General features: G+C 43.8%; 11 protein-coding genes across 14 annotated transcripts; 7 read left to right on the top strand and 4 right to left on the bottom strand.

Moving 5' to 3' along the window:
- Positions 1-15869: 15869 nt before the first annotated feature.
- Positions 15870-30559, bottom strand: LOC108717376 (transmembrane protein 151B). Its single transcript, XM_018264634.2, has 2 exons — positions 29497-30559; positions 15870-18718 (listed from the first exon to the last, which is right to left on the bottom strand). Exons 1-2 carry the CDS (start codon positions 29575-29577, stop codon positions 17285-17287), a joined length of 1515 nt encoding a protein of 504 aa, XP_018120123.1. The 5' UTR covers positions 29578-30559; the 3' UTR covers positions 15870-17284.
- A 23094-nt stretch (positions 30560-53653) lies between these two features.
- Positions 53654-83009, top strand: slc29a1.S (solute carrier family 29 member 1 (Augustine blood group) S homeolog). Of its 3 annotated transcripts, XM_018264283.2 has the most exons (14): positions 53654-53703; positions 57971-58067; positions 70005-70068; positions 74729-74810; positions 75455-75681; positions 76264-76403; positions 76571-76705; positions 77276-77373; positions 78245-78329; positions 78546-78604; positions 79414-79522; positions 79665-79750; positions 81367-81566; positions 82239-83009. In XM_018264283.2, exons 3-14 carry the CDS (start codon positions 70046-70048, stop codon positions 82348-82350), a joined length of 1356 nt encoding a protein of 451 aa, XP_018119772.1. In that variant the 5' UTR covers positions 53654-53703; positions 57971-58067; positions 70005-70045; the 3' UTR covers positions 82351-83009.
- Positions 83010-91428: 8419 nt separating this feature from the next.
- Positions 91429-92068, top strand: LOC121394151 (histone H3). Its single transcript, XM_041564193.1, has one exon. It carries the CDS (start codon positions 91603-91605, stop codon positions 92011-92013), a length of 411 nt encoding a protein of 136 aa, XP_041420127.1. The 5' UTR covers positions 91429-91602; the 3' UTR covers positions 92014-92068.
- A 148-nt stretch (positions 92069-92216) lies between these two features.
- Positions 92217-93702, top strand: LOC108717647 (histone H4). Its single transcript, XM_018264870.2, has one exon. The coding sequence runs from the start codon at positions 93339-93341 to the stop codon at positions 93648-93650; it is 312 nt and encodes a 103-aa protein (XP_018120359.1). The 5' UTR covers positions 92217-93338; the 3' UTR covers positions 93651-93702.
- A 732-nt stretch (positions 93703-94434) lies between these two features.
- LOC108717644 (histone H2A type 1-like) lies at positions 94435-94926 on the bottom strand. The gene has a single exon (XM_018264866.2). The coding sequence runs from the start codon at positions 94872-94874 to the stop codon at positions 94482-94484; it is 393 nt and encodes a 130-aa protein (XP_018120355.1). The 5' UTR covers positions 94875-94926; the 3' UTR covers positions 94435-94481.
- Positions 94927-95213: 287 nt separating this feature from the next.
- On the top strand, positions 95214-95697 carry LOC108717646 (histone H2B 1.1-like). The gene has a single exon (XM_018264869.2). It carries the CDS (start codon positions 95263-95265, stop codon positions 95641-95643), a length of 381 nt encoding a protein of 126 aa, XP_018120358.1. The 5' UTR covers positions 95214-95262; the 3' UTR covers positions 95644-95697.
- Positions 95245-108729, top strand: LOC121394152 (histone H2B 1.1-like). The gene is made up of 2 exons (XM_041564194.1): positions 95245-95262; positions 108295-108729. The coding sequence occupies exon 2, from the start codon at positions 108295-108297 to the stop codon at positions 108673-108675; it is 381 nt and encodes a 126-aa protein (XP_041420128.1). The 5' UTR covers positions 95245-95262; the 3' UTR covers positions 108676-108729.
- On the top strand, positions 103049-104108 carry LOC108717642 (histone H1C). The gene has a single exon (XM_018264864.2). The coding sequence runs from the start codon at positions 103098-103100 to the stop codon at positions 103758-103760; it is 663 nt and encodes a 220-aa protein (XP_018120353.2). The 5' UTR covers positions 103049-103097; the 3' UTR covers positions 103761-104108.
- Positions 104497-106746, top strand: LOC108717648 (histone H3). Its single transcript, XM_018264871.2, has 2 exons — positions 104497-105028; positions 106370-106746. Exons 1-2 carry the CDS (start codon positions 104700-104702, stop codon positions 106692-106694), a joined length of 654 nt encoding a protein of 217 aa, XP_018120360.2. The 5' UTR covers positions 104497-104699; the 3' UTR covers positions 106695-106746.
- LOC108717643 (histone H2A type 1-like) lies at positions 107497-107985 on the bottom strand. The gene has a single exon (XM_018264865.2). The coding sequence runs from the start codon at positions 107933-107935 to the stop codon at positions 107543-107545; it is 393 nt and encodes a 130-aa protein (XP_018120354.1). The 5' UTR covers positions 107936-107985; the 3' UTR covers positions 107497-107542.
- A 4306-nt stretch (positions 108730-113035) lies between the features above and the next one.
- srf.S (serum response factor S homeolog) lies at positions 113036-128262 on the bottom strand. Of its 2 annotated transcripts, none has more exons than XM_018264862.2 (7): positions 126956-128262; positions 123807-124073; positions 119790-120018; positions 119475-119594; positions 117828-118010; positions 117667-117743; positions 113036-117421 (listed from the first exon to the last, which is right to left on the bottom strand). In XM_018264862.2, exons 1-7 carry the CDS (start codon positions 127334-127336, stop codon positions 117329-117331), a joined length of 1350 nt encoding a protein of 449 aa, XP_018120351.1. In that variant the 5' UTR covers positions 127337-128262; the 3' UTR covers positions 113036-117328. The 2 variants fall into 2 exon arrangements, with proteins under 2 accessions (XP_018120351.1, XP_041420126.1); XM_041564192.1 differs by having other exon boundaries at positions 127697-128260.
- Between the last annotated feature and the right edge of the window lie 6442 nt (positions 128263-134704).

The following is a 134704-nucleotide window of genomic DNA, read 5'->3' as shown; positions in this document are numbered from 1 at the left end:
CCCCTTTCTGTGGCCACACCCCCTAATTACCATGTTTGTTTTACAAAATTTGGCAGGTTATGAAAGTTTGAAAATATTTCTCCTTATCTAAACTGTGTTTTTGTGTCTCAAAATTGTTACAAAGTATCTTATTTGCACCTGTTAGCTGTTCTGGGCTCTCTGCTAAAAGCCAATTAAGTGAGAAACTTTGTTTCTTTTTCTGGCTGTTCAGTGCAGAGAAAAGAGGGACTTTCCAGTACAAATGAGGGACTGCGGGTTGAGCTGTCAAAAGAGGGACTGTCCCTCCGAAAAAGGGACAGTTGGGAGGTATGAATCTTGAATTTACAATTCCTGAATATTACACTGGCCTCTATTCCTTTACTAAGGTTTCCCGCCTTTTATGGAAAAATATACCGACCTTCCTATATATCCTTTCCCTATAACATTGGGATCAACCATCATTTTTACAGGCCAGGTGGCAATTATAACTGTAAAATATTGGCGCCTGTGCTTCGAATTCAGTGGCGTAACTACCGGACGAGCAGGGGGTGCGATTGGGCCAGGGCCCTGAGGGAGTACAGCTCGGGCGCCACTGGATTCAGAGCAGAAAATATCGTACGGAGGGGGGTGGGTGGTCCGGCTGCACGTCCCACGCCAGGGCCCGCCCCCCTCTAGTTACGTTACTGCTCGAATTGCAAAATCTGTCTGCGGATGCCAGATGCTTTAGGGTTGCGAGGAATTAGGGACAACGTTCCATACTTGGTGGTCATGCACTAGAGTTGCCACCCGGCCGGTTTTTTACCGGCCTAGCCGGTAAAACACCTGCCAAGGCCGGGGCCGGTATTACAAATTTACCGGCAATGCAATTGCCGGTAATTTGTAATACCCTTTAAAAAAAAGCCCCTGGCCTGCCCCCAATACGCAAAGATCGCAAAGAACGTACCTTTTTTCCAGCGCTGTGCGATGTTGCTCTGCCCCTTTTGCGGCACGTCGTGTAGCCCCGCCCCCTTTTGGTACCCGCCCCCCACTGGCCGGTAAATTTTTTTAATAAAGGTGGCAACCCTATCATGCACTAATGCCCGGAGGTTTTAGATAAGGATCCTTAATAAGATACATTCAGTTTTGGAAATCTTTATTCCTAGCGACCCGGGAATAGTTTTGTTGGGTATAAAACCTAAAGAATTAAACAACACTCAGTTTTCGTTTATTCACCACTATTAAGAGGACCTTGGCTGGTGCCTGGAAACAAAAACAAATTCCAATAGACCCAGTTAAATCCAGAGTAGATTGGATTATGATTCAGGATAAAATGACAAGCATCTTATTGGACTCTCACAATAAATTCCTGTTGACCTGGGGCCCCTGGATTGAATATCGATATGGACCTAATGTACCCACTCCCCCTTTCTCTCTACAAATAACCCCCTAGTGTTGAATGATTGAACAGTGTAGAAGTAATACTTTTATTGTTTCTTTTTTGTTTCCCAATTAAAGAAGCACTTGGAAGTAGTCATAGTAGTTTAAATGTTGACACATATTTGTAGACAACTGTACTACGGATTGTTAATAATGTTTAGACACTATATGTTACAGATTGTGTCCCTTGTTTTCATTATTACTGCTGTAAAAGTCACATTGATACTGGAATCACTTGCAATTTTATGGAAATAATGTTCTGTACACAGATGTTGATAAAAACAATAAAAATGTATGAAGTTAAAATATTGGCATCTGACACTAGATATAAGATATACTAGAACAATAGTTGCAGAGCTGCAGGTTCCATATTTAAGTATAATGTAGGGTTGTCACCTATTCGGTTTTGACCCGAACAGTTTGGTTTTTGTAAAGCCTGTTCGGGTCTCAACTTTCTGTTCGGTTATCAGCCTTATGAAACCAGAATAACCTCTGGCCAATACAAGAAACACATTTAAATACTAAGATACTCACCTCAACATGGCTTAGTTACTGTCCAGTGCAGTTTCTTATTATTCCAGATAGCAAATCAATCAAAAATAAGATTAGCATTGCTGTATTTCAGAGCTTTCTGGATAACTGATTTCTGTATAATAGATCTCATACCTGTAATTAAAGGACTGGGCTTACTCATCAAGCAGAATATGTTACCGATAGGGTTGCCGCCTGTGTGGTTTTGAACTGGGCATCAACACTTTAAAACATTGTGAAAACGGGATAGAAATCCAGCCAGTTGCATCTAAGTGATGCAATAGCCTCACCCTGGTGTCATAACTCCACCAACATCATTGTGCCCAACTCTGATGGGGTCATGCCTGTTCCTACATCACTGCCCCCAAAGCTATCTGCCCTGCCCCCCCCTGTGTTTGGGTTTAGCCATCAGCAAAGGTGCCAACCCTAGTATAATGACAAGCAAACAAGATATTTTACCATGCCCTGAGGTGGTACTGTTTCTGAGTTACAGATGATCAGTACACAGAAGAACCTTTACAGGTGATCAGTACACAAAAGAACCTTTAGGTTAGAACTCCACAAGTATTTTTCGTTGGTTTGACGCCCGGCGACAAAACACACAGGACAAGTCGGATGGAGTTTCACGTGTCAAGATATAATTGGACTGAATGAGAAGTCGGAGGTGACAACTACACGGTCCCATTGTCAGATGAAGATGTTGCTTTCTGCGTCCACATCTGCTGACAGTCATGTCGCCTCAGACGACCTGTGTCTTTTCATTCAGTCCAATTAGAATCTTGATGCCTGCGTCTCCATCCGACTTGTCCAAGCCTTTGTCGCCAGGCGTCGACCCGACGAAAAACACTTGTGGAGGTCTTCCCTTACTGTTTCTGAGCCAGAGGCGATCAGTTCACAGAAGAACCTTTAGTGTAGAACTACACGGGCGATTTTCGGTGTGCGTCCATCCTTTCCGACGCGAGGAAGCGCAGGCGTCATGTCGGATGCGCCGAACCTGAAGTAAGTAATAGGAATGTTGCACGTAGAAGCTGATTTCATCTGACACAACTGTCGGATGAAGACGCAACATGCAGCTTTTGCTTCCGTCAGTCGGGTCGTATGAAATCAGCTTCTAAGTGCAAGGGTTTCTCGACCTCCAAGCACCTCAACAGTGCATATCAAGGCCTCCTCACCCAGTCAAAAAGAACAGCAATAACGTCCATGTTTGCATTGTGTAGTTCTACCCTTAATGGAATAAAACACAGTTCGGAGTACAACAAGGCAGAATTTATTATCGAATCAATTAGCTGATGCATTTGGGTGTGCTCAAACCTGCATCTAAATTATGGTCAAATGCACAAAAGAAAGATGCACAGACAGGAATCAAATAAAGGGGTCTGACAGCTATACCCACCCTTCCTACAATACCAAACTGCCGCATTGTTGCTAGGTCAAACAGGATATAACATATGAAACAGCAATAACATAGGCCCGGAAATTCAAAGCTGGAGAGCTGCACATCAAAACCTAAACAGAAACAAAAAAAAAAGAACAAGGGACACTTACGGGGCCGATTCACTAAGGGTCGAATATCGAGGGTTAATTAACCCTCGATATTCGACTAGGAATTAAAATCCTTCAACTTCGAATATCGAAGTCGAAGGATTTAGCGCAGATAGTTCGATCGAACGATTGAAGGATAATTCCTTCGATCGAACGATTAAATCCTTCGAATCGAACGATTCGAAAGATTTAAATCCAACGATCGAAGGAATATCCTTTGATCAAAAAAAGTTAGCCAAGCCTATGTGGACCTTCCCCATAGGCTAACATTGACTTTCGGTAGCTTTTAGATGGCGAACTAGGGGGCTGAAGTTTTTTTTAAAGAGACATTTCTTCGACTATCGAATGGTCGAATAGTCGATCGATTTTTAGTTTGAATCCTTCGATTCGTAGTCGTAGTCGAAGTAGCCCGTTCGATGGTCGAAGTAGCCCAAAAAAAACATCAAAATTCGAAGTTTTTTAACTTCGAATCCTTCACTCGAAGTTAGTGAATCGGCCCCTTACATGTTACAGTCTGATAAATATTCCCCTAAACAAAGAGAATAGTGGATAGAAATGGGAAGTGAATTCTTAATAAATTTCCTCCCTATTTACAGGCAGGTTGTTTGGCAAAAGCATAAACAGAGGAGAGTGCAGGTGACACTGCCATATGTGCAGGATGAGTGCTATATATAGAGGTGCAAACACAGGCTCATATGTCAGTGTGTCAAGGCTGCTGGTGTCAGGGAAACATCACAACAGAAGCAGCACAGCCACGTACACAACATACAGTAGCCCCAGGCAGACATGCAGGCATGTGCTGATAAACACAGTGTCACGGAAGGACACATTCATGCTATGTATAAGCACACACTCTTCATTTAGCTGTCTGGTTCACAGCAATACTGACATCTGCACAGTCTGCAGCAGGGACCTAACTGAATTGCTAAACAGCCATGGAAGATATAAAGGTAATACGTGTCCTGATTTAAAGGGGCAGTTCCCTCTAAAAAACAAATGTATTAACTAATGCTTTCCCTTATGGTGAAATGCGTGATAGGTAAATAGAATTAATCCAGCACACGTAATCTGCTCAAGGGTTATTACCCGTGTTTAATGTAAAGCCAAACAGGTTACAACGTTTCGGGGGCGTACCCCTTCGTCAGGTGACAAAGGGGTACGCCCCTGAAACGTTGTAACCTGTTTATCTTGACATTAAACACGGGTAATTACCCTTGAGGAGATTACGTGGGCTGGATTAATTCTATTTTGTTGGAGGTGCCGTCCTCCTATGTTCCATGCACCGTGAACATTTAAAGAGGGACCAGGTGTGCATCTGCACTTCGTTGGCTGAAATGCGTGATAGATCAAGTGCAGAGGAACGCATGGCCAAATACCCATGTCTTAGAGCTCTTAGTCTAGTACAGGCAGAAGAGGAGGGTCCTCACTACAGTGAGGAGCTGTGTGGCCCTATGAAATAATAGTGGTCCTTAACTCTTCTCTGTTATTAATAACAGAGAAGAGTTAAGGACCACTATTGGCTTTAGAGGGCAGTGTCAGACTGAGATGCCAGGGGCCCACCAGAAAACCTTTGGCTGAGTGCCCACTTTCCAGACTATTATACCTTTACTCATTCAACCTCTTTATTCCCCTAGTCTATTTTCTATACATACTATACTCTATTCCTCCATTATTAAACCTCTTTCTTCCCATAAACAGATAGGTAATAACCGTGAAATAGGCCAAATGGTTAGAAGCAAAAGGCCCACTGACAACCGGGCCCACCGGGACTTTTCCTGGTATCCCTGTGGGCCAGTCCGACACTCTGGGGAGCTACATGTTAGCCATTAAATAGATTATAGTCCCTACCAAGAATAAGAGAGAAGTGCCAGAAACCTGAATAGGCAATGCTTGACTGGACCAGTACTCAAGAATTTCAGCCCAAAGCTGCAAACACATTTCCCATTTAAAGGAACAGTAACACCAAAAAAATGAAAATGTTTTAAAGTAATGAAAATATCATTTACTGTTGCCCTGCACTGGTAAAACTGTTGTGTTTGCTTCTGAAACACTACTATAGTTGAATATATAATTGAAAAAAGACTATATGGCACAGGTTAAATAGTGGATAACAGATAACACTATTATGTTCTACAGAGCTTATCTGCTATCTGTTGTGTAACCTGGGCCTTTTCTCCTTTGAATGGCTGCCCCCATTGCTACACAGCAACTTATTTATATAAACTATAGTAGAGTTTCTGAAGCAGACACACCAGTTTTACCAGTGCAGGTCAACACTACATTATATTTTTATTACTTTAAACACTTGAATTTTTTTATGTTACTGTTCCTTTTAGTAACTTTTCAAATGCCTAAGTGTAGTGATATATATATAAATATATAAAGTGACATAGTACCACACTCCCCGGGAATACTTAATCTAAATTTATTGATAAAAACTGTGATCAACTGTTCTCTTTCTCAAGGATAACAATATATATATATATGTGTGTGTGTGTGTATCAAAGTGTAAATGTAACAGGAAGCAGCCGTGATACCTGAACTTTCTGGGATGAATCTCAGCTACTTTGTTCTGGTGTCGGAAATGTCCCGCTGATCATGTTCTGCTGTCTGGGCCAATGTGCAATGTATGTCTGGCATGTCCTGGCTGGAGAATATCCTGCTCAGGTTCCTAGTCAGACCTTGACTGGGATTCAAAATAGACCCTGGCATTTTAAGTACACACAGACCCAAACAGCCCCAATAAATAGTTACTATCTATGGCATCTTACACTAGTGCCTCTTCTGCCTACCCCTAATAGAGTCCTGCAGCGCGTCGGGTATCCGAGGGTTACCTGCAAAAACCTGTGGTACCCTGAGGGTTGCAGGTAGAAGTTTCGGGAGCGGGTATAGACGTAGGTCGGCGGTTCTCAGGGTTTGCGGGTCGGATCACGGGTCTTCTCAATAGCGAGTTTTACTCCTTTTTTTCTGATCACGCCTACTTCTAATGATGTCACTTCCAGTTTGCAATGACAGCACTTCCTGTTTTACTCCTTTTTTTCTGATCACGCCTGTTTCTTTTCCGGCACTTCCTGTTTCTTGTAGGTCAGCGGGTCGCGGATCGGATTGTGTATAAGGTAATTGCGAGTCGTATTGCAGGTCCCAGCGGGTAAGTATGCGGGTTGCGGGTCCAGGTTGGGGGTCGGGTTCGGATTTAACAAATTGGTTCCACGCAGGACTCTAACCCCTAGTTCCCGCCCTGACTACTGTGACTATTTAATAGACCCATGTGCACTAAAGGTCAGGATACATCAGTCTTTAGTCTGTATGCTCTGCCTCCGTGATCATAGTAGTGGAAGCTCTGAGTGGATGCGAATTAGCCAGACTTGGTGCCTATCCACCATTGTTGCTACCTTTTGGCCAAAATCTACCAGCATTCGGGGAGGTAGGGCAATGATATCAGGTAAATTTGTAATAATGGCCCTGGCCCAAGCTGGTGAATTACTGGCTAGATGGCAATCCTACCTCCACACCAGGCCACACTACATTTCAGTACACGGTAAAGGGAAGATATTTGGTAATTGTTCTTATTCACTGGGTACATTGGAGAGCAATAAGGCAAGTATATACCGTACATACCTCCCAAATGTCCCGTTTTCAGCGGGACAGTCCCACTTTTGACAGCTCAACCCTCAGTCCCACACAGTAACGTAACTAGAGGGGGGCGAGCCCTGGTGTGAGACGCGCAGCCAGGCCCCCGCCCCCCTCTGTACGTAATTTTTCAACTCGCATTTTAGTGGAGCGCGGGCTGCCAGAGGGCCCTGAGGGGGTGCGGGCCCTGGCCCGCTCGCACCCCCTGCTCCCCCGGTAGTTCCGCCACTGGTCCCGCATTTGTACTGAAATGTCCCGACATTCTTTGCACTGAACATCCAGAAAAAGATACAAAGTTTCTAACTCAATTGGCTTTTGGCAGAGAGCCCAGAACAGCCACCAGGCGCAACTAAGATACTTTTGTAACAATTTTGAGATAAGAAAATAAGTAATTGTAACAATTTAGATAAACAGGTCTCTTGAGAGAACTTATAGGGAGGTAATACTCAGAAACTTTTATTGTAGCTGCTTTTCTTTTATTGCAGCTGTAAGGACACTGTGCCCAAATCCAGCTAGGTTTTTACGGTAAACATCAAAGCAATAGTGTTTAGGAAACGTGTCTACGTTTTTCCACGTAGCTGCTTTGCAGATGTCGTCAGCTGGTACTTGGGCATCGAGGGCCCAAGATGCCGCTATCCCTCTAGTGGAATGTGCTTTGACTAAAGACGGCCCAGGTACTGTCTGAGAGGAGTAGACCATTTGGATGCCTTCTCTGATCCAAGAAGAGATCACTTTTTTGGAGGCCCCCCATACCTCTTCTATGACCTCCAAAAAGGAGGAGAAGATGATTTTCAGATTTTCAGAAACTTAATTCCTTTGGGTGATAAAGCTTTAAGCAGGGTTGGACTTGGGACCCCAGTGCCCATCGAGACTGCCGTCCAGGCCCCCTCCCCCTGACTGCCATCCAGGGCCCCCTCCGCCACCTCCCCTCCAGCCCCCCTGCCTCCCCTCCTCACCACCTCCTATTGCAGTGCAACCGGGCGCACACGTGCTGACATCGCTACCCGTCGTGCCGAGCACCACTGCGCTTGCACGCCCGGTGCCATGCGTCAGAAACTTTTAATTTTAAAATTGATTGGTATTGGGAGAGGGAGGTCGGCCCGTTGGGGGCCCATGAGGGTCGGGCCCACCGAGTTTTTTCCCGGTGTCCCGCCAGGCCAGCCCAACTCTGGCTTTAAGCATCACACCACATCTAGGTTATGGAGTCTTTTCTCTTCTTTGTTCTTTGGATCATCAAAGAAAGACGCTAGCACTATGTCTTGAGACATGTTAAATTTAGTGGCCACTAGGGATAACTAGGTAACTTTATCATGGAGGAATTGGACTTTGTTTTCTCTGGATGAGAGAGCATGTAGTCGTGAGAGGGATGTCCTCTAAAGGTTCAAAGGGAGCTTTTGTTTATGCGTCCAATACTAGGGAGAAGTCCCAAGGAGGGACTGTGTACTTTACCTGTTCAGGGCCTTTCTTAATCAGGGGAGAAGATGACCACTGTTTGTCAGTGTATGCGGAAATGGCAGATATCTGATCTTTCAGAGTGGAGGTACTGAGACTTTCCTCCAGTCCCAAATGAAGGAATTATATGTTAGCTACCTCTGATATAGAAAAAGAGGATCCGAACTTCTCAGACCCCCAGTTGGAAAACTTTTTCCAGATTTTGCTGTGTTTGGAAGAGGTAGACATCTTTCTGGATGCTATCAGCGTGTTGATCACCCCGTCGGATAGTCCTTCTTTCCTGAGTCTTATCCTTTGTATTTCCATGCAGTCAGGGCCCAGTATCCTGGGTCTGGGTGCAGGAGTGATCCTTGGTGTAACAGGTTCGGAGTTACTGGGAGTCTGTAGGGCTCCTCTTGGGACAAGAGGGAACCAAGGTCTCCTCAGCCACCAGTATTTTATGAAGATAGCCTGGGCTTTGTCCTCTTGGATTTTCTTGATGGTTTTTGCTATCATGGAAATTGGAATGAAAATGTATGCCTGTTGATCCCTATGTCTAAGAGGTCCAAAAGGATCCTCCTTAAGGTTAAGGCAGCCTCTGGTGATCTTGGTTTTTCTGATGATATGAACTGGTAAGTCGGATATTTGTGCAGGTCCAAAGCATAACCCTCGCTTAGGATTTTCAGAACCCACACATCTGTTATGTTTTGAGCCCACACTGTCTTGAAGTCCTTTAGTCTTTCTCCAAGGCAAGACAGAGGGGCTCGCGCACTCTCATGCCGATTTCTTATCTTGTTTGAAATCCCTTTTTCCTTGTCCCCAGCCTTCCAGGGCTGTCTGGCAAATGGCTTAACTGGCCTATACTGTTTGGCCTCCTGCAGAGGATTTTTTCTAAAGGGCCTCTTCTCCCTTTTGTTTTGTGGGAGAAAATCTGACTTACCTGCAGAGGCTTTAGACATGATTTTATCAAGTCGCTCGCCGAACAGTAGTGACCCTTTAAAGGGGAGAGAGCAGAGGTTATGTTTGCTTTGGGGTTCAGCATGCCAATGGCGCAGCCATAGGACTCTACATGCTGCTACACTGAGACCCATGGCTTTTGCGGAGAATCTAACCAAATCCATGGATGCCTCCATGGTGAATTCATTGGCTGTTTTAACATCTTGAACCATTTAGACAAGTTTCTTTCTGTCTGTTTCGGATTTGATAGCATATTCTAATTCTTCTATCCATATGTGATTGGCTTTTGCTAAAATGTTAATAGCTATTGAGGCTTGGTTAGCTATACCGCACACTAAGGGGTATATTTATCAAAGAGTGAAGTTAATAGTGAAGTTCCACCACTAGAGTGAAATTCCGCCACTCTCCATTTATTTCGATGGGATTTTTATAGGCGTATTTATCAAAGGGTGAACTTTCACTTTCACCCATTGATAAATACGCCTTTCAAAATCCCATAGAAATGAATTGAGAGCTGCAGAATTTCACTCTAGTGGCGGAACTTCACTCTTTGATAAATTTACCCCTATGTGACAAATGACTCCTAGAAGCGGCACACCACACCATACAGCAATCCATGAGTGATATGGTTAATCAAGTCACTGAGAGAGTTTTACTCAACATTGATGATAAATACAAGTCTCCTTCCTCTTTGGCAGATACTAGCATCAGACCACACAGAAACCCTTACTACTCAAGTGTTTCCAAAGGGGAATTGTCTCTATCAGAAGAAGAAGAACAGATAGAAAACAACTGTTTGTTTAATCTAGATTACCTAGAACCTCTCATTAAAGCTATGAGATCTTCCCTGGAACTTGACAAAACGGAAGACACACCCAAACATGATAGGATGTTTAAATCAGCGGTCAAGAAAGGCGAAAAAATTCACAGTCCATAGGGTAATTAAAGATGCCATCATGGAAGAATGGAAGATGCCTGACAAAAAAGGGAATTTTTCTAGAATAATCAAAAAAATGTCTCCTTTCAAGGAATAGGACTTCAATAGCTTCCCCAAAGGTTGATGCAGCCATAACCAGTGTGGCCCGACGTACCACCCTACCAGTGGATGAAGTGGTCTCACTAAAAGACGCCATGGAGAGAAGACAAGACATGACTCTTAAAAAATCTCATTTAGGGGGAAATTTATCAAAGAGTGAAGTTCCGCCACTAGAGTGAAATTCCGCAGCTCTCAATTTATTTCTATGGGATTTTGAATGGCGTATTTATCAATGGGTGAAGTGAAAGTTCACCCTTTGATAAATACGGCTATAAAAATCCCATAGAAATTAATGGAGAGTGGCGGAACTTCACTATTAACTTCACTCTTTGATAAATATACCCCTCTAAGAACTGACTGAATTGAGCTGTAGCAAGAGGGGCAGTAGCTGTAGGCAGGTCTGGACTGGGAGTCAAATTAGGCCCTGCCATTCCAAGTACACAGAGGCCCAATTAGTCCTCCACCAGCCCACTAAATAGTAGTGAATGTCTATTGGACCTTACAGCAGCCCCTCTGGCATTTGCCAGAACCCACAGATTGTCAGTCCGGGCCTGGCTGTAGGGTCTGAGAACTTAGGGCAGAGTAGAGAGTTTCTAACCCTTGGGGCTTTTAGACACAGAAATTACTGACAAGTTAAGAATTCATGTCATTTTGTAAAGTTTGTGGTCATATTAAGAGAGACGAGAGTCCAAATCTAGTGTGACATTTTCTGCGAGTTTATTACACAGAATTATCTTACAATCGTCAACATTGCAACAAAAAGGCAACATTGTGATAGAAGCTATATACACGTATATATATATAATTATATATATATCTCTGTATTACAGATTCCAGTAAAGAAAAATCAATAAAAAAAATCTCTGTAAAATTTACTGGGATTTATTTATTTATGCAAGTTTATTTACCCTTGCGGGTCTTGAGCAGCAATGTAACTGGGAAGATGCAGGCGCATGTATGAGAGCGACGGGTTGGGACTCTGGATTGAAGGAACTCACTAATGCTCACTATTTTAGTCTGGGGTCGGCGCCACAGCGAATTACACCAATGGGCAAAATATTCACTTCCTTCAGGTGTTTATTTATATGTATCTATAGGACAGTTCTGTATGGTCCATGCCTGCACACTGTATATACTCACACATGTACCATGCCTGTACACTGTAGATACTCACACCTTTACCTTGCCTACACACTATATATACTCACACCTCTACTATGCCTACACACTGTACGCACCTATTCCATGCCTGCACACTGTAGATACTCACACCTGTACCATGTCTACACAAGGTATATACTCACATCTGTACCATGCCTGCACACTGTAGATACTCACATCTATACCATGCCTGCACACTGTATATACTCATACCTGTGCCATGCCTGTACACTGTATATACTCACACCTGTACCATACTCACACCTGTACCATGTCTACACAAGGTATATACTCACATCTGTACCATGCCTACACACTGTACACACCTATTCCATGCCTGCACACTGTAGATGCTCACATCTATACCATGCCTGCACACTGTATATACTCATACCTGTGCCATGCCTGTACACTGTATATACTCACACCTGTACCATGCCTACACACAGTATATACTCACACTTGTACCATGCCTGCACGTTGTACACAACTATTCCATGCCTGCACACTGTAGATACTCACACCTGTACCATGCCTGTACACTATGGGGCCGATTCATCAAGGGTCGAATATCGAGGGTTAATTAACCCTCGATATTCGACTAGGAATTGAAATCCTTCGACTTCGAATATCGGAATATCCTTCGATCAAAAAAACTTAGGCAAGCCTATGGGGACCTTCCCCATAGGCTAACATTGACTTCGGTAGCTTTTATCTGCCGAACTAGGGGGTCGAAGTTTTTTTTAAAGAGACAGTACTTTGACTATCGAATGGTCGAATAGTCGAACGATTTTTAGTTCGAATCCTTCGATTCGAAGTCGTAGTCGTAGTCGAAGGTCGAAGTAGCCCATTCGATGGTCGAAGTAGCCCAAAAAACACTTCGAAATTCGAAGTTTTTTTACTTCGAATCCTTCACTCGAGCTTGATGAATCGGCCCCTATATATACTCACACCTGTACCATGCCTACATATGGTATATACTCACACCTGTACCATGCCTGAACACTGTATATACTCACAGTCATGTCTTCTCACCCCCTCCCCAAAAGACAGCTCTAGTTTCAGCAACAGCCACTGGCAATTACCAAAAATCCCATCCAATTATGTATATTCTTATGGTCTTCTGCCACCTACTGGCAGTAATATGCACCCACATCACTTAGGGTTTCTACTGGGCATACTCTAGTAACTCAGGATGTTAAACCTTTAACTTCTATGTCACATATTAGCATCAGTGCAAGGACATAATTATACACTGTGACTGACATACAGAAGGGATGCATTATACCTGCTGTTCATTTACATCTGTTAATAGTTTTCTATTCTGAGATATTTCACAATATCTGATTTCCCAGAACCCCTAGATGCATCTGAAACACTTGCAACTACCAGGGCAGGTTAGGTTCCTTCTTCGGAACTCGCTGTGGAGCACTGATCAGAACAATCCAGGAGACAGACTAATGTAATATCAATCCGGCTTTATTACAACGCTTAAAATTACATGGAACGGAGGGGTATGCGAGTCTCACATACCCCTCCGTTCCATGTAATTTTAAGCCTGTCTCCTGGATTGTTCCGATCAGCGCTCCGCAGCGAGTTCCTGTGTGTATGTTGGAGCCGGTTGGAAGTGACTGGCGTATCGCAAGAGCAGCGGTCGGCTGAAAGACGGGACACACGGGGTGAGCTCCGCCATTACCACTAATACTAATTAGGTTCCTTCTTCCCTCAATCATGAAAATACCGAAATGAACCTTAGTGTGTGACTGTGTGTGAATGTGATAGAGACTGTAGACTGTAAATTCACTGGGGCAGGGACTGGGAATGTGATAGGGATCTTAGATTGTAAACTCACTGGGACAGGGACTGATGGTAGTGTGATAGGGACATCAGATTGTAGGTTTCACTGGGGGAGGGACTGATCATTTTTGTACAGCGCTGGGGAATATGTCAGCACTACATGAATGAAGCATAAATAAATAATTAAATAAATAATCACTTTGCACCAAATTCCCTATTCTAGCCCACAAGAGGGCACCAAACAGTAATGGAATAACACTTTTGGGAGGATGAAGAAGTCCTCCTGATTTCTTATGTTGTCTCAGTAGAAACATTGATAAATTCACACAATTTGTATATATATATATATATATATATATATATATATATATATATATATATATATATAGAGCTAACATTTTCTCAGTAGTTACAGGGAGAAAACTCTTTCAGAATTACCCACAACTGCATGAGATAAGTGTTTGATTTGCTTGTGTGAGTCCAGGGCTGGAACTAGGCAGAGTAGGCATGTTCCTAGGACACAAAGCTGGGGGGGGGGGTGCCAGGCACGTACCTCTCTGTTGCCTACCCCATGTCCGGTCCCTGACTCTGTTCTTTCTGACCAGTGTATTCACGCTGCTGCGCATGTTGATTCGTGCAGCCGCACGTGCAGCAAATTGCCCTGCGTAATTGAGCGGTAATTTGCACATGTGCACATCCAGACCGCGCCGGGACCGGCCAGGTTGCCTAGGGTGCCTGGCCCAGCTTTGTGTGAGTCTATCAATTGCACAACTGCCAGCTACTGGTTTTAAACGAACAGTAACACCAAAGTTTACTTTGTTTTTAATTAATGAAATAAAATGTACTGGTGCTCTGCATTGGTAAAACTATTGTGTGTTTGCTGTAGAAACTCTACTATAGTTTACAAAACAAGCTGTAGTGTAGGCACCTTTCAAAGCGGAAAAAGTAGAAAAGGCACAGGATATAAAGCAGATAACAGATAAACTTTGTAGTGTGCAACATGATTCTATTGAGCTTATCTGTTATCTACTGTGTATCCTGTGCTTCAATAACTGTCCCCATGGCTACAAAGCAGCTTGTTTATATAAACTAAAGTAATACTTATACGTTATCTACTGTCTATCTTGTTGTTGTATAAATATAAATTATAGTTGTGTTTCTGAAGCAAATACACCAGTTTTACCAGTGTATTGGCATAGTATATTAATGTCATTCTTTTAAAACAAACACATAATATATATATATATATATATATATATATATATATATATATATATATATATATATATATATATATATTGTGTAACAGTCACCCTGCTATAGTTCCAGGGGTACCCATGGCACAAATAAACACTCACCCCAAATCTCCCCCTAACTGGCCTTGAGGCTGGGCCCCTTAGCTCATAACAAGGTTACAGATATATAGAAACATTGGGGTAACAGTCACCCTGCTATAGTTCCAGGGGTACCCAGGGTACAAATAAGCACTCACCCCAAATCTCCCCCTAACTGACCTTCAGACTGGGCCCCCTTAACTCATAACAAGGTTACAGATATATAGAAACATTGGGGTAACAGTCACCCTGCTATAGTTCCAGGGGTACCCAGGGCACAAATAAGCATTAACTCCAAATCTCCCCCTAACTGACCTTCAGACTGGGCCCCATTAGCTCATAACAAGGTTACAGATATATAGAAACATTGGGGTAACAGTCACCCTGCTATAGTTCCAGGGGTACCCATGGCACAAATAAACACTCACCCCAAATCTCCCACTAACTGGCCTTCAGGCTGGGCCCCCTTAGCTCATAACAAGGTTACAGATATAAAGAAACATTAAACCATTAAAAAAAGGACTCAGTGCAAAGTCATGTCTAAATGGAAGTGGCGTGCAGCATTTGGAGTGCAGTTATCTGCCAGTCTGAATGGCACCACTGATAATGTTCTTGTGTATTACTACTAAGTACTTCTCCTTGGACAGAGATGTAATGCACCCTGCCCCCAGATGTTGTAATGTCACTCCCCCAGTGTTAGAATGCCTCTACTCCCCCCCAATAGTGTAATGCCTTCTTCCCCCCTAGTGGTGTAATGCCCCCTGCCCCTACAGCAAAATCATTTTGGTGTCCTCCCATCCCCAAAACCTTTGCTAAAAAGTAGGGATTGCACCGAATCCACTATTTGGGATTCGACCGAATAACCCGAATTTTTGGTGAAAGATTCGGCCGAATACCGAACCGAATCCTAATTTGCATATGCAAATTAGAGGCAGGAAAGGTAAAAGTGGGAAAAATTCTTCTTTTGTGATTATCTTATTCACCCCTAATTTACATATGCAAATTAGGATTCGGGTTGGCCAGGCACAAGGATTCGGCCGAATCCGAATCTTGCTCAAAAAGGCAGAATCCTGGCCGAATCCCGAACTGAATCCTGGATTCTGTGCATCCCTACTAAAATGGTCTCTTTTGTACACAATTACGACCCCACCAGGCCCGCTATTACTCTCCCCCCTACCCCCAGGCTGGCTGAGACATATTAACTGGGGACATGGCGGCATGTAGTAGTGAATAAGTACCCAAAGGAAAAACATGCATTCAGCTGATGAGCAAAGGAGTGTAACATTTGACAAGATTAAAAGTGTGAACATGAACATGCGTGTATCTCCTATGTGACCCCTCGACTTACTGACCCTGATGGTCCACTGGCTGCTACTCACAAACTACAGCACAGAGGGGTGCGTGAAACACTAATTCAGAGGATACTATAAGGCGACACTCATGTGTAACACTTTCTTCTCATGTGTAAATCTGTGTATATACAATCTCTTAACATTCTGCACAGAATGACCAAAAAGGCTCATTCATACTCTGAGAACAATCAAGCGATCCGATTGGCCCTTCTCTTTTCCCAAACGTTCCATATAAAAAGGCCTCCCATGAAGCTGATTGACTTGTGCATGTTCCGTGGCTCATGTCACATGAAGGTAAGTATATGGTTCTGATATCACACAAGGAGTCGAGGGGGTTAAGAGTTCTCCCTGTCACCCCCCTCTCGTTCATGTTTTATCATTATCAGCTCTTCTCCATCTCTAATGGATTGCTATTAGCAAATGTCAGCGGTCATTGGCACATCCATTATTAATGGCTGCTGCACACACACTGCTGTGTAAGTATGAAACAGAGGAGATACGTTGCTCCTTCATAAAGCAATCCTTCCCCTATTTAATCCAGAAACACAGCATGAGGAAATGATATGTGAATGGCGGCGAATTCTACTGCTGCCATAGCCATTTGCATCAACTATTGTCATATTATTTGATAGTGAATATCCTTAGCAGATCAGCCTGTTTGTACTGATCATCCCTGATCAAAGTGTAGAGTCCACATTGGATTAAAGATGTTCAGGGTGTGACAAAAACTGGACACCTCCTTTAATTGAGAATATGTATCAGGCACATCCTATAGTCATGCTGATTTTTGCTTTATTCCCAAATAGTGTAACTGCCCCCTCATACTGACTACCATTGATTGTACCAGCTGGAGGTGCCGTATTCTACAACTCTTTACAAGTTCTGCAGATCACTTGTTTTTTAGTGAATAAGCAATGCACATTCAGAAGCTCTTTGGACAACTTGTCTGTTAAAGGGCCATGGCCAAACAATCCACCTCTTCCAAAACACAAGGATCTGAGGTTCTGCTGCTCCCTCTGCTCTGGGATTAGCAAAGACTTGAGTCTTAGGATAGGCCATGCTTTCTTGTTTCTTGATGTGAAAATCCCCAGTAAAAACCATTACTCTCCCAATGGGTTTCACAGTGATGTCTCCACACAGGACCCATTGCGATGGAGACGCCGATGATCATGGTTTCGGCAGCCCTCGTTACGATGGACAATAAGGATAGGGAAGTAGAGGGCATCCTGGTAGGGTGGGGGTTCTTCTTCTTCTACTGTAACCTGACTGGAGAGCCGTGTCTGCTCTGTGGCGCCACCTTGCTCATTTAAGCTCTCACTATGACTTTGCCACAGGCAACTACGGCGTGACCCATACAGCCGCCCAAGGGAGAATCGACTACTGCTGAAGGGGATTCTAGGAGTGGCATTACAGATGCTCAAAGCACTGCGAGAGAAGATGGAAGAACTACTGATGGTTCGGTGGCACCTATCACAGTTCTGACGGTAGCCCCGTGTGTACTGGCAAGCAGTGTAGCTTGTTGAGATGCCTACTAGATCCATCAAAACAGCTTCAGAATAGCTGGGCACCAACTGTTGGTTGGACCGAATATGCCACTCTAACTCAGTGCTATCAATGGTGTTCACTCGTGGCATCCTCTGGCATAGCGTCCTCTCCTCAGAGGATGTTACTGGTGTGTAGTCAAAGCCAAAGAGTTTTTCTACATGGTAGTGTACGTGTGAAGTGCGGTATTCATTCAGTACTCTCAAGGGCCAAGAAAAAGTGAGGAGGGCCGCTGCCCAGAAAACATAGTGCGACACATACCATGGAAGATTATCTGGGTCAGAAAATGCAACCATGTATTCCTTAAAATCCAAATTTTTTAGATGCATGCCCTCTCGAGCCTCCATGTAGTCATCCAGCCCCTCGTTCTCAGTGAAGAATCGAGCTCGTTGGGTCAAGTATGTGTTCTCTGATTCAACATTGGCGAAGCTAAAGCACTTGGTAAACCTCAGCCGGGTGACAGGGTAACTGTCCAGGTCAGTGAGATCCTTGGAGGCGTCCTTGACCCCACAGTTGGAATAATCAAACTCAGACTCTGCCACGTGGGTATTGACCCGCTCATGGTACACTTGGGTGGTGGTGTAAGCATCTCCATTACGATACCTCGTCACTTGGCGTGTCCTGCGCACGTAATGATAACTGATGGCCTTCCACCAGATGCATGGAGTGGCCTGTTGCATTCTCTGCACACGTTCCTGCACACTTTCCAGGTCCACCTTATACTGCATCTCATTCCCTGTGTAGCAGTGCCAACATTCCACCAGGTACACCACGTACAGCATCATAAGGAACGCCAGTGGGATGTAGACATATCCGTTGGAGCAAGGGCTATCATGGTACATCATAGAGTTGCCCTTGTATGCGCTGTCAAAGGTCAGACGAGTGACCTTGGTAACGTGGCACCAGATCATCGCTCCCATGCAGCCATAGATGAGCAAGGAGAGCAGGAAACATTTCCAGTGGGACTCCCGGCACAGAGACTTTCTGAGTGACTGCTTGACTGGCCTTTGCTGTAAAGAGAAACAAAACAGAGATAAGTTCATTCATACACATAAACCCAGGAGACAACACCAAGGCCTTAACCTGCTAACATAGGTTATTGCAAACTCTTGCTTCAGTCTCTTCAGACCAAGATGGCAGCTTACTTATACGTTTATGGGGCCCTCCTAACAAACTGCTTGGGTGAAAATCAACCACATATCTATGGAGTAGGTTAGTGAGGGACAGACATGCCATCTGATCCATTCCTCTCCTGATCGGCAGAAGTCTGCAGAGGCTTCCGTTATAATCTTATTATTTAATTTCAAACAAAATTTAAGGATTATCCATTCAATTCATTGGAAGACATTAAGGACAAGGGCGCATGCTGCTATTTCAGAAGATTAGTTGCCCAGCGACAAATTGCTTCTTCTTCGGCAACTAATCTCCTCAAACTGCCTTCCCACCCTCTAGAATCTAAATCACTGGCGGGATGGCACTTGGAGAGCTTCGTTTTCCAAAGTCGCCCGAAGTTGACTCACGAGGAAACATCTCGCCGGCAATTTCGATTCTAGCCAGAGATTAGTTGCCCGAAGAAGAAGCGATTTGTGTTTGTGTCCCTTCCCCCGTGGCCCCGGTGTAGTTTTGAAGGCAGCATGCAAAGTACTTCCCTGCCCCACAATTTAGTCTCAGCCAATACAATACTGCACTGTAGTGTGTAAATTGGCATGTTTTTATACAAAATGCACCAGCCATATTGAATGTAAATGAACTCCCATCTGTTGCCATGTTATGGACTGAGTGTATATAGCCCTGCTAATTCTCCTGTACAATATCCGGCAGATTTCCTAGGGACATATCAGAACTGAGATTAAAAGCTTTTCTCAAATTTCCTTAAAAAAAGCCACTAACTGAGTTTCCGCGTGATTTATATGAATCATAATCAGATTTCTGCTCTAAATCGGGCCCGGATTGGATTCTGCAAATCTGCAAATTAAATTACTTCAAGTATAAAGATTTTTTTTTACCATATCTTTTAAAACCATCCAGTAAATATTCCATTTATAATCTTCTACTGCAGAATTCCATCTATAAGTTCCACATATTTAACTGAACAATGCTTAGCAGCAACCAAGGATAAAAATGCCATGAAATAGCCAGGTCTGCAAGTTCCATAGATTTCATCCCCAAATGATCAATGAAAGATCTCACCTGGCCTTGACATCACTACTTAATAACCCCTAAGAGCCCATAGCAACAGAGATTTATGGCAACCTTTGGCCTGATGGATATTTACGGGCACCAGGTTTCATATTTCTACACAACATAAATCTGGGTTTTATGTCACTTCATCCCCCATAGACCCATAAAACTCATTTGCTTCTTAATTTCTACACTACAATGTTATTATACCTACAAATCACAAGATTTTCTTCACAGCTGCACCAAATCAACAATGAGAAGAATAGGGTATTGGTCAACAGACAAACCCTTGAATCACTAACCATCTTTTATAAAGAAGTTCTTATATCCAGCCCAGGCTCAGCAATACTGAGATGGATAGCTCTGCCTCAGAGATTCCAACCTACTTTGTCTCATGACAAAACCTTATAGTCATTTGGGTCAGTGATTCCTCACTGACCGGTAACAAGGTTATAGATACATGGAAACATTACAGTCACCCTGCTATAGTTCCAGGAGTACCCAAATCTCCCCCTAACTGGCCTTCAGGCTGGGTCCCCTAAGCTCAAGGTTACAGAAATATAGAAACATTGGGGTAACAGTCACCCTGCTATAGTTCCAGGGGTACCCAGGGCACAAATAAGCACTCACCCCAAATCTCCCCCTAACTGGCTTTCAGGTTTGGCCCCCTTAGCTCATAACAAGGTTACAGATATATAGAAACATTGGGGTAACAGTCACCCTGCTATAGTTCCAGGGGTACCCAGGGTACAAATAAACATTCATAAAAAGGCTATATGCTGTAAAAACATTGGGGTAACAGTGACCCTGGTATTATACAGGGTTACCCAGGACACAAATAATCACTCACCCTAAATCTAAGTGGCCTTCCAGCTGGGCCCCCTAGGGGTTTCCCTATAATAAGGTTTTAGATACATTAAAAACATTGGGCTAACACTCACCTCAACAATAAGCAAGCACTAAGCATAATGGGAGGAAAAGGCTTAAAGAAAATATTTTAAAAAGTGGTTTTCAGGTTACTTTATTGAAATTTCTGCAAAATCAGCATCTCGGCTGTCCTGATAGGGAACTGAAGCCTGTCCTTGCTTGTGTGACTGCAGGGCTGTGATTGGCTGTTGCCTCCTAATATGTTTCTGTTGTGAACACTCCCATCCTTTATATGAAACACAGACAAGAACCATAACAGATGAATAGGGAACTCCAATAATGGGGCCTTTTTCAAGATAAGGAAAAAATCAAACCATATATTAATCAATATTGTCTACAATATTGAGATGGGTTTTTAGCTTTGCTATATGTCTCCTTTAATCAAGGCTGCTACTGGGGGAAGAATGGTAGGGGGTGTGGGCTTTTATTTATGACTGAATATCTGGTCTGCACCGTGTGGTTCTGGCCCAGGACATGTGCAACTGGTGTCCCTCTGGCCCTCACATTCCTGGAAAGCCAAAACAGTATCTGAACCCACTAGTATGCTGGTCTATTCTAATATGCTGGTCTGGAGCCAGGCATTAATAGCAATTTTCTTCCCCGTTATTAAATTAAGGATCTACAAGCAGAATGGAATATTCAGGGCAAGTGTCCCATTGCCCCTATATCTGCTCTAAAGAGACCTTGGGAATGGCACTGGGCACTGGGGTAACTGGCAGATGGCAGGAGCTCTGCTTTATTTCTTATTGGGGCTGAGTAGAACCCTTTGTAGCTCCTGTATTGTTTTTAGATAAAGGGTCTCTGGGTACCTGTTGTGACACATTCACAGGGTGATCCTGCAAGTAATGGGGCCCCAAGGATTATCAGTTATAGTCTGAAGAAAACTGATAATAGAACTGTAGCAAGCAAAATATGTTGTATCTCTGGGGTATGATATGTAATGTAAATATAATTTGGGCAAAGGCAAACTCTGCTCTGGCAGAAGTGTAAATGTACTGGATTAAAACAATGAACTACTGGGCCCAAAGGTGGGATCCACTAATTAAAACACCATAAAAGCTAAAATCCTAAAACAGCTGTTTGGCTTTTAATTACGCTTGTCTAACAGGGTTTGCCCATAATCCCTGGGACAGCTGGGATTATTCAATTACCAGGGATGATACAGTAATACCCAGCAGTGTTGGACTGGCCCACCGGGATACCAGGAAAACTCCCGGTGGGCCCAGGTGTCAGTGGGTCCTCATACTGCTAAACTTTTGGTGTATTTCATGCCCATTCCCTATTTCTATGAGAACAAAGAGGCTAAATAGATGGAATAATTGATTATAGTATAAAGAAAACAGACTAGGAGAATAGAGGTTGATTGAGGAGATGAAGAATATTAGTACTGAGAGTGGGCCCCTGGTCTAAGGTTTTTGGGTGGGCCCCTGGTGTCCCAGTCCGACACTGATGCCCAGGATTGTAGATCATCATATTCAGAGAGCCTGTTTCATGAGTGAGACATGGTGCTCTGTATCTGACAAACTGGGTTATACTGGGCATGCCAACTGATTTATAGTGGACATCCCTCTTGGTTATACTGTGCACCCCAACTAGGTCATACTGGGTTAGGTGCCTAGGTGTTATTAACAAGGAGAACAGGAAGGGAATGGTACTGTTGAGTCTCAGAGCCCCCCGATGTGACTGTGTATTTTAGTCTAAAGTTCTCCCCGTATATTATTGACAGGAGTCACAGGACTGATATTTACCAGGTCAATGGGGATGGGGGAAAAGGTTGAAGGGGGCACTTAATCTCTGTCAAATCAAGAACAGGAAGGTGGTATGTCTGGGTGCAGGTAACGTCCCATAGGGTATTGATTTGAGGATCCTACATGCATATTAAACATCCACAGCATGCAGCCATATAGTAGAAGTGCAGACAGATCTCACTCTGCAAATCAGACATTGCATGGCATTGCATCTCACAAGATAAAGTCCAAAATAATGCATTGATTGACACACGTGACTGTGTGAAACCAAGGAACCACACATCTGAGCAGGTGTTAAGGTGCCCATACACTGAGAGATCCGCTCGTTTGGCAATGTCGCCAAACGAGCGGATCTCCCTCCGATATGCCCACCTTCAGGTGGGCAATATCGGGCTGATCCGATCGTGGGCCCAACGATCGAATCCTAACGGTGCCTTAATGGGCGGTCGGATCGCGGGACCGCATCAACGAATAGATGCGGCCGCGATCCGACGGGATTTTCTGTCCCATCCGATCGAGATCTGGCTGACTTTCGGCCAGATCTCGGTCGGTGAAGCCCGTCAGGGGGCCCCATACACGGTCTGTCAGCAGCTTTTATCGGCCCATGTATGGCCACCTTTACAGCACCCCAACAAAATTCTGTTCACCTCAGATAAAGTTTAAGCCACAAAGTCTGACATGAATCTCCTGTGTGCTTCTGCCCAATATAAATGTTTGTGAGTAAATAACAAGCGCCAGTGGATATGCTTATGTCTTAGCCCTATACATGTGCAGATGTGCCCAGATGATGGAAAACGGTTCTGGTGCAACCGGATTAGATTCACCATCTGTCAGTGTTTCACTTGAGCCGTCCTTTGTCCCGTGTTCTATAGAACAATAAGATTAATGGAGAATAGGAAAAATAAACAATCATTCAATAGCACCGAGGAGGTTTTCATGTTTCTTGATTTGGTTGATACATGGGAAAATAAGTTGATACACAAATAATTAAAGTTATCTGAGGGAAAGGTACCCACCTTCTCGGATACCGGTTTTCTAGGTTTTTCAAATCTCACATCTGTTCTAGTAAACTGATCACCTATACTTTTACCTCTTCTGTATGGAAAGAGTGGGGTTTTCAATGAACAGTTTTCCATACACCTTGTCATGCGTTCTGGATGTGGAAACTGGAAACGGTACAATCCAAGGGTCTAACTGAAAATTTTAGCTTGACTTGTTTTTTGTAAATAGATATTTTATGTTGTCACTGACACTTTGTTTCCTTTTCACAGATAATCTTTGCCAGTGGGAATAATGAAAAGATAGAGGTAATGGTTAACATCTCGCTGGTTGTAAGTAGTGCAATTGATTTATTTTTTACAATAATTATCAACCAAGTTTGCTTGAAATATGAATTAACCAAGTTGGCTTAAAAGGGACATTATGTAACTGTGGTTATTTTGGATGTGAAATTGGACTCTGGACTTTATACTAATATGTGGACTATGCGTGTCAAGCCTCACTTTGGGAATGCACTGAACTTCTGTGGATTGTGGGAAATTGGGTGGGACACTATGGGGCAAATTCACTAAGCGCCGAAGCGCCTAACGCTAGCGTGAATTCGCTAGCGTTGGGCATTTTCGTTACTTCGCAAATTTACTAACGGACGCTGGCGTAACTTCGCTAGTGTTACTTCGCACCCTTACGCCTGGCGAATTTTCGCAACGGACGTAACTACGCAAATTCACTAACGCGCACATTGTACTGAACGCTACCTTTTACGCTAGACTTCCTTCGCCACCTCAGACCAGGCGAAGCGCAATAGAGTAGATAGGGATTTCTTCAAAAAAAGTTAAAATTTTTTCTAAGTCCCAAAAAACGCTGGCATTTTTTCTATATTATGGGTGATAGGCTGAAAAAGATCGAAATTTTTTTTGGGGCTCCCCTCCTTCCCCCCTACATTTCCTAACTCATGGCACCTTAACTACACAGTGGGCATATGTGTAGGGCAAAATAAAAATTTTATTTGCTGTTTTGAAGGTTTCCCAGGCTTGTGTAGTGATGCTACATATACCTCCATTGTAACTTTGCAACCTTACGCTACCCCTGTACGCAACTTCGGATTTTAGTGAATTTGCGGAGCGCTGGCGAAACTACGCCTGGCGAAGTGCGGCGAAGTGCGGCGAAGTTACGCCTGGCGCAACTACGAATCTTACTGAATGTCCCATCATGTATCCCATATGCTTTAAAGATGTTGGTAGCACAAGTGTTTGTATCCTGACAAAGGCAGGGTTAATCCCCCCGAAATGTTGACGCACAGGTGGTCACAATAAAAGGGGCAAGCTCCCCACCTGCAACAAAGATGGTGTATATGTGATTCTCTTAAAACATTATTTACAGGTCATTATCATGCCATCAGGCTTGATTTGTGTGCAGTCATTCACCTAACTATTGGGTTTAAGTACTAATTATATGTGAGAAGAAAATCCATGATATTTGTATGCACTGCTGTCACAGACCATAGGGGTGCAAACTGAACTGATTTATGTGCATGCATCTAAATTAATTGCTTATTAGCATTGCAGGATGTGGATTCAATATGTAGCTGGTATTAAAGAGGTGAGGTGGTAACCCTACCCCTGTACTAAGCATTATTCAGCAGGAATAGACCACTGGTACTCACATGAAAAGTGTAGTGCTGCTGGGTGGTACAAGCAGTTTATGAGTACTTGTTAAGCTCAGTCAAGACCAATTGCAGCACTGGCAGGAGTGGTGCATCTAAGGATGCTAATTCAGGAAAGTCCCAGACCTCAGCAATGTTATCTTGGCCTTTGGGTGCTTCTACAAAAAAAAAGTGTTTCTGAGGGGCCCCAAGTGAAGTGTTCAGAGCATAATTCCTTGATATACAGTGAGTGACCCAGGATTTCAGTAAAACCAAAGAGAAAGGTGGAAATTGGTTCCCTATATGACAAGCTGCATACACTGGAGCTGGGACTGGAGTTTTTATGTAGAGGAATTATGACAGTTTGATTATGCAGAGAAATTCCAGAATATGGAGCCAGGAGTAGTATTACAGGGCATCACTCAAAAAACAAAGTGGTCACTGAGTTGTCCTGTTATGAGGAGGCTGATAACTCTGGGAACCTCTATGTGAATCCCAATATCAGCCTGCATCATCTCTGGGAGCAGTGGATGAGAACATGTAATACAGTCAGCACCTGCTACATTGGCTGAATAAGCACAAAAAGTCAATACAAATGTGGATGCAGTAAATCTACCTGCTGTAAGAAATGCAGAGCAGTTGATAGATGGAAAGGAAAGCTGTCCTCCATATTGCTGCAATAACAGTGCAGAGCAGCAAGCAACCCCTGATGGTGTTGGGGAAGTCTCATAGCAACTCCCAATCCCCACAGTAGAGCAAGACAAAACTGGCAGTGATGGTGGAACAACATGGAATTAAATTGTCACGGTAAAGGTGCAATCATTGGGCAACAGGAGATGCAGATGGATATGCCCAAAAGTCTACTAAGAAAGAAGGAGGCCAAGCAGCTACTACAGCTGCTAGTCAGCAGAAAACAAAAGACTCTAAAGTGGGTTTTTGTAGTTTAGCAATTCCAAATGGCGATGTTTCCTGTGGTGTTAGTGTGCATGACTGTAGTGTGAAGGATATTAGTGGGTGCCTGAGGTTCCGTCTGGTTAAAATGGGGAGAAGACAAAATCTGTTGGTGCATCTGTAAATGTGTGTGGGGGCAGTGGTGTAACTATAGAGGAAGCAGACCCCAAATGCACAAGGATGGGTTGGCGTGATGTGTTCCTTGCAGTATGCCAGGCCCATCCAAAGATTTTTTTGCAGGATGGGGGTGCATCAATTCGTTATGCCACTGTGTGGGGGGGATCTACCCCCCAATGGGAGGCATAGGAGTGTGGTGAGATTGCAGTAGGACAGATAGTTGCCTGAAAGGAACATGATGATTGAGAAGATCTTGGATACTTGGATCTTGGATACTTCTCACTCAATGAAATCTACTGCCAATGGTGCTGCTTCCATAAGGCAAAGTAAGAATCTTGCCTTAGGTGGTTGCACCCCACAAGTTACCAGGGGAGACAATTAAAGATTTCACCATCAGCTTCATGAGATACCAGGAGTTGGATGAGTTTTGGGCCAAGTTTAGGGATGTGGAAGGGATTTAGAGTAGTTCTGGCATCTAGAACAACAGTAAGGTCAATCTATCCAGAGAGAATCATAGAATCCAACCCACCCACAGTCCTTTTTTGGTTCAATGCTGGAGAGGGATTTCGGATGCAGGGCATATGGATTGGAGGCTGGCAAGCACATCCCCAGCTCCACATACATTGGCTTGTATTAGTATGCTGCTATTATCCCGGCCAGCCCAGGAAATGTTGGAAGTGAGGTCCAAATTAGGAAAACCTGGCAGGATTCCCTGAGAATTGTTCAATTGCCATGTCATAGCCCTGCCCTTGATTTCATTAACCTGCCCCGCCACATCATCAGTCTCCCAGAAGAGAGATTTCTGGGAAATAGCTACTTTCATGCGTCTCTGTCCTTAAAGGACTGTCCAGAAAATGCTCAAGGACCTCTTTAGACAATTCCCCAAGACCCCCCCCCCCAAAGTGTATAAAGCATAAATATTGGGATTACCTTGTTTTAAGGATTTGAATATGAAAGTGTATGTAAATTGATGGCTCCACTGGCAAGGGTTAATGTCTTGTTTTGTTGTTTTTTTCTGTATGTATGGTTTCTTTTGTTGGGTTATAAAAACTGCAAAATAAAAACTTTAAAAAAAAGGATTTGCATATGATATGATTATGTTTTATGCTGTGTGTATGTTTTTTTGTTATCAGGATACAAGTACAAAGAAATATTATAATTCAGCAGGAACAGTCCATTCTCCTAAGGAGCAGATATATTCTAGATTCGTCATGTAAGGTATCTATCACACATATCAAAGGGATACAACCACAAAGCAAGCTATTTTAGGTTTAGTATTGGCAAATGGGTTCTTAAGTATCAGATGTAGCTTCAGGGCACAATATGGGAGCAAGTGACCTCCACAGGGTATCCTATTAAATACTTTTAGTATTATGCAGTTGTAGAAGCTTTGTGAGATGTAGCAATCTTCTGATAATGCGCTAGATTTATAAATATACACCCCAAAAGCATAAGGCAAAAAAATAAGTGATGACCTTAAGGGCTGACAATACCTCTCCATTATAGTTGGCACCTGTCCAGTTTTGACCCGGACATCCCATTTTTTTAAAGGGCTGCCTGGGGAAAAACTGCCTGCCCATTATTCTAAATTAGGATTCCCTATGATTAATGTGGTGATCAGCCAATCCCCATAGTCCCGTCTCCTCCTGCAGCATCACAGTCCCGCCCCCTGCCCGGATTCAACTGAGCCAAAAGGTGGCAACCCTACTCTCCATTGGAAATAAATGAAGTCAACTTTGTGATATGTAGGTGTTACCGCTGTCAATTTCAGTTATTTCCAATGGACAGGAATTTTTGGGAGATTTGTCACCACAGTCATGCATAAATAATTGTGGGCAACAAATCTTCCTGTCGGCTACTGCCCTTAAGCCTGAGTAGGTTTCAAAATGCAAAAGCCTACATGACATCAACACATATGTACAAACACACAGTGACACTGATGGATACTGGACTAGTAGCCCATTGACAGTGACCAATAGTCTAGTCCAATTTCAATGTCCAGTAGGCTTGTTAGACCGGTGTGTGTGTGTAGGTCATCGAGACAGGTGTTTATTTGAGTGTGGGTCATAGTGATGTGAGTGTAGGTCATAGAGATAGATAGGTGTATGTGTATGTTATAGAGACAGGTGTGTTTGTGTGGGGTATAGAGACAGATAGGTGTGTGGCAGAGTTACAGAGACAGGTGTGTGTAGGTCATAAAGGCAGATATAGTAGGTGTGTGTATGTTATAGAGACGTGTGTTTGTGTAGGGTATAGAGACGGATAGGTGTGTGTGTATGTTATAGAGACAGGTGTATTTTTGTAGGATATAGAGACAGACAGGTGTGTTTGTGTAGGATATAAAGACAGATAGGGGGTTATAGAGACATATGTGTTTGTGTGGGTTATAGAGACAGGTGTGTGTGTGTAGGTCATAGAGCAAATAGCTGTGTTTGTGTAGGTTATAGAGATAGATAGTTGTGTTTGTGAAGGTTATAGAGACATATAGCTGTGTTTGTGTAGGTTATAGAGACAGATACCTGTGTTTGTGTAGATTATAGAGACAGATAGCTGTGCTTGTGTAGGTTATAGAGATAGATAGTTGTGTTTGTGTAGGTTATAGAGACAGATAGCTGTGTTTGTGTAGGTTATAGAGACAGATAGCAGTGTTTGTGTGTGTAGATTATAGAGACAGATACCTGTGTTCGTATAGATTATAGAGATAGATAGCTGTGTTTGTGTAGATTATAGAGATAGATAGCTGTATTTGTGTAGGTTATAGAGACAGATAGCTGTGTTTGTGTAGATTATAGAGACAGATAGCTGTGTTTGTGTAGGTTATAGAGATAGATAGTTGTGTTTGTGAAGGTTATAGAGACATATAGCTGTGTTTGTGTAGGTTATAGAGACAGATACCTGTGTTTGTGTAAATTATAGAGACAGATAGCTGTGTTTGTGTAGGTTATAGAGACAGATAGCTGTGTTTGTGTAGGTTATAGAGACAGATAGCAGTGTTTGTGTGTGTAGATTATAGAGACAGATACCTGTGTTTGTGTAGATTATAGAGATAGATAGCTGTGTTTGTGTAGATTATAGAGATAGATAGCTGTATTTGTGTAGGTTATAGAGACAGATAGCTGTGTTTGTGTGTGTAGGTTATAGAGAAACTATATAAAACAGGGGATAAATAACCCTCCATTACAGAGAAGAGATGCAGATATTGTCCCGATGCCCAGTCACTCACCAGTTCTCGCAGAGCATCGGGTTCCTCCTGCGGTACTGATCCTGTGCTGCTTTCACTTGCCGCTGATGCAGGGGGGGACATGGCCAAGCGATGAGCCACAAACAGGGAAGTGGAATCTCTCAACAATCCAGTACAACAGGGGATTAATTGGGGGAGTCATTCCCCAGTCTGTAGCAACGTGCCACCCCAAATCCAAGGCCTGCTCTGTCAGTCATTGCACTCCAATCCAACATGAAGTCTGGGAGAGGAGTAATGGGAGGAATAGCCCCAGAGTGGAACAGAGGCAGTGCAATTGTGTGTATGTGTATATGGGAAGGTGTGGGAATGCTGATATGCCAGTGTGATGTTGCAGAATGGGTCACTCACATTCACAGGCAGAGACAAAACAAACACAACCGCCCTTGCACTGGGTAGCTCCACATAAACAAAGGCAAACACACAGTAATAGTGTAGATACACTGAGGCCTAGCCGCACAACTTACACACTCTGACACACATTGTCACAAGCATTGTTATCAAGTGCACTGGGGCACAATCCCACCAGCTGCTTTTCCTTGTATCAAATTGTGATGTTGCATACAAAGTTCACTAAGGCTGCAAATACACAGCCACTGACACACGGTATCACTAACACAATCCACACAGTGGAATGTAACAGTCACACATAAACACACATAATGTTTGGGTTCTTTATACAGGTCATACACACACACTGTTGTTAGATGCAGGCTGCACACACTCTCTCACACATACAGTGTACACTACTACACTGCTGTCTCTCACACATTATTGATACACACACATACACACACAGGAGCACCCACAGACACACAATGCTGTGACACACAGACACACAAGGCTATGATACACAGTGAACATACACAATGGAAGGCCAAGCACACACACACACACACAGCACAGATGGAGCGGTGGAACAGGGCAGGAGAGGAAGGGAAGAGGGAGCAGGGAAAATAGGGAGAAGAGGGAAGGATGTTCTGCAGGAGACGGAGGAAGGAGCAGATTCCCAGGGAAGATGGGGAAGATGGGAGAGAGGAGGGGGAGGGAGGAAGAGGAGGAGAAAGAGAAGGAGGAGGTAAGATGTTCGCTCTGCTTCTATTACTGCCCCAGCATCCAGCTTGACCTTGAAAGATGCACAGGAGCGCAGCATCCCTGATGTCTCACTGCATCCCTGGCTGTCTCACTGTATCTTTGGGTGTCTCATTGTATCCCTGGCCATCTCATGGCATCCCTGGATGTCTCACTGTATCTTTTGTTGTCTCATTGTATCCCTGGCTCTCTTGCTGTATCTTTGGCGTTCTCACTGTATCTCTAATGTCTCACTGTATCCCTGACTGTCTTCCTGTATCCTTTGGTGTCTTCCTGTTTCCCTGGTGTCTCACTGCATCCCTGGCTGTCTCACTGTATCCTTTGGTGTCTCACTGTATCGCTGGCTGTGCCACTGTATCCTTTGGTGTCTTACTGCATCCCTGGCTGTCTCGCTGTTTCCCTGGAGTCTCACTGCATCCCTGGCTGTCTCACTGTATCTTTTGGTGTCTCACTGTATCTCTGGCTATCTTGCTGTATTCCTGGGAGTCTCTCAGGGACATGGTTGTGCAAGGAGACCCAAGTTCATCACTTTATTTGTATAGAGTTTATATATCACTGGGTTCTGACTCACAAATACACGTTTTTAAAATGGATTTTATCCCTTAGCACACTTATGGGATAGTGACCCAGGCTAGAATCCTTCGTCGGGCACCCATGGGTTACCCCCAAAAAAGCAGGCACCCTGTGGAATGAGGGGAGGATTTTCAGGTGCGGTTATAGATGCGGGTCTGCGGGTCACGGGTTGGGTTGTGGGTCTCATCTAAATTTCTTATTTTATGTAATATTTTCTATATTTTACTCCTTTTAAAGTTTTACAAAACTTGTTTCTGTCCCTGCCTACTTTTGATGATGTCACTTCCGGTTTGCAGCAACATCACTTCCTGTTCTATGGCGGTCGGCGGGTTGGGGGTCGGGTTGCGAATAAGGCACTTGTGGATCCTGGTCGGGTAGCAGATCAAAGTGGGTAAATATGCGGGTTGCGGTTCGGGTCGCGGCCTGCGGGTTCGGGTCTTAGGAATTGGTTCCGCACAGGACTCTTACCCAGGCACCTTTCTATGTTGAGGCTCCTGGAACAGCAAGATGTACCCAGATGTAGTGTTTTGTTTCTCTGTATTTGTGCTGCTCTCTTTCCTATGGTCAAGAAGGGGAAGTGAATCCAGTTCCCCCCCCAGCACTTACCAAGGTACAGAACTGATTCTCTGTTCTTCCTTATCCTCGGATGCTCATTAAATAAGTGAATGCAATTACCCTCCAATACCCCTAGGTAGTCCCTGCTTTAAATGATGTTCTATCAAAGAATGTTCCCACCACCCCACCCTCCTTTATACAGTGCTGCAAAAAACTGGTACAGTTGCATAGAGAGGGTACAATTCTTTGTAGAACGAAGAAGCCCTTGTGGGAAACGAATGAAGAAGCCGTTGCCGGAAAAGAAGGAAGAAGACCGCTCGCTGAGGAATGGAACACAGGTGTTCTTTTTTAACCTCCTGGTCACCAATTAACCCAGTAGATATCCCCTGGCCCTGGACCACCAATGCTTGCAGGGGGCACTGGCACCAATTGTATTTTTAAACTTGCAGGGGTCCTGGCACCAAAGTTTTTTTTTAACTTCTAGGACGCTGGCACCTGTTTTTTTAACTTGCAGGGGGCTTGGCCACCAATGTTTTCTTTAAATTGTATGGGGGGCCATAGCCACCAGTGTGGTGGCAGGGTCTGATGATATTGAATCATCCTTCCGAGTCCTACCCGAAGGCATGGGCTCCATTGCCCAAGCTGTTCCCAGCTACCGCCAGCGAACAGCTCGAACGGGTGGGTCCCCCTTCGCCGAAGCTAGGGAGGGCCCACCACCCCGCCCCCTGAAGGGGTTTGGGGACGTTTGGACTCCCCTTCGCCAAAGCTAGGGGGAGTCCCGTCTACCCTGGGTTCTGCCGAAGCTTCCCCCAGGGCGTGTCATGGCCTGCGAGTCCAGCCAAAAGACCGTGACCCCATCCAGGGTGCTCAAACCAGACACAAAAAAGGTGCTGGAGTAGGCGATGCAAGGCCATTGGTTGCTTTTTGCAAGGCTCTGGTTGGCAGCCAGAAAAAGAAAAGACTTCCCGCCCACCTAATGGTAAGAGCAAAGGAAGTGAAGCTTGATTACGAATGGGTGCATGTGCATCTCCCCTGACTCAAAACGCAAGTCAGGGGCCACCCTCATGGGAGCACAGAGACCCAGCTTTCATCAAGCTTCTGCTTGTCAGCCTAGTCCAGAGGACCAATGGTTGCTCTGTTCTTCAGATAGGATCATTAGAACAGATACTCCTCTTTGGTCTTGCCAGCCAGAGGACCAAGTGGTTCCAAAGGTACTACACTTGATCTTAGCCAAAAGGCCAAGTCTGATGGTGGCCCTGAGTGCAGGGATCAGATACCTAGGCTTGCTTCTACCATTTAGATTCTGTAGGTGCCATTGTTCAACACAAGGAGAAAAGCTGTGCCAACAAAAGTTAAAGAAGCTAAGCTATGAGGCTGAAAATCTAACAAGAAAAACAATTAGAGACATTGGTCAAACTTTAGGATTACCAAAGTCAACTGGAATATCATTAATCATCAGTCTGGAATATCATTAAGAATAAATAAATCCCTGCTAAGGCAACATGGGAGTTTTTCAAAGTTAAAAAAATGGAAAATTTTCGAAGGGCCAAACCAGTCACCTTTAAATTGAAATGGTGAACCTGAAATATATGCAAATAACTTTAAATTGGAATGTGCACTTTAATCACTTCTGAATTGTTTGAGTTAAAATTTTACACATTGAGGAGCAGAGGGGTAAATTAAAGAAAATGTGTCTTTGTCCTAAACATTATGGAGGTCACTGTATGTATGTCCTGTTTTCCCCGGAGGGCACCAGGCATGTACCAAATCTGCGCCTAGGGTTGCCACCTTTTTAAAATATTCTTACCCCCAGTGGGGGCAGTGACACACCAGGAGGTGGAGCGGTGATGTAAAGGGGTGGGATGATGACAGTGATAGGTGGCACAATGACATCACCAGGCGTCCGAGAAAGTCTTTGGGAAGGATGAAGAATAAGAGACAGGTACGTTTTTACTGGATGAGGGGCTTATGGAGGTGAGGTAGGGGCAGATTGGGGGAGGCCCAGGGGCTGCACTTTGGGGTATTACAAATTTACCGGCAACTCAAAGTTGCCAGTTTGGCGGTTTTCCAGCCAAATTGCACTACTAATTTAAAGCCCAGGTGGGTTTTGAAAGTACAAACTAGCCAAGGTACGGATTTGGGCTACTTTTTTGGCCTTTGGCTAGTTTGTACTTTGGAAACCAGCCAATTTTTTTTCTTCCCCTAATGTGCCACGCCTGTCTCCCAATGCATGTTGGGTAATGTAGTTTTTGTTTAACAATTTGCCAAACTTAATGTAAGACTACAATCCCCAGCATGCAATGGGACTGACTTGTGTAGAAGTCAGGAGTTACCAAATTTTGGGCTCTGTACCCCAGTCTCCTAACATTTTCCGGTGACTTTCTTAAATTTTGGGGCAAAAATCTGTTGGCCACCAAAATGTCCAGAGGTTGACTTGTTTTACCAATATTTATTGAAATTGTATATGTATTAGGGCAGTGTCGGACTGGCCCACCGGGATACCAGGAAAACTATCGGTGGGCCCAGGTGTGAGTGGGCCTCTTGTTTCTAACCATTTGGTCTATTTCATGGTCATCCCCAGGGCCGGAACTAGGGGTAGGCAGAAGAGGCACTTGCCTAGGGTGCAAAGGCACAGGGGCGCCAGGCACTTACCTCTTCTGACGCCTTCCCCTAGCTCGGACCGCTATGTTCATAAGCTGTGGTGGCGCTTCTACGAAGTTTACACATGCGCACTCGCGCGGTTTCTGCGCATGCGCACTCGCGCGTCCTTTCCGCTCGCACACTTCTGCGCATGCGCGAGTGGTGGGGGGCGAAGTAGTTGGCCGGGTTGCCTAGGGCGCCCGGCTGAGTAGGCCCAGCACTGGGCATCCCCTATACATGGTCAACAGTATAAAACTGCTTAAATCTAAGAAACAAATCAAAATAGAAAATGGAAGTAAATTTAAAAAGCAGTCAGAGGACCACTCAGTAAGTTTACGTCAGTTCATTTTTGCATGATTTAAGCCCATGTATGGCCACTTTTAGCCTCTCCAAAGAACAAATCACCCTCCACCTATGCTTATGGGGCCCTATATCTCCTGGGCCCCCCTCTGTAGTTACGCCCCAGGTGATGGGTGAATCTGTCCCATTTTGCTTCATGGAAAAATTTGCAAAACAGTGACAATTTTAAAATTGCACTGCACATATTGTGCTATATTTGGGCTACTTTTCAAGAGTCTCTTGGCTATTTTTGGGCTGGTTTTGTAGCTGAGTTTGGGCTGGTTTTGAAAATGAGACCTGGCAACCCTGCAGCAACTAGATTGCTGGTAACTTTGTAATACCGGCCCTGGCAGGTGTTTTCCTGGCTAGGCAGATGAAATACCGGCCTGGTGGCAACCCTATCTGCGCCTAGCCCTAGTCTGGGCCCATGATGGTGTTCTGCATTCCCATAGGAAAATCTCGCGTATGAGTGTCTGTTCATGCTAGTACTTTCTCCTGTTCGTGCTTGCGCTAGTGCATGCCAGGGGGTGGGGACGGCGTGCCCGGCCGGGTTGCTTAGTTGCTTTGCAGTTTGGGACAGTGCTACATAAAAATAGGTAAAATTGAGAAATATGAGACGGCAAGCCAGGAAGAGGGGCTAAGAAAGGCATGAAGCTCAGCAAAGAGTAGTGATTGATTTTCCTTTTTTATCAGGTCAGTAGATCTACAGTGCCATCTAGAGGCCTGGCTTAGTGTTTTCCAGTACCCACAACTCCTTTATCATTGCTGGACTAATACCCAGTCCACAAGAAAGGCTTGCACTAACTTTACCAACATTTAGCTTTCTCCTACAGCCCTTATCTGATCTGCCTACACACTTGCACCACTGGATAAATAAAATAAAAAGTCTTAACAGTAGCTAATATCTGCCTGCAACACTTAATGATAATCAGGGCTGTGATTCTCCCACTTTTCTCACTGTTCAGATGGGAGGTGAGGCTTGGCCGGGTCAAGTGGCATGACTAGAAGTCATTGGGCCAGCAGAAAAATAATAGGGCCCACTTACTTTTAGGAATAAGATCTTTTTTCAATGCCCCACCATACCTCCCAATATTTAAAAATGTAAAAACACCAGCACGGCAAAATTTTAGGGCCATTTTATAGCCACAGCCCCCTAATTACCATATTTTACAGAATTTGGAAGATTATGAAAGTTTGAACAAATTTGTGGGAGTTTTATGGGTCATGTTTTAGTTTTGCTAATGAAGGTGAAATTGCCCTTTAAGCTGTGAGTCTCAGATCTCCCAAGAGACCTGCTTATCTTAAATAGTTACAATTGTACCTGTGCTTATCTTAAATTGTTACAAATGTAATGTAAGTGCAGGTGATGCGTGTTCTGGGCTCTCTGCCAAAAAGCTTCTTATTGTAATTAGGTTTCAAAAACTTTGGATCTTTTTCAGGCGTCAGTGCAGGAGATCAAAGAGAAACTCGGGACATTTCAGTAAGAAACCCAGGACTGCAGGCTGAGCTGTCAAAATCGGGTCTATGGCATTGTGTTTCTGTCTCCAGAACTGACAGCTATTCCCATTACACAGAATGACGTCATGCGGATGGATGATGTAATTTCCGCAAAATATCACTTCCATTACGCTGTACAAGGCCATGTATCTCTCACCGCCCAGCTCTGCCGCCGGGTATAGACAGTAAGTCTCCCATGGCGACCAGGGGATAATATTTTTTAAATTATATAGGGACCTGAGGTTGTCCAGGCCCTGCTACTTTAATAGAAACAGCTTGCTCCAGCTTTTCTCACATGTAACTGAAGGGATAAAATGTATCAGTTTAGTGTTGGCACCAGCCAGTTGGCAAAGAGCAAATCTAATCTGCAGGTCTGACAGTGTGACCAGAGCAAAAGAGATCCATTGTATTACTCCCGCACAATTGTTTGGCTCTATTTCTCAGGGGGGTCCTCACAGGACTAATGGAGGTAAAGGGTCAACAAGTTAAACTATAACTCAAACACTTCACAAGATATTTAGGCACCGGTGGTTTTTAAAGGAGACACATTGTATAAGTGAAATCCCCCCAATCTTGTAGGTAATAATGAATTAAATATGGTGCCTAAAAATCATCTCTATCTTTAAAGGGGACATATAGGATAAATGGAAAAAAACCCCTAATTTTGTAGGCAATTATGAGTAATATATGGTGTTGCTTTTACATGGTGCTAAAAATGAATATGATCTTTAAAAATCGCCCCTTTATTAGAGCTCCCTATAGATGTTCTCTGGTCTCTGTCTGTTTCAAATGAGGGGTGGGCGTTTACTAACAGTCCAAGTCAGAAGCACAGTAGGAGAGGGACAGCCAATCACAGCCCTGCAGTCACACAAGCACAGACAGGCTTCAGTTCCCTATCAGGTCCTGCTAGCTACTGATTGGTTCCTGTCCTACAGTGCAGTGAGCTGAGTGCACAGCCTGGGAATTCAGGGAGCAGGAAGTGAAAGAGAAGGGAGGAATTATTAGGGTGTTTGCAGAAATATTCAATAAATCAGCCTGAAACGCTACTTTTTAAAGCACAATTCTTTTATATCTAAATGATTATAATGAACTGGTACATTCTTATTTTTTACACAAAATGTCTCCTTTAAGAAGCTCAGGCCCTTTCTCTAGTTATTGCTTTTCTCTGGCCATTAGAGGGAGCTGTTGCTTTATCTTATAATGAACTGTATTGTAAAGATCATATTGTGCCCAACTATTCCTTAGCATCCCACCTCCCTGTCTCAGGGTGCCCTGCAAAGGAATGCAGCCCATAGGAAAGAAATAGTCGAGGGCAGAGCTGAATAGCAGACACTGGAGGCATATTTTAAAGGGGAAATATGCACCATTGTTGTTAAAGGAGAAAGAAAAGCTACAGAGGCATTTTACTGCCAAAAGATAAGCCACAATAGTGCAAGCTAGAATGCTATATTTATTCTGTAGAATGCTTTACCATACCTGAGTAAAAAAATCTCAGTTTGTTTAGGATAGCAGCTGCAGTATTAGCTTGGTGTAACATCACTTCCTGCATGAGTCTCTCCCTGCTCACTTATAGCTCTGGGCTCAGATTACAGCAGAGAAGGGAGGGAGGGGAGAGGAGCAAACTGAGCATGCTCACGCCCGGGGCAAGGAGGTTTAAGCTGTAAACAGGAAGTCTGATACAGAAGCCCATGAGTACACAATAGAAGGAAAGAAATGTGCTGTTTCTTTCTGCTGCTGTGTCTGTGTAGGTGGCACTGATCCTAAAAGTAAATATCCATATTGCATACCAGCTGTTCCCTCACCAATGGTCCCTTGGTTCCTGCTCTCAATGTCTCTGCAGGAAAATGAACAAAACATAAAAATAAAAACAGAGTTGCATTTCCACTGGCACCAGACTCTGTGGCACTGCCTGCATCTCACATGGTGGCTTCTTCCCATGAAGACTTAGGACATACCAGCTGTTGCTGAATTACAATTTCCCCTTCCCCCCATCTCCCCCAAACCATAAATGTGTGTAATACTTGACCACGGACTGCCAGCAAGGAAATACTGACATAAAGTGTTACTGCCCCACTTGTGCTATTTTCTCTGTCTTTTCTTACTGTGCCCATCTTGTCCTACTTTCTCTATCTTGCTCTACTATCTCCATCTTGCCCTACTATCTCCACCTTGTCTTTGCTGTCTTTGTTTCTTAAGGTGGCCATAGACGTAGAGATCAGCTCGTTTGGCGATGTAGCCAAATGAGCGGATCTCTCCCCGATATGCCCACATTGAAGTGGGTGATATCGGGCAAATTCGATCATGGGCCCTAGGGCCCAACTATCGGATCATAATGCATCCGATACGGGCGGTTGGCTTGCAGGACCACATAAACGCACAGATGCGGCCGTGATCCAATGGGATTTTTTAACCTGCCCGATTGAGATCGGGCAGATATCGATTGGGGAAGCCTGTCGGATGGCCCCACACATGGGACAATACTTTGCAGACTCAGTCGGTCGGCAGCTTTTATCGGCCTGTGTTTATCTCTGTAAGAACTAATGGCAGTTTGGATTAACTGGGGTTAGTAGCTTACTTGCCATTTAAGTGGCTGATGGGCTATATAACTAGAGGTTGCAGAGAAGTTTCCTTTCTCCTATAAATCAGTAAACACAGATCAGTCCCATAGCGGTTCTCTAAATATAAGAAATGATCCCAAACTGGAAACAATGGAAATGTCGTTGGACTCACACAGTGCAGGAACTCAGAGACACAAACAAACTCCTCTCACTGCTCTTCCCAGCGATTCTTTGAAGTAAAAATGAGAGCGCTAGAGATTTCACAATTCCAGAATGCTTCATCACATTTTGAGGAGAAATGTAATTTTGGGAATCCAACAAATTTCCCTGAATTCTCCCAGCTCTGTATTTATTATTCCCTGTTGGTCTGGGCTTCCCAGAATTATCGTCCTTTTTGAACAATCTCAGGCACAGCCGGGAGTTTGCATTCAGAAGGGAAAACTAAACCATCTCCGTGGGGGACCAGTACAGAGGAAGAAGTGTTCTGTTTATTAAGAAGCTGGACTTTAATTTTAATTAACTCTAGCTAAGATCAGAGGGTGCATATATATATATATATATATATATATATATATATATATATATATATATATATATACACACACACACATATAAACATTGTCATACAGCCCTATCTATACACTAACAAATAATACTATACACATATATATATATATATATATATATATATATATATATATATATATATATATATATATATATATATATATATATATATATATATATATAGGTGATGCAAGGATCAGCACACTCATTTGTAGAAAAGCAAAGTGTATTTTATTTCAACACAGCATTGTGTCCAACGTTTCGGTTCCTCCTGGGAACCTTTATCAAGGATGCAGTGCCTTACAGTGCAAAGGTTTAAATACCCACCCCCACATGTGGATTTTGGCGCCCTGGTGACGTCATTAGTCCATATACAGATGTTGTTTTCCAAAAACAAAGTCTTTCCTGTGTATAGAGTGTCCTTTTGTTCCTACACCACTAGGTGTCAGCGTAGTGCCTTGTGTCAAATCCTCTGTGCGCATGTGTCCAATTGGTAACATGGTTACACGATTGAAACAGTGTTACAATAAAGCAAAAAAGTAAAAAACGGAAAAACAAATTACTTACAGATCAAAGGAAGAATACTTTGTATGCATTTCAGATCAAAAGAAGAATATTTTGTATGCATTTCCTGAGGAGCAAAAAAAGTTTCGATCAATATTTGGTGTATATTTAGAAACAGCAAGTTATTCAACATGTATATTGCTCATGCAAGGAAACAATTCAATGTTAACTGTCCATTGAGTCCCTTGGGTATAACGCAGTCCAGTTCATGTATCCAGTACGCTTCACGTTTCAGCAACAAATTGTCAATATCACCGCCTCTTGGCGGTTTCTGTATACAATCTATAGGCATACATTTAAACGTGGTAGGGTCATGTCTGGCCTCTTTCCAATGTTTGGCAACTGGCTGTTGCGCTATGTCCTGTTTATTGGCATCGACCTTTCTGTCCATATCCAATGCAGCCCTTATAGTGGCCCTATGCATATTTATCCTCTCTTTCAATTGCCTAGTGGTTTTTCCACAGTAAATTAGTCCACAGGGGCATTTAATCACGTATATTACTCTGGTTGAGGTGCAAGTGAGCCTATGTTTGATCTCATATCTCTTTCCAGTTCTAGGGTGTCTAAATTCTTTTCCTAGTATGAGAGTGTTGCACATCACACATCCCGTGCATTTATATACCCCCGGGCGGTTGGATAAAAAATGTTGGACCTTGGGTTGCGAATATTTACTTACTGGGTCGGCGGGACTCAAGTGTTCTTTTAGGTTGGTGTTCCTCGCGAAACTGAATTTCGGTCTTTTGGGAACCCTAGGGGCTAGCGCTTCATCTTTGGCCACTATATCCCAATGTTTGAGTACAGCTTCTTTGGTGGCCTTACTGTGGGGATTAAATTTACTGACGTAATAAATGTCATTGATGTCGTTGTCCTTATTGTTCGTGGTAGCCGTGGTACTTTGTAACAATTGTTCCCGTGACATAGCTGCTACTGCTTTTGTAGTGTCATTGATCAAATTAGTTGGATAGCCCCTAGCCAGGAATTTTTTCCCCATTATTGTTAGATCCTCCTTACACTGTGCTGGATCGCTGTCAATTCTAATGACCCGCATCATTTGTGATTTGGGAAGTGATTCTAGGAGATGTCTGGGGTGGTTACTTTTGTAATGTAGCAGGGTATTTCTGTCAGTGGTTTTTGTATATATTCTTGTGTGTAAGGCCCCATTTGCTTTGTAGACTTGAACGTCCAGAAAATTTATTTGTTGCACGCTGTAACTCAGGGTTAGCCTGATTGGAGAGTCTAGAGAATTTAGACTATTCACATATCCCTCCAGTGATTCTGATGTACCTGTCCATATAAAGAACAGGTCATCTATATAGCGCCTGTAAAAACTGCCGAATTTTTGAAAAAGTTTATTGCCATAGATATGCTCATTTTCATAGCTGTGCATGTATGCATTGGCATATACTGGTGCCACTTTAGAACCCATGGCGGTGCCCGTACGCTGTAGATAGAATTGGGTCTCAAATTTGAAATAGTTGTTAGTTAATATGAAGCCCAGTAGCTGCTTCATATATTCAATCGGTGGGCCAGTGTATAGGAGGTTGTTTGTTAGTAATTGCTCCATTGCCTGTAAACCTGCCTCATGGGGTATACAGGTATAGAGGCTTTGGACATCCATCGTAACTAGTATTAAGCTGTCCACTGGCATCTTCACGCTCCCAATTACTTTTAGGAAATCTGTGGTGTCTTTTATATAACTACTAGTGGCTACTATACTGGGCTGTAACAACATGTCCAAATATTGTGCCGCTTTTTCATTTAGTGAACCCGTAGATGAGATTATTGGCCTTCCTGGTGGTCTCTCAGGGTTCTTGTGTATTTTAGGTAATGTGTATATCACGGGCACTACTGGGTGTTTGGGTACTAGGTAACCCGCCAGTTCCTTGTTTAGCCAACCCTGTGTTACCCCCATCTGTATTAGTGTCATTAGTTCTCTTTTAAACTTCTCAGTTGGGTCATATGTAAGTTTACAATAGTTGTTGGTGTCCGATAATTGGGATAAAATTTCCATTTTATAATATGAATAGTCCATTATCACTATGGCCCCACCTTTATCCGCATTCTTGATTATAATATCGGTATTATCTTTAAGGCTTTTTATGGCCGATTTCTCTTCAGGGGTAAGGTTACTACGCCATGTATGCCTGTCTGGTGCATCATGTGTGGTATTGCTATTGAGTAAGCGATGGTATATTTTAATAGAGGCGCTATTGCTGGGGGGGTCATATGTGCTTTTGGGTTTTAGGGCTCGGATGTGTGGGTCTCCTTCCCCTTTTGTGGACCAGTTACTCTCTTCAGTGTTCCCACTAACTGCAGCAGTGGCCATGTCACCCTCACTATACTTCTCTTTAAGCTTAAGAAGGCGCGTGAATTTAAAATTATCAATTATGCTTTCAAAAGGGTGATTACTCACTGTGGGGACATAGCTCAGTCCTTTGCGCAGTAATGATGTTTCCGCTGGAGTGAGCTGGTATGCTGAGAGATTGAAAATCATCTCTTCCTGGTCTGTCGCTTCTCCGTGTTGTAAGATCTTGTTTTGGCTGGAGTGCTTCCTGCCGGCCCTGCGGGTGGTTTTCCGGGGTCCTTGGGGGATGAAGCCCGTCCTAAAAAAGGAGTGGAGAGTGTAGCGGTCGAGGCTGAAGTTGTGGAAGCCGGATCTGTTGGTTCCGCTCCTCCGGCAGCGCGGATCTCGCGGTCACTGACGGAGCCCTCGCTGCTTGAGTGGTATCCCAGCGGTCTTTGCGGTCGGCGCGTCACAGGTCTTCTCTTAAAGGAACCTCCGCCCTGCAGCCAGCGATATACTCTGGTTTCTTTATAATCTTGGGAAACCCTCAGTCGCTTAGAGTTTTTGAAGGCAAGTATATCGGCTTTGTATTTCGATACTTGCTCTTGTAATCTGTTTAGCCAGTCAGTTTCTTTGTCAGCATAGATCGTTGGCAGGTTTGCAGATTCAAATGCCTCCAGATCGCTGCGAAGTACTTTCAGCTCCCGTCCCACTTCTTCAGTTACTAGTAAGATTAGATCTAAGGAGCACCGATCTAAAATCTTACACCAGCGTTTGCAGAAGTCTGGGTTGGCTCTGCCTATGGTCGGTATGTTATTTATACGGAATCCCCTTGGGATTTTCTGCTCTCGGTAATAGTCAGATAATGAAATACCATGTAGAAGCAACTCGACCTCCTTCTTCTTTAGCCGCAAAAGCTCATAGTATGCCTCCTTAGCACCGAGGCTCCCGAAAGTATCTGTGAATGTTTCCTTGAACAGTATACTCTGTATTTCCTCAGGAGTGAAGTTTTCCTTTGTGTCTGTCTGTACTGAGCCTTGACTGCCGTTATCCATATCCACGATGTAGGCAGAAGTAATTATATATATATATACTCATTCTAACAGCTGGAGCACTCTCAATCCATTAGGCAATTGCCCGGGTGCAGGTTATAGTCAATCATACATAGAGCAAGCAAAAAAAACGCACACACAGGACTTATGAAGTGCAAAGAAATAAAAAATTTATTGCAACGTTTCGGCTCCTGTACTCGAGCCTTCTTCAGTATATATATAACTATAACAAACAAGGGAAAGTTGTGCTCACCACTATTTTTTAAAAAATTAGCACAACTTTCCCTTGTTTGTTATAGTTATACAGGAGCAGTGACCAGCTCCATGTTGTAGCTCCCACTCCTCCCAGCTATAGTCAGGTGATCCCACTGGTGTCTAATAAAAGGGCAGCCAAGTTTGGGAGTTTTACTTTGAAAGCAGCTAGTAAGTTGCAGGTAAAACTTAGTCCCTTTGTAAAATGTATAATTAAGCAATTGAATTCTTAATAAATCAGATGAAAATTAAGCGTAGGACTGGCCAGATATGGGATGACTTTGACGTAGTTGGCCAGCTTAAATATATTGCAATATATGGACAAACAATCCCTGTATTGTTTAAAGGGTAAGGCATTTTTTAGTAGCAGTATGCACAAAATGTCGCTGTCTTAAATATATTGATAATGGGTTGAGTGCAGAGGACCTCTTGTAGTTGACTATATATATATATATATACATATATACTGATGACAATTGCCTTGGATAGTATGTTTGTCCAGTTAATTATTCATGTCCCTTTTAAAAGCATTACCAGACTCTCACTGCCCTCACTGTGAAGAAACCCCTACACTGCTAGTATAACACTTTGTTATCCACAAAAATCCCCAAATCCTTTTCAGTTAAGGATACCCCTCAACACACTGAAATTTAGTGTAAACTCAGATTTAGAATATTTCTACCAAAGTGCATTACCTTGCATTTATCAACATTGAACCTCATATTTCAGATTGTTTTTCAATTTAGTCAAATCATTTTGCAAAGTGACAGCAGTTTCTGCATAGAACTTATAGTTTTGCACAACTTAGTATCGTCAGCAAAAACAGAGACAGTATATTCTGACAAACTCATTGTGATTTACAATGTATTATATTTCAAATCTTATTATACACATTATATATATATATATATATATATATATATATATATATATATATATTGTATATAAAAGCAGTGTGAAAACTGCATTCCTTTAGAGTTGGGTGCCCAGAACCAAAATCAAGGTATGTTTCAAGTGAAACCACTCTTATATATCTTATAAGATATGCAGTAGCAGGGAATCATGCTTTAATCATGTTCTTTTATTTGGTCTTTTTATTTCTCTTATTTCAGCTAGTAATTATATTTTAGTTCAGACACCACCACCCTGAATACAGAATACAGATGTAGAATTTGTCTCACTCATCTGAAATGCAAATATTATTTTTAGTGAACTTCCCTTTAACAAAATGTAACAGGCAGCTAGGAAAGGGGAAGTGGATTCAGTTGTTGAAGTTTGTCCCTACGATCTTGTCAGATCATTGACTCAGCACATTGGTCACACAGTTGGCCATAGAACTGGGACTTAGGGCACACATTGCTTGTAATAAAAGTCATAATCTAATGCAGCTGCAATGACACATAGTCAGCCAATCAGCAGGAAGCATTTAGTGATCATCTGCTTAAAACTGATAACTGATTATTATTTATTTCCTGGTATTTATATTTCCCTATCACATTCTCATCAGTCCCTACCCCAGTGAGTTTACAATCTAATCTCCCTATCAGAGTCTCATCCAGGCCTGGATTTGTGGCAAAGCCACAAAGGCCCGGGCCTAGGGCAGCATAATATTAGGGGCAGCATGCCGCCCAGGCACTTTACGGGTAGCACTGGGGAGCGCAGCCCCGGTGCAGGCATGCATGCGCACTCGTAGGGAGGGGGGTTATGCAGGCGGGCCGGGCGTCAGGACCACGTGGCCTTGGGGCGCCCACCCACAAAGTCCAGCACTGACAATATGTCTAGCCCCATGTCAGATTTCAAAATTGAATATAAAAAAAAATCTGTTTGCTCTTTTGAGAAGTGGATTTCAACTCTTTCCTCATGTCGAAGGTTCTGCCTGGGCTGTAATTGCCTCCTCATAACATTATAAGAGATTACATGGCCCACACTCAGAAATGCAAGTTGGAAACTGATTTGTGTTGAACTTTGTGCAGTGTAGAACTCAGGCCCGGATTTGCGACAAGGCCGCATAGGCCCGGGCCTAGGACGGCAAAAAATAGGGGCGGCATGCCGCCCAGCCGCATTATGGGGACGTTCGCGTCCCCGTTCAATTACACCAGCTGCGCCTAGGACCGCGCGGCCGCCTGGTTGGACCGCGCGGCCTAGGGGCGGCCAGAAAAGAAATCCGGCGCTGGTAGAACTGGGTGGTTGGGGAGTCCAAATGGATATCTGACACAATGGGTCCATTACAGGAGTTCCCCAATCTTGTAGGCAATATTGAATAATATCTGGTACTAGTTTCATTTTAGGCTAAAAATTATTGGTTTGAAAATGGCCCCTTTATTGGAGCTCCCCATAAATCCTCTCTGGTCCCTGTTTCAAACAAGGAGTGGGTTAATTCTAATGGTGCCTGCCAGAAGCACAGTAGGAGAGGGATAGCCAATCACAGCTCTACAGTCAGACAAAGAAAGACAGGCTTGAGTTCCCTATTACATTAGCCTGGCTGTAGATTGGTTCCTATCCTACAGTGCAGTTTGCTGAGTGCTGTCTGTTCCCCTGCACACTGCACAGCCTGGGACAGGAGGCAGCAAGAATAGAACAGAGGGAGAAATGTAAACCAAATTTCTACTATACTGTATTTTAAAGAGTTCGGTTTAACTGCTCAATAACTATAACAGTGAGATTACAGTGAGATTTGGGTGAAACTACAAGTATATTTGATATAACAATGGTTTCTATATCTCCATTATCAACTAAGGGAGCCCAGACTAATGTTTGATTGTTTAAAGGGGGCTTAAACAATGTAAACTATTTTTATTGATGTCTGATACTGGGGGTGGGAAGGTTGAACTTTGTTGCTCCGTTGGTCTCAGGAAATTCTACCTCTTTGAAAGTCTTTGTGTAAATGGGGATAACAGTTAAAACAAGTCCATTAGGATATTGGCCCAGAAGCAAAAAAAGTGATGCACAATAAATAATCATATTTTCTTAAGGTGACACAAGCTGGTATAAGTTCTGCTTACAACTGGTACTGTCAGGGCAGCGACCACAAAGTCACCAATTATCACCCATACCTCCCAACATTTGAAAAACAGGGGGACAGAAAGCTGTGCCGTAAATCAGAAAACGTCTTACCATGCCCTCTTTATGTCCACATCCCCAAATTACTATGTCCGTTTTACAAAATGTGGCAGGTTATGAAAGTTTGAACACATTTCTGGGAATTTTATTGCAATGTGCAATGTGCTATAACAGTTTGCTAATTAACCTGAAATTGCCCTTTGAACAGTAACACCAAAAAATCAAAGTGTTTTAAAGGAACGACAATATAATGTACTAAATATTTGCTTGAGAATTATTACTGTAGTTTATATAATCAAGCTGCTGTGTAGCCATGGGGGCAGCCATTCAAGCACAGGATACACAGTAGATAACAGATAAGTACTACTATAGTTTATATAAACAAGCTGCTGTGTAGCCATGAGGGCAGCCATTCAAGCACAGAATACACAGTAGATAACAGATAAGTACTATTATAGTTTATATAAACAAGCTGCTGTGTAGCCATGGGGGCAGCCATTCAAGCACAGGATACACAGTAGATAACAGATAAGTACTACTATAGTTTATATAAACAAGCTGCTGTGTAGTCATGGGGGCAGCCATTCAAGCACAGGATACACAGTAGATAACAGATAAGTACTACTATAGTTTATATAAACAAGCTGCTGTGTAGCCATGGGGGCAGCCATTCAAGCACAGGATACACAGTAGATAACAGATAAGTACTACTATAGTTTATATAAACAAGCTGCTGTGTAGCCATGGGGGCAGCCATTCAAGCACAGAATACACAGTAGATAACAGCAGCGTCGGACTGGCTACGTCTATGACCACCTTTAGATCCAGGGCTGGATTTACATAGCGAGCACCCCTAGGCCCGCTGCCGTTCATCCCTACCATTTATTGTTCTATAAATCTGGTGGGAATTGCTGTGAGTAGTAATTTTAACAACATGGGGAGGGTACCCATTCTTGTCCCTAGAGGCTGGTAACAGGACAGGGAGTGTGGACTCTGTTGTTACTATGCTCTCACATCATTCTTTGCTCCCCCTTAATAAATCCAGCCCCACAATAAATGGGAAGTAATAAAGATGAAGGGGAACAGGAGCGTTCCCTTAGTGCTTATTCAGATAGCACTTCATAGTCACAGTCTGGCTGGAGAATACACCTTATGCCAAAGCTGATGCAAAGGGCAGACTGAAGCACAAGGAGGGCACAGGCACAGTTTAGCTTACGTTCATCATCCTGCTGCCTCTCATGAATACTGCACTTCTAAATGCAATTCTTAACTGCAGAAAAATTATGAACCCTCTCCCACAAAAACACTTCTGCAGGAGGGACCCGCATTCTCCACCATCTGTCTTCCAGCAAGAACGGCACAAAGGCTACATTACACTTCTGTCTACAATTCCTAACATTATTGGATTGGATAAGGGTTAAACCACTGACCTAATGATTTTTTATCCTGATGGCCCAGAACAATGCTTAACCCCTCCAAGGTGAATTCCTTATCCCAGCAGTTGGATTCTTCCCCTAATGAACATTCCAGATACTCTGTTGATTATGTCTTACTAGACAAGCATCCTCATCTTTATCTGCCATCTCTACTGACCTGAAATTCCTCATATTTCAGGCTCTCATTGTGAAAAGCTCTTTAGGGCAATGGCACTTGAGGAGACGACTTGCCCCTCTGCAGGTGACTAATCTCCTCCAAATGTTTCCCCACCAGTAATAATGTAAATGGTAAAAATTGTAAAACATGGAGCTTTGTTTTTACGAAGTGACCCGATATTGCCCTTACAGTAATTGGTAACGACAGTAAAATCTTCTTTTCTCCCCACCATTAATTCCTTCATTCTTGGAGGCTTCTTCTGTCAATGCAAGAATGATGGGCCCACAGAAAGGATGGAAAATGTACATAAAGCATAGATAAATGACCTGCAGCCCTCCAGCTATTTTTAAATATTACTTCAAGCCCCCCCCCCAAGTAGGGTTGCCACCTTTTCCAGAAAAAAAATACCGTCCTTCCTATATATTTATCTTTTTTCATTAACATTCGGATCAACCATCATTTTTAAATGGTTTTAAAATGCCGGCCAGGTGGCAACCCTACCCCAAGAGGGCTACAGGGTGAAAATTCCTTATTTAAATAGTAGAACTATCTGAGAATTGCTATTTCCATGTTGCCCCCCATCAAGAGGCCTCTATGATGCTGCTAATGTGGTCAGGCATTTGCTCCTTATTTACTCTTCAAAGGTATTACAATAAGGTAAGCAGACTCTACAGCTGGTGGTCAGGAGTACTGATGGGCAAATCTGACCTGTTTCGCTAGCCAAATGTTCAATTGCAAAAATACATTGAAGACAATTGGTATTTTTGGAACAAAATTTTTTAAATGGCGCAATATTTTTTAACACTGTGCAACATGACAATAAGTAAAGAACTCAGCAGACAGGACTTATTCAGTCCTATTGACAAATGAGCTATAAGTTTGGCAAAATCATGGGGTGGTTTTAAGAAGCTACTACTAATCTGTACAGAGTAAAGGGAAGCTGTAGAAGATTTGGGGGAATTACAGACTCCAGATCTGAACAATCGGGAAGTGAAAAGAAAAGTGAGTGGAACTAGGCAGAAGGGGCAATGAATCAGTTACAGGGCCAGGGTGACAAAAACATGATCTGTACTGAGATCCATCAGTAAATGTTTCCAGTTGCCACGAGATCGCTAGCAGACTGTAACCCTCAGTGTCTCCCTGCTTTGCTGGCCTCCGGTGATGAAATGGTTACTGATTAGGAAAGATAGAAATCCAGATTACAAGTGGTTCTTACTGATTTCCTTCAAGCTCCTGATAGAGTTTCATCTGTGACTTATTTGGGGCCTATAGGGGGGGGGGCATAGTTAAGAGAGGGGGCTGCAGTTATGAAGTGGGGCCACAGTTATGGGGGGGGTGTTTATGATGGGGCCACAATTATGAGAGGGGGCACAGTTTTAAGAGGGGCCACAATGCAGTGCCCAGTTTATTTTTGTTATTAAAATGACCTTGATCCATGTGAGGCTTAAGCATCACCATATGGATCTGTGACAGTTGCCCCTATGTTAACCTGTAGGGCAGAGACACATGCAAAGATTTGGGGCGTTGTAGTCGCCCGGCGATAAATCCCCTCTTCTTCAGGCGACTAATTTCCCTGAAAAGCCTCCCCGCTGGCTAGAATCTAAATCACCGGTGGGATGGCATTCAGAGTGCTTCGTTTTCCGAAGTAGCACGAAGTTTCAGCAACTTCAGTGATTTTCGATTTTAGCCATGGGAAGGCTTTTTGGGGAGATTAGTCGCTGGAAGAAGAGGCGATTTGTCGCTGGGCAACTAAATTTCCCTGAATCTTCGCTTGTGCCCTTACCGTTAATTTCTTTGTTGCTTGTGAAAAGCAGGAACTTATCGTAATGCACAGCAATGGGGAATAGGGGGCCATTTCTGTTTGGCTTGTCAGAGGAAGGGGTGACAGTGATACAATGTAGATACCCAGTGATACAAAATATCTTAGAGGCAGCAATTGTGTCTGATCCCAGCGGATCCTATAACAGGATTAAGTTTTCAGCTGCTGGGGAGTTGCTGTTCTTGGTCAGCTCCCCAGCAGTGCATGTTGCTTTTAAATATAAATATTATTATTATGAAATGACACTGCTCTCCGATATTACAAATAATCAGTGATGTGAGTCACACGCCTAATACTCGCATGTGGTGTTTATAAGCAGAGAAAAGAAGCTGTTCCAAATCAAACAGGCTGGGGATGAATATGTGCCAAGCTCTCTCGGGGCGGCAGCCAGGAGCACAAAGTTGGTCGCCAACAATTCAAAGAATTAATTTAACACTTGATTAGCGGTCGATGCAGGAATGGGTCACATTATAAATTGTGAGCTCTAAAACATTTGTGCCCCCCAGACTGGCAATATACACCAGTGCATAATCTATCCGTGCACCATAGAAGAAAATGGCGCTGCTGCAAAAAGCTAATTCTGCAAATGGAAATTATTAGGATTTTCCAGAATCATCTTGTAATCATATATTGCATACATGGTTCATTTGATGTACAACTTTACTGTTCCTTTAATAACTTCAAAGTTACTTAAGCGGTCACTTAAAATAGCTTGTAAGTCCGGGAAATCGATGTTAACCCCTCCTTATACCATACTGGACCTTATAATACCATATGTCTTCTTACCTTTATAGCATGTTCATTAACTTCTTGGACCATATTGGTTACTTGGAACCATGGAACAGGCAGGTATAGTACCTGGGGGTGTTTTTGTGAGATAACAATTCCAAGATATCCCTGACACCAGTATGTAGTATTTTTGGAGACATACAAAGGTTTGCTTGTGAATCTTTAGCTAAATAAAAGGATACATGTTAGAAATACATAACTGCTTCTATCACACTCCCAAATACTGTCCTGTTAACTCCCCCAAGGGACAAAACCAATTTTCAAGGTTTCATTAGTAAACTCTGGGGCTCAGTGCAGGGGCCTCATTCTCAATGTCACTCCAGTAAAAGGGTATAAAACCCCACTCCCCCGGTCAGCCTAGAAGTGTCCAATCATATTCATTTCTACATGTACGTGTTATCAATAAGCTTTTCTCTTAAAGCAACATTAACATCTCGGAGGGACCTCGCCGTGACAGCAACAACCCCCTCAATGATCTCACAAACTGCATGAGAGGGTCCTTTTTTAGTTACTGTATTTAGTCTCCCCACTTGATTAGTTACTGTGGAGCTTTTCAGTCCCATTCTTCCTCTCAGTGAAGGCTCTGTTTCCTGGTCTTATGTTCATTATAAGGTTACCTTGCTCCCTCTAATAGAGTGCATGGAGTTGATGTATACATTTGCACGTACAGCAGCTCTTCTTTATGGTATACTTAATGCTTTAATCTCCTTCTTTCCTGATGGCAACACCAAGTGCCCATGTGACCTGGCACTGCTCTGCACATTGGGGTTGCACCAGCAGAAGACTGTATATAGCACTTAACACTTTCTAAAGGAGCTCTGATTTTCTTTGAATAGAACTATTGTACATGCAAACACATACTGCAGCCCCCACAGGAGATCTGTATTGGTAGTTTAGTATCCTGTACTGTAACTTCCTTGGCTTGAGGCCTCTGCCCTGATCTATACACGTGATTATCTACCTCCCTATACAGAACATTGACTTACACATAGTTCCTTGTGTTGGATCCGGGGCAGATACCCCTCGTAAGGAAACAGCTTTTTCTATTTAAAGTTTATCAGTCCTGTGATCCCCTTTAACCCCTTCCAGGCAGGGCTGTGGCCTTTCCATTCTCCATGTTGCCAGACTGCCTATGACACCGCATAGATCAGCAAAACACGGAAACGTTGAATCCGCAGTGTTGTCTGGCTGGTTCCTCTAATATACTGACAATATAATAACAATAAGAGAAAGACGCTAATAATCTAAATCCCTCAGACAACCCCACAAAAAAATACAGAATAAAAATGATTTTTAAGTTTCTTTTTAGTATCATTTCCATTTGCACATGAGCAAATAGGGCATATCAGCCTTTGCCAATTGCCTGGGATTATGCTGAAGCTTATCTGCCCAGGACAGGGATCTCAGACCTGCTGAGGTTGTATATCAGTCAATGGGCGAGGTCCCTATCCTATTTGGAAGTTTCGGTGGTCTGCACTGGAATTAGCCAGAAAATCCGACAGAAAATCTGTCCAATAAGCAGCTCCTTATCAGCCTGTGCCCAATGCAGTGTCTGTGCCCAGGTGCATGCTGGTTACTCCTTGGGTTGGTCACAAGCACTTATCTGCCTTTATACATGGCCAGTTGGCCACCAACACATTCCTCTATGGTACTGAACCTGAATGTACATATTGTTGAAGTTTAGCAACATTTGGTCTGTGCCTCCCTTTCATTTCCCTAAAATATTCCCTCAAATGTAGCCTGGGCCCTTTGTACAATCTAATTCTGTATCATTGTGGGGCCCTTAGAGCTGGGGCCCATTATCAGACATGATTTAAGGGATTATAGTAACTGCCAAACAGACCCAGATTTGTGGTGAGGCCACAAAGGCCCAGGCGGTAAGATTTTAGGGGCGGCAGCCACATTCTCTATAAGAACCAGCGCCTTCCAACTCTGTAAGCGTAACTGGCGGCCAAACAGAAATTCGGGCCTGTGATCGGGTTTCCATGAATGCACGTGACACCATTTGCTTTTCTATTCTTTCTCTTTTAAGGGCAGAGATATTCGCACGGCGACAAATCTCCTCTTCTTCGGGGCGACTAATCTCCCCGAACTGCCTTCCCGCCCGATAGGATGAAAATCGCCGATTTCCGAAGTCGCCCAAAGTTTCCTTTTGAGGCATTCTGAGTGCCATCCCGCCGGCGAAGGCAGTTCGGGGAGATTAGTCGCCCTCGAAGAAGAGAAGATTAGTCTGAACGAATCTGCCCTAAAACTGAAAATGTCACCCACTCACTTGGGTTTTTATTGTCACAATCCAGGAGGTCCCCTGTTCATCCACTAATCTGTCACATTGCCTGGTTGCTAGGGTAAATGGGACCTTAGCAACCACATAAATATTTCAGTTCCAAACTACCTCTAAAAAAAAACCCCACTTGTCCTTTCCCCTGGAATATCCCAGCTCACGTGAAGTTTCTGTCACTGGGGTCAATGAGCGGAGGAACCACAGGTTTCACTTCAGAGAAGCTGAGCAGAAACACAAAGTCATTTCCAAATTCCACTGGGCAATAATGTGATTTACAGTTTGGTTGTACAGAGAAGGGACACAGATTGTTTGTACAATCCCTAGTTAGAGGGTGAGTGCTGGGAATAAAGTAACTAATACCCCCGGGCACTGCAGCTTTATACACACAGGTCACTGCTCCCCTCACACTGTCCCCCGGAATCTGAACTGTGTGTGACCCACTCGGTACCGTTACACCCGAACATCCCGCCAAATCCGGCTATGGGTCGCCACTAGGAACCTATACCACGTGCTATGGTGGGAGGGAGAGAAGCAGGTGGCGGGAGAAGGTGACCGAGCAGCCAATGAGTGAGAGAGAGAGGAAAGGGGCGGAGACTAATAGGGAAAACACACACTCGTGGCAGAGATCAGCTTAGTTCATTCCAGCGAGCAGGAACTTTCCAGTCTGTATTGTGCTGGTAAGTCTCCTGTTTTATCTATGGGCTGATGCCTGGTATTTCTCCTAACGGAATATTGTATTGACTGTGTATGTGCTATATGCCCTCTATAGACTATGCTTGGGTTTTATGCACCAATGTGCCAGGGCAGATCTATTATATAGACTGTGTATGAACACTGTGCCAGGGCAGGAATATTATATAGACTGTGTATGAACACTGTGCCAGGGTAAAAATATTATATAGATTGTGTATGAACATTGTGCCAGGGCAGAAATATTATATAGACTGTGTATGAACACTGTGCCAGGGCAGATCTATTATATAGACTGTGTATGAACACTGTGCCAGGGCAGAAATATTATATAGACTGTGTATGAACACTGTGCCAGGGCAGAAATATTATATAGACTGTGTATGAACACTGTGCCAGGGTAAAAATATTATATAGACTGTGTATGAACACTGTGTCAGGGCAGGAATATTATATAGACTGTGTATGAACACTGTGCCAGGGTAAAAATATTATATAGACTGTGTATGAACATTGTGCCAGGACAGAAATATTATATAGACTGTGTATGAACACTGTGCCTGGGCATAAATATTATATAGACTGTGTATGAACACTGTGCCAGGGCATAAATATTATATAGACTGTGTATGAACACTGTGTCAGGGCAGGAATATTATATAGACTGTGTATGAACACTGTGCCAGGGTAAAAATATTATATAGACTGTGTATGAACATTGTGCCAGGACAGAAATATTATATAGACTGTGTATGAACACTGTGCCAGGGCATAAATATTATATAGACTGTGTATGAACACTGTGCCAGGGCAGGAATATTATATAGACTGTGTATGAACACTGTGCCAGGGCAGGAATATTATATAGACTGTGTATGAACATTGTGCCAGGACAGAAATATTATATAGACTGTGTATGAACACTGTGCCAGGGCATAAATATTATATAGACTGTGTATGAACACTGTGCCAGGGCATAAATATTATATAGACTGTGTATGAACACTGTGCCAGGGCAGGAATATTATATAGACTGTGTATGAACACTGTGCCAGGGCAGAAATATTATATAGACTGTGTATGAACACTGTGCCAGGGCAGATCTATTATATAGACTGTGTATGAACACTGTGCCAGGGCAGAAATATTATATAGACTGTGTATGAACACTGTGCCAGGGCAGAAATATTATATAGGCTGTGTATGAACATTGTGCCAGGACAGAAATATTATATAGACTGTGTATGAACACTGTGCCAGGGCAGGAATATTATATAGACTGTGTATGAACACTGTGCCAGGGCAGAAATATTATATAGACTGTGTATGAACACTGTGCCAGGGCAGATCTATTATATAGACTGTGTATGAACACTGTGCCAGGGCAGAAATATGATATAGACTGTGTATGAACACTGTGCCAGGGCAGAAATATTATATAGGCTGTGTATGAACATTGTGCCAGGACAGAAATATTATATAGACTGTGTATGAACACTGTGCCAGAGCAGATCTATTATATAGACTGTGTATGAACACTGTGCCAGAGCAGATCTATTATATAGACTGTGTATGAACACTGTGCCAGAGCAGAAATATTATATAGGCTGTGTATGAACATTGTGCCAGGGCAGAAATATTATATAGACTGTGTATGAACACTGCCAGGGCAGAAATATTATATAGACTGTGTATGAACACTGTGCCAGGGCAGAAATATTATATAGACTGTGTATGAACACTGTGCCAGGGCAGAAATATTATATAGACTGTGTATGAACACTGTGCCAGGGCAGAAATATTATATAGACTGTGTATGAACATTGTGCCAGGGCAGAAATATTATATAGACTGTGTATGAACATTGTGCCAGGACAGAAATATTATATAGACTGTGTATGAACACTGTGCCAGGGCAGAAATATTATATAGGCTGTGTATGAACATTGTGCCAGGACAGAAATATTATATAGACTGTGTATGAACACTGTGCCAGAGCAGATCTATTATATAGACTGTGTATGAACATTGTGCCAGGGCAGAAATATTATATAGACTGTGTATGAACACTGTGCCAGGGCAGAAATATTATATAGACTGTGTATGAACATTGTGCCAGGGCAGAAATATTATATAGACTGTGTATGAACACTGTGCCAGGGCAGAAATATTATATAGACTGTGTATGAACACTGTGCCAGGGCAGAAATATTATATAGACTGTGTATGAACATTGTGCCAGGGCAGAAATATTATATAGACTGTGTATGAACACTGTGCCAGGGCAGAAATATTATATAGACTGTGTATGAACACTGTGCCAGGGCAGAAATATTATATAGACTGTGTATGAACACTGTGCCAGGGCAGAAATATTATATAGACTGTGTATGAACACTGTGCCAGAGCAGAAATATTATATAGACTGTGTATGAACACTGTGCCAGGGCAGAAATATTATATAGACTGTGTATGAACACTGTGCCAGGGCAGAAATATTATATAGACTGTGTATGAACACTGTGCCAGGGCAGAAATATTATATAGACTGTGTATGAACACTGTGCCAGGGCAGGAATATTATATAGACTGTGTATGAACACTGTGCCAGGGCAGGAATATTATATAGACTGTGTATGAACATTGTGCCAGGGCAGGAATATTATATAGACTGTGTATGAACATTGTGCCAGGGCAGGAATATTATATAGACTGTGTATGAAGACTGTGACAGGGCAGAGATATTATATAGACTGTATGAACACTGTGCCAGGGCAGGAATATTATATAGACCGTGTATGAACACTGTGCCAGGGCAGAAATATTATATAGACTGTGTATGAACACTGTGCCAGGGCAGAAATATTATATAGACTGTGTATGAACACTGTGCCAGGGCAGAAATATTATATAGACTGTGTATGAACACTGTGCCAGGGCAGGAATATTATATAGACTGTGTATGAACACTGTGCCAGGGCAGGAATATTATATAGACTGTGTATGAACATTGTGCCAGGGCAGGAATATTATATAGACTGTGTATGAACATTGTGCCAGGGCAGGAATATTATATAGACTGTGTATGAACACTGTGCCAGGGCAGGAATATTATATAGACTGTGTATGAACATTGTGCCAGGGCAGGAATATTATATAGACTGTGTATGAACATTGTGCCAGGGCAGGAATATTATATAGACTGTGTATGAAGACTGTGACAGGGCAGAGATATTATATAGACTGTATGAACACTGTGCCAGGGCAGGAATATTATATAGACCGTGTATGAACACTGCCAGGGCAGAGAGATTATACAGTATATTTTGTGTATGGCAGGGCCGCCGTTAGAAATCACAGGCCCGTGAAAAAAAATTTTCAGGACCCCCTGTGCCCTGCCCATCCCGCCCACTCCACACCACATTTAAAAGACCACACAGACATCAGCGTTAAAAAAGGTAACCCCCCCCTCACACACATAAGTTATAAAAAGCTATTGGGGACCAGGGCCCCCCTATAAGTTAAAAAAAAATTGGGGCCCCAAAGAAAATTTTTTTAAAAAAAAACTTTGGTGGCCATGGGATTAAAAAAAAATAAAAAAACACATTGGTGTTCAGTAGAACTGAACTCATGGCTTCAGGACTTCAATTTCGTCTCCTTTCGTTACTTCGGGTCTCCACTCTCTCCCTCCTGGTCCCCAGGGCAGGGGCAGCCAAGCAGGTCACTTAGGTTACTATTCTCCCTCTCATTAAATTACAAGGGTTGGTTCACCTTTAAGTTAACTTTTTGTATGTTATAGAATGACCAATTCTAAACTACTTTACAATTGGTCTTCATTTATTTTTTATAGTTTTTAAATTATTTTGCCTATTACTTCTGACGCTTTCCAGCTTCCAAATGGAGGTCAATGACCCCATCTAAAAAAAACAAATGCTCTGTAAGGCTACAATAATAGTAATAGTTGCCATTGCTCCTTTTTATTACTCATGTTTCTATTCAGCCCCTCTCCCATTCATAGTCCAGTCTCTTATTCAAATCAATGCATGGTTGATAGGGTAAATTGTACCCTAGCAACCAGATGGCTGAAATGGCATACTGGAGAGCTGCTGAATAAAAAGCTAATTAACTCAAAAACCACAAATAATTAAAGGTAAAAACCATTGCAAATTGTCTCAGAATAGCACTCTCTACATACTAAAAGTTAATTTAAAGGTGAACCAACTCTTTAAACCTTTTTGCTCTGCTCTCCCCTAGAACGTGATTCCTCCTCCTTTCTAATCGGATCTGGGCAGTACTAGGCAGCGGCACCTACTATCCAAGACGTGGGAAGAGATACCCCACCGACTGGCAGGTTAGATTTGCCCTCTTGCCCCACTGCTAATATGCTGGGAGCAGGAGGTAGTTTGAGAGTGCTGTATTTCATGGATGGTACCATTTATTGCTGAAAACAGGGGCTTCTTAGAGTTGTGGTTGTCTAGTAGGTGACAGCTTTCTCTTGTACTATGCCAATACAGACGTGGCAGAAAGCAGTGCAAGAGAAGGATTATGGAGAAGAGTTGAGAGTCACTTTCTCCCATAAAGCACTTTTTTACATTAAAAACAGAACACTCGGGTGCCAAACTCCCACCGTTCCATCTGGTGCCAATTAACGTGCCACTGCCAATACTGAGTGAGGATTGTGCCAACTCTGAGTCAGAAGAAAAAACAGTAACATTAACCCTCCTCCCTTCCATGTAACTACAGTGAAAGCTCGATTTTAAATTTTTCTGCATTTTACATTTTTTATTTGTGGTCCCACCAAGTTATATAATGCATTTCCATTTTGAGTATGTTTTCCCAGATTTAACATCAAAATGTTGTCCTGATGTTCCCAAAAACTGCTTTTTTCCTTCTATGAATGTTATTATTAGTGAAATAAAGAGGTTTAAGATACTAACCAGATGTATATTATTGTGCCATGGTTCTGCCTGTAAATGGTCAATTCCAATGAGTCTGCCCCTTATACAGTCCTGCACCAATCATTTATTGCTTTAGCTTGTGTATGTGACTGACAGAGAGTCTTGCACTTGCCCCCCATAGTGTAACATTAACACTGCAATGTTTAACCCTTGTTATTAACACAGTAAATATTGCATCTCAAAGTAAAACTGACTCCTGTGCTAATATCCTTTCAGTACTTGAAGAAAAAGTTACTTTAAAGAAGACATTTTGTGTAAAAAATAAGAATGTACCAGTACATTATACTCATTTAGATAGAGAAGAATTGTGCTTAAACAAGTCATTGTCATAGAATGCCCTGGCCTGTATCATGCTGAACTGTAACAGTGATGAGCCCTGGGAGGTGCCGGTCATTTCTGTTTTCTTGAGTTATTGCTCCACTGTTACAATGTTGCACTGTGTTTCAGGCACAGAACAGTCTGTTCCACCTCAGCAGGACTCTCTGCAGCAGTATGGGCGAATTTGACCGGTTTCGCTTTTGCCAAAAATTCTGGAAAATTTGGCGAAATGCATTAAAGGAGACATTTTGTGTAAAAAAAAAAAAAAACAAGAATGTACCAGTGCATTATACTAATTTAGATATAGAAGAATTGTGCTTAAAAAAGTTGTATTTCAGGTTGATTTATTAAATATTTATGCAAAACCCCTAATAATCCCTCCCTTCTCTTCCACTTCCTGCTCCCTGAATTCCCAGGCTGTGCACTCAGCTCACTGCACTGTAGGACAGGAACCAATCAGCAGCTAGCAGGACCTGATAGGGAACTGAAGCCTGTCTGTGCTTGTGTGACTGCAGGGCTGTGATTGGCTGTCCCCTCCTACTGTGCTTCTGGCAGGGACCGTTAGGACACGCCCACCCCTCGTTTGAAACACAGACAGGGACCAGAGAACATCTATAGGGAACTCTAATAAAGGGGCTATTTTTAAAGATAATATTAATTTTTAGCACCATGTAAAAGCAACACCTTATATTACTTAGAATTGGCTACAAAATTATAATTTTTTTCATTTATCCTATATGTCTCCTTTACAGTGTATGAGCAACAAACTTTTTTTGACGAGCATCATTTTTTTTTTTGCCGCTCAACATTTTTTTCTCCCATTGGAGTATATAGGCGTCATTTCCACTGCGAAACTTGGTGAAAGAATTCTCTCATCCCTAGTAATGGGACTTTGCTTACTCTTCTGCTCTGTATTTGCTAATCAGTGGAAAGGTGGCAGGTCCAGGGAACCTTCTGCCATGGAAGGGAACATAAGGGAATGAGGGGTAGGCAATCAGGTTACTCCATTTGGGGCAGGTACCACCCCTTGTATTCTGTACCCAAAGCAGTAGTTTCCTGTTCCAATTTGCTTCCAACTTCAAATGTGCTACCTGCTTGCTTGGATGGGGGCTGGGTTGGCGGTGGTGGATGGGGGCTGCAGGTTTACACTGACATGATGTATGTGTAGGTAACACTCATCACCAGGGACCTCTGTCCTCAATGGGACATCCCCCCTTCTGCCATTGTATATGCTAGGCACCCATTAATCTGAAATAAAAGGGTGCAATGTGAGAGGGGATTACAGCACAAAACAACCTTTTGGCAAAGGAAGTATGGGAGAGCTCCCCAGCTCTAGAATGGCCTTTCTGGGGAGGGTGGGGTTAAAGTCACTATTGCTTATGTATATACATAGTTCCCATTAATGACAAAGCTGTTGGGGGATTTTGGTGGGTGGAATGCCCAAGAATTGCCATGTGCTCTATAGGATGAACCTAGTGTTCTCTGTTCCAATAGCTTATTGGCCTGGCTCAGGATCGAACCCAAAACCTTTCTGTGAGGCTCAGTCAGTCCAGGCAGATCCAGAGCTTCCAATCAGTTTATTTAGGGGCAGATTTACATAGGGTCGAATATCGAGGGTTAATTAACCCTCGATATTCGACTGCCGAATGTAAATCCTTCGACTTCGAATATCGAAGTCAAAGGATTTACCGCAAATCGTTCGATCGAACGATTAAATCCTTCGAATTGTTCAATTCGAAGGATTTTAATCCATCGATCGAACGATTTTTCTTCGACCAAAAAATTGATAGAAAGACTATGGGGACCTTCCCCATAGGCTAACATGGCACCTCGGTAGGTTTTAGGTGGCAAAGTAGGGGGTCGATTTTTTTTTTAAGGAGACAGTACTTTGACTATCGAATGGTCGAATAGTCGAACGATTTTTAGTTTGATTTGAAGTCGTAGGTGGAGAAGTAGGGGGTCGAAGTTTTTTTTTAAAGAGACAGTACTTCGACTATCGAATGGTCGAATAGTCAAACGATTTTTAGTTCGAATCATTCGTTTCGGAGGTCGAAGTAGCTAACATGGCATCTTGGTAGGTTTTAGGTGGCGACGTAGGGGGTCGAAGTTTTTTTTAAAGAGACAGTACTTCGACTATCGAATGGTCGAATAGTCGAAAGTTTTGTAGTTTGAATCGTTCGATTCGAAGTCGTAGTCGAAGTAGCCAATTCCATGGTTGAAGTAGCCAAAAAAATCATTCGAAATTCAAAGTTTTTTTTATTCTATTCCTTCACTCGAGCTAAGTAAATGGGCCCCTTAGTATAGCATACCTTCACGGGCACTGCATCAGTTTGGGTGCAGACACAAAGAGTGGATTTTGGGGGGACAGGCAGTGCTTTAGACTGGGTGCAAACATACAGAGCTGAATTTGGAGGGGAAAGGCACGTGCATGCATTTTACCTGCCAAAATCCTCTCCAAGTTTCTTTGCCCACACCAATGCAGCGCCTGTGAGTGAAGGCACAGGAGTGGGCAGAGGCCAGTGGATTGGCTGATCCAGTCCTTTGCGGCACCAGCCCCTCATTTGTCCCCCATTCATGGTAGGAATGATGAGCAGGAGCTGCACAGGAAAGGTACTGGTTACCGGTGATTGTGTTATATATTTTGGTTCTTTTGCTGTTAAGTTGGTGTTGGGAAAGCCACCCAACTGTAGTTAGGCTGCCAACTGTGTTTAGCCAGCGCTCTGGTGCAAGGGTTTATTTTTCCTTGTTTTGATTTCTTTGTGTGCTGGTTACCAAAGACTGTGTAACAGAATAAACTGCAGGCAGTTGCCTTTAAGAGGAGCGACTACTGTGACTTCTGGGTCTAGTTGTCCCAGCGTGATCAGAAAGAAAGGAGTAAAACTCGCTATTGAGAAGACCCGCGACCCACAAACCCGGAGAACTGCCGAACCACGTCTATACCCGCTCCCGAAACGTCTACCTGCAACCCGCATGGTATCGCAGGTTCTTGCGGGTAACCCACAGGTACCCGACCCGCTGCAGGACTCTACCCTGGCTGGCAGGAAAAGTATATACAAGGCACTGTGAGAATCCAGATTTGCACTAGCTGTTAGGAGTTGCTCCACTGACTTCACAATTACATAATGGGGTTTGACATGTTACTAATGTGGGTCTTACAAATTACATGCAAGGCTTTTAGGTGCAATTACCGCCCCCCTCCTGCTCCATCACAACAGAATGCCAAGAATTTTACCCTGTTGTCACCGTCTCCAGCCACTCGGCTTTGTGTATTTTCCAGCCCAATGACTGTTTCTCACTGCAGATCCGTATCCATGTCCTGCTGCCTGGAGAGTCCTGAACAGGCTCATGAGCTCCCACAATGGGGAGGGGGGGGGGGTATGGGCTGGGGCTCCCATGGGCTCCTGATGATGGGATATTAAAGGAACAGTAACACCAAAAAATGAATGTTTTAAAGTAATGAAAATATCATCTGCTGTTGCCCTGCACTGATAAAGCTGACCAGTTTTCTTCAGAAACACTACTATAGTTTATATAAACAAGCTGATTTGTAGCCATGGGGGCAGCCATTCAAGCACAGGATACACAGTAGATAACAGATAAGTACTACTATTGTTTATATAAACAACTGCTGTGTAGCCATGGGGGCAGCCATTCAAGCACAGGATACACAGTAGATAACAGATAAGTACTACTATAGTTTATATAAACAAGCTGCTGTGTAGCCATGGGGGCAGTCATTCAAGCACAGGATACACAGTAGATAACATATAAGTACTACTATTGTTTATATAAACAACTGCTGTGTAGCCATGGGGGCAGCCATTCAAGCACAGGATACACAGTAGATAACAGATAAGTACTATAGTTTATATAAACAAGCTGCTGTGTAGCCATGGGGCAGCCATTCAAGCACAGCATACACAGTAGATAACAGATAAGTACTAATATAGTTTATATAAACAAGCTGCTGTGTAGCAATGGCAGAAATTGAAAAAGGCTATATGGCACAGGTTAAATAGCGGATAACAGATAACACCATTATGTTCTACAGAGCTTATCTGCTGTGTAACCTGAGCCTTTTCTCCTTTGAATGGCTGCCCCCATGGCTACACAGCAGCTTATTTATATAAACTATAGTAGTACTTATCTGTTATCTACTGTGTATCCTGTGCTTGAATGGCTGCCCCCATGGCTACACAGCAGCTTATTTATATAAACAATAGTAGTGTTTCTGAAGCAAACAGCACATTTTCATTTCCACATTTAATTCAGTTTATTCCACTACCAGACGTGGCTTTTCACAAGAAAAATAACTTCACTCTTGGATTTTGGTGATAAATTGCACATGGAACAAAGTACAGATATGGAATCTGTTATCCAAAAAGCTCAGAATTACGGAAAGGCCATCTTCCATAGACTATATTTTATCCAATAAGTAAGATACAATGAATTCTTATTGGAAGCAAAACCAGCCTATTGGGTTTATTTAATGTTTACATGATTTTCTAGTAGACGTAAGATTCGAATTATGGAAGGATCCATTATCCTAAAAGCCCCAGATCTCGAAGATTCTGGATAACAGATCCCATACCTGTAGCAGAAAGGGAATCTTTTCTGCTCTGCACCAGTCGTTGCTCAATGCAACAAGAACTTGTTGGGTGGATGTATCAGCTGAGCTACATGGGTAAGTGAAGAACTTCTGTACCTGAATATTTCAATACCCAGTATGCTCAAATATGTCTCCCTTGATTGCATATAAAGCAAAGAATGTTCCATCCACTCCCCTCTCCCTCTGCACATACACAAATGCACTCAGACACACCCTGACCTTTTTCACCAGCTGGCAAATAATATATAATATTTCCCATTTACCTTCTAATGACCCAACGTAATGTTGGAAACAGTGGCATGCCGCCACGGCACAATATCATGAGGATGAGGACTTTGCTCCCTCGGTGCCTCCATGCTGTTATTATAGGAAATGATAATGAAATGCATGTTCCAGGCTAATGAGAATGTTCCGTTCTGATGGTGCCTGGGGTTTGTTGTGCCAATTTGTAGTTACCCTAAGATGCTGGGCTGGGGTCTTGCTGTGCCCTGACACTGGCCCTTGATCTATGTTGATAGGAATCAACGTTTGCTCTTGCCCTGCAACTGGGCTAATTGTTTTAGGGCTCTTACGAGCGTTTGCTTCTGGGTTTTACAAACGCAGTCTGAGCTCCAAAAAACTCATATATTGCGTTTAGGGCTCTTACATACAGATGTTTGCTTCTGTGTTTTTCAAACGCACGATGAGCGTAAAGAAAACACATATGTTGCGTTTAAACATTTTTTTTGGTGCAGCTAAGCGCATTTTTCCCCATTTCAAACGCAACCCTTTATTCTATTGATAGCTGAACGTGCATGAAGAGCAAGAAAATGCAGTATGTCGCATTTAAACAAACGCACTCAAACGCTAAAGGAGTAAAACGCAACTCCAAACGCTCATGAGCACAGCCTGGCAGAATATAACGGAATCAATTAGTGTAAGCATTTTTTCGCACTGAAACCTGTAAATTAACACACTTCAAACACATAAAACGGGTAACTCCCGTGTGCAAGAGCCCTTAACCACAAGGGAGGAGTAACTATTTTTTGGTTGCTATAAGTTACAAGGTTAGTGCAAATATGTTTGTGCAGAGTCCATCTGGAATAGCACTTGTTATCCCCAGTGATGAGATATGATATAAGGACCCTTAATTTGTGCCCCCATACATTCTTTCTGGTCTCCTGTGGTAGTTGGGTCTTAAAGGAGAACTAAACCCTAAAAATGAATAAGGTTAAAAATGACATATTTTACATACTGAACTTATTGCACGAGGCTAAAGTTTCATCTTGTCAATAGCAGCAATGATCCAGGACTTGTCACAGGGGGTCACCATCTTGGAAAGTGTCTGTGACACTCACAAGCTCAGTGGGCTCTGAGCAGCTGTTGAGAAGTTAAGCTTAGGGCTCGTCACTAATTATCCAGCAGAAAATGAGGTTGTAATATAAGCTGATACTACAGGGCTGATTATTAAATTCTGCTGCTAGGCTTTAGTTCTCCTTTAAAGGCTTTCCGAGAAGCTCAGTAGGACGTGGGTAGCCTATGAGAACTTTGCTTTCACATAGGGAAAGGTAAGCTGCAGTTCCCTGTCAGGTCTGCCTAGCTGCTGAAATAGCCCTTGATTCCATCCCAAATGGACCTTCCATTTAAGGTTGCAGATAAATGTAGGGTTTTGTGGTTAAGCAGCAGCTTGAGAGTGTGACTTCCCAGTAGCATTAAGTGAATTGGAGGTCAGTTAATCCATGAACAGGACAAAGTGATCCTTGAAACATCATACAGCTCATCCCTGACCTACATATTATCCTCATGTATGAAACTTACATGGAAAGACAATGAATCCTGCTTGCAACAAGGGTTAGCTTTGCCTTTATTGACTATAATGAGTAAAGCATTATTCTGCTGTAGGCATCCAATGTCATTAAAACAAAAGGCTTAAATGCTGTAACTGGGACTAAACCTCGACATTTTCATTCCTCTTCTTTCTTCCCTGCCTTTGCTCATATCCCATTGGCACCCTCTTCCACTGCCCCTTGGGAACACATTGGGGCCTATTTACTATGCTCTGTAAAATTAAATTCACTTAAAAAAAACGGTGTAAAATGATGTGTAAGTGCAATTTTTTCTGTGTTTTATCTTACGCCATGTGATTTTGCGAATGCCAGATTTGCCGCCGTTATTTTACACTTCAGAGCTTTGTAAGTAAGTTCTGGAGGAAGTTGCTCAAACAAAGTGCATTAAAAAAAATTACGCAATTTTTACGCTGTTTTTACACGGCGATGCCTGGCAATGTGTGCCGCATTATTCTGCTGTAGGCATCCAATGTATAACTCCCTTCCATACCCAAAAATGCCATCAGTCAGTTCCTGCCATTGTGCTGCCCCCATAGACTTACAGTGAGTGAGATTCTTCTGGTTGCAAAAATTTTGCAGAACTTTCCAACCCCAGGAGTCTGAAAACATAAACAGAAAAATATGTCCCTGAAGCAGAATGTTCTCAGGAAAGACTGAATGGGATTTCCACAGGAAGAACTGATTGGAGAGGGAAATGACTCAGCAGGGATGGGGGACTAGATAATATCCAGGGAAATCAATAATGTCATAGGCTTTGTGTCCTCCTGGAATATCCCTTTTTTATAGTGATGCCACTGCCAATCCACAAACACATTCCCTATCCTGCTGTGCCTCCTCTGCAACTAATCATTCTTGCCAATGCCCACTTTCCCCTAACATACATTCCGCCAATTTTTTCACTCTGTAACTGCCAACATACATTCCACCCAATGCTCCACAACTTCATTAAAATGCAACAGAATCCTGCAACGGGAATCCCTGGTGATCTGTGCCAGTCTGGCTGCCTGTTCTTTATTTTGTAACAGGAATTGGAAGGGTTAAATCCAGTTTTTGTAGCACAGAACAACTAAAGAGTCTGATCTCACGGAGCCAAAATGGCACAATAATGGCGGGATGGCTCCCATGGTGTGGGAATAACAGGGCCGCCATCAGGGGGGCACAGTCTTCCCGGGCCCGGCAGAATTTAAGGTTAAAGGGGGGCCCAGCTGTGTCGCACTTTCGGATTAGCCATTTTAAGAGTGTGCAAGCCGAAGAGCCGAAGCCTTTCGTTGAAGAAAACCGAAGAAGCTGCCATCACCGAGGGCAAGGAAGAAGAACCTGAGGTAAGTTCCACTGAACACCAATTTTTTTTAATTAAACCCCACCAATGCTTTATTTTAATCCTGTATGGGCCCCTGGCCACCAAAATTAAAAAAAAAATTCTATGGGGCCCCTGACCACCATTTTTCTAATTTGTAAAGGGGGGGGGGCCTTGTCACCAGTTTTTTTTTCCCTTAATTTTCTATGGGACCCCTGACCACCAATAGTATATTTAACTTGTGGGGAAGACCCTTTTGGTCGAAACGCGCTGGGCTCATTAAGTAATGTTTTGTATCTTTTGTTCATGTTTCCTTTTGTAATAAATTAAATTTTTTCAATTGGGTGTGCAACCCGTCTGACTTTTTGGATGTTATTTTTTGGAGACCCTTATGGGGAGCCTCCTATGGATTAGCAACCCGCATTCTAATTTTGAGGGTGTGAGCCTTCTTTCCTGATTCTATAGGGACAGAACATCGTCTGATTTGTTCTTTTACTATTTTATTTGATCTGAATGGTTAGTGGTAGGTCGGGAGATGGCTCAGATATGAAGGTAAATCTGCACGTCTATGGCCAGCTTAAGGCTAATGCCAGTACCATCAATGACTGTATGGCATCAATCTGCCACTGCACACATTTTAGCCAATGTGAGACAATGTTGATGAGGACAGGGAGTGAAACTGCCACACATGGTGGTTGCCAACCCCACTGAGCAGCTTTAGCTTTTTGGGGTGTTACAGGGATCCTGAAGTTCCAGTCAAGTGACAATATTTCTGGGCCATTCCGTGGGTGTTTCCATGGACTGTATGGGCTGACAGTGCAGAATGCCCCCCTCTCTGCTCCCGCCATATCCCATGTTGCTGGGACAGATTTAACCGTGGGATTATTTTTACTCCCTGTGCACAGAATGTTCCGTGGAGAGGCAAGAGAGTTATCTCTCAGGATTGTCTCTGCTTTTAGATGAGAATGTTGGGATCTCAGCCCCACCAGTACATCAAGTTCTAGCAGATATTACATGAGATCTCCACTCAAAATATTTGTGCCTAATTTAAAAGAATATAATTATTTAATGTACATTCATTGCAAATCTGCTTTTAAAAATTGTTTGCTCATTGTGATTGCAATATCTACCTGCCTCTTGCTATTCTCTGCAGTGCTAGTTTTGACTATTAGAGTAAAGGGATTCTGTCATGATTTTTATGATGTAGTTTTTGTTTCTAAATGACACTGTTTACACTGCAAATAATTCACTCTACAATATAAAATTTCATTCCTGAACCAGCAAGTGTATTTAGTTGTAATATTGGTGTGTAGGTGCATCTCAGGTCATTTTGCCTGGTCATGTGATTTCAGAAAGAGCCAGCACTTTAGGATGGAACTGCTTTCTGACAGACTGTTGTTTCTCCTACTCAATGTAACTGACTGTGTCTCAATGGGACCTGGATTTTGCTATAAATGCTGTTCTTAGATCTACCAGGCAGCTGTTATCTAGTGTTAGGGAGCTGCTATCTGGTTACCTTCCCATTGTTCTGTTGTTAGAATGCTGGGCAGGGGGTTGATATCACTCCAATTTGCAGTACAGCAGTAAGGAGTGACTGAAGTTTATCAGAGCTCAAGTCACATGACTGGGGGCAGCTGGGACATTGACAATATTTCTAGCCCCATGTCAGATTTCAAAATTAAATATAAAAAATCTGGTTGCTCTTTTGAGAAACGGATTACAGTGCAGAATTCTGCTGGAGCAGCACTATTAACTGATGCGTTTTGAATTTTTTTTCCCATGACAGTATCCCTTTAATATAGCAGATTAACATACCTGTTAAATGATACCCTAGCTACCAGACAGCTTCTGAAATGCCAAACTGGAGATCTACAGTATGTCTCACTAACAGTTAATTTAAAGGTGATCTAACCTCTGGACCCCCTGTCTCTGTTGGTGTTTCATGCTCAGTGTTTGCCCTTCTCTGACCCAAATAAGTCCATTGCCCAAGGTTAAAACTGGTGAGCAGATCCAGGGCTAGTATTGGTGCAGGTGCATGGGCTGTTCTCTGCTGAGCCGTAGGGTTACTGGATAAACAATAGATGTTTCTATAGAACATTACTGGGCAGTTCAGAACCAGGAGAAGCTGGTGGGAACCAAAGTGGTCTTTTTATTTTTTATTCAGTGCCTCAGGAGCTAAACTCCCCCAGTCCAGCAGAGCCGACACCTGGAATATAAAATGGGGCACATATATATATATATATATACATAGAGCTGGATGCCCCTGAGAATAAACATCAATGTACGGATGGTACATTCACCTGCAACTTGGGGCTTCAGCAGCCTTTACAGGGGAACTTCACCCACAAACTTTGTTCCATAAATAGAGGAAATGTAATGTAAATTATTGATTCATTCTCCATAGTTATGTGTAAATGCAAATGCTGAAAGTGACTCCTGACTCTGTAGAAGAGGCCAACGGATTCAAAGAACTGGAGAAGAACTAATTTTTACTAAATTGTTTCAGGAGTCAGAAACAGAGAGACAAATACAGGGAGGGGTTTATTCTTTAAGGTGGCCATACACGTAGAGATCGCCAAACGAGCGACTCTCTCCCCAATATGCCCACCTTGAGGTGGGCGATATGGGGCTGATCCGATCGTGGGCCCTAGGACCCAACGATTGGATCATAACAAATGGTAAACGGGCGGTCAGATCGCACAGGATTTTTAGTCCTGTCCGATCGACATCTGAACGACTTTCGGCCAGATATCGATCGGGGAAGCCCTTCGAGGGTCTCATACACGGACCAATAAGCTGCCAACTTTGTCGGTCGGCAGCTTTCATCGGCCCATGTATGGCCACCTTTACTCATTGTTGGGCTTCTCTCTGTTATGGTGGGAACCAATTCATGCACAGTAGCAGGGACAATGCTGGGCTTCTTAGGGATTTCTGGGCAGATAGAGAACTCAGTACTCTTCTACTTGAACATTACAGTGTTATTGGTTTTACTGCTCATACTGCTGCCGCACAGCTGTTTGGATCATTTGTATGATCTACATTTGGCTCTTCTGAGCAGCACTCTAATCTGTGTCCATCAGATGAGTAAACAACTCCTGGGTTGGGAGGTTTGTAGAACTTGACTCTTTTAAACATTGAATCCTGGTTTGGCTTCATGGTACAACCCAATGGTGTATCCTGATGAGATTAGGCCACTACGTCTCATACACATTTTATATGTCTGTGTGTTCTGATATCTCTCTTATCTTCTGCTATAACATAACTGTCTTTGCCCTGCCAGGGATCAGCTCCACTGAGAACATACAGAACTCCAGCTAAACCATGGCCAACCCCCCGACAGACAGGTAAGTGCTTGTATTTGGAGCAGTGCAGGGGTCTCTGTTTATGTGGAGCAGTGCAGGGGTCTCTGTGCTTATGTGGTGCAGTGCAGGGGTCTCTGTGTTTATGTGCAGCACTGCAGGGGTCTCTGTGCTTATGTGGTTTAGTGCAGGGGTCCCTGTGCTTATTTGGAGCAGCGAAGGGGTCTCTGTGCTTATGTGGAGCAGTGCAGGGGTCTCTGTGTTTATGTGGAGCAGTGCAGGGGTCTCTGTGTTTATGTGGCTGGCGCAGTGCAGGGGTCTGTGTTTATGGGGAGCAGTGCAGGGGTCTCTGTTTATGTTACTGGCGCAGTGCAGGGGTATGTGCTTATGTGGAGCAGTGCAGGGGTCTCTGTGCTTATGTAGAGCAGTGCAGGGGTCTCTGTGCTTATGTGGAGCGGTGCAGGGGTCTCTGTTTATGTGGAGCAGTGCAGGGGTCTCTGTGCTTATGTGGAGGAGTGCAGGGGTCTCTGTGTTTATGTGGAGCAGTGCAGGGGTCTCTGTGCTTATGTGGAGGAGTGCAGGGGTCTCTGTGTTTATGTGGTGTATTGCATGGATCTCTGTTTATCAGGGATTCTGGAGTCTGAGTTCCACACAAATGTTGAGCAAGGTCCAAGGTCCAGTGACCGGCGGATCAGGGAAAGGGCACAATGAAACTATACAACATTTTGTGCACATTGACCCTGAGCGAGGAAGGACACAATAAGTTGCTCCTTTTAGTGGGTCACTTAAAGCTGCACCACCAGAGACTAATGAGGCAGTGGATATATAGCTGTTGTATAGTTGCTGGGAGTTGCAGGGCATTCTTATTTTTGTACATTGCTGTAACTTTCTGCCATTTAATTTATATGAGTGGATTGTTTGCATGTAGGTTACACTGAGAGGGTTGATTTTCTTTTCTCTCTTTTCCTGGGAAATGGGAGGAGCAAACTGCTGTGTGCCGCAGATGGGCCCTGGCCCATGTTAATTCTAATGATGGATTTCACATTGGCTTTCTCTAATTAAGGGGGAGGGTTAATAACTAGGGCTTGGGAGTCGGACTGGGCCAGGGATGTGCTTGTGCAGGAAAATTAGAAAAACATGTATTAATTATGCTTCTTATCCAACGCATGACAGTATTTCCTTTGGGTCTAGATGGGAGTAGCCTTTTTAGCAATCTAGTGGCTACTCCATTTCATGTGATTCATGGTGGGGGGGGAGGGGCAGGCCCGGACTGGCAATCTGTGGGTTCTGGCAAATGCCAGAGGGGCTGCTGTATGGTTCCATAGAAAGTTACCATATGGGGGGCTGGTAGGAGGTTGTTGTGGGCCTGGGGGGGGGGGGGTTACTTCCCACTCCTGCCTCCTAAATGGATCACTTGTCTTCCTTCCATCACGGACATTTACACCACTCGCTGCATCCGTAAAGCCACCAGCATTGTGGCTGATCCAACACCCCCCTCACACTCACTGTTCACACTCCTGCCATCTGGAATAAGGTACCGAAGCATTAGGGCCCTCACTACCAGACTGTGTAACAGTTTCTTCCCCCAAGAATACTCAGGGACCGGACAGATCTCTCTCACACACACACTCCATCTGACCTTACTATATACCACAACGCTACACAGCCACTGTACGCCATTGGATAAATAAATAGCCATTGGATACAATTGTTCTCTGTGAGCACATCTGCACTTTATCATGTTCTTACTACTATTATATCACAATGATACACCATCATGTCTGAGGTTTAGCATTATTAACTTAACATATTACATCTGCTGAGTTTGCACTGTCTTGTCCTGTCCCTGCACTATACTGTCCTGTCTTGCAGGAGTTGCATATTTTTGCACTTGCACTTTTTGTCTGTTGTCCGTTACATCTATGTTGTGTGTAGCACCATGGTCCTAGAGGAACGTTGTTTCGTTTGACTGTGTACTGTCCAAACATATATATATGAAATGACAATAAACTCACTCTTGACTTGCCCTAATGACTTTGCTTTAATTTCATGACTGTGTCCATCATCTTGTGGCCAATACTGGAACTGCATGTACAGTCGTGTTCAGAAAAATAGCAGTCGGATATCACTTACCTAATCAATCCCTGTTTTTGGTAGAAATCATATTTCTACATGGCAAATAATTTACTAGTAGGTGTAGTAGAGTAATAGAAAATGAACAGACCCAACAGTCATGACATGCTGCTGATTCTGTGTAATTGAATCATTAATTGAGGCTTGTTTCAAATAAAAGTAGTGTTCCAAATAATAATAGCTTGTTCCAAATATTTGCAATTAGTGAGCTCATTCATTCTGTGAAAAACCAGGTGTCAAATACGACTCTTATTTAAGGAAAGAGCAAATGTTGTGCTGCTGGTTATAGTGCATTTCTCTCTGAAAATCTGAGTAAAATGGCTTGTTCCAGACATTGTTCGAAAGAACAGATTACTTTAAAGTGGACATGTCACCCAGACATAAAAAGCTGTATAATAAAAGTCCTTTTCAATTTTTTTTTTTTACTATAACATCCATAAACTTCTTAAAAAAAAATCTCAGCTGTCAATCACATCTTTCTTTCCCTCCTCTATGCTTCAGGCATAAGGGCAGGGCAGGCAGTTACAACTGCTCTCCCAACATCCTCCCTCTCCTCGCCATCTAATTGTGAAGCCAGTGCGTGGGCTTCGGCATCAGGTGCCCTATTCTGGCGAATAAACAAGATTTTGGCATAATGAGAAAAACTTTCCTTAAAGGGCATGTAAAGGCAAAAAAAATAAAATCCCATTTCTACTTTCTTTAATGAAAAAGAAACCTATCTCCAATATACTTTAATTAAAAAATGTGTACAGTTTTTTTATATAAGAAACCTGACTGTATGCAGTGAAATTCTCCCTTCATTTACTGCTGTGGAAAGGAATTGTCAGACGGTCCATAACTGCTGAGCAGGGAAACAATCATACTTATGAACAGTAGGGGGAGCCCCCACCTTGCTTCCCAGCCATGCAGAACTCAAGCAGCTTTGTTTATGACGATCCCTAAGCAGCCCAGACCACACTGAGCATGTGCACAGTCTTAGTCTTGCAAAGATGTATAACAAAACTTACAAGATGGTGACCCCCTGTGGCCAACTTTGAAAGCATAAATCATTTCTTTGATTAGGCTTGAGGTGCAGTAAGTTCATGTTTATGTTTAGTATACAAAATACAGCATTTCTAGCCTTATTCTATTTTAGACTTTACATGCCCTTTAATAACAGTGTCCACAAAATGGCAGCTGCCTTCGTGCTGTGATTGTGATGTCCAAGACTTAACAGAAACAAGATTTAAATAATTTAAATAGTGTAAGTGAAGTTTATTTTGCTTGACTAACATCATAAAATAGGATTTGGAATTATTTCTTAGGATGACAGGTCCCCTTTAATTAAAAAGTTGATTGGAGAGGGGACAAAACATAAAAAGTGCAGAAAATGATTGTCTGCTCAGCTAAAATAATATCAAATGCTTTAAAATGGAAACCAAAACCTCAAAGACGTGGAAGAAAATGGAAAACTACCATTTGAATGGATAGAAGAATAACCAAAAATGGCAAAGACTCAGCCAATGATCAGCTCCAGGAAGATGAAAGAAGGAGTAAAGTTACCTGTGAAACTGGTATGTGAAGCCAAACCATAGTCAAGAAGCCTGTGCAAAGTCCCATTGTTGAAAAAAAGATGTGTTGAAGAGCTTACAATTGACAGGCCTTAAGAGAAATGGTACAACATTTTGTGAAATGATGAAAGCAAGATTGTTCTTTTTGGGTCTAGGGGCCACAGACATTTTGTCAGACGACCCACAAACACTGAATTCAAGTCACAGAGTGAAGCCGGGGGCACAAAACAAGAATCATGACATGGGGATGTTTCTCATACTATGGTGTTGGCCCGATTTATCTCATACAAGGGATCATGGATCGGTTTCAATACATGAAAATACTTGAAGAGGCCATGTTGCCTTATGCTGAAGAGGAAATTCCCTTGAAACAAGACAAGACAACGACCCCAAACTCACCAGTAAATGAGCAACATCTTGGTTCCAGATTGGCCCAATCCCCCTGATCTTAATCCAATAGAAAACTTGTGGGGTGACATAAAAATGGTGTTTGTGAGACAAAAGCAAGAAATGCAGAAGAATTGTGGAATGTAAGAGGTTGTTGGAAGTTGTTGGACTCCATGTAACACAGATGTGCAGCAGTTCTACAGAAACACTGATTATACAACTCAATATTAGTTCAGTCATTTAAAGGAAAGCTAAATCCAGAAACATGTTTCAGTTTATACAGTGAATGTTTGAGTTTATAAAGAAGAATGCAGACATTGGTATTTTTTGGAACAGTCTAATATTCCTCTTTCTTCCCTTTCTGTAAAGGAATAACACAAATTTGATTTGATTTGTGTGATTTGATTAGTGCAGAGTTTCCAATGCATTTGTGTGTATAGAAATAAAAGCTATTATAAGGATTTTGAGCTTTTTTTTTTAAACACACTGCTATTATTCTGAACAGAACTGTATGTCCCCTGCGCTGCTGATGCACATTAAATAGTATTGGTGGGTGGCCGGTGTGCGTTTGTGGGGTTCGTTTGTGTATCATGTGGAGCTAAAGGAGCACAACTCATTACTGTCTCCCCCTGCAGGTACAATGCTGTCTGGTTCATATTCTTCATCCTGGGCCTGGGCACTCTGTTGCCATGGAATTTTTTCATGACCGCCACCATGGTAAGGAGGGGACACAACCTCCCTGATAGGGAACTGCCATGTCTATAGACTGCATTCAAATGACATGGGGTGCTGCCTATAGATACTGAGGCAACCCCCCGTTAAAACTAGGGATGCACCGAATCCACTTTTTTGGATTCTGCCGAACCCCCAAATCCTTGCAAAAGATTCGGCAGAATACTGAACCAAATCCGAACCATAATTTGCATATGCAAATTAGGGGTGGGAAGGGAAAAACATTTCTACTTCCTTGTTTTCTTATAAAAAGTCACGCAATGCCCCACCCCTAATTTGCATACGCAAATTAAGACTCGGATACGGTTCGGCCAGGCAGAAGGACTCCACCGAATCCAAATCCTGCTGAAAAAGGCCGAATCCCGAACCGAATCCTGGATTCGGTGCATTCCTAATTAAAACAGAGAAAGCAGTCTATGTGTAATGAGGCAAGTAATGTTCTACTTACTGTTGTGCAATATACGCACACAACTGATTTAGTGTTGTCCCATTGGTTAGTTATTTTAACGTAGTTTAATGTAGTTATGTATTTATCATGTGATTTGTGTGTAGACCTTCCGAGGATATTGGGGCCAATCCTGCCACTCCATGTACTTGAGGCTGATCCTTTGTCTCCCCTTTTTTCCCAGTATTTCACAAACCGCCTGGCAGAGCCGGGAGATTTCAGGGAGAGCAGCACGGAATTTGTGACGCCCCCCTCTGTGACAATGTTCCCTATCAGCCCCAATGACACCAGTACAAGTGATGGAGCCATGCCTCGGACTTACCTACAAAGCAAGTTCAACAATGTGATGACTCTGTGTGCGATGTTGCCCCTCCTGATATTCACCTGCCTCAACTCATTCCTACACCAGAGGTAGGTGGCACAGGGGCACATTTACTGTAACGGGCAGTAGTTCTAAGCAACCAATCAGCAGTAAGCTTTCATTGTTCTAACTGGGTAAGGCTGATCAAGGTTAAGGGGCAGATTTATCAAGGGTTGATTGAAAATTTGTCAAAAAAAACTGTCAAATTCGACCAGGGAATTTTTAAAATTCGATTCAAGTTTTTTTTAAAAAATTTGATTTTCAAGATTTATCTAACACTGGCCCTTTAAGAACTGCAATTCAACTATTTGCCACCTAAAACCTGCCAAATTGCTGTTTTAGTCAATAGAAGACGTCTTTTTCAGAGAAAAAACTTGAATCGAATTTGATCCTATTCACCCGGGTCTTGGAAATACTATTTTTTTTAATAAATTTTGTTTTTAAAAACTCGCATGAACTCGAAATTCGACCTTTGATAAATGTGCCTCCAAATTTTGATTGGCAGCTGCTGTGAGAGGCAGTTTTACTTGTGCTGGTAAGTGACTGCATAAAAAAAATCGCTGCTCACTAATAACTAATCACTTATCTGTAGCAGAAATAATGTCTCTCACCCACACTCTCCTTGCTTACAGGATTTCCCAGAATATTCGGATTGGTGGAACCTTATTGGCCATTTTCCTCATCTTCCTCCTCACGGCCATCTTTGTTAAGGTTCCCTTCTCCCCGGTCTCTTTCTTCACTGTCACCATGATGAAGATCATCTTCATTAACTGTGAGTCCAGCCAAGAAACTTAACCCATTCCATTCACAGCCCATGCCTTATATAGTGTGGGGGTCACTTATCTGTACCCACTGTGTGCATCAACTAATGTGATAGTGATCCTATCCTCACGGTTCCTATCGTTTCTCTGATTGATTTGTTTGTCTCCCTGGCGGCAGCATTTGGTGCGATTCTACAGGGCAGTCTGTTTGGGTTGGCTGCACTCTTCCCAGCCAGTTACACTTCTCCCATAATGAGTGGACAAGGCATGGCGGGTGCATTTGCAGCAATATCCATGATCTGTGCTCTGGCTAGTGAGTATTCAATCAACATGTTTACTTTATCCCATCTCATGCTTCATCCAGTCCTTGTTGTTATTCTATGCAGCCATTTAGCCAATCATTTTTTCCCAGCTCATATGTCTACTTTCCCTTTAACTTTGCTCCTCTCACCCATTCCAGTGAATGAAATTCCCAATCTGTACTCATTTTAGCCTTTATCTGTATCCTGTCACTCTTTTGCCTCCCATAATGCTCCTCCACCTCCCAAAACATGCAGCCTGTGTCAGGATCAGTATTCTAGCTGCTGTTCTTCTTACCAATCATTCTGAGTGCCATGTCCGGATTTTCCTTCCTACTGGTTGGAAGACAGATCCCCGGACCAATCCTGTCCCTGGCAGCCTCATCATTCCTGCCACCTTGCAGTAAAGTCACAGTGGAATCTTTTATTTTTCACATTTTATGTCCCCTGACCTCATTCCTACACCATGTAACAGCAACTCCAGGTTTTTAACTCCTTCCGTTGTGTTTCTGCTCTCCCTGCAGAGACTTTAGTGTGACAGCAGTGTTTGTGCACCCCAGTAACTCCCTCATTGTAACCTTTAGGTGGCTCTGCTCTGGAGGACAGCGCATTTGGCTACTTTATCACTGCCTGTGTCGTCGTCTTACTGGCCCTCTTGTCATACATAGTTCTGAACAAACTGGTGAGTCTCCAACTGACACAGAACTGTCCCCACCAGATGCCTCTTATATCCATAGAAAGGCAGACACCTTCCAAACTTTCCCTTTAACCTGGTGCAGCAGTGTCGAAATCTCTGCAGCTACCTGGGTGCATTTGTTTAATCATGGGGGGGCAATGCTAATGGTGTAAAAAAAGCCACTTCCCCTTAAAAAGAGTAAGTTTAATTGAACAAGACTGTCCCCCAATTTCAGTGGGGTACAAATGGACACACAGACTTTCTGACCTGTAACATAGACACAGCCAGATCTCTGCCCAGGGCCGCCATCAGGGAGGCACAGGGGGTACTGCTGTACCGGGCCAGTGCCTGAAGGGAGGCCCGGCTGTGCTGCACTTTTCGAAATAGCCGGGCCCCCTTGATAGTGCTGAACCCGCTCCACCTCTCCTGAAGTCTCGAACAGCCGAAATGTGGAAGTGCCGAACAGCCGAAGTTCCGAAGCCGCGAAAAGACAGAAGTTGAAGTCCTGAAGCGTCGTATAGGCCCGAAGTCACGAAAACAGCCGAATTTTTTTTTAACTTGTAAGGGGGGCCCTGGCGCCAATGTTTTTTTTTAAAAAACGTATAAGGGGGCCCTGACCAATAGCTTTTTAGAACTTGTGTGTGTGTTTAGCTTTTTTAGCGCCGATGTCTGTGTGGTCTTTTAACTGTGGTGTGGAGTGGGCGGGATGGGCCCCGAAAATTTTGTTGTACGGGGCCCCGTGATTTCTTATGGTGGCCCTGTCTCTGCCTCTCAGGGGTTCCTTTGATGCTGGTCCCGGACCCAATTGAATGGAAAGCAGTATGAAGACTATGGGTAATGCCCTCATGACTTATCCTTATTAACCCTTTGCTTGCAGGAGTTCTACAGATATTACACTATAGAAAGAGTCTCAGTGGCTTCTCCGACTGAAGTGGAGCTAAAAAAAGACCTGCTGAAAAATGGTGAGAACCTCCCTCCATCCCAGGATAGCCATGTCAGGGGTACAGGGGGAAGAACAGTAGAGAATTCAGCTGGGGTTCCACTTCTGCCTCCCCCCCCCATGTCTGTCACTGCTCCACCCACACCCCACTACGGTTCTTGCCTTTCAGTAGTGGGTTTCCCTGCTCCCTTGGGTGCTGCAGTTGGATCATGGGTGTAATTATCTATTTATCCCACAGGGGGCACAGGAGCAGAAGACACTGATGGAGGAAAATCTGTTATCCACATCCTAAAGAAGGTTTGTTATTAACCTGTCCCTGTCTATTTACATAAAGAGGATTTTTAGTGTAGAGAGGGGTTTACACCCCCCATTAAATCAAAGAAAAAAAGTAGGGATGCACCGAATCCAGGATTTGGTTCGGGATTCGGACAGGTTTTGGTATTTTCAAGCAAGATTCAGATTTGGCCAAATCATTCTGTCCGGTCACACCGAATCCTAATTTTCATACACAAATTAAGGGCAGAGAGGGAAATCGCGTGACTTTATGTCACAAAACAAGCAAGTATAAAATGTTTTCCTCTTCCCACCCCTAATTTGCATATGCAAATTAGGATTCGGAGTCGGTTCAGTATTTGGCCAATTCCTTAGTGAAGGATTTGAGGGTTCGGCCGAATCCAAAATAGTGGATTCAGTGCATCCCTAAAAAAAATGCCTGACCCGGCCCTCGTGTTTCTTTTCAAGCAGTGTCTGTTTCCCAGCAGAAGCTCCTACTCGTGTCATTGTGTAACTGTGATAGGAAGTGGCCTATAGAGTGCAGACAAATTATCTCTGCAATGCATGGGAGCAGTTAGGAATAAATCGCCCTGTGCCAGTATTCTAGACATGAGGAAACAGAAGAGGGGAGGCTGAGGCAGGCACTGCCATGGGGGTTTCTCCCAATATCAGGGACACCTGTTTTTTCAACATCCACCAATAAGTGGTCTCCCCAGATTTGTGCCCTCATTATAGTGAATGTGTCAGGCACCCGTCTACTTACCCCTTATATATTACAAAGCACCCAGGGAAGTAAAGGGAACATGTCTGACCATCTGTCTCTGTTCTATTAGATGTGGGTGCTGGCTCTGTCCGTCTGCTTGGTCTTTACTGTCACCATCGGAATTTTCCCAGCAGTCACAGCGGAAGTGAAATCGACTATTGCGGGAGACAGTAAGTGGGGTAAGTATGGCCAAGGCATTTGGGTCAGGACCGCCCCAGGGGGGTCATTGTGTTTAAGGAAAGGGGCAGGAGATTCCTGGCACACCCGAGATTTTCCCCCCTGCAACCCCTTCTGATTTTCCCAATTTTCTCCCATGTGCAGGTGTTTATTTCATACCTGTATCCTGCTTCCTGCTCTTCAACCTGTTTGACTGGGCTGGGCGGAGTCTCACTGTGCTTACAATGTGGGTGAGTATCTCGGATTATTCAGGGCCACACGCTGGGGACCCCTGTGTGTCCCGTTGTTCTAATATTGAAGTGTAAAGTTTCATTTTTCACCTTCTAAAGCAGCTCTGTGGGGGGGTCGCCGACCATGTAAACTGTTCTAAATTGATACATTTAGTTGATACATTTGTTATCTTTGTCCCTGCTGAGCGGAATCCCTGAGCATCGTTAAAGGCAGCTGTTAGACTTGATACAATAGTTGCCGATACTCCAGAGATGCTGCTGAGAAATGGATCAACTCATTGTATCAACTAAATGTTGTAAAATTGTAACAGTTCAGAATCTGCTCCTGGATCACTGAGCTGCCAGACTCAAACACCAGAGACACCAACATTAAACTTTAAATCTGAAAACAAGTGAAAAAAGTGATTGGAAGGTGAACAATTAAATACCTTCTCGGTACCTGCTCATTAGTACCTACCTACCTGCTTCTGGGCACGTGCCTTCCTGCTCATTAACACCTACCTACCTGCTCAATAGAGCCTACCTACTCATTACCACTGACCTACCCACTCATTAGCAACTACCTACCCATTCAGTAGCACCTAACTATTTGCTTATTATAAACTACCTACCTGTTCAGTAGCACCTACTGACCTGATCATTAGCACCTACCTACCCACTCAGTTGCACCCAATTACCGGCTTATTAGCACCTACTTGTCCACGCTATAGCATCTACTCACTCAGTAACACCTACCTACCTGCTAAGTAAAACCTACCTATTCATTCATATACTACACTTACCTATTCATTCATTAGAATTTACCAGTCCACTCCCTGCCGGCTGCATTGTGAGATTGTGTGGGTTCTCCTGTTGCACAGAAACAAGGGGGACCTCACAGGGAACTGCATTTATATTTCCCTTTGTGAAGGCAGAGCTGTGATTGGCTACCCACTTCCTACTGTTTTTCTAGAGCACAATCTAGACAGGAAAATTCAGTAAAGGGGTCATATTTTAAAAGGAATTTTTACATTTAAACAGATTTTCAAAATCCCCCTCATTGTCAGATTTCCACTGGGCTAAACAGAATCCAGAAAAACCATCTCTTTTTGGAATTAACCCATTGAGTCTCTGTGGCCCTTGTCTGTGTTACAGATAAGGTATAGGATGGAGCACACGATCCGCAGACTCTACTGCATGCTGAGCCGAAAACATGTTCAATGATCAATAAAAACGTTTGCAGCAGAGTCTGTGGATTGTGTGCTCCATCCTATACCTTATCGTTTAAAGTATTATATTTGGTCCGGCTGGTGTGACCTAATAAGGAAAGTGAGCAGTTACACAGGTGTAGAACAAAATCTCGCCTACTATTAAACATAAGTTGGTGATTAAAATCACCTTCTACTCTGTACTTCATGCTCCTCGTCTGCTCTCTTTCCCATGGTCAGACAGGAACCTTCCCCGGGGTAAGTGAATCGAATCTCCTCCAGTACTTACCCCAGTATAGTACAATGCGTGTCTGTGCTTCTGGGCTAAGTGAATCCAATATTCACCATTTAATGACCTGATAGCTGAGTGTGTGGGATGTTCCAGAAGATATAGTTCTGTGTCCATTACGTCTTTCCCTTCCCCCACAGCCTGGGCAGGACAGTAAACTGCTCCCTGTTCTGGTGGCAGCTCGATTGGTGTTCCTGCCTCTGTTCATGTTGTGTAACGTCTCCCCTCGTAACTATCTACCTGTACTTCTTGCCCACGATGCCTGGTACATCTGCATCATGATCCTGTTTGCTTTATCCAATGGTTACCTGGCCAGCCTGTGCATGTGCTTCGGACCCAAGTAAGTAAATGCCAGTTCTCTCGTGCCTGGAACCTTCTCTTCCTTTAACCTGTGCTCCCCAGTCTCTCTGTATCAATACTCACTGCCCCCCTATAACCTGTACCCCGCAATCCCTCTGTATCAATACTCACTGCCCCCCTATAACCTGTACCCCGCAGTCCCTCTGTATCAATACTCACTGCCCCCCTATAACCTGTTCCTCACAGTCCCTCTGTATCAATACTCACTGCCCCCCTATAACTTGTTCCTCACAGTCCCTCTGTATCAATACTCACTGCCCCCCTATAACTTGTTCCTCACATTCCCTCTGTATCAATACTCACTGCCCCCCTATAACCTGTACCCCACAGTCCCTCTGTATCAATACTCACTGCCCCCCCTATAACCTGTTCCCCACATTCCCTCTGTATCAATACTCACTGCCCCCCTATAACCTGTTCCCCACAGTCCCTCTGTATCAATTCTCACTGCCCCCCATAACTTGTTCCTCACAGTCCCTCTGTATCCATACTCACTGCCCCCCTATAACCTGTTCCCCACATTCCCTCTGTATCCATACTCACTGGCCCTTTTAATCTGTACGCCACAGCCCCACTGTCTCTGTACTTACTGTACTTACCTTCTGTAAACACTTCCCTGTCTGAATTGCTGATATGTCCTTCTCCATTGCAGGAAAGTTGGGGTGCATGAGGCAGAGACGGCCGGAGCTATCATGGCTTTCTTTCTATCCCTCGGCCTCGCCCTCGGAGCTGGACTTTCATTCCCATTACGCATCCTCGTCTGATTGAACTTGGGCCCATTAAGCCCCTTCCCCCCCCATCACCCACTGAATATGATGATCCCTACTGGTGCTACTTCTTTTACTTCAGTCAGATCTGTATCTGTGAGTAGAGTGATCTCCAACAGATTTAATTACCAGTTCCTGCCTCTTGTACTTGGAGGCCCAGTGTAGGATTGGACCGTGTCCTCCCCCCTAGAAACGCATTGCGCTTTGGCCCCTGGAGCTGTTTGAATAACCGTTATTTATGTACAGGGGACCCTATTGTGCTCATTGCAGTAACATTCACCATGCTGTGCTGAGGGGCCCTGCTTCTCCCCTAGCACAGGGGCCCCGGGTGCCATTCTGTCTGTATGATGCCAAAGTTACTCCCTCACCTGTGACCTCAAGGACAGTGGTCACCATCATAGCTATTCTGTGCCCATCAGTGTGGGGTAAAAGAGCCACATGGGGCTGCGGCCCCCTAAGGGTTTACTGACTTTTATATTTACTCATTACTATTTTTATATCTGAAACTGATTTTCCAGGATACCCCTCGCACCCTGTTATCATCATCATTATTATTATTATTATTATTATTATTATATGCAGTTTACAAGGTTGGGAGCCACTGAGAGAAGCTCTCACTATTGTGATCTTAATAAAGGGTCATTTTTATTAACAAATAATTCTCTATTTCTTTAACAGAAACATTTACAATGTAAAAATATTTGTTTCCAATTATCAGAATCTGTGTAATCCTTGCACCAGCAGAGTTTACAATCTGATGCCCCTGTCTTATGCACACACCAGGGATGAGTGGAAGGAGCAATGGTTTCTGGGGTGAAGGAGGGGGTTGTATGTTTTCTTTGGGGTGCATAGTTTCTGAGCTGGGTGGTGAGGGGCAATGGTTTCTTGGCTCGGGGGGGGGGGGGGTGGGCAATGGTTTCTGGGCTGAGGGCAATGAAAATGATTTCTGGGCTGAGAGGCAATGGGGATTGTGGTTTCTGGACTGGGGGTGCATAGTTTCTGGGGGGTTAAAGGACAAGGAAAGTTAAACTAAAGAAGTAGGCTAGAAATGTTGTACATTGTTTTGTGCTTCTGTATCAGCCCAAGGCAACCACAGCCCTTTAGCAGTAAAGATCTGTGTCTCCAAAGATGCCCCAGTAGCTCCCTATCTTCTTTTCTGCTGATTCACTGCACATGCTCTGTGCTGCTGTCACTTACTGAGCTTAGGGACCCACTCACAATATACAGTACACATAGAATAGAAATGTCACAATATAAGGCTGATTAGTAATTAATACAGATAATTACTACATGGCAGCACAGAAACCAGTGCAATTAGCATCAGAATTTAATAATCAGCAAACCTGTAGCATCAGCTTATATTACAGCCAGGGAAGCTCATTTTCTGCTGGATAATTAGTGACGAGCCCTAAGCTTAGCTTCTCAACAGCCAATCAGAGCCCACTTAGCATGTGAGTGTCACAGACACTTTCCAAGATGGTGACCCCCTGTGACAAGTTTGAAGTCCTGGATCATTGCTGCTATTGACAAGCTGAAACTTTAGGTTGGTGCAATAAATATAGTATATAAAATATGCCATTTTTAGCCATATTCATTTTTAGGGTTTAGTTCTCCTTTAAGAGGGTGTATGGTTTCTGAGCTGGGGGGTGAGGGACAATGGTTCTTGGGCTAAGGGCAGTGTGGTGGGTGGGAATGTTCTCATGAGAACACAGGGATTTAATAAATAATGTGTTAATTAATATATAGATATTGGGGGCATGTTGGCAGGGCTACTAAAAGAGAATCTTGGCAGGTATGACAATCATTTTTTCTGGCCATACTTTTGTCAATATGAGAAAACCACTGATGGGTCATAACCAATTAAAACAAAAGGGGGCAGAAAAATAAGAAATCGTGGCAGATAACAGATCATTTATTATGGTGTTGGATAAACATATTGGGGGTTGAAGTCAAGCAGCAGATAGTTCCAGAAGACCCTGCTGCCCAGGAGAAGATGACACTCCCTTGTAGATTGAGCTGTAATTCCCTCAGTTAATAAACTGCTCCTGCTTTTATGACTAGATATTTTGTAGCTTTCACCATACAACAAATCTCCCTCTCACATTCCCATGAGGATTATCATATTTTCCCTTCTCATTCTCTCCATTCTGTTGATTTCCAGACATTTTGGGGCACAGTGTTTCTGGGGGAACAGGAGGACCAGAAGGAGATACACAAATGGTCCATTAAAATGGATGTACAAAGTGGGAAAGAGCACACCAGAATATGTAGGCAATGCCTTAGTTCATTTGCAGATTTATTGAGTGCACAAGCTTTCGGGGTCACAGCCCCTTCCTCAGGTACCTGAGGAAGGGGCTGTGACCCCGAAAGCTTGTGCACTCAATAAATCTGCAAATGAACTAAGGCATTGCCTACATATTCTGGTGTGCTCTTTCCCACTTTGTACATTCGTTGTAATATTTGGCGTGGAGGCGGCCAGGGATACGGATGCACCCAGCAAGAAAGTAAGTGGTGTGCGGCAAAAGACTCTGCCATTAAAATGGAACCTTGAAAGTAATTTTGGAAGAAGACCTGGAACCTCTTCCTTCTCATTAGGAAAGTGTCTGGAGGCTCAGTGCTCCCAGATTGGTCTATAAATGCCCATAAATTCTCCTAGTAACTTGCAGTGGGAACTAATACTCTTCTTCAGCCTTCTGTGATAAACCGCTGTGTCCCTGGCTGCTACGTAACCCTGGAACAACTACCACCCTGGACCTAACGATGATGCCAGGGTCCCTAAGGAGGGTTGCACCCACGGAAGTGATGCCACCCCCACTCTGAAACTGCATGCCCAACCTCAATTTCACAAAAGGGGATTCAAATTTGTACATATTCTGATGCATCTTACACAAGTTGGGTTAAAGCGGTTGGTCACCTTTAATTTAACTTTTAGTATGCTGAGAGAGCAATATTCTGAGACAATTTGCAATTGGTTTTTATTTATTTATTTTTTCATTCGTTTTAATTTATTATGTGTGTTTTTTTTAAGTTATCTTTTAAAAGCAGCTCTCCAGTTTGTAATTTATTTATGGTGAACAATCTGAAAACAATTGAACTGGAAAAAACACAAAATTCACTGCTCACACAAAATTCACAGCTCAAAACTGTACAGTCTGCCACCTTGTGGTCATTGCGCGTATTACAATGCTTTTAGAAATGCAAAAAAGGGGATGTCAAGGCTAAAAAATAAAATCCTGTTTTTACTTTAATGAAAAAGAAACCTATCTCCAATATACTTTTAAATGTGTACCATTTTTTATAATAAACCTGACTGTATGCAGTGAAATTCCCCTTCCTATACTTGCTCTGACTGCTGTTTATAGGAAACTTCAGACGGTCCCTAACTGCTCTGCAGGGAAACAATCATACTTATGAACAGCAGGGGGAGCCCCCGCCTTACTTCCCAGCCATGCAGAACTCAAGCAGCTTTGTTTGTTTCCCTGTAGAGCAGTCGGCGACTGTTTAGAGATTTGTATTGGATTTTATTTTTGTCTTTACATCCCCTTTACTGTTTCCAACTCCAGCTGGAGGGACAAAGATCATGGAGCCAGATTTAAACAGATAAACTGGGATTCTGTTTGGAGGATTATTTTGCTGCAGTCACTGGTTCTGCAGAGTTGGAGAAAGTTTGTATTAAACAATACAAAAACTATAAAATCCACATTAGATTACATGACAACACAGGACCCAGTGCAGTCTGTATATTCTGATTATTAGAAAATTGGTGGTTGGGGAGCACCGTCCATCAAACACAGAAAATGGTGTGCAGGGTCAAATAATGAATATAATAGAAAAAGAAGAAAAAAGAGCTGACCCATATAGTTGCACCTTCCCATCAAAATCCAAACTCCAGTGAAGCCAAAAATTATTAAAACATAACCTTTAATAAATTCATTAAAACCAAGTCTAGAAAGCACAATTAAAAATATGGTTAGGTATAGGAGGCTGATTGACACGGCATCAGCGGGTTTTAAACGACATGTGCTGATCTCACATAGATCAATTACGGTTGCGGTTGGGAATCTGAGTGGTAAATTCTCAGCACACGAGCCAAGTATAATTCTAACACACACGGCCAAAAAATCATTTGCCAAAAATGTGTTGCCAAAAAGTGGACCAAACCACACCAACCCCTTCACCCACTTGGGGATCCCTCCCTTGTGGTATTAAATATTAGGGATTGGAAGCAAAAGCCCAGATAGTACAAACGCTGGGGCAATAGTTAGTGTTAAATAAACGGATCAAAGGTTTCACCACACCAAACCTCCCCTTCACCCACTTCAGAATCCCTCCCTTGTGGCATTAGGTAGGATAGTTGGAAACCAGATACCGACCACTAAAGTATTACGTTGCTTATGGGTATGTTGTAATGAGCAAAGTGTCAAGACCACGGATCATTCCATTATCCAACCCCTTCGCCCACAGAGATCCCCTCCCGATCCGTTTTTACCCTATAGAGCCATTCTATGTCCCTATCAGACGCCTGCCTAACCAAAACTAAAAATGCGCCTGACGCGCGTTTCACCCGCCAAGTTGCGGGCTTTGTCAAAGGCAAAAGACAGGCCGGTATCGCACCTCTATTTCACAATGCGGAAGAGCCGGTAGTCATTTGAATTCAGCCAATCAGAGGGCTGTACTGCCATCCCTGCAGCGTGAAAGCCAATCTCCTCGCTAGACGTCACAATGAGGCGGAGTCCTCCCAAGATGCGAACTCAGCCTGCTATGGCTGATCGGCTATTGCGCAACCTGTACAGTCATGACAGCGCTAAGCGTCGCAAAGGGGCAGAGTCATCTCAATTGCGAAAATCCTTTACCCTTTATAAGGATTTATTTTTGTTTTGCCGCAAGCTCTTGCTGAAAAAGCATTTTCATCAAGGTTCTAACCACAATGAAATAGGACTAGTCAACCCCTTGATGGCTACCCCTGATCCGGCCAACCCATACGATTTGTCACATCATGCAACTGATATCACTACTGAACAGATAGCTTTTGACCAAGCAGTATCTGAGCTAACAGACTTGTTGGCTGAACAAAGTGACCCTAACAGGCAGTTTAAAACAAAAAGTAGATATATGCCCCCTAGAAATACAAGCACGGCAGTTATCACCTTTGGTGAATTAGTTATGCGTGACTTCATGAACATACCCAGTCAGGGTTGTGACAACCTCAACCATGAGGAAAGACTTGCCATACAACAAATATCCTCTTGGCAGGATGTGATTATAAAACCCTCGGATAAGGGGGGTAATATAGTCTTATGGCCACGTGTTATGTATTTGACGGAGGCACTTAAACAACTAAATGATACTGCATGTTATCGTAAACTTCCTAAAGATCCAACGACGGAGTTCAGGAATCTCTATAATAATCTGATTTCAGATGGTTTACAAACTGGACTCATTACTACAACAGAGTCAAAAGCACTACATAATGACATATCAGTGACGCCAACCTTTTACATGCTCCCCAAAATACACAAAAGTCTCACAAAACCCCCTGGCAGACCAATTGTATCTGGTAATGGGAACATGTGTGAAAGGGCGAGCCAATTTATCGATATGAAGTTGCGTAAATTCGTAATTACTCTTCCCTCATATATCAAAGATACTGGGGATTTACTTAAAAAATTGGTGGAAGTGAAGGTGGATAGTGACACCTATATAGTGGGATGTGATGTTGAATCCCTGTACTCTTCCATCTCCCACAAACAGGGCTTACAGGCAATACGATATTTTATGGAGACAGAATCTAACTGGGATGGCCAATTTATAGATTTCATGGCAGATCTCACTGACTTTTGCCTAAACCACAATTTCTTTGTGTTCAATGATAAATACTACCTACAAGTCAGGGGTGTAGCCATGGGTGCAGCTTTTGCACCAACGTATGCCAATTTGTTCATGGGTTGGTGGGAGGCCAATAGTGTATTTGGTGATCATATGGCATGCTATACCAAACATATATCCTATTGGTTTCGCTACATTGATGATCTGATGTTTTTTTGGACAGGCACTAGTGAGGAGCTGAACACATTTTTACAATGCCTGAACACCAACCATCTTAATATCAAACTCACACATACTATTAGTAAGGAGAGTATTGATTTTTTGGATATCACGATTAAGATTGAGGAGGATGGCACTATTAGTACTGACTTGTACCGGAAAGCCACCGCGACCAACTCCATCCTTCATTTCCAAAGTCACCACCCAATGTCCACAAAGAAAGGCATCCCAGTAGGTGAATTTCTGAGGTTACGGCGCAATTGTTCAGATTTAACTTTGTTTCGTAAGAGAGCTAGTGAATTGACTGAACGTCTTAAACACAGGGGATACTCACAGAATGTGATTCATCAAGCTTATGATAGAGCGATCAAGACCCCTAGAAACTCTCTTCTATATACCAACAGATGTAACCCACAGAACACTGGTCAACCCCCTAGATTTATAGGTACATATTGCAAACAATGGCCTATTATAGATACAGTTTTGAAGAAACATTGGCATATTTTACATACTGACCCAGTTCTCTCTACTATAGTGGGCCCACGACCATTAATTTGCTGTCGACGGGCGCCGAACCTTAAAGATCGTCTGGTTAAGAGTCATTTTTCCAAACAATCCCAGATATCTGCGAATGGGACATTTGCATGTGGCAAATGTAAAGTTTGTGTATATATGCATAACCAGAAACAGGTAGTTGATAGATTTGGCAAAAGACACAGGATTAACCATCATTTTACATGCAATACCAATAATATTGTATATATGCTAACTTGTCCTTGCAAGAAAATATATATTGGGAAAACAATTCGTGCCTTTAAGAACAGATTGATGGAACACATCCATAGTATTAATAATGCTCTGGATCTATTGAAAGCCAATAAAAAACTACCACCAGTTAGTCGACATTTTCTGGAAGCCCACAACCATTCGAGTTCTGGTTTGAAAGCAATGGGTCTGTCACAAATTTCCCTTGGTATAAGAGGGGGTGATCTTGAAACAGCTCTCCTATCCAGAGAAAGTGAATGGATATTCCTAATGAATGCATTGAGCCCTAATGGCCTCAATGAGAGCATTATTATGAATATATTCATCTAGCAGCTTGGGATATAATAATAATGATTAATGCATTTTGATGTACAACATGTTCGTGCTACCTATTTGGCTGTAACAAAATTTGGCAACAATGTCTCAGCCACCCTGTTTATACTCTGTGTCCAACCATATAGAATACAATGTTGCGCTTTTAGCTGTCAGGACCGTACAGGTGCGCAATAGCCTAGCAGTTAGAGTAGGCAGAGTTCGCAATTGAGATGACTCTGCCCCTTTGCGACGCTTAGCGCTGTCATGACTGTACAGGTTGCGCAATAGCCGATCAGCCATAGCAGGCTGAGTTCGCATCTTGGGAGGACTCCGCCTCATTGTGACGTCTAGCGAGGAGATTGGCTTTCACGCTGCAGGGATGGCAGTACAGCCCTCTGATTGGCTGAATTCAAATGACTACCGGCTCTTCCGCATTGTGAAATAGAGGTGCGATACCGGCCTGTCTTTTGCCTTTGACAAAGCCCGCAACTTGGCGGGTGAAACGCGCGTCAGGCGCATTTTTAGTTTTGGTTAGGCAGGCGTCTGATAGGGACATAGAATGGCTCTATAGGGTAAAAACGGATCGGGAGGGGATCTCTGTGGGCGAAGGGGTTGGATAATGGAATGATCCGTGGTCTTGACACTTTGCTCATTACAACATACCCATAAGCAACGTAATACTTTAGTGGTCGGTATCTGGTTTCCAACTATCCTACCTAATGCCACAAGGGAGGGATTCTGAAGTGGGTGAAGGGGAGGTTTGGTGTGGTGAAACCTTTGATCCGTTTATTTAACACTAACTATTGCCCCAGCGTTTGTACTATCTGGGCTTTTGCTTCCAATCCCTAATATTTAATACCACAAGGGAGGGATCCCCAAGTGGGTGAAGGGGTTGGTGTGGTTTGGTCCACTTTTTGGCAACACATTTTTGGCAAATGATTTTTTGGCCGTGTGTGTTAGAATTATACTTGGCTCGTGTGCTGAGAATTTACCACTCAGATTCCCAACCGCAACCGTAATTGATCTATGTGAGATCAGCACATGTCGTTTAAAACCCGCTGATGCCGTGTCAATCAGCCTCCTATACCTAACCATATTTTTAATTGTGCTTTCTAGACTTGGTTTTAATGAATTTATTAAAGGTTATGTTTTAATAATTTTTGGCTTCACTGGAGTTTGGATTTTGATGGGAAGGTGCAACTATATGGGTCAGCTCTTTTTTCTTCTTTTTCTATTATATTCTGATTATTAATCAGTCTTGTTGTATCGGCTTCTGGCAGATATTATCTGACTTGTGCTGTTTTGATCATTTATGACGATCCCTAAGCAGCCCAGACCACACTGAGCATGTGCACAGTCTTGGTCTTGCAAAGATGTTTAACAAAGTTACAAGATGGTGACCCCCTGGGTAAGTTCATGTTTATGTTTAGTATACAAAATACAGCATCTCTAGCCTTACTCTGTTAGACTTTACTTTCCCTTTAAAATGAAATTTTGAAATTCAGTCTAATCGCACATTTCAACTATTAATTTAGGCAGATTTTGCCGGTGTAATAAAGATTTATATTTAACCACTTCATCTGCAGTCATTCTGCTCAGGTTCTCATTCCTATTGATACAAATGTATTTGAGAGGAAGTGACGTGTATTGGACACATTTGTATCAGTCTGTGTCCCTCCCCTTCTTACTGAGCCCCAGTTTGAATGAATTCATGAAAGTCTCTCTCCAAAGTAACGCGGAAACGAGTTCAGAATCAAGGGACATTCAGGAGGAGTCAGTCGGTACAATACGATCGGATATTATTCTCTAGAAAAGTAACAGAAAATAATATCCGTGCCTTATAAAGGGGCTGAGATTATTTGGCGGGAAGGTTCTAGAACCAGCAACGGTTATTCACCGGCCTAAAGGGTGTTATGACGTCACGAGACTTATAAGCAAATCAAATGGGAGTATTTAGAGCGGGCTCTCTTAGATTTGAATACGAGCCTTCCCTCCAGCCAATAAGATACGAGTTCACTCAATGACTTAATAAATGTAACCAATGAGAAGGAGAGACTGGATATAAATAGGAGGCACTGGAACTGGTTTCTCCACAACGTTTTTGCGCTTTGTAGTGAAGTTACAATGGCTCGTACTAAGCAGACCGCCCGCAAGTCCACCGGAGGGAAAGCTCCCCGCAAGCAGTTGGCCACTAAAGCAGCCAGGAAGAGCGCTCCGGCCACTGGAGGAGTCAAGAAGCCGCATCGTTATCGACCAGGGACAGTCGCTCTCCGAGAAATCCGCCGTTACCAGAAATCCACCGAACTGCTGATCCGCAAGTTGCCTTTCCAGCGCCTGGTCCGTGAGATCGCTCAGGATTTCAAGACCGACCTGCGGTTCCAGAGTTCGGCCGTCATGGCTCTGCAGGAGGCCAGCGAGGCTTATCTGGTCGGTTTGTTTGAGGACACCAACCTGTGCGCCATCCACGCCAAGAGGGTCACCATCATGCCCAAGGACATCCAGCTGGCCCGCAGGATCCGAGGCGAGAGGGCTTAGATACAGCTGCCACTTCTCATACGACAACACAAAGGTTCTTTTCAGAGCCACTAAATCCCAATTACTTGAGCTGAACGCCAGTTATTTCATTTTTATTCAGGGCGGGAAGCCGGAGAGATCTTTGTCTGATAAAAACTATATCGGTTCTACACAACAGGGAGTAATGGGCACGTGACTCTTTTCTCTGGTACCGATGTTAATGTTCCGTCTGTTTCCACAACTTCCCCATGTAACGTGCACATATTCTCTCCCTTATCCGCCCACACGATTATTCCTGCCAGTAAAGTCTGCGGTCTCATCAGCCTGGTTTAGGAATAACCGCTAAAGCTGCAGCTTTTATTGGGGGAACCGTTTAGCAAATAGTTACAATGCTTCGCCGACCCCAGTGATAAACTCCCATGTTTCTATGTAACGTGACAACCGAGCAGAGTTTGGTCTGAGCTCTAGTCTGTGCCAAATAGAACTATGTAGAGTCAGCGCCACCTAGTGACACATGCGCATTAAGAAAGGAAAATAATCGCTTTTTGCTGTTGAAACTGGTTGTGCGCAGGTTTTGGGCATTTGCAAATTCGTACTGATTTTTCTAAGATCTATGGAATGATAAACACGGGCAAAGAATAAACCTTTACATTGGTTTAAGTAAAGTATGTTGGTGACTTTTGAAGGTGATCATTATCCATATAATTCCCCCGACCAAAGATTATGATTCTGACGTCACCAAGGGTTTCAAATGAGCCAATCGGAGGTCAGCAATATTTTAAAGTAGCCAATAGCACAACCATGTCTAAACATGTACAATTAGATCTGTTAGAGAGCAAATATACACGCCGTATATCATAGTTATCGTGTTGTCTATTGTTTCCCTGTCTTTCGCCATTCATTAATGGAAATCAAATCGCTTATTTCCTCAACACGTGAAATTCACAGTCGATTGGTGGCTATAAGAATTCGCTTATGATCGATATAGTCCGAGAATAGAATCTAGTGATGAAATGTATTGCAACATAAGCCAGAAATAATTCCCAAACCATTGATTCCCCATACCCTATTTTAATAATAATAAATCAGGGCAATGTGTAAAAATAATTGGATGAGATTCAATATTTCAGTTACATATTAAAGCTTAAATAGCAAATAACACGGATTTTGCAGACGATATTAAAATGTGGTTTATTTGCTGATTGGAGAAAATGAATGAATCGAAGTAAAAGAAACCACTAACCCCGCCTAATTGTTCAGTTCCCTGTCAGGTCGGCTGTAGTGACATATAAGGCGCAGCTGAACAGTCGACTCCACAGTCTGTATAGAACAGAGAATTTGCAGCAATGTCAGGACGCGGCAAAGGAGGAAAAGGTTTGGGCAAAGGCGGCGCCAAGCGGCACAGGAAGGTCCTGCGAGATAATATCCAGGGTATCACTAAACCCGCCATCCGCCGCCTGGCCCGGAGAGGGGGAGTCAAGCGCATCTCAGGCCTCATATACGAGGAGACTCGTGGCGTTCTCAAGGTTTTCCTAGAAAACGTCATCCGGGACGCCGTCACCTACACCGAACACGCCAAGAGGAAGACCGTTACCGCCATGGATGTGGTGTACGCTCTCAAGCGCCAGGGCCGCACTCTCTACGGCTTTGGGGGTTGAATTCTCTACTGCCGCTAATCTTATATCCAAAGGCTCTTTTCAGAGCCACCAACCCACTCACTAAGCGCTGTGATATTTTTTTCATTTAATGTAGTACTTCAGGCAGTTCTGTAACTGATTTAGTGCTTTAACGGTGACCGAGCGTTATGCTATCCTTGTACCGTTATCACTTTATCCTGTAGTAATGGACAATAAATCTGCGTCTTCCCAACCTCAATTTACACCGATCCTGGAGACCTGAACACCTTGTATTATATACCCAAGTGTAGGCTGCACAGAGAGTTCCATTAAAGCAGAGAAGAGCTGGAAATGAACACAAATTTCCCCTTTGCTCAATGAAATAAACTTGTTCTTTTGCCGAGTGTGCGGTCTCTATATTCTTCCCTATGATTGGTTGGCTCTAGCCACACCCCCGCTCTCTGCCGGAGCCCTGCACAATACTTGCGCGCTATTGGCCAATGTAAATTCTTTACTCATTTTTTGTTGCCGCCAAAATAACGAGCATTCACCGCGGCTGGAAAAGGCGACAAGAACTCCTGTTAGGTTCTTATTGCAAATTGTGTCTAATAAAACAGCTGGGAATTGTGTTTTAGGAGCCGTAAAACGGTCTTTTTCCCAGGATCTTCAAACACCAGACGGAGAAAGGGGAAAAGCTACAGCAGGAACAAACTACTAGCGCGGCAAATACATCGTTACATTAATAAAACGAACAAGGGGTGAAGGAGTTAATTGGGTTCCGCTAATCGGAACATGAACAGGAGTTTCAGCCTTTTCAGCAGGTGTGAGTGGCTCTTAAAAGAGCCTTTGTGTTGTAGGTACTGACTGAGCAGATCACTTGCCCTTGGCCGACTTGGAGCTCTCGGTTTTCTTGGGCAGCAGCACGGACTGGATGTTGGGCAGGACCCCGCCCTGAGCGATAGTGACTCCTCCGAGCAGTTTGTTCAGTTCCTCATCGTTGCGCACAGCGAGCTGCAGGTGTCTGGGGATAATGCGAGTCTTCTTGTTATCACGGGCCGCATTCCCGGCCAATTCCAAAATCTCAGCGGTCAGATACTCCAACACTGCAGCCAGATAGACTGGAGCTCCAGCTCCCACCCGCTCTGCATAATTGCCTTTCCTTAACAGCCGGTGAACACGGCCGACAGGGAACTGTAGCCCAGCCCGAGATGAGCGAGTCTTGGCCTTAGCGCGAGTTTTACCGCCTTGTTTGCCTCTGCCTGACATGCTGACAAATGCTAGTAAAACCTTCCAAATAAAATTCAAAGTAAATATAGATAGCCGCCGGACCGCTTATTTATAGTGTTACCCTGTTTGCTGATTGGGTGAGTTTCAATGCAGCCAATGATAGAAAGTATTTACCAGGAACCAATCAACAGATCGCAAGGCTAATCTACGCTATATTGATTGGACAATCACATGCACAGTTTGTTCTCCTCGCCCCCTTTAACGCAAGCATTTTGCTGAGACGATGTTTCGCTCATGTGAAAGAAATGACCAATAGTAGCCTCAGATACAGGGCAGCCTCGTTTGCATGCGATGGCTATAAAAGGAGCAGCCGGGAGCTGAGGAGACAATAGTGTTTCTTTGTCAACGACTCGTTTGTTAGTGGAAAATGCCTGATCCAGCAAAGTCTGCGCCAGCCGCGAAGAAAGGCTCTAAGAAAGCGGTGACAAAGACCCAGAAGAAAGATGGAAAGAAGCGTAGGAAGAGCAGGAAGGAGAGTTACGCCATTTACGTGTACAAAGTGCTGAAGCAGGTGCACCCGGATACCGGCATCTCTTCCAAGGCGATGAGTATCATGAACTCCTTTGTCAACGACGTGTTCGAGCGCATCGCAGGGGAAGCCTCCCGCCTGGCTCATTACAACAAACGCTCCACCATCACCTCCCGGGAGATCCAGACCGCGGTCCGCCTGCTGCTGCCTGGGGAGTTGGCTAAACACGCCGTGTCCGAGGGCACCAAGGCTGTGACCAAATACACCAGCGCCAAGTAACTGCTCCTTGTCCTGCTCTACTCCCAGCAACACAAAGGCTCTTCTAAGAGCCCCCCATGTTCTCTCTACAAGATCTGCAACTCCCTGTAAGCTCTTGAGCTTGTGCGCACAGACCAATATTTTGGAGTTAAATTCTCTCTTTGGGCTTTAACTATAAAGTGGTTTGGGGTTTAGATAACTCCCTAACTATCTAGAGTTTATATTTCGTGTGTCTATACATAATATGTAAGATGTGCCACTGGCAGACAGATACTTGTTTTTATTCTGTCCAGTTTTGTTTCTAACTTTGTCTCGGTCTTTTCATTATTTCTTTTCCATTTTCTCTCCTTTATTTTCTTAACCCACATTCTGGTGAGACAGAGAAATGAGTTGGGGTGTGGGGGCAGTGGCAGATTAATGACGTGGGGGGTTCCTAGTCTGCCTTCACATGTTCCCCAGCCCTTTAGGCTCCTGCTGGGTCTGGGTGGGTACAGCTCCAGACACATACACCCCAATTCTCTGTTGAACTGGGTTTGGTGCCAGTGATGTCATTGGGTCTGTACACATGCAAGAGCTTTTCCTGCCTTCTAACAGGGCAAATAAAAATATATAAAATGATTGCAAAAAAGTTAAATGGGTTCTTGATCACACACTGGGCCCATAAATTACAGCCCTGTTCCCCAACCAGTGGCTCCTGACCATATCGCTCACCAACTCATTGGATGTTTCTCCCATTGGCCTCAAAGCAGTTTGGTTGCAGAGAAACAAGGTGTATTACTGTCAGAGTCTCCTGTAGGCTGCCAGTCTATATAGGGAATACAAAATAGCTAATCACCCCAACTCTCTAAGTTTAAATGTGGCTCATGGGTAAGAAAGGTTGGGGAGCCCTGGGCTATAGTTTAGAGTAGCCTGTGCATTAATGTGCGGCTCGGGAGAAGCTTATTAACTGCACAAAATAATTTGCATGTTAACCATAGACATGCCAGTAATACTACACCATAAGATGGATAGATTGGAAGCATCAGGCCTGGATTTGCTGTCAGCCCACAAAGGGCTTGGCCAAGGGTCACATGCTGCTCTCTGACTACAGCTGTACCTGGAGAAAGATTTTGACATATTTAAATTTCCCATCCACCCAGTCCCCAATGAAGAAGATCATGTAGGATCAGGTAGCTTCTAATCCTTCTAGATCTCTCTGCAGCCTTTGACACAGTTGACCACACACTCCTCCTTGACAATTCTACACTCTGGCATTCTGGACACTGCTCTTTCATGGTTTACATCTTATCTCTCTGACCGTTCCTTTAAAGTTTCCTTCTCTAACTCTACTTCTACTACTTTCCCACTCTCTGTTGGAGTTCCTCAAGGCTCTGTTCTTGGCCCCCTGCTGTTCTCGCTCTATACAACTTCACTAGGAAAACTCATTCAGTCATTTGGACTTCAGTATCACCTTTATGCTGATGACACCCAACTCTACTTGTCTACTCCTGATCTTTCTAATTCTGTCCTTTCCCAAGTCACAGACTGTCTCTCTGCTGTCTCCTCCTGGATGTCACAGCACCACCTGAAACTGAACCTTTCTAAAACAGAACTCATCATATTTCCTCCTAGATCTTCCCCTGTCCCTCAGATATCACTCACCGTAAACAACACCACCTTTCATTCCACCACACAGGCTGCCTAGGAGTTACCTTATCACATCTGTCTTTTTCATCACACATTCAAACACTTGCAAAATCTTGCCGTATTCAACTGCACAACATTGCTCGAATACGACCCTATCTCGCACCAGGAGTAAGAGAAGAGGGGGAAAAAAGCATCACAAAAAAGAAAGGCCAAGCTGCGGCTCGCTACAGACGGAAACAGTGGTGAACATTTCCAGTGTGCCCCTCTCGATGGAACAACAACAGGTATTAACAAAGGGCCTGTCTTTTGCATTAGTATCAGACCCGGATTTTTTCCAACTAGACATTGAACTTTAGCGCTTTTTCAGGGACATACATCTTAAAGTACAATTTGGACATGTGGGGGTGGAAAATAGGATTGAAAAATTTGGTACCTTTACTGGGCATACCATGGGTCTTAAATCCATAAGTACATACAAACCAGATATATCTAATGTTTTTGTGGATGCCTTTATGTCTAATGTCACAAGGGAGATAGCCAAACTAGAGCAAAAGTATATTCATGGGGAGGTTAATGTACAGTCCAGGAATTTTAATAAAAGGGAATTTGAGGCATTACAGGAAATTAGAAACAACCAGTTGTTGGTAATTAAACCTGCAGATAAGGGAGGGGCGTTGGTGGTAATGGATAAAGAAATGTATATAACAGAGATTAAGCGCCAATTAGGCGATATTGAAACATACAAATTGGTTACCACCAACCCCCTCTTTGATATAAAAAGGAAAATAGATGAATTAATAAAGGAGGCGCTACAAATAGAGGTCATAGACACTACTCTAGTGCAATTTCTACAACAACCTTTTCCTGTCACGCCCATTTTTTACATCCTCCCTAAAATTCACAAAAATCGGGATAATCCACCAGGCCGTCCGATTGTTTCTTGTATAAACTCCATACTGTCTCCCTTTTCTATCTTTGTAGACCAGGTGATTAAGATGTATGTACCTAACCACAGATCCTTTTTAAAGGATACAAATGATTTTTTATCAAAATTGCAAATGGTGTCAGATTTACCGAACAATTTCTTGTTGGTAACTTTCGATGTGGAGAGCCTCTACACCTCCATCCCACATGATGGGGGTGTAGAGGCAGTCCGCATCGAGCTGAGACACGATGAGAGTTTGGATGCATCTCAAAAAAAAAAAAAATTTTTTGATTCGATGTCTCGAGTTAATACTACATAACAATTACTTCTTATTTCAAGATGAGTTCTTTGTACAGATCAAAGGCACAGCTATGGGGTCTAATGTGGCCCCGTCCTATGCGAACATATTTATGAATAATTTTGAAACCAAGCATGTGTATGTAAATGAGTTGTTTTTGCAACATTGTAAGTTATGGTTAAGATTCATCGATGACGTGTTCGCAATATGGACGGGGCCACTATGTACCCTTAAAGACTTTCACCAACAAATTAATTTGGCGTTACCCCATATCAAATTCACACTACACGCTGATGAAAGAAAAATAGCCTTTTTAGATACGATGGTATTAAATCAGGACGGGAAATTGGAAATAGACCTTTTTGTGAAGCCAACTGATAAGAATACACTCCTTCACTACGAGTCATTCCACCCTGTCTCAACAAAAAGGTCATTGCCAAAATCACAATTCCTACAGGTAAAAAGGATTGTTTCCAACAAAGATAGACAGAGTGAACGTCTAGAGGAGATGCAGGATAAATTTGTTCAGAGAGGGTATCTGATGCCCTTATTAAAACAGCAACGGAAAGAAATTGAGGGGGACCGAAAGGAGTGTAAATATCAGGACAAACCTAATAAAAATAAAACTAAGAGGGTTCCATTTATCTCTAAATATACATCTTTAAGTAAAGATGTGGCTAAAATTATCAATAGACACTGGAGTTTGCTTAAGGAGGGGATACCGTCTGTGGAATCCTTTCAAGCTTTACCCCTTATGTCATACAAGAAAAATAGAACCCTTGGTTCTATGCTGGTGAGATCGGACCTAGAGGGCAAACAACTGAGGCAAGGTGTATTACGCCCAAAAAATAATGGGACTTTCCCGTTCCTTTCCTGTAACTGTTGTTCCAACTGTCAAAAGGGAGATAGTGTGTATCATCCACGTAAGGGCAACCCCATCAAGATCAGGGGATATTACACTTGTACATCAACTTTTGTAGTGTATATTGTGAAATGCCCTTGCGGGTATTTATATGTAGGACAGACCACTCGCATGATACGAGATAGGATACGGGAACATAAGTCCGCCATAAGGTTAAAGAAAATAGATCAGGCTGTTGCAAGCCACTTTGTGGAAAAAGGTCATGGGGTCCAACAATTAAAGTTCCAAGTTGTGGATAATGTGCCCAAACTCCGGCGAGGAGGGGATAGAAATAAGGAACTGTTAAAGAAAGAAGCATGGTGGATACGTTGCTTATAAACCATGGAACCCCATGGCCTAAATCGTGAATACGACTTACACTCTATATTCCGCTAAGTATGTTTTTAACTGGATTTTTATTTATGTTTTTAATATTACAGATTTTTGAACAAGAAAATAGCAGCATAGATATGGAGAAGGAGACTCCACCGACAAAACAAAATATAGCATGTTTGTGATCTGTAGTTTGTGATGTGTTTAAGGATTGAGCCACAAGATGGCGCTATACAAGGTAATATAAAAATGTGTAACCATGTGTGAGACATTAACTTGACAAAGGGCCATGCGGCTTGAAACGTTGTTGCGTTTGTTCAGATGATAAAGCCATGAAGTTCCAATAAAGGCTTTTTTAAACAAATCTTCAAGACTGGTGCTGTCTATTGTGATTTTGGGATATTGAAGCTGGTGGAAGTGGACACCAATTGACGTGCACCTGGTCGCTACATCTAAAAATCAAAGTGGTGAGTGCTGGCTGACTATTCGTATATGAACTTTCCCAAGTCACAGACTGTCTCTCTGCTGTCTCCTCCTGGATGTCACAGCGCCACCTGAAACTGAACCTTTCTAAAACAGAACTCATTATATTTCCTCCTAGATCTTCCCCTGTCCCTCAGATATCACTCACCATAAACAACACCACCTTTCATTCCACCACACAGGCTGCCTAGGAGTTATCTTAGACTCTCATCTGTCTTTTTCACCACACATTCAAACACTTGCAAAATCTTGCCGTATTCAACTGCGCAACATTGCTCGAATACGACCCTATCTCAGTTCAGAATTAGGGATGTCGCGGACTGTTCTGCGGCGAACATCGGCTGTTCGCGTCCGCCGCAAGTTCGCGAACGTCGCGCGACGTTCGCCAATAGGCGTTCGCGTCAAAATCGTTCGACCATTCGACCATTCGGTCGCTAAAATCGAACGATTTTCGTTCGATTCGAACGAAAATCGTTCGATCGAACGATTAAAATCCTTCGATCGTTCGAATCGAACGATTTTCGGATGTTCGAAGTTCGCGAACTGTTCGCATTTTTTGCCGGTGTTCGCGAACGGCGTTCGCGAACACATTATCGGCGGTTCGCTACATCCCTATTCAGAATCAACTAAAACACTGATTCAGTCTCTCATCATCTCCCTCCTTGATTACTGCAACTTACTCCTCACAGGTATTCCAACAAGTCACCTTTCACAACTCCAATCTGTTCTAAATGCGGCCGCTAGACTCATTCATCTATCTCACCGCTCAACATCAGCTGCTCCCATATGTATGTCCCTTCACTGGCTCCCAATCTCTTCTAGAATCAAATTCAACCTACTTACACTCACATTCAAGGCCCTTAATAATGAAACCCCTCCCTATATTTCATCTCTAATCTCCAAATACTCTCCTTCACGAAACCTACGCTCTGCTTCTGATCTTCGCCTCACTTCTCCTCTGGTCACTTCTGCCCATTCTCGTCTACAAGACTTCTCTCCGGCCTCTGCTTTTCTCTGGAACTCTCTGCCTCCAGCTGTCAGACTTTCTCCTTCTTTCCAAACTTTCAAGCTCTCCTTAAAGACCCATCTGTTTAAAGAGGCTTATTCAATGTACCTTAATTAATCATTGCTGTATCAAAAATGACAAAATGTTTATATAATCCTAATGTCTCAATTGTACCCTAACCTTTTAGTTTGTAAACTCTAATCTCTAGGTCCTTCTAACACTATTGTACTCTGTAATCCTTGTTTTTTATCCACCATTTATTCCCTGTTTGCTATAACTGCAGTAAAGCACTGCGTATCTTGACAGCGCTATATAAATAAATGATGATCATGATGTAGCAGTGACAAGGGGATGAGGTGCAAGCAGCCAGGGTTAAGTGAAGGTGCAATCAGCAAGGGGGGATCCAAAATGGGCAGCCCTCCAAACTATCTTTAAAATTCCTTTATTCTCATCAGCAGGGCGACATTAACTACAATGTTTCAAGCCTGTCACTGCTCTTTATCAAGCCAATATACAAGTGTATGACTCCTCCTTTTATCCTTTATTAGATACAGCACCACCACGTGTTACTTTGACAAAAACACAAGATACAATGTTTCCTAAAAAGACTCCACTTATCTGATACGATTTCACTTAGAAGTACAAATTTCACATGTAGCAACTTGTATCCACATAAATGTTGTAAAGGAACACAATAAAACTAGGAAATCTACAATTTTAGGAGACAAATACTATTCTCTGTTCAAGCCCTCAGGAGTCAGACTGGCCACTTTCCGGATCCACCATGTCTCCTTATACAGCCAACTTGCACAACTTGCCCTTCTGCTTTGCTGACTCGCCCCCACTGCACTGATGGCTAAAGTTAGAGTTGGGCTGGAACTAGGGGGGAGGCAGCAGAGTTATGTGACTAGTGTCCCACATTGTTGTGCTCTAGGCAAGTACATCTTCTGCCTGACCCTAATGACTGTCCTGTCTGGAACTACCAATGCCAAGGAAACAAGGACACGACTGTTCTGCCAGTGAAGAACCAGCCCCTGTTTCCTTTAGCCAAAACATTTCTCTCTAACAACCAAACTTAAGCCTGACACAAATGTCCCAAAATAAAATTCTTGGCCCATTTCTCACACATTAATTGAATTACTTTGAGCCCTGGAAACATTTCTTCGTTACTGTAACGAGCTTGTGGCTCTGGCTCCCTGTGGCACTTGCCAAAATGCTTTTTTCTCTCTACTGGGAGGATAAACCTAATGTCCCTTCTGCTGGGCCCATACTGGCGAGTAAATATCAATAATGGGAAGAGGAAGTAAATCCAATGCAGTGAGTGGGGCCCTTCCCTGAGTGTTTCACCCCATATCCCTCAGCAAAGCTTCTGCCCTGTGCGACTTGTCTGGGAGTCCCGAGCCCTCACATTCCCCTTATTGGCCTCCCCTCTCATCCACACCCGCCCATATTGTACCCGGGGCTCCTCTATCTCTGGGGGAAGAGAAACAAAATGATGAAACCTGATACAAACGAGAAAGAAATGAGCCCACGGGAAGATCCGGAACGTTTCCAGGTAGTGTCCTGAATAAACCCGAGTTGTTCCGGCCAATCTCTGTAACCAGCAGCGAATAAGCCCTTTATCGGCCACGGGCACTTACTAAGGAAAAGGATCCCACACAAACTGGGGCACATTTATCATCAGAGACAAGAGAACCCCCCATTTTCCAGACTCTAAAAACACAGACTCCCACCTGCCCCATAGTTTCCACCAGCGAGAATTAATGGGCGGGGTTTGCTTCTCAACCAATGAAGTTTAACTATAAAAGCTGGCCAATCAGGGACCCAGAAAAGATGAATATAAGGAGGTCGAGAAAAACTGAAAGTTTAGATTTTAGTTCGCGTGAGTGAATTTACTTCAAAAATGACAGAAACTGCTGCAACTGAGACAACTCCCGCCGCTCCCCCGGCAGAACCCAAACAGAAGAAGAAGCAGCAGCCTAAGAAGGCAGCGGGAGGCGCTAAGGCCAAGAAACCCTCCGGACCGAGCGCATCTGAGCTGATCGTGAAATCCGTGACCGCCTCTAAGGAGCGAGGTGGGGTGTCCCTGGCCGCTCTCAAGAAGGCCTTGGCTGCCGGAGGTTACGATGTGGAGAGGAACAATAGTCGCCTCAAGTTGGCTCTCAAGGCTTTGGTCACTAAGGGGACTCTCACCCAAGTCAAAGGCAGCGGAGCCTCTGGATCCTTCAAACTGAACAAGAAGCAGCTGGAGACCAAGGTGAAGGCGGTGGCCAAGAAGAAACTCGCGGCGCCCAAAGCCAAGAAACCCGTCACGGCAAAAAAAACGCCCAAGTCCCCTAAAAAGCCCAAGAAGGTCTCGGCAGCAGCAAAGAGCCCCAAGAAGGCGAAGAAACCGGTAAAGGCCGCCAAAAGCCCCAAGAAGCCCAAAGCTGTTAAACCCAAGAAGGTGACCAAGAGTCCAGCTAAAAAGGCCACTAAGCCCAAAGCTGCTAAGGCCAAAATGGCCAAGCCCAAAATAGCCAAAGCCAAGGCGGCTAAGGGGAAGAAGGCTGCGGCTAAAAAGTAATTTGGTTCCGGTGTCCCTGACTATCCCCCCCCCCACCCTCAAAGGCTCTTTTCAGAGCCACCACCAACTCCGTCAGAAGAGCCGACACTGACTGCTCATTGGCTCCATTATGTCAGGGAGGCTTTCTGGTATCTGCTGAATTGTGCGATGCCCAGTCCTGATCTTTCAGCCCCATCTCCCCTTAACTGTGTCTCCCACACAAGTCACTGCGCAGAACTAGTCTGACACTTCCACCTTCTCCAAACGCTTAAGGTTTATCCTCCGCTAGAAATTCAGTCTAATCGCGCGTTTCAACTATTCATTTAGGCCGATTTTGCCTGTGTAATAAAGATTTCTATTTAACCACTTCATCTGCAGTCATTCTGCTCAGGTTCTCATTCCTATTGATACAAATGTATTTGAGAGGAAGTGACGTGTATTGGACACATTTGTATCAGTCCGTGTCCCTCCCCTTCTTACTGGGCCCCAGCGCCTGGTTTTGGGCAGTTTGAATGATTTAATGAAAGTCTCTCCATAGTAACGAACAGGAGGCGGCGGGTCTCGCGGAAACGAGTTCAGACTCGAGGGAAATTCACGGGGAGTCACTCAGTACAATAAGATCTGATATTATTCTCTAGAAAAGGAATGTAACAAAGGGAAAATACTATCCGTGCCTTGTAAGGGGGCTGAGATTATTTGGCGGGAAGGTTCCAGCCCCAGCAACGGTTATTCACTGGCCTAAAGGGGTTTATGACGTCGCAAGATTTATAAGCAAATCAAAGGAGATTATTTAGAGCGGGCTCTCTTAGATTTGAATACGAGCCTTCCCTCCAGCCAATAAGATACGAGTTCACTCAATGACTTAATAAATGTAACCAATGAGAAGGAGAGACTGGATATAAATAGGAGGCACTGGGACTAGTTTCTTCACAAGTTTTTGCGCTTTATAGTGAAGTGATTATGGCTCGTACTAAGCAGACCGCCCGCAAGTCCACCGGAGGGAAAGCTCCCCGCAAGCAGTTGGCCACTAAAGCAGCCAGGAAGAGCGCTCCGGCCACTGGAGGAGTCAAGAAGCCGCATCGTTATCGACCAGGGACAGTCGCTCTCCGAGAAATCCGCCGTTACCAGAAATCCACCGAACTGCTGATCCGCAAGTTGCCTTTCCAGCGCCTGGTCCGTGAGATTGCTCAGGATTTCAAGACCGACCTGCGGTTCCAGAGTTCGGCCGTCATGGCTCTGCAGGAGGCCAGCGAGGCTTATCTGGTCGGTTTGTTTGAGGACACCAACCTGTGCGCCATCCACGCCAAGAGGGTCACCATCATGCCCAAGGACATCCAGCTGGCCCGCAGGATCCGAGGCGAGAGGGCTTAGATACAGCTGCCACTTCTCATACGACAACACAAAGGTTCTTTTCAGAGCCACTAAATCCCAATTACTTGAGCTGAACGCCAGTTATTCCCTTTCTATTCGGGGGGGGGGGAGCCGGAGAGATCGTTGTCTGATAAAAACTATATCGGTTCTACACAACAGGGAGTACTGGGCACGTGACTCTTTACTCTGGTACCGATGTTAATGTTCCGTCTGTTTCCACAACCTCCCCGTGTAACGTGCACATATTCTCTCCCTTATCCGCCCACACGACTTATTCCTGCCAGTAAAGTCTGCGGTCTCATCAGCCTGTTTTAGGAATAACCGCTAAAGCTGCAGCTTTTATTGGGGGGACCGTTTCGCCGACCCCAGTGATAAACTCCCATGTTTCTATGTAACGTGACAACCGAGCAGAGTTTGGTCTGAGCTCTAGTCTGTGCCAAATAGAACTATGTAGAGTCAGCGCCACCTAGTGACACATGCGCATTGAAAACGGATATAATCGCTTTTTGCTTTGAGACTCGATGTGAGTTGTGTTTGGTACATTCGTATTGATTGTTTCTAAAATCTATGGAATGATAAACACGAGCAAATGAATAAACCTTTACATTGGTTTAAGTTTAGTATGTTGGTGACCTTTAAAGGTGATCATTAACAAGATAATTCCCAGAACAAAGATTGATTCTGACGTCACTAAGGTTTTCAAATGAGCCAATCGCAGGTCAAACTTTTTTTAAAGTAGCCAATAGAGCAACAATTTCTAATCATGTTCAATTAGAGCTGTAAAAGGGCAGATATCCACATCATATTATCACGTAATCTATTGTTTCCCTGACTTTCTTTCTTCATTCAGTAATGGAAATCAAATCAATTATTTCCCAATTACGTGAAATTCATTGGTGGTTATAAGAATTCGCATATGATTGATATAGTCAGGGAATAGAATCTAGTGATGAAATGTATTGCAATATAGGCCAAAAATAATTCCCAAACAATTTATTCCCCTACCCAATAATAATAATAAATCAGGGCAATGTGTAAAGAAAATTGAATGAGATTCAATATCTCCGTTACATATTAAATAGCAAATAACACGGATTTTGCAGATATAAAAAGATGGTTTATTTGCTGATTGGAGAAAATAAATGAATCGAAGTGAAAGAAACACTAACCCCGCCCAATTGTTCAGTTCCCTGTCAGGTCGGCTTTAGTGACATATAAGGCGCAGCTGAACAGTCGACGCCACAGTCTGTGTAGAACAGAGAATTTGCAGCAATGTCAGGACGCGGCAAAGGAGGAAAAGGTTTGGGCAAAGGCGGCGCCAAGCGGCACAGGAAGGTCCTGCGAGATAATATCCAGGGTATCACTAAACCCGCCATCCGCCGCCTGGCCCGGAGAGGGGGAGTCAAGCGCATCTCAGGCCTCATATACGAGGAGACTCGTGGCGTTCTCAAGGTTTTCCTAGAGAATGTCATCCGGGACGCCGTCACCTACACCGAACACGCCAAGAGGAAGACCGTTACCGCCATGGATGTGGTGTACGCTCTCAAGCGCCAGGGCCGCACTCTCTACGGCTTTGGGGGTTGAATTTACTTATACCTTTAATCTCATATCCAAAGGCTCTTTTCAGAGCCACCAACCCACTCGCTAAGCGCTGTGATATTTTTTCATTCGATCTATTCATGAAGTTTTATAACTTAGCGTTTTATTGTGATCGAGCGTTATAATGTTTTATATTTATGGATCGCGCTGTCTCCTTGTACCGGTATCACTTTATCGTGTAATAATGTACAGTAGAAATCTACACCGATCCTAGACAACGATTTTGTTGCTGAACACCTTTTTATTACCGTATATGCTTAAGTGTAACCTGCTTGGGGAATTTATTGGGGTAGAGTTGTATACAAACGGGTCTCTGCCCAGTGTGCTTTTTGATCTGCTGGATATTTCCGAAAATGCCCTAATCCTCCATATGATTGGTTGGCTCTAGACACACCCCGCTCTTTGCCGGAGGCCTGTACAATACTTGCGCGCTATTGGCCAGTTTAAACACTTTCCTCGCAAGTGACATTTTGTTGCCGCCAAAATAACGAGCGTTCGCCGAGGCTGGAAAAGGCGAAAACAATTCCTGTATTAGGCTCCTGTTGCAACAAGTTGTGTCCAATAGAACTGCGGGGAATGGGATTTAGGAGCTATAAAACGTGGGTCTTATACCAGTCTCAGTAAATCTTCAGGCGTATAAGGGGGAAATATACAGCAATAACAGATTATCCTACGAGCGTGGGAAATACATTTGTTACATTAATAAAAGGAACAAGGGGTGAAGGAGTTAATTGAGTTCCGCTAATCGGAACATGAACAGGAGTTTCAGCCTTTTCAGCAGGTGTGAGTGGCTCTTAAAAGAGCCTTTGTGTTGTAGGTACTGACTGAGCAGATCACTTGCTCTTGGCCGACTTGGAGCTCTCGGTTTTCTTGGGCAGCAGCACGGACTGGATGTTGGGCAGGACCCCGCCCTGAGCGATAGTGACTCCTCCGAGCAGTTTGTTCAGTTCCTCATCGTTGCGCACAGCGAGCTGCAGGTGTCTGGGGATAATGCGAGTCTTCTTGTTATCACGGGCCGCATTCCCGGCTAATTCCAAAATCTCAGCGGTCAGATACTCCAACACTGCAGCCAGATAGACTGGAGCTCCGGCTCCCACCCGCTCTGCATAATTTCCTTTCCTTAACAGCCGGTGAACACGGCCAACAGGGAACTGTAGCCCAGCCCGAGATGAGCGAGTCTTGGCCTTAGCGCGGGTTTTACCGCCTTGTTTGCCTCTGCCTGACATGCTGTAAAATGCTAGTTAGACCTTCCAAATAAAATTCGAAGTAAATATACAGCGCCGCCGGACCGCTTATTTATAGTGTTACCCTGTTTGCTGATTGGGTAAGTTTCAATGCAGCCAATGATAGAAAGTATTTACCAGGAACCAATCAACAGATTGCAAGGCTAATCTGAGCTATATTGATTGGACAATCACATGGCACGAATCCCTAGCGGTAGATGTTCGCTCATTTGATTGAAATGACCAATAGAAGCCTCAGATACCGGGCAGCCTCGTTTGCATGCGATGGCTATAAAAAGAGCAGCCGGGAGCTGTGGAGACAATAGTGTTTCGTTGTCAGCGAACGTGTTTGTAAGCGGAAAATGCCTGATCCAGCAAAGTCAGCGCCAGCCGCGAAGAAAGGCTCTAAGAAAGCGGTGACTAAGACCCAGAAGAAAGATGGAAAGAAGCGTAGGAAGAGCAGGAAGGAGAGTTACGCCATTTACGTGTACAAAGTGCTGAAGCAGGTGCACCCGGATACCGGCATCTCTTCCAAGGCGATGAGTATCATGAACTCCTTTGTCAACGACGTGTTCGAGCGCATCGCAGGGGAAGCCTCCCGCCTGGCTCATTACAACAAACGCTCCACCATCACCTCCCGGGAGATCCAGACCGCGGTCCGCCTGCTGCTGCCTGGGGAGTTGGCTAAACACGCCGTGTCCGAGGGCACCAAGGCTGTGACCAAATACACCAGCGCCAAGTAACTGCTCCTTGTCCTGCTCTACTCCCAGCAACACAAAGGCTCTTCTAAGAGCCCCCCATGTTCTCTCTATAAGAACTGCAACTCCCTGTAAGCTCTTGAGCTTGTGCGCACAGACCAATATGTTGTCTTTTCCTTGCGATTTACTAAAAATTGATATTTTTTGTTATACCTAATTTGGTGGGAGGAGCCACTGACACGCAGACTTACTTCCTAGTGCTTTTTTTTTTTTTTCCTGGTCTGTCCCTTGTTTTCTTCCCTATCCACATTTCTTTCCCCTCTCTTAGTTCTCGGCCGGTCAGTTCTATTTCTCTTCTCTATGGTCTCCTGATCCCCAAACCCTCCCTGCCTGTAACCTCCCCAGGTAACTCTCGGCTGGGGCTACTCGGTGGTGGCGAATGGTTTATGATAAGTAAACCTTTAAAATAAGTGAATGTAAAATGGAGTATAGTATTCTAAGCACCTTTGCACTAGTCGTTCATTTTAATTTTATTCCAAGATATTAAGGGATACATGTACTATTAACATACATTTTACATTATTTTTTTTTATTCCAGGATAGTAAATGGGCTTATGAGTAAGTGCCCCATTAGGCACGAAACACTTCAGGTTGTATGTCCTAATAAATTTTCTACTTTCTGTTCTTACTTTTTTAACAATTTGTTCTTGATTATTGGAGATCCTCACACTCTTCCTTTTGGATCTAGTGTCATGTAAAGTCAAAAAAATAAAATTCTATTTTTACTTTCATTAATGAAAAAGAAACCTATCTCCAATATACTTTAATTAAAAAATATGTACCGTTTTTATAAGAAACCTGACTGTATGCAGTGAAATTCTCCCTTCATTTACTGCTGTGGATAGGAATTGTCAGACGGTCCCTAACTGCTCTGCAGAGAAACAATCACACTTATGAACAGCAGGGGGATCCCCCGCCTTACTTCCCAGCCATGCAGAACTCAAGCAGCTTTGTTTATGACGATCCCTAAGCAGCCCAGACCACACTGAGCATGTGCACAGTCTTGGTCTTGCAAAGATGTATAACAAAATTACAAGATGGTGACCCCCTGTGGCCAACTTTGAAAGCATAAATTATTTGTTTGATTAGGCTTGTGGTGCAGTAAGTTCATGTTTATGTTTAGTATACAAAATACAGCATTTCTAGCCTTATTCTATTTTATAATATATTTTAGACTTTACATGCCCTTAAATCGTTTTAAACGTTTCTACCAAAACCTGAATAATCTTAATTTAAGGGTAAATCCTTCAACATAGGGGAATAATCCTTTATTATTATAGATATAAAATAACAGAATAAAATTTATGTTGTTCTATCAAGTTAATGATGTCCTTTGTATATATATATTATTATTATTATAATTAGTGTCACCAGTCCCTTGGGAAACAGTTACCCCAATGTTTTTATATATCCGTAACCTTTTTATTGTCTAAGGGGGCCCAGCCTTAAGGCCAGTTAGGGGGAGATTTGGGGTGAGTGTTTATTTGTGCCCCCAGTACCCCTGGAACTATAACAGGATGACTGTTACCCCAATATTTCTGTAAATCTGTAGCCTTATGAGCTAAGGAGCCTCAAGGACATTTGGGGTGAGTGCTTATTTGTACCCTGGAACTATAGCAGGGTGACTGTTACCCCAATGTTTCTATATATCTGTAACCTTGTTATGAGCTAAGGGGGTCCAGTCTGAAGGTCAGTTAGGGGGAGATTTGGGGTGAGTGCTTATTTGTACCCTGGGTACCCCTGGAACTATAGCAGGGTGACTGTTACCCCAATGTTTCTATATATATATCTGTAACCTTGTTATGAGCTAAGGGGGCCCAGTCTGAAGGTCAGTTAGGGGGAGATTTGGGGTGTTTATTTGTGCCCTGGGTACCCCTGGATTTATAACAAGGTGATGGTCACATGGCGCTTAGTTTTCCGGAGTCGCAGAAGTTGCCTCGCGAGGAATCTTCAGACGACTTCGGAAAACAAAGCGCCGCGTGTGCCTTACCCCAGGAGATTTTTGTTTTAGCCAGCGGAGGGCAGGGTGAAAGCAGTTCAGGGAGATTATCGCCCTGAAGAAGAGATTTGCCGCTGGGGTGACTAATCTCCCCAAATCTGCTAGTGTGGCCTGACCCTTAAGGAAGAAAGGAGCAAATGCTGTAAATGAGTAAAATGGCTCATTCCAGACATTGTTCAGAAGAACAGAGCACTTTGATTAAAGAGGGGAAAACATATAAAGAAGTACAGAAAATGACAGTCTGATCAGCTAAAATAATCTCAAATGCTTTTAAATGGCACCAAAACCTGAAAGATGTGGAAGAAAATGGAAAGCTATCGTTCAATTGAATAGAAGCAAAGCCAAAATGATAAAGACTCATCCAATGATCAGCTCCAGGAAGATCAAAAAAGGTCTAGAAGTACCTGTGAAACTGTTACAATTAGAAGACGACTATGTGAAGCCAAACTGTCTTGCTAAAGTCCCATAGTTGAAAAAAAGATGTCCTGAAGAGCTTAGAGCTTACAATTTGCCATATTTCTCATACTATGGAGTTCATATTAAGGGTCAGTTTCAATACATAAAAATATTTGAAGAGGTCATGTTGCGTTATCCCGAAGAAGAAATTCCATTGAAATGGGGATTTGAACATGAAAACGACCCCAAACTCACCAGTAAATGAGCAACATCTTGTTTCCAGACCAACAAGACTGATGTTATGGAGGGGCCCAAACCCTGGACTTTAATCCAATAGGAAACTTGTGGGGTGACATAAAAATGGTGTTTGTGAGACAAAAGCAAGAAATGCAGAAGAATTGTGGAATGTAAGAGGTTGTTGGAAGTTGTTGGACTCCATGTAACACAGATGTGCAGCAGTTCTACAGAAACACTGATTATACAACTAAATATTAGTTCAGTCATTCAAAGGAAAGCAAAATCCAGAAACATGTTTCAGTTTATACAGTGAATGTTTGAGTTTATAAAGAAGAATGCAGACGCTCTTCTGTAAAGGAATAACACAAATTTGATACATTTCTCTTCTGACTTGGAATACAATGTGCAGACCCCCCCAGTGCATTTGTGTGTATGGAAATAAAAGCTATTTTCAGGATTTTGAGCTTTATTCACTCTTTTTAAACGCGCTGCTGTTATTCTGAACACAACTGTATCTGTGACCGTGTTATGATCTAAGGAGCCCAGCGTGAAGGCCACGCTCACCCTTCTTGTTCTTTGCTATTGTGTCATTCTGCCTGTGGTCTGAGACCAGGGATAAATAATAATAATAATAATCCAGTTCTCAGCATCAACAGTTACAGACAGAGCTGGAGGAATGCAGGAGACCCCCTTCTGATTAGAGCAGTACCAGCGATTGAAGTACGAGAGAGGGAGAGAGACCCCTTCTAATAGAGGGGGGTACTGAAGAGAGGCCCTTGATTATAGAAGTACAGGAGAGTCCCTTCTGAGTAAAGTGCAGGTTCTATATGTTGTGAGTAAAACTTATGTGTTGATGTCAGAATAAATTTTATGGAGCACTCCTTACATATTATTACAACATAACATGAGATGCTTACCTATCGAGTCACCTGTAAGTATTCCAAAAGTACTACAGGTATGGGACCTGTTATCCAGAATGCTCAGGACCTGGGGTTTTCCGGAATAACGGATCTTTCTGTAATTTGATTCTTCATATCTTAAAGGGATACTGTCATGGGAAATTTTTTTTTTCCAAAATGAATCAGTTAATAGTGCTGCTCCAGCAGAATTCTGCACTGAAATCCATTTCTCAAAAGAGCAAACAGATTTTTTTTATATTCAATTTTGAAATCTGACATGGGGCTAGACATATTGTCAATTTCCCAGCTGCCCCCAGTCATGTGACTTGTGGTCTGATAAACTTCAGTCACTCTTTACTGCTGTACTGCAAGTTGGAGTGATATCACCCCCTTCCTTTCCCCCCCAGCAGCCAAACAAAAGAACAATGGGAAGGTAACCAGATAACAGCTCCCTAACACAAGATAACAGCTGCCTGGTAGATCTAAGAACAACACTCAATAGTAAAATCCCATGTCCCACTGAGACACATTCAGTTACATTGAGAAGGAAAAACAGCAGCCTGCCAGAAAGCATTTCTCTCCAAAAGTGCAGGCACAAGTCACATGACCAGGGGCAGCTGGGAAATTGACAATATGTCTAGCCCATGTCAGATTTCAAAATTGAAACAAGAAAGTAAAAACTTTTTCCCCTTCCCACCCCTAATTTGCATCGCAAAGGATTCAGGGGTTCGGCTGAATCCAAAATAGTGGATTTGGTGCATCCCTAGTAAGAACCACCTCATGAAGGATCAGAACGACGCATGCAGTCGGAACAGAATGTGCACAAAATGATACATTTATTGAAAGTTTTTTTTTTTTTTTCAGTTTTATACAAAAGAAGGTTATGTACAACACAGTACTGTGTTACTTGCACAACTTCTCCCAGGGAACAAAACCCTGGAAAAATCCAAAAGATTTTATTTTTTTTTTCTCAAAAACACACACAAGCACAAAGAATATAAACTCCGGATTAACTGAAAAGTAGAGAAAGAAGCGTCAGCAAACGATAAATGTCACTTCTCCCTGAGGAGCTCGGTATAAAATCAACAGCAGCAAAAAAGTTCAGGGTCCCCTGCCGTTACCTAAACCTGCACCCTATAATGAAACGGGGGTGCCTGGGATACAGAGCAATAAAATGTGGCCTAAAGGTTTATTGGAACACATGAACTGGAACAGGGAGGCAGGAATATATCTATGAAGAAGTCAATAACATCAGTCAGTCAAATAGGTGCCATTCCTGGGAAACCTTTCATTCAACAGTAATTCCAACCAGTTGTATCTGCAGAATCCGATTCCAGTGCTGTTTTACTTTACTACCAGAACCCTCTAGCTGCTATCTTTCTTATATTATTGGGCCCTTTTGGAAACTGCTGTCTTCGATCTACAAAACTATTTGGATTCCAGCGCTGTTATACCGCAGCCTTACTGCTGTTCTGTTAGAAACTTCTGATGTGTCTATAGGACTAACCAGATGCTGGTGCCGTTCTACGGATGCCCTGGAAAGAACAGCTAAGAGATGTTAAGAAGTGACAGAACCATGGCACTAAAATCCTGCAGAGCCCTCAAATACCCCGGAAGGGGTATACTGTATATACTCGAGTATAAGCCGTCCCAAGTATAAGCCGAGGTACCTAATTTTACCTCCGAAAACGTATTGACTCGAGTATAAGCCGAGGGTGAGAAATGCAGCAGCTTCTGGTAAGTTTCAATCAAAAAATTTAGGGTTTCTGCTCCCATTGGAGGTGCCGGCATCTCGTTTTTGGATGCTGGCGACCATTCTTGGACGCCGGCGACTATGCTTAGACGCTGGCGACCGTTTTCACGCTTGACCCGAGTATAAGCCGAGGTAGAGTTTTTCAGCATATTTTGGGGGCTGAAAAACTCGGCTTATACTCGAGTATATACGGTATATAGGATTTGGAAGCATTCTTAGCTTCACCCCTGCTCCAATGAGCAAGAAATGTCCTGTGCACCACACTCGTTAAGTAAACCACAATGGGGAGGCAATGTCCTGGGCATCACACACTCGTTGGTTACCCACAATGGATAAGCAGCTAGTTGTTTTGGGCTGCAGCTGTTCTCACAAGTTTGTGCCTGGGCAGAGTACTGCACCCACTTCTAATGGGCACTGGGGATTCACCGAGTTCCAGGACTCCAAACCCCAACACTTTTTGCAGGATTCTGATTTATCCAAACCTGAGAGGCACGTTTATCAAGGATCGAATTTCGAATTCATGCGAGTTTTTTTTCTAAAGCTCCCAATTATAAATGTAGTAATAAAATAACATTTTCTCAGCTCGGACTCATTTGATCAACTCAAATCGAATTCGATTTGCATTAGAAAAACTCAAATTGAATTTAAAAAACTCGATTCTACGGCTGCAAACATCACCAAAATGATCCTTGGACCTCTCCCATTGACTTATACAGCAATCCGGCAGATTTAAGGTGATAGTTGAATTCAAATTAAAACTCGAATCGAGTTTGGATAACTCACAATTCGAATTTGAGAGTTTTAAGCAAAGAAAATGGGGTACAAATCTGCCTCTTAGTGCTTAACAGAACCGATTCTGCACCCCTTTAAGTCACGTGACTATACAGCTCTGGGCAACTGAATCCTCCACATTTTTGGAATTTGGTTTTGGTGCAATCCTCATGGTAACACAGAAAAGCCTATTGTCTGTGAGAAGTGTGACACCCATAGGCAGTACACTGCTCCGACCCACCATGCTCAACCTGCCTCCCCATGCCAGAGGAGGACATTGGCTCCCTCCTACAAGCTGGAGCCGGGACTATGGCCCCCTATTCTTGAGCCAGAGCCCATCCACAGTGTGAAACAAAGAATCTGGTGGTTTATCAGCCTTTCCTACACTCTCCCTTTGAGTGTATAATTGCCAGGCCTGTGGGTCCAATTCATTCTCTCTATTGGAATTTGGGCCTAAACCATATCTGATACCATTGTCTAATGCAGGCCTGGACGTCAAAATAGGTCCTGGCATTCCAAGTACAGAGGGGACCAATCAGCTCCCCACTAGCCCACTAAATAGTAACTTTCTATGGCATCTCATGGCAGCCCCTCTGGCATTTGCCAGAACCCACAGATTGCCAGCCCAGGCCTAATGTCTAACCATACTGTCCTGTTGGGTTTTACAGTAGCCAGACTGCAGGGTCCCAGAAACAACTTTCTAGGTAAACAGAGCAGAATTGTTTCCAGAGTTTTTCCAGATTTATACAGAAATTCTGGATGGAACCCAATGTCCCAGTCCTGTAGAATCAGCATTTATTCCTAACAAGAGCCAAGTGCCACCTAGTGGTTGCAGCACAAAGGTCTTGGTGTAGGACTAAAAGTTTTTCTTTTACAGCATGGAGATAATAGAATGGGAGAGGGGAAATCTGTATATGACACATCAGGGTTGGCCAAGATTTCTTTGAGGGTCAGTGACCTCCTTTCCACCAGGAAAGACCAATGTTCTGTGCAGGAGTGAGAGGTTAGTGTTATTGCACAGAGCTGGTCTCGTGCTTATGACGGAGGGGCAGCAAATGATAAGAAATTTTATTTTAAGGGTTCCCTACCACCCCAGAAAGAATAAGGGATGTAAACCCCAGTTCTATGGTGGAAGATCAGCACTCACAGACACTTCATCGTTTGTTTCAGGCCAACCATGGACTGTAAAACACTAGAAGAGAAATGCGGTTCTACAGAAAGGGGAGCAACCAGACTCCACCAAACTGCACTGTGGCCACGAGGAATAAAGCACTGCTTTATTTATCTCTGCTTTTGATGGCAACAACCTGAACGTGCGGTGAGTGGAGAACAAAATGGGATCAAGCACTTTCCCATTGGATTAGGAAGCTCCAATCCCTGCACAGCTAATAAACATACTTACAGGATCTATTAAACAGACTCCATTGGTTAACGGGCAAGGGATTCACCTTGCATCAGAGGACCTGCATGAGAGTTGCAGCTGCTGCACAAAAGAGTTAACGGTCAGAAACCAGAGCAGAGGGTGACTGAAAGGGTTAATTGTTGCGTAAAGGAACTCACACACAAGCAAACCAAACACAGCAGAGACTGTACAAATCAAACTGAAAAATAGATATATTTCTCTTTAGCCAAAAGCACTAACCCAGGACTATTAACCCCCAACATGCTTCTGCGCCAACTCCATGCGTCTTATAAGTCCCACCCACTGCCAACTCATTCTCAGTCATGTGCCCTTGTCTTACCACAGACACACAGAACTTGCGCGCGCGCACACACACACACACACACACACACACACGGTTGCAGCAGAAATGACACAAGCTGGCTCCTGTCCTCCATGATGGAACTTGCCAGCCATATACCCCCCCCCCCCCCCAATTACAGTACTTGTGATTGAATGGGCACTGAAATATACAGGGGTTTCCCCCTCCTCCTCCTGTAGTGCTCCTCACTAAGCCCCCACCAAATTAATACAATATTGTGCATGAGCGTATACATTCCCGTCAGAGGGACATATTGACTATACAGACAGTAAAATCTCCTCGCCGTACAAATACTGGGGAATCACGACCCCCAATACATAAATACTGAGAATCAACTATTAGAAAAATAAAGTCTTCTCTTAGGGGATTTTAGGGTCCCTTCTCCTTCTACTTTCCTAGCAATGGCTTGTTGGGGGCTCTACGAGCGAATGTAGGGGCCCATATCCGCACCTGTAACTTGGTGTTCTGCCGGGTACACTCCAACACACAATACCCAGTGTCTAATGCCAACAGCAGGCCAAGCCCCTCATGGGCAGGTAGAAGCCCAAGTCTAATCACACAGGCACAGTGCAAATCCTCCTGCGGATCCCAAAGAGCACACTCCGACATTCATCTCTTTGCTGCTGGAAACTGGAGAAAGACACAAAGGTTCAGAGCTCTTTGGCTTGGGGGGGGATGAAGCAGCGTGACCCCATCCAGATAACTTCCAGACCTTGCACCATGGCACCAGCCCCAGAGGATTAAAGAAACATGTGAAAAAGGCAACAATAAATAGGTTTGAGTCAATGATATGTGGAACCAAACCCCCCCCCCCAGACCCTCAGTCGTTCTTGCTGCTGTTCGATGTGTCCAAATTAACCACTTGCAGCTCAGTCAGGTTACTGCTGCTGGACTGCTGCCCAATAACCGTCATCTGCAGGAGACACAGGGAGCGAGAGGTTAATACTGGTTCACACAGTGACACGTGCAGAAATGGCTCTGGGGCAGTAACCAAGCTCCGAGGGCAGAACAATCAAAAACTGCCCCTCCACTAACTTGACTAGTAATTTCCTTGATTCTACCCAATACCCTGGCAGGTCACTTGACAACAACAGCTCGAAAATGCAGCAGTGAGCCCGACCCATGAGAGCACCACTATTGGCCCAGCAAACACGTTACCTGGTGGAGCTGTACTGCCGACACGGGAATCTGGACAGTTCCGGAGGGAGCAGTGAGAAAAACTTGCTGGACACCCCCTGTGAAAGGATTAAGAGAGGCAGATGAGAAGGCTGAAGGTGCAGCTAGAAATGCACCTACTGGTGCGAAGATAAATTCCTTACCCTGTTCCTGGGTGTGAGAGAGCTGCATGGGGGGCGCGGAGGAGAAGGCATTGAGCACAGCGAGGCCTCCATCTGTTAGTCCTTGTGTAGGGGCATACATGACTGCATGGGGACTGGAGTACATCATGTGACCACTCACAGTTGTGGGCACGGAGGAAGTCATGATGGCAGCAGGCAGTGTTACTGCAAAAAGAGAGTTGGCGTGAGTCTAATAGGGCACATTGACAGTCACTATGATACTCATACTGCGACACAGGCATATAAGCACAGTACTTGTGGGTGCAATACGCTCCTTAGGACCCCTACATTTATTTCAATGTGTGAAGAGCTGGGAGACTGGGCCAGAGTGTGGAAAATACAGAGTAGTTATGAGCGCTGCCCAATTAACTTGTTGTAAGTTGTCTGTGGTTACAATGCACTCCCCTTTAAAGGGGACCCATCACCCAAAAAATGTATTCAAAATCCTATTTCATCACATTAGTCAAGCAAAATTAACTTTAATTACACTATATACATTATTTGAATCTGGTTTCCTTCAGTCTGGGGATTCATAATTATAACAAGCAGGCAGGAGCCATTTTGTGGACACTGTTATTAAGACAAGCCTTGTATCATCTCAGAATCTTGTTTGTGCACCAGAATGGGGGACCTGATGTCCATCCCCATGTCCTGGTTACACAATTAAATGGTGAAGAGAACGGGGGAATGTGGGGAGAGCAGTGACATGTAGGAAGTGCTGAATGTTAAGTTAAAGTAATTGTCTGCCTAAGGCATAGAGGAGGGACAGACAATATTTGATTGACAGCTAAGATTTTTTAATGAGCTTACAACAGCTATGAATGCTTTAATAAAAAATAGAAATTGGATTTCATGTTTACTTTTATTATACAGCTTTGTGTGTCTGGGTGACAGGTCCACTTTAATTAGTACCGATATTCTACAGCAGTGATCCCCAACCAGTAGCTCGTGAGTAACATGTTGCTCTCCAACCCCTTGGATGTTGCTCCCAGTGGCCTCAAAGCAGGAGATTATTTTTGAATTTGAGGCTTGGAGGCAAGTTTTGGTTGTATAAAAACCAGGTGCACTGCCAAACAGAGCCTCAATGTAGGTTTACAATCCACATGGGGCTACAAATGGCCGATCACAGCCTTTATTTGGCACCCCAAAAACAGTTTTCATGCTAGTGTTGCTCCTCAACTCCTTTTACTTCTGAATGTTGCTCACGGGTACAAAAGGTTGGGGATCCCTGTTCTACAGTATGAATTAACCTACGGCATCATTGACCAGTAGGGCAATATTGGGAGATACTCCATAGACCTCAGTGAACCAGAAGATGCTATACAAACCAGAGGCTGCTGGAATAGCACAGGGAGACACTATATGGATGGGAGGGGCTGGGGAATAAGAGGAAGGAGCGGTTAGCTGTTGGGTAAGTACAGGAGGGTGCCATAGGGACGTGGGGCTGCTGGTGAAGAACAGGGAGGCAGTATAGGGACCATAGGGTCCTTGGATAGTACAGTGAGGTGATATACGGATCTAAATGTGCTTGGATAGGACGGGGATGTGTTATAGAGAACAGTGTGTGCTGAGGTAGTTCAGGGAGGTAATATAGGAATGTGAGGGTGCTGGGGTGCCTCACACACTTACCTGTTCCACTAGAAGATGTTTGAACCAGTTCTGAACTACTGTCACTGGACGGTGATGCCTGCGCTGCAGAATGGACCTGAATAGAATGGACAGGTAACTGCTGAGCTACAGCTCCCCCGGCTTGAAGGGAAGAGAGAGAGAATGTAAGAATGAATGGTACCAATGATTTTCATGTCAGTCCCATACAGATGGCTTACATACACTGAAATGGACCCAATCATGCCATATACATACATGGCACCTTAAACTCACAGTCAGTGCCCCCAAGGCTCCTCTCACACACAAAATCTACAAGTTCCCCCCACACCCTCTCACCTGACATAAGAGTGAAGCCGGTGGGAATCTGCATTAATCCCCCCGAGCTCATAGCGCCACCCTCTGTTTTCAGCACGGTTCCATTGGCGCTGGAGACTGGTGCCAGGTAGTTGGTGATGGGAAATGAGTGCCCGCTGCTGACCTGCATGGAAGTGGAGGTGTTGGGCACAGTTTGGATATTGGATGTGCCTGGAAGGTTGGTCAAGGTGAATGCTGGCTTTAGAGAATCCTGTGGGAGACATTTCAGCTAGTTATTTGAGGGTCAGCCCTAAACCTGCTGTACCTGTGGGTTGAGAGGGCACAGTCAGATCTACACAACATTTCTAGGTTGTGGGCAGGTTTGGGCTGAGCTCTTCCTTCCACCCTTCTTGCCCGCAACCTTACTTATGCCTCATTCCCGCCTCTGGCAGCCTCTATTAATAAAGGCACAAATGTATCACCCACCCAACAGCACATGCGCTGAAGACCCGGAAGATGGCTGCCGTGAACTCCTATCCCTGAACCTGCACAGAGGGGTAAGTAAAAAGTTAAGGGCATTTGCCCGGGGTAGCAGCTAGGCTGGGGGGTCTATGAACGATAAGATCTCTGCATGCCTATCTGACGATATCAGTGAGGGACGGTCATTACTATTTGTCGGGCATGCCGATTGTTTTTTTCGTACTTATCTTGAAGGGAACTATTGCAAAAATTAAAATTTAATATAAGCTTCCTCATACTGAAATAAGAAACTTTGTAAATACAATCAAATATTGTGCATCGTTTCTGAAATAATGAAGTTTATCTTCACTATTTCTCTCAGCATCGGTTTCTCTTTAGTCTCTCTTCATGCAGCAGTTGGGTGTCAGATATTTATTGACAGTTAGATCCAATATATCTTATAGGAGGGGCTCCTTTCCTAGCTGATGAATTAGAGCTCACTCAAATAACTGATTCCAGTACAAACACAATCTAACAAAATAACTGCCTTTTGCACAAATTCTGCATGTAGAGCGACATGATGTCTGGTGATTTTAATAGAGTGAGCTCTAATACATCTTCTAGGCAAAAGGAGCCCCCCTATTAGATATATTGGATCCAACTGTCAGTGAATATCTGACACCCAACTGCTGCATGAAGAGAGAATGAAGAGAAACAGATGCTGAGAGAGGGATAGTGAAGATAAACTTGATTATAACAGTACAGAATATTTAATTGATTGTATTGAGAATGTTTCTTATTTCAATATGAGTAACAAAAATACATTTGTAGCCTTTATGTTGTTAATGGGGTCAGTGACCCCAATTTGAAAGCTGGAAACAGTCAGAAGGAAGCAAATAATTAAAAAACTATAAAAAAAATTAAGACCAACTGAGAAGTTGCTTAGAATTGGCAAATCTAGAACATACTAAAGTCTAGCTTAAAGGAAAAAACCCTTTAAGAGTCACAGAGCTAGAGGGAGGAATAGAGCCACACTGTATATCATTAATTGGTCATATGTTACTATCTCTGGCACGAGATGCAAGATGACCACTAGTCTGATACAGTTGTAAGAGTCCCAGAAAATCATGGCAGCTTAGGTATTCCCTGTACTAAGCACAATTCAGCAGGAACAGTCCCCTAAGTTTGCTCATAGTCTGTACAGAGAGATCCCATAAAACTATGGCAGCATAGGTATTCCCTGTACTAAGCACAATTCAGCAGGAACAGTCCCCTAAGTTTGCTCATAGTCTGTACAGAGAGATTCCATCCAATTTCTACATTGTAAGCTGTGATCAGGCCACTAACTCCTATTGTCTCCTAACAATATGCATATGTCACTGTGCAGCTATTGTGGGGAAATGTGTGCCTGCAATGTGCCAAGGAGATGGTTCTATAGAAATAATAAGAACTATGGCAAGCAGACCCCACATACAGACAGACATGTGAGGAGAGGGGCAGTGCCTGCCTTGTATTTTCACTTGGAGGAGGATAAAGGAGAACTTTCTAATGTTTTGCTTTTGCAGCTGCAAGGCCTTCTGGGTAGACAATAGCACTTTGTGGACAACTCAAGCAGGAAGTCTGGTGCGCATGCACATTCAAGTTTCCCATCAACTCCCAGCCTCCTGTGGAAGTGGGGGAGTGACAAGAGTAGCCCCTCCCCAGATAACACTGCTGTCTGCACAGTATTAGTCAAGTGACACCTCCCTCCCCCCACCTACAGCCAGTCATTTTGGGGGTCAAACATAAAACGGCTGCACATTGTACAGAACCTGCGAGTACCTTTAATTAACCTGATCTAACAGCATGGAAACAGGCGGAGCCTAAAGGCCATGGCCAACAGGGACCTGCAATTATATAAATAGCTGCTGGTAAAACTACTGGTCTCAAAGTTTCCTTGCAAGACCACTTTGGAAAAAAGAAGGCAGGCTTAGGTTCAATAATTGCTGATGGAGAAGCATTTTCAGGGGATGTCGCCCGCTGTCGTGCATTTTTATCATGGACGAAACATCTCCCCATTGGCCATTACCCGAAGTTTGGAGATATGCACCATGCACAAATAAACATACTTTGAAATATATCGGATAGTCAATGCCGTGAGTGCTTTCGCTGAACTTTTATTGATTTATTAGTTAGCACCCGGCGAGAGAGAGAGATATATATATATCTATCTATCTTTCTATCTATTTATATATCTCTCTCTCTCGCCGGGTGCTAACTAATAAATCAATAAAAGTTCAGAGAAAGCACTCACGGCATTGACCATCAGATATATTTCAAAGTATGTTTATTTGTGCATGGTGCATATATACATACACAGGAGACAGATGCAGAGGGTTAAGCTGAAGGAGGGGGAGGGGCCCATGGAGCATGCTGTGTGTTTACTGATCTGGGCCGGCCCATGATTCCATTTGCTTGTCTGGCAACCCCTCCTCCCACAAACAGCTGCAGCATATAAGGAATGCAGGGGGGCTGCCAGGAGAGCAGCTGAAGGGAATCCGCTCCTTATAAGGGCAGGAGGCAGAATCAAAATTTTATCAATGAGAAGTGAGAGAGAGTGAGCGCAGCTGTGTCCTGTCATCCCCCAAACACCTGTCCCCTGTCTGCCCCTCCCCCCCACACTCAGCACAGGGGGCACATGGCATAAGATACACCAAAAAAAGGGGGGGGGTCATTAATGAGGAAACTGCTTCTCTGCTCTCTGAGCCTCTTTCTGTTCACAAACAACAAGCAACAAAGTAGCCAGCCTTCCTATAACCTACTGCGCGGATTCATTGTACCGTTGCCCATTAACCAACCCCTGCACCATCAGCCACAGCATCCAGACCAACTGCCAAACTCTACTACACAATCAGCCACCACTCCAATTTACAGATCCGCTGCTCCAGCAGCCAGACCAACTGCCAACCCCCAAACCATCACCACTGCTGTATGATCCAGACCAACTGCCAACCCCAAAACCATCACCACTGCTGTATGATCCAGACCAACTGCCAACCCCCAAACCATCACCCACTGCTGTATGATCCAGACCAACTGCCAACCCCCAAACCATCACCACTGCTGTATGATCCAGACCAACTGCCAACCCCCAAACCATCACCCACTGCTGTATGATCCAGACCAACTGCCAACCCCCAAACCACTGCTCCAATAGAACAAGTATTTCAATGACAGTGTTCTATACACTAATGTATGTTCTGGTTTGGGAAAGTTGCCAAACGAAGGGATCATTGCCCAATATGACCACCCACTAAATGGCTGATCAGACTGTTTGGCCCCCAAGCCAATTGCTGGATCTGAATTAGGGCCAATGCACACCCACCATGACGGGACTGAATAAACATGTTGATGTAGCCCTTGGCCAGTAATGATGCAGGCCTTCAGGGGTCTCACAAGAGCTCCCCATCTGGGATTTTGTTAGGAGTGTCCGTGGCACTTCAATAAGCTTCCATCTTTGGAAAGGTCAAGTTAGCAATGGTTATTAGCCTGTGTTTGGCCACCTTATCTCCCCCCACGTACATATGGCATAGTCTTTACATTGACCCCTCCAGCACTCACCTTGGTTTCCCCACTGCTGTCAGACTCAGACACCTGGTAGGTGAGGTCAGTCTCCTCGAAGCCAGTGGCACTCATGCGCTGGTCAGTACATGGGTCCGAGCGGGGAGGAGAGTCAGGTGAATTCAGGCAAGTTTGAATCAGAGCTTTTCCCGTCTCGCTGGTGATCATGGGCTGCAATTTACGTGTGGCAAATGTGTACACATGACCGGTCTCACTGGCAACCAACAGCAGCACCTGGGTGCCAGTCAGGGTGGAAAGCTCATAGGCCTGTAGGGAGAAGGGGAAAAAGGTTAAAGGGATTCGGTCATGATTTTTATGATGTCGTTTTTATTTCTAAATGAACCAGCAAGTGTATTTAGTTGTAATATTGGTGTGTAGGTGCATCTCAGGTCATAATCCCTGGTCATGTGCTTTCAGAAAGAGCCAGCACTTTAGGATGGAACTGCTTTCTGATAGGCTGTTTCTCCTACTCAATGTAACTGAATGTGTCTCAGTGGGACCTGGATTTTACTATTGAGTGCTGTTCTTGGATCTACCAGGCAGCTGTTATCTTGTGTTAGGGAGCTGCTATCTGGTTACCTTCCCATTGTTCTGTTGTTAGGCTGCTGGGGGGGGAGGGGTGATATCACTTCAACTTGCAGTACAGCAGTAAAGAGTGACTGAAGTTTATCAGAGCACGTCACATGACTGCGGACAGCTGGGAAACAGACAATATGTCCCATGTCAGATTTAAAAATGAAATATCTCTTTTGAGAAAAGGATTTCAGTGCAGAATTCTGCTGGAGCAGCACTATTAACTGGTTACTATTGGGTCTGTTACTACGGAAGTTCCATCCCCAATAACCACACTTGCAGAAGACCAAGATCCGTACATCCGCTCCAAACACAAAGCATTTCAGATATCCTCTGTATATGGTGCAATGTAATTCAGAAACAACCCCAGGCCTATATGCATTACTCCCTCTCCTTATTGGCCTGTACCAATGGCAGTGACATAGTCATGGGTCCTCCCTGCTCAGGCCCAAATTGTTATAATTGTTATAGGGGAGTCCCTTTTGGGTCCAAAGTGTATTAATGGCAGACAGCCATGATGAGGGGGTTAATATGAGACCCTGGTAGTGTGACCTATGTTTGTGTAGGATACAGGAAGGGGTGAAAGGCAAGTTCTGCTTATTGAGGGGGGCTCTAGAAACTGACACTTGAGTGGTCTCTGCTGTTTCTCTCCCCCACCCCCATCTGTGTCCTGGGCACATCTGCTTCTTGTCTCAAGCTTAACCCCCAACCCACCCTTGCACGGGGGGGGGGGGGCATCTTGAGTGGGAGACCTGAGAACCTGGAGAGTTCAGCCTTAACTAAACATAGAGGTAAACACACACTCACTACCACACACACTCATTGTCACACACAGTGTTATATCTGCACTTACACTGTATCCCAGGGGTGCCCAAAAGGTGGATTGGGATCTACCAGTAGACCTTTAGGGTCAGGGCTCAGATTCAGGGAGATTAGTTGCCTGGCCACAAATCTCCTCCTCTTCAGGGCGACTAATCTCCCAAACTGTCTAGAATGGATATCTCTGGGGAAATAGCATTCGGTGCGCTTCGTTTTCCGAAGTTGCCTCACGAGGAAACTTCCGGCGAATTTGGAAAAAGAATCGCTCAGAGTGCCATCCCGGCGGCGATTTACATTCCAGCCAGCGGCAAGGCAGTTTCGGGGAGATTTAAATATAACAATATACATTTTCCCATAAATCAGTATTTAAAATAATATTTTCCATGGAACAGAATGCCAACAGTGATATTATGGATGTAGATCATAATGGAACAACATTACTAAAAGTAGATCTCACATTAGTAAAGTATGGTCCCTCCTGCTGTATCCTAACTCCCTGTACTTACTATGTGGTGCATACTGGTTCCCAACTCCCTGTACTAACATTGTATCACACGGTGCAACATTGTATTACAACTCCCTGCACTAACCATTGTATCACACGGTGCAAAATTGTATCCCTGGAAGACACTGACCCAATCCAGTACCCCCCCCCCCAGCACTTCTCTGTCACAGCCATCATCCCAATATAGTCACATAACATATCACCTGGATCTTTAACTCCCCAAAACCATCTCCATACTTCCAACTGCTACTTCCCCCAACATTGGTCTGTCTAGTGTCACCACAAGCCCCTGATTGCGACAGCCCCATGTTAGCTCCTCTCTCCTTTGCTTGGGTAACTTACAGATCAGATTTTGTGACTGATCCCAAAATACCTTCCCCTTGAGTCTTCCATTTCTTCTTCATGACCCCCATCTTACTTGCAGCATCTCTCCTTGTCTAAACACTCTATAGCTCTTTCCCTATTAGCCTTTCCATCCGTCCTTTATCTACAGAGCCAGCAGCCCCTTTCCACCATCCCTAGTACTGTAAAAAGATTATAGTCCCTGCCCCAGTGAGTTTACAATCTAAGGGGCCTATCACATTACCATAAGTCCCTGTCCCAGTGATCTTACAATCTAAGGGGTTTATCACATTACCATCAGCCCCTACACCAACAGAGCTTACAAACTAAGGTCCCTATTACATTCCCATCAGTCCCTGCCCCTGTGATTTTACAATCTAAGGTCCCCATTACATTCCCATCAGTCCCTGTTCCAGTGATCTTACAATCTAAGGTCGCTATTACATTCCCATCAGTGCCTGTTCCAGTGAGCTTACAATCTAAGGTCCCTTTTGTATACCCATCAGTCCATGCCCCAGTGATCTTACAATCTAAGGCCCCTATAATATTCCCTGTTCCAGTGAGTTTACAATCTAAGGTCGCTATTACATTCCCATCAGTGCCTGTTCCGGTGATCTTACAATCTAAGGTCCCTTTTGTATACCCATCAGTCCATGCCCCAGTGATCTTACAATCTAAGGCCCCTATAACATTCCCATCAGTCTATGTCCCAGTGAGCTTACAATCTAAGGTCTCTATAACATTCCTATCAGACACGGGGAACACACTCCTTGCAGATAGTGCCCTGGCGGGAATGAAACTGGGAGCGCTAGTTCTGCAATGCTACACTACTCACTAAGTCATACAAACTATATATCCTACATGTTGCCCACTGTAGCCCCTATATCCGCATCACCTGGTGGGTATTTACCTTCTTCATGATGCCAGTTTTGCGCTTGCTGAAGGTTGTGTAGCGCCGCAATTTGTTGTCAATGAATTCCATCTTAATCTTCACTCGGCCGCGAGTTTTCTTTCCAGGTTTGGCCCCTGACACTATTCCACTGGCCCCTGGGTAACCCCCACCTCCTGCTGCTGCTCCCCCTTGTTCTGGCAGCTCCAGCTCATTGAGTACCCGCTTTACCCCTCGCCCAGGGGGATCTTCCTCTTCCCCTGAATCTGAGCTCCCTGAACTACCGCTGTATTGGACCCCGGGGCCCCTAACTCCTGGGCACCCAGCCCCATTTCCTGCCCTGCGGGCCAACCCCAGCCCACGGCCTGACCCCGCCAACCCGGCCTGGTTACTGGGCAGCATCCCTTGGGGGCATGGGGGGTGCCCCACTGATTTGCCCACTACTGGGATAAAACCTACTGATCTGCCCTTCCTTGGGCAAAACCAACTTATAAGAACCACTGGGGTAAAACTCAACCTACCCCTCCTGGGGTAAAACTTACTAACAACCTGCACTGGGGTAAAACTTACCAACAATCTGCACTGGGGTAAAACTTACTAACAACCTGCACTGGGGTAAAACTTACCAACAATCTGCACTGGGGTAAAACTTACTAAATCTGCACTGGGGTAAAACTTACCAACAACCTGCACTGGGGTAAAACTAATTACAACCTGCACTGGGGTAAAACTAATTACAATCTGCACTGGGGTAAAACTTACTAACAATCTGCAGCCTCTTCACTGCCCCTTTCTCACAGACCACTTCGCTTGTGTAAAGAGGCTACACTGTCCTTTCCGTAGAATCCGGCAAACTCTCCTCTCCGGGGCTACTAACAAATACCTCACACTGAACTCGCTTCTTGAGGATACGGTTCCCCCTCTGCTGGCGCTTTGGTTCGCTCTGTGGCCTGTCGGGGCTGCGGTTGGCTCGGGAGCCTTGTTCCCCCTCAGCCCCAGAAACTTGGTTTGTTCTGGCGCTCCCTCCCCGTCCCCAGACGCTTCGGTTGGTTTCAGCGACCTACGTATCCCTGACAGAGATTTGGTTTGTTCCGATAGCCCGGGCCACTCTCCCTGACCGGCCTGTCTTGCTGTGGCCGCGGCTTCCCCGCTCTCCCTGCTCCAACCAATCACAATCCGAACCGCATCACAAGCACGATTCCCAACGCCAGAACGTGTAAATGGAATTATTGCGCACACTTAGCCGGGACTACTTCCTGTTAAATGCTTCCTGGGCGGAAGGGTATCTCTCGCTTTGTAGCACATCGCGAACTATTTTCTCCCTTATAAAGCGTTACAATGTTTCCTTTTATGGCAAAGCCTTTCCTTATATGGTGAGTCACCGCGCCTCGCTCCCATTGGCCCAGTGCCCGGGTACAGCACTTGCCTGATTGGCTCAAAGGAGAAGGCGGTGGGCGGGTGTTACTTCCTTTTAGGGCACGCGGAGTCACGTGGGAGGTTAGAGGTCAGCTGTCCTCTCTTAAAGGTGCCGGGATTTGAAATGTTTGAACAGCTGAGCGGCCCCAGAGGAGCGCGTGGGCTTGTGGGAAAAGTAAATTAGCGAGGTGCTTAGTCTGTTTCAGGAAACTACAGGCCGCTAGTACCTCAGCATGTGGTGCGTGAAGCATTGTGGGATATATAATATGCCTAATTTACCTCAGAAATAGCCTCGTTCCCCTGTATTTTCCACTAGCGATTCTGCTGTAGCAACTCTATAGCAAGTGCTTTGATTGCTTTGTTTCCTCATGCGGCATATTTATCACTGGAATGAATACACCCGGGTAACACTGCCCTATAGTCACCTCACACTCAATCATTTATCAACACTGGGCAGTAACCCATGGCAACCAATCAAGTTCCTGCATTCATTCTTCTACTTGCAGCTGGTAGAGTTCTGAGCAGGTCCATTTTTTGGATCCCGTACCTGCAATTTGCAATCCGTAACCCACATTATTACCCGCTACCCGACCCGAAAGTACCTTATCTGCAACCCGGACCAGCTGACCATGAAGAATCAGGAAGTGCGGTCATTGTAAACCGGAAGTGACATCATCAGAAGAAGCTGTAACCCACAAACCTGCAGAACCACCGACCCGCTTCTATACCCGGAACTTCTACCCGCAGGGTACCCTACCCGCTGCAGGACTAGCAGCTGGCTTCAAAAAGCTAATCACTGATTGGTTGCTATAGGTAACTAACTGCTCAGTGTTGATAAATGAGCCCCAATGTCCTTTTCCATGGCAGTGGGCAACCAATGGATCCATCCCCCATCCCATGACAGTAATTAGCCAGCAATAAATAAATTTGGCTCCCCGTCCCACTAGCCCATCCTCATTTTCTGTCACGCGAGCTCACCCCAAGACCAGCAGGATCTCTGGCCTCTACCTGCTGAAGCTCCAGGACTGGTATCTCTACCTGTGTGAGTTCTGTGAGGGTCCAATCGTACCATTTCCATCCGTTGCCACGAATCGCAGTCAGCCGCAAAGCCTTTGGGCAAGTGCGCAATAAGACAATGTTTTCCTCCATGCGGTGAAATAACACAATGTGTATGAGGGCTCTCCTCACAGTACACTCTGCATGATTGCACTTCAGAGCAGGTAAGTTGAAAACTACAAGCTATTCGTTTGCTGGGCGATTGTAAATGCCTCAGAGTGCTTTTACTTCATTTGTCACCCCCCCCCCCCCCCAGTGTCAAATGATGAATATGTGCAGATTCGGTGAGATTAGTCGCCCCGGCGACAAATCTCCTCTTCTTTGGGGCATCAATCTTCCCCCTGCTCTCTGCTGGCTAAAATGAAAATCGCCTGGGGGAAGGCACACGCAGTGATTGGTTTTCCGAAGTTTTCTCGTGAGGCAACTTCGGAAAATGAAGAGCCGCATGAGCCTTCCCCAGGCGTTTTTCATTTTAGCCGGCGGAGGGCAGGGGGAAGGCAGTTCGGGGAAATTGTCGCCCAGAAGAAGAGGAGATTTGTCACTTTATTGACGCCTTACTACATATTGATGATTACATTACGGTCAGATGGGTGAGTAACTTATCAAACTATTGTTTCTTAGGGTTAAACTATTTGGGGCATTAGTGCTGCCACGTCAGCACTGTGATGACTTTCGCTGTATTTGGGGTTTACCCATGTCATTCAAAAATGCACAATGCTAAGTATTATAGGGTTTTCAGTTGTCTCACACACACCTAGGGTTGCCACCTGGCTGGTATTTTACCAGCCTGGCAGGTAAAAATGATGGTTAATCCCAATGTTATTAATAAGGAAAAAAGATAAATAATATAGGAAGGCCGGTATTTTTTTTCTAGAAAAGGTGGCAACCCTACACACACCCCTGCCCTCCTCTAGCCTGACATTCCTATACACTATATACCCCTGCCCTCCTCTAGCCTGACATTCCTATACACTATATACCCCTGCCCTCCTCTAGCCTGACATTCCTATACACTATATACCCCTGCCCTCCTCTAGTCTGACATTCCTTCCCTATACACTATATACCCCTGCCCTCCTCTAGCCTGACATACCTTCCTTATACACTATATACCCCTGCCCTCCTCTAGCCTGACATTCCTTCCCTATACACTATATACCCCTGCCCTCCTCTAGCCTGACATACCTTCCTTATACACTATATACCCCTGCCCTCCTCTAGCCTGACATTCCTTCCCTATACACTATATACCCCTGCCCTCCTCTAGCCTGACATTACTTCCCTATACACTATATACCCCTGCCCTCCTCTAGCCTGACATACCTATACACTATATACCCCTGCCCTCCTCTAGCCTGACATTCCTTCCCTATACACTATATACCCCTGCCCTCCTCTAGCCTGACATTCCTATACACTATATACCCCTGCCCTCCTCTAGCCTGACATTCCTTCCCTATACACTATATACCCCTGCCCTACTCTAGCCTGACATTCCTTCCCTATATACCCTGCCCTCCTCTAGCCTGACATTCCTTCCCTATACACTATATACCCCTGCCCTACTCTAGCCTGACATTCCTTCCCTATACACTATATACCCCTGCCCTACTCTAGCCTGACATTCCTTCCCTATTTACCCTGCCCTCCTCTAGCCTGACATTCCTTCCCTATACACTATATACCCCTGCCCTACTCTAGCCTGACATTCCTTCCCTATACACTATATACCCCTGCCCTACTCTAGCCTGACATTCCTTCCCTATTTACCCTGCCCTCCTCTAGCCTGACATTCCTTCCCTATACACTATATACCCCTGCCCTCCTCTAGCCTGACATTCCTTCCCTATACACTATATACCCCTGCCCTCCTCTAGCCTGACATTCCTTCCCTATACACTATATACCCCTGCCCTCCTCTAGCCTGACATTCCTTCCCTATACACTATATACCCCTGCCCTACTCTAGCCTGACATTCCTTCCCTATATACCCTGCCCTCCTCTAGCCTGACATTCCTTCCCTATACACTATATACCCCTGCCCTACTCTAGCCTGACATTCCTTCCCTATACACTATATACCCCTGCCCTACTCTAGCCTGACATTCCTTCCCTATATACCCTGCCCTCCTCTAGCCTGACATTCCTTCCCTATACATTATATACCCCTGCCCTCCTCTAGCCTGACATTCCTTCCCTATACACTATATACACCCCTGCCCTCCTCTAGCCTGACATACCTTCCTTATACACTATATACCCCTGCCCTCCTCTAGCCTGACATTCCTTCCCTATACACTATATACCCCTGCCCTCCTCTAGCCTGACATTACTTCCCTATACACTATATACCCCTGCCCTCCTCTAGCCTGACATTCCTATACACTATATACCCCTGCCCTCCTCTAGCCTGACATTACTTCCCTATACACTATATACCCCTGCCCTCCTCTAGCCTGACATTCCTTCCCTATACACTATATACCCCTGCCCTCCTCTAGCCTGACATTCCTATACACTATATACCCCTGCCCTCCTCTAGCCGGACATTACTTCCCTATACGCTTCATACCCCTGCCCTCCTCTAGCCGGACATTACCCTATATGCTATATATGAGAGAGAGAAAAAAGATCTATTCCAGGGATTGTGGGTGGAGAGGAGCCCTCAGCTGCTGATCAGTTGATCCAGAGGAAGGCAAAAAAACCCATCTGAAGCCTCTCCAATTTGCCTCAGAGGTGGGAAAAATTCCTTCCTGACTACAAAATGGCAGAAATCCGACCAGTCCCTGGATCAACTTGTACTATGAGCTATCTCCCATATCCCTGTATTCCCTCACTTGCTAAACACCATCCAACCCCTTCTTATACCTATCTAATGTATCAGCCTATACCACTGATTCAGGGAGAGATTTCCACATCTTCACATCTCTCACTGTAACAAACCCCTTCCCAATATTTAGGTGGATCCTACTTTCTTCTAATTGGAATGGGTGACCTTGTGTCAGCTAGAAAATAAAGCATTAGAGAGATTTTTATATGATCCCCTTTTATAGAAATACATAGTTATCATATTGCCTCTTCTCCAGCGTGAACATCCCCAATTTGGCCAGTCTTTCCTCATAGCTAAGATTTAGCCTCAGCCACAATGAGCTCCTCATTACCTATCTTTGCCTTCTGGATTGCTGTTTTACAACATTCTTCTGCCCCAACAGACTTGTAGTTTTTAAATGCCTTTCTCTTCTTTCATAGTAACTTCTTTACTTCCATATTAAGCCACATAGGGTGATTCTTAGAGCTTCTACATCTACTCATTAAAGGGATACTGTCATGGAAAAACATGTTTTTTCCCAAAACGCATCAGTTAATAGTGCTAATCCAGCAGAATTCTGCACTGAAACCCATTTCTCAAAAGAACAAACATTTTTTTTTATATTCAATTTTGAAATCTGACATGGGGCTAGACATTTTGTCAGTTTCCCAGCTGCCCCAGTCATGTGACTCGTGCCTGCACTTTAGGATGGAATTACTTTCTGGCAGGCTGTTATTTCTCTTACTTAATGTTACTTAATCAGTCTCAGTGGGACTTGGCTTTTACTATTAAGTGCTGTTCTTAGATCTTCCAGGGAGCTGTTATTTAGTGTTAGGGAGCTGCTATCTGGTTACCTTTCCAATGTTCTGTTGTTTGGCTGCTGGGGGGAAAGGGAGGGGGTAATATCACTCCAACTTGCAGTACAGCAGTAAAGAGTGACTGAAGTTTATCAGAGCACAAGTCACATGACTGGGGGCAGCTGGAAATTGACAATATGTCTAGCCCCATGTCAGATTTCAAAATTGAATATAACAAAATCTGTTTGCTCTTTTGAAAAACGGATTTCAGTGCAGAATTCTACTGAAGCAGCACTATTAACTGATGTGTTTTGAAAAAAAAAACATGTTTTCTCATGACAGTATCCCTTTAAGGGAATAAATTGAGAACAGTAATGATTTCATATCATTTTAAATTACATCCATTTCTGTTCTGTGTCTTTAGCTGAAAACGTAATGCCCCAATCAATGCTCTGAAGGGCAGCCATTGAGGCACTAAAATTAGCTTTTCTGAAATTCATGGTTTTTGTTGTCTCAGTGTATATTTGTTTTTTGCACCAGACATTAAGGGGCCGATTCACTAACTTCGAGTGAAGGATTCGAAGAAAAAAAACTTTAGAATTTCAAGTAGTTTTTTGTGCTCCTCTACTATCGAATTGGCGTAAATTTGCCTGAGTAGAATGATTCGAATAGATCGAGCGCAAAAACTCTGCGACTATTCGCCATTCGATAGTCGAAGTACTGGATCGAGCGCAAAAACGATGCGACTATTCGCCCATTCGATAGTCGAAGTATAGTCTCTTTTAAAAATACTTCGACTGCCTACTTCGCCTCCTAAAACCCTCCGAATCGCTTTAAAAGCCTATGGGAAAGCCCCATAGGCTTGTTTTCCAAGTTTTTGATCGAACAAAAAGGCATTCGATCGAATGAAAATCCTTCGAGCGAATATTCGATCGAGCGCCTATTCGCCTGGCGAATATCCGCCAATTCGACTATTCGCCAGCGCGTAAATTCGCCCGAATTGTCTATTCGATTCTATTCCCCAGTCGAATTTCGAGGGATTTAACCCCTCGAAATTCGACCCTTGATGAATTTGCCCCTAAATGATATAACATTATGGTCACTATTACCCAGGGGTTCAATGACTTACACATTTGTTAGAAGTTCTGGATCATTTGAGATCACTAGATCCAGTATAGCATTTTTTCTGGTTGGCTCCTCAACAACTTATATAAAATGTTTCTTTGAGTCAGCTCAAGTCCCCCAGTAAAAGCAAATGTCGGTGCACGTACGGTCAGTGGTCCATCCTCCACAATATACCATCCAGTAGAAATACACACAGCACCGTTTCAGGCCTTCCATGGCCTTTTTTCAAGCTAACTAATCACTGGCTCATACAGCCCTTTTATAGAACAACTTTCGCCACCTATTGGCCACATGTCAGTATTAGAAACAATTTGCATGCACAATGTCAATAAAAATGTCAATATAGATAATTATTGTACTTGTTAACTCTTTGTAGGCTACAGACTGTCGCCTCTTCACAGTATATGCAAGACATAACATTAAAAACAAATTAAAAGAATATTTAAAAAAGCTTTCAGTGAAGAAAACGTTTCATTTCTTGATACTGAGGTGGCAAGATGTGTAGGGCCCCTATCGGTGGACTTATACGTTAAGCCCACTGAAAGGAATACCCTCCTACATTTTGA

Source organism: Xenopus laevis, chromosome 5S, assembly GCF_017654675.1.
Source record: "Xenopus laevis strain J_2021 chromosome 5S, Xenopus_laevis_v10.1, whole genome shotgun sequence".
Taxonomy (NCBI): Eukaryota; Metazoa; Chordata; class Amphibia; order Anura; family Pipidae; genus Xenopus; species Xenopus laevis.
The sequence above is the reverse complement of the archived record's forward strand: the minus strand, read 5'-3'. Positions and strand labels throughout refer to the sequence as shown.

Bases quoted from the DNA above. Each gene is read 5' to 3' on its own strand.
- LOC108717376 (XM_018264634.2), bottom strand. From the start codon at position 29,577: ATGTCCCCCCCTGCATCAGCGGCAAGTGAAAGCAGCACAGGATCAGTA. The intron at 18,719-29,496 runs GTGAGTGACTGG...TTCTCTTTACAG, and splicing joins CCGATGCTCTGCGAGAACTG to CAAAGGCCAGTCAAGCAGTC.
- slc29a1.S (XM_018264283.2), top strand. From the start codon at position 70,046: ATGGCCAACCCCCCGACAGACAG. The intron at 78,605-79,413 runs GTTTGTTATTAA...CTGTTCTATTAG, and splicing joins TTATCCACATCCTAAAGAAG to ATGTGGGTGCTGGCTCTGTC. The intron at 81,567-82,238 runs GTAAGTAAATGC...TCTCCATTGCAG, and splicing joins TGCATGTGCTTCGGACCCAA to GAAAGTTGGGGTGCATGAGG.
- LOC121394151 (XM_041564193.1), top strand. From the start codon at position 91,603: ATGGCTCGTACTAAGCAGACCGCCCGCAAGTCCACCGGAGGGAAAGCT.
- LOC108717647 (XM_018264870.2), top strand. From the start codon at position 93,339: ATGTCAGGACGCGGCAAAGGAGGAAAAGGTTTGGGCAAAGGCGGCGCC.
- LOC108717644 (XM_018264866.2), bottom strand. From the start codon at position 94,874: ATGTCAGGCAGAGGCAAACAAGGCGGTAAAACTCGCGCTAAGGCCAAG.
- LOC108717646 (XM_018264869.2), top strand. From the start codon at position 95,263: ATGCCTGATCCAGCAAAGTCTGCGCCAGCCGCGAAGAAAGGCTCTAAG.
- LOC108717642 (XM_018264864.2), top strand. From the start codon at position 103,098: ATGACAGAAACTGCTGCAACTGAGACAACTCCCGCCGCTCCCCCGGCA.
- LOC108717648 (XM_018264871.2), top strand. From the start codon at position 104,700: ATGGCTCGTACTAAGCAGACCGCCCGCAAGTCCACCGGAGGGAAAGCT. The intron at 105,029-106,369 runs GTGCGCCATCCA...TGTGTAGAACAG, and splicing joins TTGTTTGAGGACACCAACCT to AGAATTTGCAGCAATGTCAG.
- LOC108717643 (XM_018264865.2), bottom strand. From the start codon at position 107,935: ATGTCAGGCAGAGGCAAACAAGGCGGTAAAACCCGCGCTAAGGCCAAG.
- LOC121394152 (XM_041564194.1), top strand. From the start codon at position 108,295: ATGCCTGATCCAGCAAAGTCAGCGCCAGCCGCGAAGAAAGGCTCTAAG.
- srf.S (XM_018264862.2), bottom strand. From the start codon at position 127,336: ATGCTGCCCAGTAACCAGGCCGGGTTGGCGGGGTCAGGCCGTGGGCTG. The intron at 124,074-126,955 runs GTAAATACCCAC...TTCTCCCTACAG, and splicing joins AAACTGGCATCATGAAGAAG to GCCTATGAGCTTTCCACCCT. The intron at 119,595-119,789 runs GTGAGAGGGTGT...CTTCCCTTCAAG, and splicing joins CGGCTTCACTCTTATGTCAG to CCGGGGGAGCTGTAGCTCAG.